Below are 107,416 nucleotides of genomic sequence, written 5' to 3' on the forward strand. Positions count from 1 at the left end.
AAAGCAGCAATAAATTGGTCTGGATACCATCAACGTTTGTCCTTAACTTTGATTCACAGCTAAATGCAGTACAAATGCTCTTTGTGTCCTGTTCAGTGATGGCATTGCTGGGTTTTCAGGCGAAGATAAATTGCTGAGAAATTGCAATTGAACAACAAGCAAAGTGGTATATCACTGCAGATCCAATTGATTGCTTCATACCAATTTAGCAATGAAGAACCATTGAAAGCCACAGTGATGAAGTTTAGCCTTTTCAGATTGGCTGCTTCCCACACTCTTAGAAACATCTCAGTAGATGTTACATTTTTGTTCTTCAAGGATCAAATTTCTCAAATGTACCCTGAACGTACAGTAGTGTTCTATTTGGGTACAAATGAGTACATTTAAAAAAAAAAAAAGGGTACACACACTCACACAGACACACACACACACACATACGGTATAGCAAACGCTCATATATAATGGCCTCTCCATGTCTTGCTATTACAGCATGGCAGCCAGTGGAGTGGCTCCAATTGTTCTGTGTGCATCTGTACCCAAGGGGAAATGTCCTGTTCTCCACAACCCTGCACCCCTCTCCACTGTGGGATGGATGAGAAACGTGTCACTACTTTTGGAGAGTGCTGTCCCAAGTGCATTCAAAATGGCGGTAAGCTCTGGGCTCTGTAAAGGGTCTTGGAAAACAGAATGTAGCAATATCATGCTGTGTTGTGATTAGACTGAAATGTATGGAAATACATGCAGCTTCCAAAGATGGAAATGGCTCTGTGGAGGGATAAAATTGCTGAAACATATAGCACCAACAGCGATCACGCTATGCATCCAAGACAGTGCAATTTGATGATTCAGGTGAATTATAATAATTCTCAGGAAATAGTGCTGGCAGTTCACATACGGTATTACAGATATCTCTTGGCTGAGACAGGTACATCTGCTCGAGTGGTGGGCTCTCTTAAGTTTGTCCCGTCGTTCCTGGTTGCATTGTACAATTCTACCATATTCTACCAGACATGGTCAGAGCCTGTAGTCACCCAATGTAGTCTTGTTTCACTTTTCCACCCATCTTTGATGACATGTTACGGCAGGGGCGGTAATTCCCGTCCGTGTGTTCGCTCAGCCTGGGAGGCGGGGCCGGGGATTACAGCGGGAGCCACAGTGGGAGAAGATCCGGTGGATGCCGTGCATGCGATGACAGGGTGGAGTTCACAGGTCCATCTTCCTGGGTGTTGGCCATCTGCTGCGCCTTCACGTACTCATGGCTTCCTTCCTTGCAGCCTCCTGCTTTGAGGAAGGCCAGGAGTACCGGGACCAGGAGGAGTGGCAGGCCACTTCCTGCACTAAATGTGTGTGCAGCGCAGGGGAGACCCAGTGCGCTACTGTCCAGTGCCAGCCTGCAGTGTGCCAGCCGGTTAGTACTGAGTGTAAACTATTGTACAACAATAATGCTTACGCAAAGAGTGCTAAATGAACGCTTCTTAAAACGTATGGTATTCCATTGTGTCTCCATTCTGTCTCATTCAACCCACTCTTAGCAGGGAGGTCAGTGAGGTAGATACGATTCCAGACAGTTTAGATTCTAGTCTTGGTGTTGTTGACGTTGTTATTGTTGTTGTTTGCTTTGGGGATGATAGAAACAGTCCAATAAGAGCCTACCTGAACAATTTTCATTTAGAGTGTGAGCACGTTGCAGGAGTCGACCTGGAAAGCGCCTCAGATAATCGATCGGAACACCAGAGAGTATTTATCTTCCGTACGCTGTCCTGTTTGAGAGTGTGCTCAGACAGACAGAGGTGATATAGTAAGTGCCAATCCCGGCCCATTACTCACCCCTTACTTTTCCCTCAGCGTGAGGCTTTGGTGATCCTCGAGGGAGCGTGCTGCCCACGCTGCGTACCAGACTCCTGCCGCGTGGCCGGGAACAGATACGAGGTAACCTTAAATGAAGTCTGATCTTAGCAACATTAGCTCAGGAGGTAAGAGCAGTCGTCCGGCGGTCGGAGGATTGCCGGATCGATCCCGCCCTGGGTGTGTCGAAGTGTCCCTGAGCAAGACACCTGACCCTCAATTGCTCCAGACGAGCTGCTTGGTGCCTTGCGTGGCAGCCAATCGCCGTTGGTGTGTGAGTGTGTGTGTGAATGGGTGAATGAGATGCATCAATTGCGCTTTGGATAAAGGCTCTATATAAATGACAACCACTTACCATTTAACTGTTTACTGTCTGTCAGAGCGGCAGGTCTCCCCTGTTCTGATACAGGGCCCAGTCAGATACAGTAAGGTCCGTCAGACACTCAGAGCACAGGGGAAGTGGAGTAGGAACATGTTTGAAGTGAAGATCCATAACCTTGCCCCCTGCTCGCCAGGCATCTCCGGCAGGAAGCCGGGGCCAATGATAAGGGCTTACCTGCTCTACTCTTACTGAAGCCTCTGATAAGGGCTTACCTGCTCTACTCTTACTGAAGCGTCTGATAAGGGCTTACCTGCTCTACTCTTACTGAAGCGTCTGATAAGGGCTTACCTGCTCTACTCTTACTGAAGCCTCTGATAAGGGGACACGATGATACCTGCTGCTCAGGGACCTCACACGGTCGTGCATGGGTTTCTCAAACCCTGCATGGGTTTTTCATAGCTTCAAATATGAATTGGTAGCGCATTCTATTCACTGGCGATTATGGTCCGTGTGATGAGATGGATCAGAAGTGCGATGATTACATGCACTGAAGTGCTGAGATTCATATTGAAGCACAGATCATTTAGATTCCCATGAATATTTGCAACACGGAATTCCAGCTTCACAGTGAGAGGTGGATTCATTGGGGATGCTTGTCCTCCTACTCACCATTACCATGCCAACGGGGGCATGCATCTATATTAGCATGAAGTGTACATTCATTCTTCCTCCATAATTGATAGTTTTCAGTTATACCAGTCTGTTTTCTCCAAGATCAAGCCAGACTACCAGAATACCAGTGTCACTCTTTACCTGTCTACTTTGTGTTCTCAGCATGGGCAAAGGTGGTATGGAGAGAACTGTACCAGCTGTCTTTGTGACCAGGGTCAGACGCTCTGCCACGTCGAGGCCTGTCCCAAAAGCTCCTGTGAGAAGGTGAATTATTACAGACTCTGATACATGCACCCTATATCTCTCACAAAAGAAGCCATGTTTTTTTCTGCACTGTAAATAAAGCAAGACAGTCTGTGCCCATTGATGCACATTTATCATGGTGAACTGTTGTCAGTATCAGTACGGTAAACACTCACAGGTTGCCTGAAGCTGAGAGTCCTGTCGCGCCCCATTCCGCAGGTTTTAACCCTTCTCATTCTGTGCCCGAGCAGGGCCAGGAGGAGGCACCGACGCTGGAGTCGTGCTGTGAAGGCTGCCTGTCTACCGGAAAGAGCTGCCTCCATGAGGGCGTGGTGCGTAACCATGGTGACACATGGAGCGCAGGCTGCCAGTTCTGCGCCTGTGAGCAGGGACAGGTCCTGTGTCAGCAGGCTGAGTGCGGTGCTGTGGAGTGCTCATGGGTAAGAACGACTCTGAGACCATGAGGGAACCCAGTTAGCTTCTGTCAGCTGGACATTATGACACTAATGACATCTGCAAGGGTGATAGAAAATAGCAGAGCATTGTTTAGGAGCACAGTAGGGAACATGGCCTGTATGGTTTTTACTTCCCAGAAGTTTGTACGCTGAAAAGGGTGCTAACAAAATGACCATTGCTGACAGTATGAGTGTGAACATGAGGAGCAGACTGAGGACACATTAGTCTACTGTCATCTGTATGCGTTTTCCAGATCCAGTACCTATCCAGTATATCAAATACGACTCTCACTGGACAGTTGCATTATGCTGACAGAGTCAATTATTGGGAATGTCATGGATAGTTATGGAACAAGCTAGTAGCATGCTACTTTCAGTGATCATTAGGCTATGTCAAATATTTTAATTCAAGAAGACACCGGTTAATATTATTTCCATGACTGATGTTTTACTGATTAAGAAAAAAAGATTTCATTTTGGTAAATTAATGTGTCTTGTGGTTTTGCATTTTTATTAATGATTTCTCAGAGTTTTAATCTAAAATGTAACCAAGCATATTCCACTTTTCTTTGTGATAATATTTGTGTAGCTCTCTGCAAATGAATGACACATACAAAGCAGAATGTTTCACATTTAGCAAAACAACCTAAGGCTAAGTACTGTGTAATATTTAGTCTCTTTTAAGTCTTTTTACCAAGTTCAATGTATAATTGAAATGATTAGTTCTGTATGCATTCTATGAATATCTTGAAGTAAGTAACAAGATTAATCTTGATTCATTGCCCAAGGTCAATTGAAAGAAACAAAGACACTTGTAAATGCAAATGTTGTAGATGATGATAAACTCATTTATGCAAGCTTTGCATATTTAAATATTCAGAGTTGGATCTTTTTTTTTAAAACATGATGAGGCACAGATTCAATTTCTAGTCTAATGGACCAGGCTCTAGGACCAGAAAGTTCATGGACTTTTCAACATTCGACAGGAGGAAGAACTGGTCCACTTGCTAGGAAAATGCTGTCCTGAATGCATACTGAGAAGCCGGTCCTGTGTGTACAAGAACCAATCCAAAGAGGTAATGAGCAAGCAAACAGGGGAGGAGTACTGCATGTCTGACCGCAGATTGCAGGTGATGCAGATCTGTAGCATTTTTGATGTTACCGCATGCTGTTTAAGTGTACAGTACACCACTGTGTATCTCCCACGTATTGGAAATCACATTGTGAAACAGTTATCAATGAAGACTGTGACCTGGTTCTAGTGGGAGGTCCCTTGTTAGCTGGCAAGTGGCCATTCCAAAGGCCTAATATAGCTTTAATAACTTCTCGCTGTAAATTTAAAATAAATGAGCGAATTAACCTGATAATCCAAGATGGGACAAGTCACTTGAGTGACAAGAACCTGCAAGAATCTGCCAACTGTGTCTTTACATTGAGCCCAACGAAAGCAAAGAGCAAAACCTGGGCCAATTCATCAGCAGTAGCTCTACAGAGTGTGAGGCTGCAGCTGTCTCTTCAGAAGATAACCGGAAATACTTGCACTGACTTAAGTAGCCTTGTCTGTTCCTCCCCTTCACCTTCTTGGACTCACACCTTGACAGAGGTATATGCTGAGAATATGAAACGGCCTGATACTTTCTCCTGGAGCATATTTTCTTCACTTTGGCCCTTCTATATGCCACGTCCATGAGAGGGAGCCTCGTTTGTCTCTGAGGACCCATGGGGGATCATTTAATATGTTTTATGCCACCTAGGACACAGCTCATAACAATTTTGTCTTCACGCATTCGGACCACCGCAGTTATTAAGAATACAGTTCATAAAGGTTTAGCAATGTGCAAAGATTTTTGCATCCCTTGTTGTGCTTCCCTAAATTTCAAGTGGAATGCAGCATGTTGAGTGGTAGACCCTGGGGCCAGAATGAGCGACGGCTTCATTTAGAGGGTCCTGCATTAATGTGCAATGGTTGTGTTCTAGTACTTTTAATAGTGTCGATTCTTCATCTTAATTGGGCTTTGGAGACATGCTTTCTTGAAATTAATATTAAAAGACCTAAAAGGAGAGGTTGAAGTGATCTCTCAGAAAAGTGGCCTATGATATCTTAGTGTTCTATCAAAACCACTCCACTGATTGCTTATTTAGGGATACTAAAAAACACACAACATCTCTCCAACACTCCCACAATGCTTTCCTGTGTTGGTTACCTGAGTCTATTTGAATTGATTTTATTAGTTCTTTAATGGCCTTAATGACTGTTTGACCAGTGAGCAATCTGCTCTGCACACATTATCCTGTAAGATATTCCTACTATTGCACAGTAATATTTTTCACATGGCACACCTGACCTCACCTGATTGCACACCAGAGTGCCGCAGCACACTGGTTGGGAAACGTTTGGGTGTTAGATTACTCACCCCAAGTGTACATTTCCCTTTAAAACTGCAGCAAAGTGCACCTGTGAGAATGCAATCGTGGTTCTGCAGAAGATGTCATCTGCCATGAGACTGAGCTGGATGCAGTCTGTGTGCCAAAGTTCATGTACAAGGTTTATTTATTTATTCATTTATTTGGTTAATTGTTTGCTTATACTTATAATTTCTGTAAATGAAACCTGCCCACCAAACATTGTCATACTTGCTGTCACAACGGTGGATCTTAACTTCTGCAAGGAAATTCATCAAGATCCATCCATCCACCCAGAAGCAGAGAAACAGACATCTGGCTTGTATAGCCTGTCTTTTCCTCTTCCCTCAGAACCAGGAGGAGTGGCAGGAGGGAGCCTGCCAGCAGTGTGAGTGCCAGGACCGGAAGGTCACCTGTTACCACCGCCTCTGTCCCATCTGTCCTGTGGCCACCCTGGCTGTGTATGTGGAGGGAACATGTTGCCCCGAATGTCAACAGGGTGAGTTCAACATGATATAGCTGATGAGGCTTACATTTTCACCAAGACAGGCAGGTGCTTGTACATTTTTTCTAAATAGGATGTTGTATGAGAGCAGAGATTCCCAGCCCTAATTGTGGAGATCCCCTGTGCACACTAGCTTTCATTCCAATTACAATTCCTGATGTAAAAAAAGAGCTGTTAATTGGTTTTTAATTAGACACTTTGTCTACTGAGTCTAATGAGGGATGATTTCCTTTTTATAGCCAAAACATATTGAATGAATATTCAATTGAACAATTTGAATGAATATTCCATATTCATTTAATGACTTTTAATTAGTCAGATGAGTTCCCAGACAGATAATGCTTTCATTTTCTGTAATGTGATGTGGCAAATGAGTCCATTTGAACGAGTTTCCCTTTGCATGATTCATTGATTCACCTCCTGCCTACAGCAGTGCCACTATGTGAAACTGTGTGCAACTTAAGTCAGCATTTCATTATCACAGTGGTTCGCCGTACAATAAATAAATAAAATCGCCTCTTCAGGTATATTTAACGACTCTATTAATCGTATTTCAACACAGCTGCACAGACAGATACATTTTCACATTGATTCAGGAAATAGCTGCAGACCCTCCTGGTTTAAACCACAAAGTTGCAGGAGGTATTCTTTTACTGTTGCACTTGTCATTTTCTGAAACACCTTAAAGACATGCAAATGAAACGGTGGCAGTTCCAACGGCAATACAGATGGCTGTTGTTATGCTAAAATGCCCTGCTAAGCACTGTTTATGAATCATATAGTGTCAGCCCCAGGAAACACTGATTTAGCATAATATGCAACTTTTATAAATAACCCTAGGGTGCAATGGCAATATTAAAATATTTGGCTCAACTGTGATTTGTTTACGACCCACATGGAATTGCCACCAGCCGTGTTTGGCATGAGCAAAGAGGCATTTGTCTCCCAGTCTCTCTCTGTACCTCCTCCAGGGCCCCTGTGCCCAAAGACAGACATACATAAAACACAACACTGGCTCCTCCTGGTTCTTTGCCCATGTTGACTAAAGACATCAGAGGTCTGCCTATGATGCTGTGAGCCGCTGCATGGAATAGCTCAGTGGGTGGATGTGTTCCCTTGTGGTGTGTCTAAGATGGAAGTGACATGTAACATCATGGATGGAACTAAGTATATTGCCTTGCTGTTGCCTGACTTTTGTGAAATCATAAAACAGCTGAACCAGCTGACTTGTCCCTTCTTATCATGTTGTCCGTTCAGCTCATACTTTTGTTCCGAGGCACATTTTTTTTTTTCCCCTGACTTGTTTGCATGTTTATAAATTCTAATGGGTTTCTTCAATGAATAATTCTGAGTGAGCTTAATCCCTTGTCAACTGACAGACTTGAAAGCACAGTATAAGATTTCTTTCTTGTTAAATAATCTTTTTTCCATTTCCCATCACTGAAGTCTGCTCAAATTCTCCATTTCCTGTGTCGACCCGATCTGGGGTTAGTGGAGGAAAAGCACTGACCGTGCACTTCTTATTCTGCAGATAGGGACGTCTTTGAAACTTAATAGCCTGATGGGAAGAGGGAGGTCAGAAAGGCCTTCATATAATGAAGAAATTAAATGGGCTGGACTTATGGTCAGAATGTGGAGGTCCCTATTCAAAGGCAGCAGAAGAACAGGGTCAGACAATTGAATGCTGCTCACCTCTTGGAGGATTAAGCGGGAGGATATGGGTTGCATTATGCAACATTGACCATTCCGCCAATCTCACTCTGTCTTGTCACATTACAATATTGGGACAATTAATCCTGTGTGGTATCTGAGTCAGTATCGCTGTTCGTTTCAATACTCGGTGTCACCCAATACCCTGGGCCATATTGATGAAAGGCTTTTGTGAAGGACACATCATTAACTCAGACCCCCCCCAACCTAAAACCCTTTATCGGTTCCGTGACCTTCACCAAACTAAAACACATTTTCAGCACCTTCCTGTCTAATGAATTGACATCACAAAGCCAAACAACCCTGTTCTATCTAGTTATTACAATGATCCAAGGTTATTCATTCATTTGTTTTTACTTCTGGTGTTCACAATTTTTTTGTGGGGGGTGGCAGCTGAGAAAGCACAGTTCTCCGTTGCTGGTGAACACTCCACAGAAAATCAGACTGCTACAGGAACGCAATTAGAATTTCAAGAACACACGCTCCCAGCATCTCAATTCACTCTCTCCACCTCTCCAAACCACAACAAGGAAGCAATTTCTCAACAAAACTCTGTGGAGAATATTGTTTACAGACTGCAGTCGAGTGACTGTGAATAACTGTGCAAAGCCTCAATTCAGTTTTTTTCCAATTATTACTCAGCTGAAGAAATTATATTTGGCAAAATATAGTTATGGTACAATATTGGAGGGGGAAAAAGTTTTTGCATTGAATTTGCATTTTGCAAACCAACTGTAAATACTGGGAGTGCTACTTAGTTTAAATGCAAAACAGATGATGTAATCATCCTCCATGATGGACACAAATGTACCGGATGCTGCGATGGGCATGAATGTTTTTTATTTTTGAATTGTCAGTGTTTGACAGTTTTTTTGAATGAATAACCACGGACATACTGTAGAAAATCTTACCCCAGACGCTGGTGTCCGTGAATGGACATGTTGCTGACGCCTGATAGCAGCAAAGTCTTGGTGCTCAGAGTAGTAGGGTTTCCTCTTGTGTTTGTGTGTCTCAGTGCAGTGTCACCCAGACTGTCTGATGTGCTCACAAACCCCAGGCCATTGTGTGACCTGCAAAGACCCTCACTCTGTTCTGCACCATGGCCACTGTCTCCAGAACTGTCCACACGGATTCTTCCAGAAGGCCAAAGTGTGTGCAGGTACAGTGCCTTCCTCTGCAGACTAATTCAGCTAAAGCTCATTCCTCACTGAGATACACTCCCTCAGAATTATTCACACTCTCCATAAAGACGAACAAACAGTACAGTTGGACCGAGTTGCAATTTAATTATCAAATGAGCAGAACAATTACATTTATATTTTATAATATAATTCCATATTCTACTTCTGCCAAAATGTATTGTTGCTGGAATTACTCAACAAAAACAGGAGCTGGAAGAGAAAGCTGAAAAGCTTATTGGCATGGAGGTGGTGTCTGATGGTAGATTCGGAGACTTTCTGTCCCCACACAAGTTTTGTAGATCTCAGACAGGCCATTTTTGTGCCTTTGTGGGTAGCATGCTTTCATCCTCTGTCAGGCAGGCTTCATTATTGAAGTATCTATTCTTTGATTAGTTTGTAATCATCTCCTGACTTGCGAAGGTCAACATCCCTTGTGTGTCTTCTGAGAGTTTGCCTTTCTGTTCTGTGAAGGATGTCACAGTGATTGTGCAGCCATTTTAGCTCATTGTATGCAATACAATGAGGCCACAGTGCAGTTCTGCCAGTATATTTTTATGCAGGTATATTTTTGTTGGATTTTATTGATCGGATGTGTATAATTATAAAAAACTGAATTAATATCATTCCTTGAACAGTTGTATGCAATTGTAGAATTTTACCATATTTAGCATAGCATAGCCCCTTAGATACATTATGTATTTTATACCGCCGTAAATAATTTTGTCAGTCGCAGTGTCTCTGACAGGCATTTCTACTTTTAAAAAATGCACCTTGATTATAATCTGCAGCATGTGTGCATTGAATTCCATAAGGAGAAAGTGTGAAAAATGATCTTTAGGAGAGAAGTGCTGTGGTTTTGGAATCGGGCAGCCTTTTGTTTGTGTCCCCTGAAAAAGGCAGCGTGAAGAATATAACAGGCTGCTTGTGTAATGTTTCATGGGCATAACTTGCACTCTGACAGGATTATTGGTCTTCCATGGCTCATGTAAACCTTGAGGTCTCACGGTGCACAGCCACTAATATCACAAGCCACAACAAGGACGGATGCAATTACTACAATTTAAATGAGTCACCCTTTCTTTTCAGTTGACCTGTGACAATATTATATTTTCTTTTGGAGATAATATGTAGTTGTAACACTGTATCACTGAGGCCACATTGTAATAAAAGTTTTTGTGTAATTAAAAAAAGTTATCTGAGGATACCTTGCTCACAGCCCATAAACCGAGCCCAAAATCATTCTATTCCTCTGTGCATTTGTGCGACTTATGTAACAATTTGAAACTGCAACGTGCATAAACACAATTAAATTGTTTACATGAATTTGCCTACAGTGTAATAAAACCAGTAATGAATTAAGAACCTTATAGTCAATTTCAATGTATCTTTTTTTATCCATTTTTGGCATTTATCAGATATTTTAGCCAAAGCGAACTTAGAGTAGCAGTTAACCAATATGTTTATAGGTGTGTTTGAATAAACTGGATGCGTGCCCACCGGTCTCTTTAATAGCGTATGTCTCACTGCAGCCTGCAGGGACCGGTGCAGCTCCTGTGAGGATGACTTTGAGTGCACTTCCTGCCGCACACGCCTCCTGATGAGCAACAGACAGTGTGTGGGGGAATGTGAGAGCGGCTTCTACGCAAATCACACGCAGTGCGCACGTGAGTCACATCTTCAACTGTCCTAACCCTCTAGAAGCGGTAAGACAAAAATATGTGATGCCCCCAATGATCACCTGTGAAACGCTTTTGTTTTGTGATCTTGAACGGGGAATACACAAAAGATTTGGAATGCCAAACCCAGTATTTTCAGGCACAGCCGAACTTCTTATCTGGTCAAAATCTGTTCTTAATAATTGCTAAATAATTTATGCATTTACTTTTGGAGGAAGTGTGTCTTTGTGAAGACTTTGAGTTGAGCTTTCAAATTGTATAAACACTGAAATGAAGTGAATTGTTGTTCATTCTTCTTTAATGAATCTTGAACATGCTTCTAAGATCTCCTGGTCAACAGTCAAAGAACAAAACATCCTGGGTCTTTCCTATGGTCTAAGAGTCCTCTGCAGCAGCATCATTCTGCTGTTCATGAATGATAGCAGTTGAAGTGTGCACAGCGACTGGGGCTCTAGTCTTCACAGGAAAAGCTAGAGACAAGGATTTGTTTGTGGGATTAAGGAGCCTGGGATTCTGTGAATTCCTCTTCTAAGATTCCCTTGAAAAAGATGGCTTTATAGTGGCCTTATATTCTTCTGAAAACAATCCACAACCGCGCACACTGTGTAAACTACATCTTGGGTCAAGCAGTAAATAAATAATGGACAGCATGTGAAATGCTTGTGGATAACTTGCTTCAGAGTTGTCTTCTTTGTTCTTTATTCTCAGGCAACACTGAGCTCTCTGTTTCTCGATATTCATTCTCTCTTCACTCATTCATTCTCTCTCTCTCTCTCTCTCTCTCTCTCGCTCTCTCTCTCTCTCTCTCTCTCTGCACCGACTATTGTGAATAATCAGTTTAGGGCAAAATAAGTGTTTACATGGTATAATATGAATTCTCTTTAATACATGGGTTTACATGGATTCTTGTAATTGGTTTAAAATCTGTGCATCTGATGTAATAACTCACTTTTGTAGTTTGATTAAGCATTTGAACAGAGTTTCATCATCTTCCAAAAATGTAATTTTGTAATAATTGCACTGTCACTCCACTGCTCTGCGCATTGCTGCTTGCCATGTCGGTCTGAGTTTCAGTTGTACAGACAACACCTGGTTCACTGCATCTACCCTTCCCATGTGCAGTTAAAAAAATGGAAATAAACCCAACTAAGATGTTTACATTCACCAATAAATCAAAAGATTGACAAAGAATCTTCCAGTTTTAATCAAGTCATGTTTACTCTGATTTGTCCTTACCGTGATTAAGACTTTCGGATAAAGGCATTTAAATGACAAATTCCATAGTCAGAGAATTACCTTAATCAGATTATGAATATGCCTATGTAAATTCAGCCTGTGTTGGCTGGCCTTTGCTCCTCCACTGAAGTGCTTCATTTAAATCATTGATTGGCTAAAGAGCCTGTACAGCTTGTTTCCAAGGCCTCTGATTGAATTGGCTGCTGATTGAAAGGAAATCACAAAATGCTGCTCACACTGTGGCCTTCTAGGACTGAGACTGAGACTGCCTGATGCAGCTGAATGACTTACTTCCTTCAGGTTGTCATGAATCCTGCATCACATGTCAGGGGCCCAACCAGAGGGACTGCCTGTCATGTACTGACCCCTCTCACCTGATCAAGGACGGACTTTGTACAGCAGAATGCGGCTCCAGTTTCTACACCAGACGAGGCACCTGCCACGGTGAATGCTTCAAATGAACACATACTTTTAAATACTAGTTTATGTGGAAACTGAATTTACTATAGCAAACACAGACCCATTTCTCTATGGTATACAGTGGCTATTAATTCAGTTGCTGTAGCAACAGGATGCTTGGAATGTCCTGCAAATATATTTCAGATTTTCTCCTCTATTAAACTACTATATAACAATGCTTCATGATGGTTATCAAAAAAAGTTAACTGCACTAAAAGAAACAAATCACAAAAATAAGATAGCGCTTCCACTATCAAAAAGCAAAAATGGCTTCTGAGATCTAGACCCCGATAATTAGACAATTAGTATGAGGGGCTGTGATTTGCAGTGAGCCTCAGCTTCTATCATACTGTAGCTCTCTGCCAGCTGCCCAACTCTCCCCGTCTGGTGGTGAAGAGAGAAAGAGAAACCAAACCAATAATCAAATTCACCCTCTGAATATATATTCTTTATTGAATTATGTGTGCAATCTAAGTAGTATTGAACTTGCTGCATGCCATTCCTTCATATATGATATCTGAGGGAGTATGACACGCACGTACGCCTGGAAGCACACAAGCACGCATTCTTCAATTTCAAATAATCATGTCAAATTAGATTGTGAAAACATTTGGGTTCATAATCAAATGTGATTTGTTTTTATTCCTCCAGCTTGTGATGAATCCTGCTTGACCTGTTACCCTGACAACCCCAGCTGTGTGAGCTGCTCCCCAGACACTGCACTGCATGATGGGAAATGTGTATTGCACTGTCCTGAGCAGCATTACAGGGATACCTACAGTAAATGCAGAGGTGAGTTTATTCATAGAGACATCATACATATCACTGTATACACTGAATAAAAAGTGCATCGTTATTTGTCAACAGATTTTGCGTATACTGTGTATTATTCGTTTGGCACATATACTGTACATATATGTACCCACATTTGCACTGGGCAGTTATAGTGAGTGAAATCTAATTTGCTACTCTCAGCTGGTTGGCTACTGTGCAGTCTGGTCAGGTCTCTCCCATTACATCTTCTAAACCCTGTCCCATTACACCCTCTACACCCTGTCCCATTACACCCTCTACACCCTGTCCTATTACACCCTCTACACCCTGTCCCATTACACCTTCTACACCCTGTCCCATTACACCCTCTACACCCTGTCCCATTACACCCTCTACACCCTGTCCTATTACACCCTCTACACCCTGTCCCATTACACCCTCTACACCCTGTCCCATTACACCCTCTACACCCTGTCCCATTACACCCTGTTCCATTACACCCTCTACACCCTGTCCCATTACACCCTCTACACCCTGTCCTATTACACCCTGTCCCATTACACCCTCTACACCCTGTCCCATTACACCCTCTACACCCTGTCCCATTACAATCTCTACACCCTGTCCCATTACACCCTCTACACCCTGTCTCATTACACCCTCTAAACCCTGTCCCATTACACCCTCTACACCCTGTCTCATTACACCCTGTCCCATTACACCCTCTACACCCTGTCCCATTACACCCTCTACACCCTGTCCCATTACACCCTCTACACCCCATCCCATTACACCCTCTACACCCCATCCCATTACACCCTCTACACCCTGTCCCATTACACCTTCTACACCCTGTCCCACTACACCCTGTACACCCTGTCCCATTACACCCTCTACACCCTGTCCCATTACACCTTCTACACCCTGTCCCATTACAATCTCTACACCCTGTCCCATTACACCCTCTACACTCTGTCCCATTACACCTTCTACACCCTGTCCCATTACACCCTGTCCCATTACACCTTCTACACCCTGTCCCATTACACCTTCTACACCCTGTCCCATTACACCCTCTACACCCTGTCCCATTACACCCTCTACACCCTGTCCCATTACAATCTCTACACCCTGTCCCATTACACCCCCTGTCTTGGCACAGTGATTTTTACCTGGGACAGTGCCTGGATACCAGCAGAGTGGGGTAGTCTAATTACGATAGCTCTCAGCAAAGAACTGCTTTGGATAAGCTCCAAAAAACTGTTCACTCAGTTGTGGGCTTGGACGTGTTTTTAAGTTGTGGCAAATGTGCCATTCTCTGTGCTTTAGATTTGCTTATTCCAACATAAATTCTTAAGAATAGCTCTGCCAGAAATTTTCTTCTAGTCATAAAATGTAAATGTCTGTGCCGTAAATTACTGTCTTAGTGGTGTGTGAGAGTGGGATTGGCTGTTTGTTGGAGAGACGGGGCATGTGCTCCTGCCACCCCAGGCTGCCACCCATCCTGCTATTCCTGTATTGGGCCCCGGCGTTCGGACTGCACACGCTACCTCAGTCCAGTGGGGGCGCTGTCCTCTCCGAACAATGGGGTCATCCGCGGTTCCTATACCTCTGTGTGCAAGTACCATTTCTACCTGGATCCAGACAAGTCTTGCAGAGGCAAGTGTGACATTTAAAACCATTTTTTCCTTTCTTGAATATACTCACTGACCTGTACTCATTCTCGGTGATATTTGTATAACTGAATTGTTTTGCTTTGAACATACAGTAGTAAGGGATTCATTACTTTACATCAATTTTGAAATATTCTGTGCTTGGGTGAAGGATAGGTCACTGCCTTTGTTGGCAATAGGAACAAGTTGGATATGGTTCTGACCACTATGTGGAGAACTGGCTTGTATAATGTTACTTATTACGCAAGTGCTCCATGAATATCTTCATCTTTTGCTTTAATTTAGCTCCTCATAAAACCTATAATGGCAAAAGACTCTTATTATCTCCTATTGTGATCACTGCTGTAGAACGATATAGCTGCTTCATTAGAGCCTTTATTACCATGCACGAGATACAGGCATGTGGTATGTCTTAATCTATGGAAGCTCTATATTTAGTTCATGTTCCTCACTCTGGTAAGGAAGACATACTGCATGCTTTTAAACCAAACATAGCCAGTATGACAGTGTGGAACATCTTTTAAGTGTCTCTTTAGATATGTGTCAGTCACACTATTTAGTCCTTTAACAGTCTGCCAGCAGCTACATCAATCAAAAGCGATGGGCACCAAAATGACTGACCTTGATTCTTTCGCACTTCTGTCTTTTGCGGAAGATAAATGCATATGATTAAAAGCGAATAATAATTCTGTGCATTGTGCACTCTATCTATATTCACGGTTATTTCTGCTCTCAGAGAGAACAGTAAATCCCTCACTGTGGAGCTGTGCGATGAATGTGGCATTTCTCTTCAACGAATGCATCTGCATTAGTAAACATGTCACGCAAAACCCTCCAGGAGGTGTTTTGGATGATCGAGGCAGATCCAAGGCAAAGGCATTATCTTAAATTTCCAAAATTAGATGTCACTGTTTCTCGCTTGCTGTGGCCTGCTTAGGGTTATAAAAAAAAATGCTGATGCAAAGCAGGTCCTCTTTGTTTCATAAATCATTGGCTGTTTATGGCTGGGCTCTCTATTAATCAAGCACAGAAACAGAGATGGCCAGTTTTAGGAGTGTCCCTATGGGTGGGAGTCATGTGAGGTCACAGGCATAGGAAGCTGTCTATGGTGGCACACTGGCAGTGCTGAGTGCTCTACAGTATATGGGATGGACGTTGTCAGAGACAGCGCTTCTCTGAAGGACCTTCCTGTAGGCATGTAGTTTATGCAAGTTTTCTTGACCACTTGTTCCACTTGTTAATGGAATGGAAATCCAGAAACTGAGACTGGAATACCTATTTTCTGTAATAATAAACTGGCTACTGGTGGTATAGTGCTTCAGCGGATGTAGGCACTATGTGCAGGCCCTAAGGTCAACAATGTGTGATTGGACAATTGGCTGTAATGAAGACGACCCTCTACGGTATCGTATATTGTACTTGTGTACTGCAGTGTGCTGGAGTGGGGTGGGTGACATCACGTACTTCAGAGGACGGCATATGCTTGTCTTCATTCTGCTGAATCAACAGCGGAGGGTCCATTTATTGAGTGCTGATATACGATCAGCACTCAATAAATGCCGCTCCAAATTGGGAGAAAGGGGAAAAACAAAACAAATAAAATGGTTTGTAGAAGAAGAAAATAACACTTGTTTTTAATTGACAGTCAAGGGCAAAGTTAAGAGCACAGATAAAATGTGGAGTCCACCAGAAAAAGTGCAGCAGCATCAAAGAAAAAAAATATCTCACTAGTCCCACAATACTCTATTTGGACAGAAATGCTTTTCATACACTTAGCCCATTTCTGCTTTTTCATAAATGTGTTATTGGACAGGTGAGGTTATAAATGTTGGCTAAATAAATGGATGTGAGTTTTTCCAGTGAACTGGGTTAGATTTAAAATACAAAAACAAAAAACAGAAGAATTTGTTTATCAGTCACTTTCCAGTAATAGAACCCAGGCAGACTGTAGAGGTATGTGCTGTAATATGCCTCCAGTACCCAGGGGGAGAAGGGAATTGGATTACTGAAATGGATAGCCTTTTCTGTTCCCTGACAACTTAAGCTGTAAGACCAGACAAATAAACAGAACGCTGCAAAGCACCATCTGTGTTGCCAAAAGGTACCTCTGTTCATGTTGCTCTGTTGACAGGGCCCTCCAAACGAAAGGCCCTGTTTCTGTTTGCCCAACAAGCCACAGAATTTACCCTGACATCCCTGTCAGCTTTCCAATTGGGATAGTTAAGTTAAATATTGGTGGAATATTCTTTTGAATGTCTTTATTGCCAAATTTGAAATGATCAAATCTCAGCTTTAAACCTGTCCCATTATTACAGCATTACAGTCAACACAGGATTACGAAGCCAACTGCCACTTCTGTCCACTTTGCATCCTCCAGTTGAGATGCAGAGCCTTTGCGGTTTAGAATCATTCACTGCAGACGTCATAGCATGTAGACCTCAGGCATCCGGTTGACCACAGGAGTCGTCACCGTTGAGTGAGGAGATGGGATTACCTTGCCAAAAGCACCGCAAGGCTACGGCCAAAGAGCCATCAGTGAGGAGGGCTCTTTATCTCTCCTCCAGAGTGTCACACCTCCTGTTTGCAGTGCACAGGGAGCAGCTCCGTGAACTGCACCTCCTGCGCCTCCCTAAGCATTCTCCACCAGGGACAATGCCTCCGCAGGTGTCCCCGAGGATACTACAAGCAGGAGCATTTCTGTAAAGGTGAGAGCATACTCATCCTAATCCCTGGCTACTAGTTGCATCCTCCCCCATGACCAGAGAAACCACATTACTGCAAATTTTGTATGAGCAGAATGGTTGGTTGTGGCAGAGAACTACAATTGTCACAACGTTTCAAATGTATAATTTATAAATGTTTATGCCAAGGCTCTCCATCTATTCAATATTTGAGATGATCTGAATACTCATGCAGGACATGAAAATGCCTTCGCAGCTGGTGTTTTTGTTCATTTATAGTAGCAGGTCTCATTTGAGTGTGTACGAAAAGAGCTCAGTGAAGGTGTTCTGTGGGTGAGTCAGGAGGCGAAAAGCAAAATGTCAGCAATTTACAAAATGTTAAACTGTAATGTAATCCGTTTATTTTAAGCAAAGCTGATCATTCCAGAGCTCCTGACTACTTTTATACAGTACGGGAACTCAAGCTGAATTTTATGCTTGGATTTTCAAAGCTAATTCCATCAGTTAAATATTTAAAGGCTTTCATTTGTAATTCATTGGCGAGACTTTAATTTTCAAACGGACTTCCTCTAGCTCCATACACACGTGCGCTGCTGTTCAGAACCCTGCCCCCTTCCTCTTTTCTCCCCTCCGTAAGCTTGCCATCCATCCTGTAAGGAGTGCTCAGGACCTTCGGAGGTGGAGTGTTCAGCCTGTTTGCCTCCCGCCAGTCTCCATGACGGCCACTGCAGGACCAGCTGCCCTGAGGGAAAGTACCCAAATACTGAAGGACACTGCTCCGGTAAGTGCTCAGTAGATCCAAAATCTGGATGACGGGTCGGAAATTTAATTAGCTTAAAAGGAGATTCAGTTTACCTTAGCAGGCCACTGTGTACTTGTTAACTTACAATAATACAGTGCAGAATCTGGCCTTTTTTTCTAAAGTGACAGAAAATAATATGATTGAATAATATGGGCTCCAGGCTAGCTCAGGGTGACCCTCCTGACTGAAGTGTGAAAGGTGACCTGAAGAGAGGTGTACTGCATTAATATGAACATGGCACAGAGAAGCAGGTTTGTCCTGGTTTCTCCTCCTTTTAGGATATCTATTTGCTCGCACTTTTGTCATTGAGAAAGAAATGATGAATATCTATTTAGTCATCTCGACTGGAAAAAGTTTGGTCTTGCATTTTTCTTCCTACTTCAGTGTCAACATTACAGATTAGAGAAGAAAGACCAATGTGCTGTAAGATAACACTTATGAATTAAATTGTTCTCTAAAGGTTATTGAAATGTGGCTTGTGGGCCATAAAAGACTAACATGCTTTTTGGAAAATGTCATAAATTGTCCAGAAAAATTACTTTTGTACAAATAATAATATCTGACATTTTACAAAAAATAATCAGAATATGACTTTATTCCAGCCCTTATGGTCCCCTTGCTGTACACTTTTTATTTTCCAAAATAATTGCTGACTAGACTAGATTAGTTTTAACCTAAATATCGATTTGTATTTCCCTTGTCTCTTCCTTAACCATATATACTTAATCTATTTTCCCTCAAATTGTTCACATATAAGTAAAAATGTTGCACATATTGCGTATATCCAAATCAGGTCTCTCTTGAAAGCTGGACCTGTGTCACTGATTTGTAATTCCCATCTCACTGATGTAATATTCATGGAGGATAGCACTCTGAATGACCTAAATGCATTTACTATATGTACTGAATATGCCCACCAATGTTGGAAACCTTCAAACATTTGAACATTTTAGCAGCAGGCATTATCCAGAGTGCTTCAGCAGATGTTTAAACTGTCATTTTATATTGGTTCATGCAACACATCAAGCTTATACTTTTGTTGGAATGTACTTGTGCATTGTGTGCGCCACAACATCTTGTGGAAATGAATCAGTCCCAACAGAGGAATCACAAACAAACAAACGTAATCACACTCGTAAAAATACGCCTGAAGCTCAACAAGCACATTTGGGTCTTGTGCAGTCCATTGAGCCAGTCGTATGAGGCCTCAACTTCAAAGACAGGATCCCAGATGAGAGGGAACAGGGGAGGCCTCTCTAAGGTAATCTGAAAAGGCACTGATAGTCATTACACCATTAGACCATTAGACCATTCCCGGGGAATGATGCAGAACGGTCAATGGGAAAGGAGCATTTCAGCGCAAGGCCAATCACGATTCTTTTCACTCATTTAATTTAAGTTTTATTCACTGTCCAGCTGTGTAAACGTACTATAGATACATTACATTTCATTACATTATTGGCATTTGGCAGACGCTCTTATCCAGAGCGACGTACAGTTGATTAGACTAAGCAGGAGACAATCCTCCCCTGGAGCAATGCTGGGTTAAGGGCCTTGCTCAAGGGCCCAACGGCTGTGCGGATCTTATTGTGGCTACACCAGGATTAGAACCACCGACCTCACGTCTCCCAATCATTTACCTTAACCACTACGCTACAGGCCACCCTGTACCTAAGTTATATTAGATACCTAAGTTATGTTACTTTACCATAGCTTGACAGCCATTCTGAATATAATTGCCCATAAAGGCACACTCAGACACACTCATGAATCTGCAGTCTGCCTACACCAGCTGCCTGCAGTAAGAAGTGCAGTCCCCTGGCACTGCGAGGATGCAGAGTGAAAAGAAGCTATTGCTAGCTGTGTGTGTTTCAGCAGTGTACACCTGCGCCAGTGGCGGCAGCTATTTAGGATGGGTCCTGGTGCAAGAGTTTTTATGGGCCCTTCCTCTGACAAAAAATGCCAACCAAGATGCAGGCACACGCATGCAAACGCATATAACCTACCCACGCACGTGCACACACACAGCAGCATATTTTAAAGACAATTCTTTGGAATTTATTTGGCTCATGAGTAACTTTGGTTATTTGGACACAGGCTACATCATTTGCGATACTTTAGAACATTTGTATTAATCAAGTCAGAGCAATGGACCAACGTGGATGGTCATAGAATCAAATCAACAAGTCAACAAAAGAACTAACAATAGTAACTCAAGCTTAGGCCTATGCTACTCATGTCAGTATCAGATGAAAAGCACAACACAATAAATTCACTGAATGTATTGTTCACTCTGTACTTATGCCTAATTCGCTGAATGCATTTTTCACAATAAAATATGAATTAATATATGAAAGTATATTAAAAAAATTAACAGTATATTTATATTTATTCCCGGTACTTATTCTTATTATGGACATAACTCCTCCAGTTGATAAAACATAAACATAACATAAACAGACCTATTTGGTCGCTTCCTCTTTGTTAAGGGATAACATTTATACTTTCTATATCATTTACTTAACATTGGTGGAACGCTAGGTTTATAGCCAAAAACCAGTCCAACAATTGAGCAAATAAATCGAATTAACGGTAACTGCTGGGTGAATTAGCAGCTTCCTAGGCTAATTTGAATGCAATGCGAGTGAAGTACCTTTACGGACTCATGACTAATTTAATTAAAGATTACAAGATTGAGCAATGTAAGAATGAAGTTAGCTCACATTAACATTACTGCGTTGAGAACATACAAACATATTTCCCAGCAGCACTCTTGGCATATTAGAAAATAGCACCAACACCAAATGAATTAGCCTGCCACAAGTTCCATCCATCCATCCATTATCTTAACCCGCTTATCCTGAATAGGGTCGCAGGGGGGCTGGAGCCTATCCCAGCATACATTGGGCGAAAGGCAGGAATACACTCTGGACAGGTCGCCAGTCCATCGCAGGGCACACACACCATTCACTCACGCACTCATACCTATGGGCAATTTAGACTCTCCAATCAGCCTAATGTGCATGTCTTTGGACTGTGGGAGGAAAGCGGAGTACCCGGAGGAAACCCACGCAGACACGGGGAGAACATGCAAACTCCGCACAGAGGCCCCGGGCCGACGGGGATTCGAACCCAGGACCTCCTTGCTGTGAGGCGGCAGTGCTACCCACTGCACCATCCGTGCCGCCCTGCCACAAGTTATTTAATTGAATAGTTTATATATTATAGCCTTTTTTATGTAAAGTAGGCACGCAGTATACATTTAGCATGATCACATATTGTACAAAGAAATAACCATGTAATTGTAATAACCATGACTGAGACAAGTTTGCTTCCATGAGTTATTTTCCTGTGAGTGGTTAAAATATAAAATATAAAAACGGACATACTGATATAAGACACGTAGAGACATGAGCCCTCCTAGACCTGGGGCCCCGGTGCCCATGGGCCCCCCCCAACTGCATCTGCTGCACCACCTATACGATCGCCACTGACCTGCGCAATGGTACAGTGTGAAGACAGGCTTGCCAAAGTTATTTGGAGAAAAAGAATATAGCAGACAATGCATTTAAAATAGGAATTAAAAAATGAAAGTACTCGCGCATATTAGTAGACATAAGCACACACATTTGCCAGCCTAGTGCACATTTACTGTCGGTTCACTGGCTGAAGGCATTGTAGGTCTGCCACTACTCCCAGTGAACATCTTTTGGTGGCCACCTAGGCATTCGGGTGAAAACCGGCTTGCATTTGGTCGAAAAGTGAAAGTTGTCTTTAGCCATCTATGACATACGCAGCTAGGTTATATCCTGGTAAAAATCTACCCATGGTATATTGGAGTTAACCTACTGTGTTTATGTGACAATGTCTCTCAACCTAGATTTCCATCCCACTTGATGTCTAGATTCTGGCTTTTGCTCACTGGGTTGTTGAGCAGCATCACAGAGATACTGTAAGAGGTTTTACATTAGGAGTGCACTAAGTGATAACTTCTCACACTTGACCCAGTAGTACTTTAAGCTGTACCTCCAGTTACAAGGTGATCTGCACAGTACTTAGATGAGAGTGGATTGCTCTTGTATTGAGGGGCTGTTTAATATTTAAAGGTTCAAACTGAAAGAATGCTCTTGCATTAAGGGTTTTCATAATGCCTCTTAATCTTGTGACTTCTGAGATTGTGGCCTCCTGAGTCTCACTTTCTATGTTTAATCAAGATATTCTGTTGGGGGAATGTTGGAGAGGCCTCTGAGAAATGTGTGAAGAAAATGTTAACGCTACGTGTTTGTCAAGCATTGGAAACATGCTGTTGGAATGACTTCCAGATTTACACATTACTTTATGCTGCGGTGGACAGTACCTGCCACAGTTTGTGGACATGGGTTTAAGTATGGTGGTTCCGTTGCTGCATCTATTTGATAGCATTTCTTTTGTACCGGAGGCCTTGAAAGTATCCATGATAATGAATGAGTAAGGACTGGCTTTTTCCACAGCACACACAGAAAGAGTAAGAACATAATAATTACCAATTTAACCCTTAATTTATTCAGAAATACATTCAGCTTATTAAGCATTTTGCAGCCCATTAAGTTGCCTTTGATTTCCATTTGAGGGTAGAAAGCAGTCTTCTTTGGCTGCATGATCATCTGCTTTCATGTTGCCTGTGCTTAGCTGAGGCACTGAAATTAGGTTTGATTGCAGTTTTTGCAGTTTAATTTGCAAAGCTGAAGATGGCACTCTTAACTGAAATATAATGAAATGTAATTTATTTAATTAAAAGCCCCCTCCCCTTGCTGTACTCAATGGAAATTATTGAATTAATTTCCATAAATGTCCTTCTCTTATGTCTTTTCAGAAGACTGGATTCAGAGCTCAAATGAGTCTAGAGAAATTGTATAATGGTTGATAGTCACTTATTTTTATCTTAAATTTCTGAGTCTTGTTTAATGGTTGAAAAATACTGTACTAATTTTTCATATTGCTAATTCCTATGAATAATATGTCCTCAATTCACCAGGAAGGTGTCAAATCTTCTCTCTCCACTAAACCTTCATATTGTTTGCGCACCATCACACTGGGTGTCAGTCCACATATTTGCTTTCAGAGTCTGCTGTAGAAAAGGTGCCTTTAAGTCAGTCTGTATCGTCAGCCAGGTGTAACCTGTACATTAAGAGGAGGATGGTAGAAATGTGACAGAGTTTAAACGATGGTTTTCTCTGTTCTCTGGCCCTCTGGAAGAATGCCAGGCTGGGTGTCAACACTGTGTGGCACACCCTCAGAACAAAGGGAGCGTCTGTCTCAGGTGTGAGGGCCCTGGAGACCTGGCACTGTGGGACAGGTGTGTTCTCCGCTGTCCCTCCGGATTCTTCCCCCAAAATGGGGCCTGCAACAGTAAGTGCAAATATAGCATTCGCCTTAAGTATAGCATTCGCCTTAATCACGTGGATGTGATTGTTGTGGCAGGGTACTATTGATAACTCAATACATCTGGCTGTTAGCAAAGACTTGATGAGTTTGCATAATGCTTAATATACTCCAGTTCATATTTGCAGTGGGGCAGCTTATATAAATTCAGCAGTCTCTGAAATTTAGGTTTTAATTGCCTCTGGAGTATAATTGAGTGCAAAATTAGAGTCTACATTGCGGGGGGGGGTCTTCTGATGTGTTTTCCAAGAATAAATTAGATTACTGTATGTTTCCACAATACGATGAAGGACTGAGACAGAAACATCCTGTTTCTGATAGTGATATCACATTTCTTCTAACATTCACAGTAGTAAAATATTAAATAATGCATTTTTTATTCATTTGGATGTCATGCACTGGATCTTTTCTCTCTACTCATGTTTTAACAATACAATATCAGATCTTGCAAGGTGAGCCAGGTTTAAAGTGCCGACATTAAAGGGCTCACTACCTTTTTAACTCTCTTCTGAATTACAAACTGTTGGGCAAAATAAAGTTGTGGTCTCAATATTGACAGAAAAGATAGTTATGCTTCGGTTAGACTTTAGGTAGCTAACAGTGTGCTGGCAGAATGTACATTCCTTAAGTGTCCATATTTCAGAGTAATGTAACGCCGTAGTTTAACTTTGTTTTCCCAGAATGCCATTGGTCCTGTGAGAGTTGCAGCGATGAGGGACCGTTCTCCTGCTCTTCTTGTCCTGTGCCTTTGGTCCTTTCGCTGGGTGGCCTGTGTGCCTCTCAGTGTCTTCTGGGATATTATCCAAATGAGAAACGAGTGTGTCAAGGTAAACATTTTACTTGCCCTTTGCCTGAATTTCGTCTCCGTCAAAGATCAACAAGAGGTTAAATGAATGCACCAGCGATTAGTTTGTGCTGTATAAAGTGATGTTTAAGATGATTTTTGTGGCAGCATATCAGTGAGAGAGCTGCAGCAGCAGCAGTACTATGTGAAGCTCACACTCACACCTACAGCAGTAGTTCCTGCTGTTTCGCCTTTGTCCCAAGCCGTTTATTTCAGTCATGATGTCAAATATTTTAGACGGCTCTATAAAGTCTAGCCTTTTATCTGGAGTATTAATGCGGCTCTACATTATCAGTGGACTCTCATGCAGTGCCCGAAACACAACGACAAATAATGTGCACTGTGTCTTCATCAGCTGTATATCTCAGCTTGACAGTTTAAGTACCTGTTACATTAGTTTGCTCAAAACCCTTAGGCCCAAAATAAGAGTAGTAGTGTAGAGTGTTTGTGGTATACATAATTATTCAAATGGGTATTGCCATGTAAGTTTTGTTTAACAATGAAAGATTAACTGTGTTTGAAAAATGAGCACAGCCAATAGTTATTTTACCTCTCCTCAGTAGTTTTCTTGCTTATAAGCGTATAGTCTTTGTTGGGGGAAACAAATGTAATGATATTTGAACAATTTAGAAGCACAAAGCACTGCAGCCCCCAGTGAGCATAATGCGCAGTAGACTTCATTACACAGACAACAGGAGTCAGAAGGGCGCAGGGTTCCTGCTTGGGAACCTGGAGTCTTAAATGCTGCTTCAGCAGGTGCCTTGGCAGGCATTTAAATCACCGTGTTTATGCCCTGCAACAAGGCAGATTACCTGGGGAAAACAAGCAGGTGAGTTCAATTGAGTTCTTATCACCCTTTATATCGCCCACCCCCATACAGGTAACACCATGTGGCAGTCTGGACAACAGACTGAGAAACTGGAAAAATATGAAAATACAATAATGCTTAATGTACACTTACTATTAAGGGCAATTACTCAAACATCTGGAAGATAATTGGTTGTTCCTTAATGCAGTAGTACCCATATTTTGAAACTGTGTATACTTTATTCTGAAAATAGAACAGTCTAAATTGAAATCGATGACTAAAAGAACCAACTTCATCAAGCCTTCATACAAACGCAGAATCAATTTCCCATCTCTGCCTAGTCCCAGTGCAGATGATGCATTTTCACATTGTTGCTGTTCTTCTTTAAATACTATTGAACACTTAATAACAGACTCCAGATAATATTGAATACTTAATACCAGACTCCTGCCTGGAATTTGAGCTCATATGCATTTTGGCCATTGGTAGCCACATATTAGCAACAGATATGATGCTGTGGAGGTCTCTTAGCTTATTGTAAGTTGACTGTAAATTATTTTAGCTTTAAAATTGGTAACAAAACAAAACAACATCACAAGGGATGCAAGGGGAAGTCTCACAATCCCCCTGTGTAAAGAATGTGGCATCATCTCCATAAAATTACCAGCTTCCCAAACATCCCAGTGCATTTTTGGAACTCATCAAATGTCTATTCCATATGAAGTAACTGTTCCATCTGAAGTTTAACACCATGTAAAACTGTCTTGCCAACATCACAGGCTTTTCCAAGGCTGCTAGTAAAAATGACTAAAGGAATTATAGTGTAACAAACGTGTGGCAAGTTCATCTGTGGTTACAGGAATTAAAGCAATGCACTCTGAGACCATATTATGCATCCTCAATACATTACCAGGGAATGATAAATTGCTTTTGACATGCCGGCTAAGGATGTATGGGTCTGTTCTCAGTATTATCCACCGAGAGGAGATCACGCAGCTTCATATCTGGGCCATGTTTAATATGCATGACCTTCCACTGCATTGCCCCTGGTAGAGGGGTGGATATGATGTGCAGGTGTGACTGGGTTGTGCCCTGACTCCATCCCTCCCCCCTCCCTCCTGGCAGGATGCCACTGGAGATGTACCTTCTGCACCGGCCCGTTACACACAGACTGCCTGCAGTGCATGGAGGGATACATCCTCCAGGACGGGGCCTGCGACCATGGTTGTTCTGTGGGATACTACAAAGACGGAGAGGAATGCTTGAGTAGGTGTAACCTGTTTGTACATGCACTACCACTAACACTGAACATATTCATTAAAATAACAGTCACTAACAAAGCTGGAAGTATTTGTCACGGGAGCCTCTTATGCCTTCCTTCGCTTGGATCATCTATCTGTTCCTTCCAGCGGGAACAGCCGTAATCTTGTTCTGAATGACAGCCAAAACACATAAGCTTGTTTTGAGTGTTGTGGTTAAGGATTAACTTCTGTCCAGGTAAATCTATGTAATTTGGGTCAGTTGAGCTATTTGGCATATCATATCACTTTGCGTTGCCCTTGTGTTCTTGCAGTTCTACCAAAATGCGGTAAAGGAGCATTCCTTGGAGTCCTGCAGCCCTTTTAAGTTTAGCAAAGAGCCAGTGTGCAGCACAGAGTGTGTGTTTATAGTGTGTTGGGTGTGTCATTTCTCTGTGGCAGGCTGTGATGTGCACTGTGAGCTGTGTGAGGGTCCGGGCCTCTGTCTGACCTGTGAGAAGCCCTTCGCCCTGTTTCAGGGCCTGTGTGTGCAGGAGTGCGGGCGGTCTTTCTTCCTGGATACCTCCCTACAGCAGTGTACCGGTGTGTTCCTTCTGCCCTTTCAACATCTCATTGGTCATTGGTGAAGCAGATGCACTTACATGCGTCACGATCAAATCAAATACAACTATGTGAATGCTTTGAACATCACTGATTTTGATGACTTTGATGATTTAGCCAATTTATCAAAGCTCCAGCTCCGTTTTACCTTCATCTTAATGTCTTATCACCGCTTTGTGAAGAAGCTCACGATGTAGGTTGCGTGCAGTAGAAAGGCCTTAGCAAGAGAACCTTTGATGCGCTCTCTCAGTACTGTGCGCTTGTCTCCAGCCTGTCCCCCTGACTGTGTGGAGTGTGAGGATGCAGAGAGCTGCAGAGCCTGCAGACAGAGCACCTTCCTTACGGCTGGCCTCTGTACCGCCGACTGTGGCCACGGCTTCTATGCCAACACCAGGAGCAGGACCTGCCAGGGTAAAGTACCCGCAACTTATCCGCTCCTTGCTTTCAAAGCAGAGGTGCTCACGCCAGGGTTTGTGAGCCTCGGGTCCTGAATTGAAATTTCGCTTACGTAACATTTTAAAAAAGCATGTGGGATTATCTTTTTAAAAAAACTAGATTTTGCTTGTTCACGCAAGCTGGCCCTGCCAGCAAAACATTTATTTTTAACGATCATTTTTCAGGGAATTTTGACTTGATGATTTTTATGAGAGACCAAACTCATTTGTTATGTTTCTATTTTAAATGATAATACATTTGGTCCATTATGGGTGAGCCTGTCCTCACCCGTACCCCGCAGTAAATGCCCGCGCCCCCGTGCTGCACGTGAAAGGCCCTCTCGTGGTCATGATTGGAGGAACCGCGCTGCTGGACCTGTCCGTCATGGCTGCTGAAGACCCGGACAGCAGCGGCGAGGACCTGGTTCTCCAGCTGGTCCTGCCCCCCGGCAACGGCAGGCTGATCGGCCTCACGGACGGCAGGGAGACCGTCCTGAACAGAGACGACTCCTTTCCCTTCAGGGACCTGAGGAGGGGAGCGCTGCGCTACACACACTCCAAAGGACAATCCAAGTGAGTTTCGTTCCTGTGTATACTGCTTATCGGTCTGCGTATACTGCTGATTTTGTATTATTTTCATTTTCTTTTTTACACATTATTTAATGTGTGTGCAGTGGACTCAGAGAAGCCTCATGAAAATGTTTAGTTTTTATATTTTATTTGGAAAACACTTGGAGTACGTTGTATCATAATAATAGACTGATTCTGCTTCGCATCACTGTCAAAATAAGCTGCTTCTTTAATTCTCACTGCATAATTTTTTAGGAAAACATAAAAAATGTATTTGCCTGTAATATCACTGCAGTACTTTCAAAGACGATGTGTGGTATTCGGTTGCATGCAGAGTCTAAAATTGAGTTTGGCTTAATCACTGTTGTGCTGAAGAACATAATTTGCTTCTGTATCTTCATTCCATTCATAGACAATTAAAAGGCGCCAGTGGCCCTCATCTGAAAATGATCAGTGCTTTTCCCTGCAATAATCTTTTTTTTTAAAGTATCTGCCAGGCTGGAAATTAAAAAAGGTATCTTGAGAAAGTTTATTTCTGTATTCGACTTGGAAATCACATTCAATTTTATTTGCAAAAGGGACCTAAAAGGCTCATAAATGTTTGAAACAGAAACACAGGGACCAAAAGTCTTAAATTAGTACCAAGGACATGTAAAGTCAGAGGGCCTTAAGTTTCATGGCTGATCAATGCTAAGCATGTCCAATAAATTAGTTTTCAGTCTGTCTGTGTGGCTTTTTAAACAGTGATAAATTAGGCACATTTTTTCAGTCCCATTTTGTGTTTTTAAAAATGCTTTTTTTTTTTCTTTTACTTTTGTATTATTTATGAAACTCAGTACTTTGCATATCCTTTCGCATATGTAATGTATCACTTTGCCCTTATGTTACTTACAGCATAGTATAGTATGTGTAAGATATTTAACTTTGTGTGTCTTTGGGTCTAAATCATATGCTCTGGTGAAGCACTTTTTTGGTGTGTTCTAATGGTGTCTAAATGATGGATGTCTCAGAAAGATGGGAGCCAGCCCCTTGCTGATTTTCACGGTGGCAATTATCACTGACATCCACTGTAAAGGGCTATGTCCATTCTGCTGAATTGGCAGAACTCCTCAACTGTGCCAAAATAGCGAGGGCTCAATTCAGAGGGAATTATCTAAGCCTCGGCGAAGAGATACCGCTGCAGCTGGAAGGCCGCTGCATCTCTTCTTTTACTAATTATACCAGAAGCTGTACCTACCAAGGCGCTTCATTAGCCTGTGGCTAATGGAGATGCGGTGTGGTGTTGTTGCAGGAGCGGCCTGTTGATGCTCCGAGCGGCGGATCCCCAGCTCCTCTCTCCGCCGGTGACCATTAGCATCCAGGCCGTGTCCCTGCAGGTACTTTGTATGCAAGGCCCTGAGCGGAGCCTGACGAGGGGATGAGTGCAGCCGCTTTCCGTCATCCCTCCAGACGGTGAAGCAGAACGCTGGCCATGTCATGTCATCTGCGGTAGCCACGGAAAAACCCCCCGACCCAGAGTCGGCAGAAAGCGCTTTAGCGGGGAAGGGGGTGTGCGCTGGGTCTGGAGGGGGAGCGTGGCCTGCCGCGGGTCGGTGGGTGGAATCCATCACCCGCAGTAGATTAACAGAGACGTCATCGTTATCTGGGCCAGACACAGTTAACAATGTGGAACAGGTATGAAGCAAAGGATATGAAACTTTTACAGAGCACTGTGTTCTTGTCATACCCCCTGCACTCTCCAGGTGTTTGGCCATGCCAGTTTTATATAGGAAGACTTAGTGCTTGTGCTTATTTTGTATCACTCCAAGAACACCAATTTCTTTAATGCAGCAATAAACAGTTTTATTTTAAGCAATAAACCAATACTCTTTTTTTTCAATGTGTACAGAACATTGTCCATTTAAAGCTCAGATTATCTGCCACATGGGCTTTAGTTCTGCTTTCCTGGCAACGGGGAAAATTTAAAAAGCCTATGTTTGTTGAGTCCAACCCAAACTGAAGTAAAAAACTGAATCCTTCCCATCTTCTTGGGAACAGTCCAAAGCTCTGATATAATGGCAACCTGCATCATGAACAGGGATAATATGAGGCTAGGGATATCTCAACAAGAGATGATGGCTTTAAAAGGAGTCTAGATTCTCAGGGCCATGTTCAATCCATGCACTAGGTGTCGTTTTTTGTTTTCACCCAAAATATCAGATAGATATTATCAATTTGTAACCTTTCTGTTACCATCCACTTTTCCCATCCATTTTTTGGTTATGTGCTGGAGAGAGTAAAAATAAAGAAATGCTTCTACCAATAAGGATGCGTGGTGGTCAAACTGAATCACAGACAGTGGCCTCAGTGCTGTTGGGCTGTGAAGGGCTCTGTAGGTGAGAGATCCAGCCCTAGGTTCAGTCAGGCAGGCAGCAGTCATCTCCCACAGGGAACATCTCCGTGCAGAAAGCCTTTCCCCTGCTGAGTGTGTGAAATGTGCCGGGCTGGGTCTCTGGTACAGAGGCAAACTTGTGGAAATCGTGTGTTTTGGCCGAGGGCCTTGGAATAAAGGACTATGTGGCTGAGCCCAGCTTAATTGCCTCCCAGCAGTGAGCAAATATGCAGCGCTGTCACAATCCAGAGGAAACACAGGAGACAACTCTGGGGCATTACTGCACTGGCTGTCCTCAGTTATAGTATAAGGTATTTTGATAAAGGATAAGTAAATGTGCTTAATCGCAGTCCTGTCTGTCCTGAGCCCAGTATTATGTGAGTCTGCATAGGCAGAGCTGGAGCTCCATCAGAGGAAGGATGTCAGCATCACTGTGAAGCAAACCGAGATGATGACCTGTCTCACCGAGTGCACTGTCTGAAGGGGAAATGCAGTGCTCTGTTCACACACACACACACACACACACACACACACATACACACGAGGGACACTCTTCTTTCTCTGTTATACAGCCTCCGTACATCTTGAGAAACCAGCCCATGGTGGTCACCAGAGGGGAGGCCATGGTCATCACGAGGTCAGTACTGTGGATCGAGGACGACGACAACCCCCAGGACGTGGAGCTCAGGGTTCTAGACCCACCCCGCCACGGTGTCCTGAGGCGTATCCACAGCAACCGGCCGCTGGGGAGGTTTGGGCTCCAGGAGTTGAGCCAGGAGCGGCTGCAGTACGTCCATGACGGCTCCAGCCACGCCCACGACAGGGCTCTGCTGCTGGCCAGTGACGGGCACGGCTCCCTGAACCTGCTCTTTCGTATCAGCGTGGTGCACAAGGTAGGCAGGTGTGCGGTCCACAATGGTGGGGGGGGGGGCACTCTTTCAGTCGTTTACAAATTCGGCAAGGTCTCACCGCACCATTTCACAGACCAGCAATTGTGCATCTTCGGGTTTCAGTGCTACGGCCCATGAGATTGCATGCAATGCGTTTTGCCTCATAACCCCTTCAAGCAGTGAAATGAGACTGCCATATCTCATTTACCGCCCCCTGAAGCTAACTTACTGTGACGGATGATTGGCACACAGCCAAGGAAGCTTCCTCTTAATTACCACCTTTCCTCAAGTGCAGAGAGAAAGGGACCGAGGCACGGACAGCCCCCACTGGAACAAATGTCTAGACAGACAGCCGCAGTTCATTGGGCCAGCTCCTGTCTTAGATTCGCATGCTGTCTTTTATGCATGAAACTCTCTCCCGAATAACATCAGTTTATCAAATCACTACTTCCTTTCTATAATTGCCTCTTCTGAACATAACAAGGACACCCACTGCGTTTGGGTTTAACTGGGTACTGAAATATCCACCAGGCTGGATGTCAGTTTTTTCTTTGTGATAAAGAGGGTGAGCTTTTTCAAGTTTCACTGATCGATATCTGGAGTGATGCTCTGTAAAGTCCCTCAAAATACACAGAGGTCTGCATGTGGTGCAGAATTTACGGTGGTTACTGGGCACAGACTTAGTTTTTCCATTTCCTAGGCTGAAGCAACCCCTTTTCCAGTGCCTGTCTCTGGTGACAGGGCTTTGTGAGAGAGCCGTATGCTAACTGCAAGGTTTAATGATGTAGAAATTGATTTTTCTCCTTCCCAGTGAGCAAAGCACTCTCTAAGTCCGGGAAAAGACTGTGGTCATCATCATAGTCCCCATAACGAAAGGCCCTATATTTCAATTAATCTCTGCATTTAATCTTTGCACATTTTCAGCTTTTCAGAAATCCTTTATACCCTGTCAACTATTATTAATCGTACACTTAGGCCTTGTTACTGAGTGGCCCACTTGCTTATACAAAAATATTCCAAAATAAAAGACTGCCCTGATGGCTCATCCTATTTGGTTGAATTTCACTCCAGAAAAGCTGTTGCCTACAAAGGCCTTATTCTTTAAAATAGAATAAGAGCACATTAATGATAAAAAGTATTGTAATTTAGTAAGTGAGGTACTTTCAGATGCAGAGCAAACATCAGTTATATTTAAAGAGGCTGTCAGTGAATTCATGCATTTTAATTTGGTCACGATTCTTTTTCTGTGCTATTTTTATCACATAGATGTCTTGAATGTACTTACTGGATGTCACACTCTAGAATTGTTAAATCTCTCTTCAGCAGAAGCATACAGATGAGCTGGCATAACATATTCTGTTGTTTCATGGCTCCATGGTAATAAGTCTGTGGGACTATTTCAGGTTACACAAAGCAAAGTTTATCCATTTCCCTGTTAGTCTTGTCCATCAATGCGGTATACTTTTTCTCAAGAGGGCAACAGCAAGAGGGAAGCTGCTGATGTAATATAACATCATTCTGAAACATCTGTGACACCTATAGTGAAGGTGAGAAGGGGTGGATTTCTCCACCGGGATCAGAAAGGCCAAGACGGTTTATTTTTATCCAATGTGGGAATGAATGTTTTGAGGCAGCTCTTGAGCCTGTGATAAAAGAGCTCATACCGTATGCTCTGTGTTGAAATGTGCCCCCCTCTTTCTCTCCAGTCCTCCACTCCTCACCTGCTGTCTCTCTCCACTGCCTGGGTGAAAAGGGGGGGGATGGTGCAGATCAGCCAAAAACACCTCCGGGCAGAGTGCCGAGGCTCCAGCCAATCCCAGATCCTTTTCACTCTTGTCTCCACCCAGGAAAACCCCAAATATGGTACATACTCCGAACTATACAATATTCTTCTTGTGTTCTCATTTGGTTAGGCTTATGAACCAGATTTGCTTCTCTGCAGCTGGGAGACTCAGCGATCACTTGGTAGGCCCGTCCACCAGCTTCTTAATGCAAACATTTAATCACCCAAGCACGTGACAGCAACTACATGCATAAAAGCATGCAGATGTGGTCAATGTCAGAATGGGGAAGAAATTGATCTGATTAACTTTGTCCGTGGAATGATTGTTGGTGCCAGACAGGGTGGTTTGAGTATCTCACACACGGCTGAGATTTGTGCATACAATAAAAATCATCCAGTGACCCATGTTAATGAGAGAGGTTTGTAGAGAATGGCCAGACTGGTCGAAGCTGTCAGGAAGGTGACAGCAATGCAAATAACCATTACAAAAGTGGTATGCAGATGAGCATCTCTCAACACACAATGCGTCAAACCTCTAAGTGGATAGGCTACAGCAGCAGAAGAGTTAATAAGTCTAAAAAATTGTGAGGTTGAGGAGGTGCGGAGAGCCAGGGCGAACAGTGGACACCAAAGCGGAGACTGAGGGGAAATGAGGGCTTTAAATACCTTCAGGAGGTAGACATCAAGTAGGCACTAACGACCACCAGGTGAAAGTAATAAGCCCCCCTGGTGGCCACCATCAGTACTACCTCCAACCCTGACAGGACCCCCCTTCTAAGGAGCGGCCCCAGACGCTCCTTCAGCCCCCCGCCTGCGGAACTCATGGATGAGTTCTGGATCCAGAATGTTCCTAGTGGGAACCCAACAGCGCTCCTCAGGACCATAGCCCTCCCAGTCCACAAGGTACTGTCTACCCCTGCCCACGCGACGCTCAGCCAGGATGCGGCGCACCGTGTAGGCCGTACCCCCGTCAACTAACCGTGGAGGCGGTGGAGGAACCTCCGCCGGGGCCAGCACGCTGGTGAGCACCGGTTTAAGGCGTGAGATGTGGAAGGTGGGGTGGATCCTCATGGACCGGGGCAGTTGGAGTCTCATAGTAACTGGGTTGATCCTTTTAACAATACGGAATGGACCCACGTAGCGGGGGGCGAGCTTCCGCGACTCCACTCGCAATGGCAGATCGCGAGTGGACAGCCACACCCTCTGCCCTACCCTGTAGGCAGGGACCGACTGGCGATGTCTGTCGGCCAGTCGCTTCTGGGTAGCAGTAGCCCGTAGGAGTGCCGCCCGTACTTTTATCCAGGTGCCTCGGCACCGCCGAACAAAAGCCTCCGCGGAGGGCACCTCGGCCCCCTTCTCCAGTTCCGGGAACAATGGCGGCACGTACCCAAATTGAGCCTCGAAGGGTGAGAACCCGGTGGAGGCGTTGCGCAGAGTGTTGTGTGCGTACTCGGCCCACGCGAGCTGACGACTCCAGGACGTGGGGTTGGCCGCGGCTAAGCATCGCAGTGTGTTCTCAAGCGTCTGGTTAGTGCGCTCCGTCTGCCCGTTGGTCTCAGGATGAAAGCCCGAGGACAGACTTACTGAGGCCCCTAACAAGGCGCAGAACACACGCCAAAACCTAGATGCGAACTGGGGTCCGCGGTCGGACACCACGTCCTGGGGCAGACCATGTAGTCTGAAGACGTGGTCGACTACTAACCTTGCGGTCCCCGCCGCCGACGGTAGTTTCGGTAGTGCCACAAAATGAGCCGCCTTAGAAAATCGGTCAACCACTACCAAGATCACCTTATTGCCATCAGATGACGGCAACCCCGTAATAAAGTCAAGGGCCACGTGACTCCACGGACGTCTCGGGACCGGTAAGGGACGTAATAGCCCTGAGGGAGGTTGGTGCGATCCCTTACTACGGGCACAGACTGGACACGCGGCCACAAACTCCCGAACGTCCTTTTCCATCCCGGGCCACCAGAACCGCCTTGACAAGAAGTCCTTAGTGCGGTGAACCCCGGGATGCCCTGCCAGCCGTGAGGCATGTCCCCACTGCAGTACCTGAGACCGAACCCCCGCGGGCACGAAAAGGCAATGAGGTGGACCCCCTCCTGGATCCGGCTCGAGGCGCAACGCTCCTCGCACCGCCGCCTCCACCTCCCAAACCACTGGCGCCGCTATTTGCTCCTCAGGGATGATAGGTTGAGGAGTGTGCTCCCTGTCAGTGTTATCAAACACCCTGGAGAGGGCGTCGGGTTTTGTGTTTTTGGAACCGGGACGGTAGGTCAGGGTAAATGAAAAGCGTGCAAAAAATAGGGCCCAGCGGGCCTGCCGCGAGTTCCGTGTCTTGGCCGTCTGTATGTACTCTAAATTTTTGTGGTCAGTCCATACAGTGAACGGGTGTTCCGCCCCCTCCAGCCAGTGACGCCACTCCTCCAGAGCTAACTTGACCGCCAGCAGTTCCCTGTCTCCCACGTCGTAATTTCTCTCGGTCTGGGACAAGGACCGAGAAAAAAACGCACAGGGATGCACTTTTTGGTCTAGGGGAGACCGTTGGGAAAGAACGGCGCCCACCCCCAGCTCGGAGGCATCCACCTCCACAATAAATGGGCGCGAAGGATCTGGGGTTATTAAGATGGGTTCCGTGCAAAACCTCTCTTTTAACTCCGCGAACGCCGCTTCCGCACGAGAGTTCCACACAAAGCGCGCTGGCACCGTCTTCTTGGTAAGCGCAGTGATGGGCGCAACCACCGTGCTAAAACCTCTGATAAAACGGCGATAAAAATTTGCAAACCCTAAAAACCTTTGAACCTGCTTTATTGACGCAGGAGTAGGCCAGTTCTTAACAGCCGCTACCTTAGTTGGGTCCATTTCAATTCTCCCCTCAGACACAATAAACCCAAGAAAAGACACGGTATTCGCGTGAAAAATGCATTTCTCCGCCTTGACAAATAGGCGAGCCTCCAAAAGACGTGTGAGGACCTGGGTCACGTGCTGAATGTGTTCGGTGAGATTGTTGGAGAATATTAAAATATCGTCCAGGTAGACGAACACAAATTTCTCCAACATCTCCCTGAGCACATCATTCACCAGCGCCTGAAATACTGCGGGGGCGTTAGTGAGACCGAACGGCATGACTAGATATTCGTAATGCCCTGTGTGGGTATTAAACGCCGTTTTCCACTCATCGCCCTCGCGTATGCGTACAAGATTGTACGCATTACGGAGGTCGAGTTTAGTAAAGACCGATGCAGATTGCAGGCGCTCAAACGCGGAGTTCATTAGCGGTAGGGGATACCTATTTTTACGGGTTATCGTATTCAACCCTCTATAATCTATGCAGGGTCTCAGGCTCCCGTCCTTTTTCTTCACAAAAAAGAACCCGGCCCCCGCTGGTGACGTAGATGGTCTAATAAACCCGTTAGCTAATGCCTCGCGAATGTATTCGTTCATAGCTTTGCTCTCCGGTGCCGACAACGAATACAACGACCCCCTAGGTGGAGATGTTCCAGGGAATAACTCAATGGCACAGTCATAGGGTCGGTGCGGTGGTAACGTAGTGGCTCGCTGTTTGCTAAACACCTCCGCTACCTCCCTATATTCCCTGGGAACGTTCTGCGGGCGAGGAAACGCAATCGCCCCTATCATCCGCCCCTCATCTCCACTGTCAGAGCCCTGCACGGATCTCTCAGAGTCCCCGTCGGTGACGTCACTGACCTCCCCCTCGTCCACGGGGGGACTCCAGTCACAGACGGAGTCCCATTCCAGACTCTCCGCCTGCTCATCCGATACCTGAGGACTAGCCTGAACGCTGGGGAACTCCCTAGCCTCCCCCTCGTCCCCCTCGGAGTCTATATCGGTCTCTACGGGTGGAGCTGCGGGAGTGTGCCTCTGCTCAGAGTGATTAGCGCACTGCGGGCCCCACCGGGACACCGGATTGCTCCGGTCTCCCCAGTTTATTTGGGGTTGATGTTTTATTAACCACACGTGACCTAGTACAATCGGGTACGCCGGAGACTCCACCAAAAAAAAATAAATGCGCTCCCGGTGCCCCAGAAACGGAATCCGCATTACCACCCGCTCAGTCATCTGACGCACAACCCCGGACCCCAACGGACGACCGTCCAGCGCCGTGATGGATTGGGGCTGTGGCAACGACCGAACCGGCAGTCTGTGGTGTTTCGCCCACTGTCGGTCGATAAAATTGTCAACTGCCCCGGAATCAATAAAGGCGTCTGCCCTAACTCCACCCCCCTTCCACGTCAAGTTGATGGGGAGAAACGTGCGAAAGCTGATACCTCTCACCAGTCCCACTAGTGCCTTTCGCTCCACTAGTGGGACTGCGCTTTTCCCTTCAGGTCGGGGCAGTTTCTAACTAGGTGCCCAGGCCGCCTGCAAAAGAAACACAATCCCTCTTTCCAGGGACGTTTCTTAGGGCGCACCAGATTAGCGCTGTCCACCTGCATAGGTTCCTCCCCTGTGTGTGTGTCTTGTCCCCCCACCGTACTGACAGCCTTGCCTGGAGAGGACGGAATAGGCCAGTTGAACTGACCTCCTTTGCCCGCTCTCTCCCTCGCCCGTTCACGAACCCGGTTGTCAATGCGGATAGCCGCGGATATTAGCGCGCCTAAACTCCCCGGTGGCTCCATGGTGGCCAGGGCATCCCGGACTGGGTCAGATAACGCGCTAGTGAACAAGGTTATGAGCGGGTCGTCTGCCCACCCCGTCTCACCTGCCAGAGCCTGAAACTCAACAGAAAACTCGGCAACACTCCGGGCACCCTGCTTTATCCATGTTAACCGAGATGCCGCCTCTCTACCCGTGATGTCGTGGTCAAAGACACGCGTCATCTCCTGCATTAGGAGCTGGGAGTCATTCATGAGGGGAGCCTGACCACGAATCAGCGGGTCTGCCCAGGCCAGAGCCGTCCCCGTCAACAGCGATAGAATGAACGCTACCCGAGCATCCTCCGTGGTAAAACGTGAGGGTTGAGATTTAAAAAAAATGAGGCACTGGGAGAGGAACCCCCTACATTTCCCTGCCTCGCCACCATACCGTAAAGGGAGCTGGAGCTTGGGCTCCCTAACCACCGGTGTAATGGGTTGGTAAGTAGGAGTGGTTACTTGGGGGGGAAGGGACGATTGGGAGGTGTCAGAGATGGGTGCGGGTGTTGGAGAAGACCGAAACTCGCTGGCTAATTGCCGGAACGTCTCGGCGAGTCCGAACAATACCTCCTGCTGTTGGTCTAACCTAGTTAATATCTCATCCTGCCGTTGAAATACCCTGGTTTGCTGCTCGGCAGTGGCAGTTTGTTGTGCACGCAACATCAATAATTCCTGCTCCTGCCTAACCAGAGCAGCCTGCTGGGCGGCTACAACCGCCTCCAGAGGAGAATCCCCTCCCACACTAGTCGCTGGCCTCTCCATGGTGGCTTTGGTGTTCTGTGAGGTTGAGGAGGTGCGGAGAGCCAGGGCGAACAGTGGACACCAAAGCGGAGACTGAGGGGAAATGAGGGCTTTAAATACCTTCAGGAGGTAGACATCAAGTAGGCACTAACGACCACCAGGTGAAAGTAATAAGCCCCCCTGGTGGCCACCATCAGTACTACCTCCAACCCTGACAAAAATAAGTCTAATCAATATCTAAGAAAGTGCTCACTGAGTGTATCAGTAAATGTTTTGTGCATATACCAACAAAAGCATACTAAAATTTCAGGACAAATCCCAATATTTCAGAAAAGAACGGGTAGGTATCACAGTACAGATGAACCCTGTGCCCAGCTGGGTTACTCTGTGTGTGACACAGGTGAAGTTCTGCTGGTGCCCATGCAAGCTGAAAAGCTCACAGAAGAGTGGCAGAGGCTGTCAAACGGTCGAGAGGCAAGACCAACCAAGTCCTTCACCCAACAGGACATCAATGATGGCACTGTGTGGTTCCAACACTCTGGCACTGGGCCAGGGAGGGACATCTTTCAGTTCCAGGTGAGGGTATACTGGAAAGGCCCAAATCACAACTTCTGGGGCCCTTCTGAAATATACAACTAGGTTTTAAAACAGCTGGTAGCTGGTTGACCAGTTAAGACCAGCTCCCAGGTTCACATTGTTTGACCAGCTCAAGCTATGTTTTCAAACAGTTGAGCTACCAGCACTAGCTGGTTGACCAGCTCATAACCAGCTTGTCCAGATTATGACCAGTTTGGCTAGCTCAATTTTCAAGATGATCGAGATGGCATAGCTGGATTTTACAGCAGGGTGTGGAAATAAAGTAGTGTAATGTAATGTATTCATCAATGTACATATTGAGATGCTTTGCATCACATCATTAAAAAATATCTTTTCCTGCCAATTCTCATTTCATGAAACGATACTGTGGTATTTACTCACAGGGCCATGTTGATTATTGTGAACAATTGTTGGTAAAGCTGTTGAAGGGAAGACATAATTTTATTTTTGATCTAAAATAATGTGGTTATACTGTGTCTGCTTCATCACGGTTCTGAATGATTTCCAAAGGGTTGCAGGAACTACACAGCTTACTAAAACACTATCTCTATATTGTCATTGACCATATTTATTGCAATAGTTAATTTATGTTAAAACAGATTGAAGAGGTATCATACTAACAATGTCATAGCATACACTTTCCATACTGAAAAACAGGCAGCTCAGTAATCTTTCATAGATGTCAGGATCACGTATTGAGCGTGTCGTTTCAGGTCTCGATAGAGGGGTTCCAGGAGATGCTCAGCAGTGTCTACACCTTCACAGTCAGGCTGCTGCCCCAGACCTCCATCTTCTCTCAGCTCTCTCCACACTCCAGCCTGCAAATGCCAGTGAGGAGGAAGCAAGACATTTCATTCCTTTTTTCAGTTCAGAATGTAGCTTTAACACATTTCTTTGTGCATGTACTTGCACAGTTTAAGATGTTCCCTCAAGCAGTTTGCATTCATTTTTTTTTTCTTGGTGCAGGCACTCAAAGATAATATGACACGGATATGGCCTTCTGCTCTCTCCTTCATCTCCAAGGAAGCAGCCAGTAAAACGATGGTCTATAACATCACTAGACCACTTGCACAGGGACAAGGTGGAATGACGTTTTCTCCTTTATAACCTTAGTTTAAAGTTGGAAATATTATTTTTTTCAATTATATAACTTATACATTGCTGAATTAAAACAGTCTATAATAATAATAATAATAATAATAATAATAGTAGTAATTTATAATTTCAAGCTGTAAGAGCTGCACTTCAAACCTCATTCATCAAAACCTCGTTCAGGACTTATTTAAACTGAAGAGTTTAACTTCTCATTGATGTGCCTTAGGTACCATTGAGCACCTTGAGAGACTATATACCCCTGTGAAATCTTTCACACAAGCAGACATCAATGATGGCAAGATCTTATACCAGCCTTCATCAGCACCGTCCCACCTTCAAGAGATCTGCCAGTTCTCCTTTGTAGGTAAGCAACTCTTATTCTTAAAGTGTCTTCGTGACAGTCTCTGTAAGAAGCAGTATCCAAATATAATTTCATTGAATTTAATTGAATGCTGACCACTGGAGATTTCTCCAATAGCCTGTTAAGATTCTTTTTTTGACTTCAATTGCCAGTCCTGCGATGGTGTGAATTCCTGCAGATTCAATGACCATGTTTTGCTCCTAAGGATCTACCTGAGACTGTCATACTTTATTTCCCAGTTATATTACTTCTAACCTCTGGCCATGCTGCATAACCCCATGGTTATATTTCTGTGCTCTCCACGTAACTAATCCTCTTGACTTTGCTTTCCCCTCTGCCTCACATGTTCCCTGGCGTTATTTATGAGCCAATCTTGGAAAATATGATTTATCCTCCTTCCACTGTCCACTTTTTAATAGCACATTCAATAGCACTGAAGGGAGGATGCAGTTATGAATCATGCGATGGAAAGAGCATGAATAAAGGGTTTCTTTGCAAGGTTTCATTTCAAAAGTACAAGACTTTGTTCCCCCTGAAGTCAATGGCATGGGATTGTAACTTCAGAGTGCTGAGCATTAGTATGTAAGAGATGCATCTGTGAGGTGAGAAACACTATTCCAGTTACAATGCTCCCTCTCTGCTTTAAGCCGCTTTAAGCTATGTCCCTGTAATTGAGTTGTAGGCTCTAACCTTATAACTCTCTATTTGCTTCGTTATGTAACCAAGTGCAACTCTGTCTTTGAGTATGTATTGAGATGTTTTCTAATAATATTGTATGACATTAATTTTATGGACACACATCTGCTATCCTTGTAAAGGTCACCATCATTTTTTTTTATGTGTGTTTCATTTTAAGTAGTTGATTGTTGTTGACCAATTCACTGATTCCCTAAGATTTAAAATGTACAGTAGGAAACTGTGAGGTCTTATTCAAGCAGTTTGTCATTCTGTCTACAATCCCAGGCCACAGATAAATGTGTGTGTGTGTATCTGTGTATGTGTGTGCATTTGCTTCCTTCTGGGAACCAAATTAGGCCAGTGGAGACTAAAATGAGTACTCTGTTTCAGTGACTGATGGGGAACTCACAACCCCAGAGATGGACTTTGTCATCTTCCTCTTAGCTGAACACCTTCAGCCACCTGTGTTCCAAATCATGTGCCCGGTGCTGGAGGTGCACCTGGGGAGCAGAGCTGCTGTTAGTAAGACTTACACCTTCCTCCTCTACCAGATTGCACTGTGTTCTGGGATCTCATCCTGTAATAGCTACAATACAGTGGTTTAATATACTACTGCACGACTTTGATTTAAAGAAAAATGCCTTCACAACCTTGTTGTGCAAGAGCAAGTTGATTTCAGTGTTTCTGTAAGTATTATTTTGACCATTTCATTAACTCAGTAGTTGCTCATATCTATCCATTCCAGATCATAAATCATTTTGATTGGATTCCCCTGTTTTCTATCGAGTAAAAGCACCATGCTTAATGTTGCGATGCACCATATGGTTTGGATAATGTCTGAACCTTGCCAGTGGTTTTATGGCTAATGCACGACTTATCATCAACCAGGGAAGAAGGGTTTTGGAGGGTCTGCATTCTCCAGTAGGGGATTTCAATTTCTTTGGGTCAAACTGAGAAGATAGTTAGTGACAAAAATACATAATCCTAATAGTTCCCTGAAACCATTGTGTTTTACCTTTTTACCTTTGTGTTTTACCTATGTCTATTGTGGAGGTGAGCAACAGCTGGCCGTCACTGATAGAGATACCACTCCGGATGAGCTGGAGTTCAGGCTGGTGGAAGCTCCTTTGCGTGGACTTCTCTGGAAAATTGATGGTGGCGTGGAGAAAGCAATGCTGAACGGTAAGGAGCTGGAGTTGCAAGGTGTCTGCATGATTCAGAAGGAGACGGTGAGTGACATTCTTGCCTAATGCTTTACAGGTGACACATTCACCTTCAGTGATGTCACCCAGAACGCTCTACAGTACGAACACGCGGGAGGAGCCACTCAGGAAGACGTCATGCTGTTCTCTGTGACTGACGGGACCTCCGTGGCCACGGCGACAGTGCAGGTGTTGATTTCTGGGTTGAACGGCAATGCGCCCCAGATGGACCCACACGCCCAGCTGTCCATGGAGGTGTCTGAAAACTGCAGCAGCCCCCTCAGACGTACACATCTGGCATACACGGTGAGTACTTGCTCATGACCGTCTAGAAAAACAGTGCTGCTAGTCATTCATCTCCCTGGTTGTCAGGGCTTTTTAATGTCTCTTCCACTTGAAGAGTGCCCTGAGGTCTTTGGAAAAAAAAAGAAAGAAAGATAGTGTCCAAAGATTGAGTGGTAACACCAAGCATTTATAAATCTGCATGGTTCGCACTTGTGCATCACTTAGAGTGTTTTTAATATCAAGCTGGAGTGATTTTAATATCACTTCATATTAATTAAAAGTCATAAGGACACAAGGCATGGCAGTTGATGAGGAACATAATCTTGCTAGTTGAAAGGCCATTTTGATACTTTGGTGTAAGCAAAGCATTGGGCTCCTGCAGGATAATGATTCTCCAGACAAGATGATCAGGATTCAGCTGGTATCTGTGCCCATGTATGGCACCCTGAGTCGAACCACTCCCACATCAAACCTGGAGGAGCTGAGTGAACTCTCCACATTCACCATGGATGACATCACCCACCACAGGATACGGTACACTGCTGTCTCAGCTGTATGAGTAGTGTGGCTGGTAAAAGTAATGTTCCATTCATCAGAAACACAACCATTATGGCTACAGGATGCATATCGAGTCAGGTGCATATTGATGATGGAAGCCTAAAACCAGGGTGTTGTATGATCAAATACCAGAGGAAGCGCTGCTGTTGACACCCCTGAGCATGTTATTTGCTTCAGTAAATTTTCCTCCTCTTATTGCTTCCATGTTTGCTCCTCGTGTTTTACATCAAATTGGCTTTGAGTCTCATCTAGATTTTATGGTTGACATTTACAGACAGGGAATTTACCGCATTTGATGGAGGTCCTTCAAAGTCTCTTTTCTCAAAGCTATAGTGGTCTGTAGATGAATAAAATGTGAACACTTATGGTTCTTTATTCATAATGACCCATTTATTTGTTTTATTGCTCTCTTGGCTTATAGTAATAAAGAGGAGAAAGCAAACCACCCAAAGAAAGTATCTTACTGTTATTCTTGTATCAGTTCAGTTGACATTGTGCCGTAGTTTCACCAGCTGGGGATGTTTAGAGAATAATGCATAGTTTTAGAATAATACATACTCATTTTTCTCTGTATGTTTAGGTATACTGCTCCCTCTCAGGTGCCCAGTCTTCCAGTGAGGGACATGTTCCACTTCACTGTCTACAACAGGATGAATAATAGCCTTCACAACCAGATGTTCACCATCACTATCACCTCTGCACAAGAACAGCCCCCAGAAGTTACATTGCACAGTGGGTTCAAGGTAGAGGGTGCTACAATTAAACTGTATGTGTAGTCACTTTGTGTCCATGGGCTAGCTCAGAAATGCCTGCTGAGAGGTTTGGTTTGCTGTCCAAAAGATTATTAACAATTTCCATGAATAATCAATGTGACCAGAGTCAGTTCAATATGTGGGGGCTATTTTGGTTGGATTGTGTTTTATGTTGTGTAAATTACTGATTTCCTTATTATGTATTTAAATAATTGCACTGCATGTGGATTATATTGACTACAATGCGATATGAACTTTGTGCTGCAGGTGCCAGAAGGGGGCAGAGTTAAACTGACGGTCAGTAATATGACATTACGACACTCAGCCACGCCCATGAAGAACTGGCTGGTGTGGCTTGCAAGCCCACCCAAATATGGCTTCATCCAGAACACAGAAGACGGTGAGTCAGAGGCGTGCTGACACAGGCAGGCAATAAGCATGTCATTTACACTGGGGATTTGTGCTTTTTCATGTTTTCACTCTCGTTAAAGGTGAGAGATACCGGCACCTAAGCTTGCTTATGGTGTTCATAGATCTCATTTCTGTTTACTTTAGAATAAAAAATAAGACAAAGTTATGAGAACAGAAGGGCTGTGTGAGTTTGTCATTACAATAGAGCTCTGTGTGACAGCTAAAGATCACTATTAATCTCACTGAGACACCGCCCTGAGAAAAACATATTTCAACAGCTAGAGCTAGAAAGCCACCTGTCCACCGCATTGAAGATCTTTGGTCACTCCATGATTACTGTTTCCATGGTGTTTGTAGCTGGGGCATCAGGCAGGCCACGAGTGATCAGCCCAGATGTCCCATTCCCTATGGCGGACCTGGTATCTGGCTGCATCTTCTACGTTCCAAACACAAACCTCTCCGCTGTATCACAGGATGAGCTGAATTTTCACATCACTGACGGATCTACACTGATGGATGTTTTCCTCATAAATATTGACATCCAGGTGAAGCTTGCACACCTGCAAATCTCCTCTGTTCTGTTAATTAAAGTAGATGTACTGTAGAGGTGCTTTCTGGACATAATTATAAAATAATCTCAGTTTTCCCTCAGTTTATTATAAAGTCTGAAGAGCAGCATAAACAAACTTACACAATGCTGCAGTTAGTTTGTATATGTTTGCTGCATATTTAATTTCCTGTTAGAACTTTCCTGTTAGATACAAAGTCAATCAGTTGGCCTATTTTACAGAGGAAGACAGATGGGGCTCCAGTGATTTCAGTGACCAACACCCTGGAGAGCTTCCTCACCAACTCCTCTCTGAACATGATGGACCCAGGCAATCTGAGTGAGATGCTGCTCACAGCCACCAGGAGACCTGCCTATGGTGTGTGTTCACAATGTGTCATTGTCTCACATCAGCACTTTAGCCCAAAACCGTTTATCCATCTGTTGATTTAATAAATGCCTGGGTCTAGCTGTCAGAAGTTGCTGATGGATGTTTGTGTGTCGAATCAGGGCACACTATTTATTTGGAGCAGTGTATTTTAGGCATAAAGGACAAAGCTGAAATAACCTGAAGGTAGGTGTGTTCAACAAGCTGAGAATGAGTTGAATCTGAGGCAGCGGTGACTGGTAATTAAGAATGGGGTCTGTTGCAGTGAAATTGAGTTTTGATTGAGAGGGTCCTGCGTTCACCCCAGGGGTCGTTGCCCTGTCCCCTTTAGTGGTCCTGAACAGAGGACTGGTGCTGCATGAGAGCTCGGTGAGGAAGATCACTGCCCTCCAGCTCTCTGTCACCAATCAGGATGGAGCAGGGAGGGACCTGCTGTACCGCATTACCAAGCAGACCCAGCTGGGGCACTTGGAGCATACTGCCTCACCAGGTACACTTGCATGCGTGCACAAACACACACACACTTACACACGCCCACACGTGTGTGCACACTCATACACACACACGCATACACGCACTCACATGCACGCACACTCACACACTAAAATATCAATATAAACTCATGCACACACAGACACGCACACACACAAACACAAACACACACACACACACTCTAGTGCACATACATGTCTCTTTAGTAACTCAGACTCATGCTTCAGTTAGAGATTCTCCTTCTTGTGTTAGCCAATATGTAGCAGCATACGTAGAAGTAATTCTTGATATTTGTTCTGCTGCTTTGCACATCTCAAACACCCCCAAAGAGAGGCTGCTATCTGCCCTTATTCCAGCTCAGTCCCTCCTCTGTATTTTGTTCCAATCACCTGGGTTTTGCCAATTCTTCAGGCAGGAGGTAGAACTAATTAGTGAAATCAGCTGGCTGAGTTCATGTGTGGATGAACTACATGGCAGTAGTTTTACTTTCTGAACCCTAGACCTTCCACCTGTACTGCTGCATTCCCGGTGCCCTCCTGCATTTATTTTAATAGCCTGTGCTCCAGGGTATCCTGGAGCACCACTCAGTATTCAGTGATCTCAGCAACTTTTTGCGACACCGTTTAAAAAATATCCTGGGAAAAATAACCCATACATAGTACACTGTAGATCAGGGGTAATCAAATCTGGCCCTCCAATACAAATTTGCTATTGGTTTTCTTTCCTCCCAGGTAATTAACTGCACAATTAGTGCTATTGATTGGCCAGACTGTCTTCACACCTGACTCCCAGGTAAAGGGAGTGTAGTAGTTCTTTGCCCTTGAAGTCCTTGATTTGAGGAACAGGGCTGTAGATTATTTTGCCTATCCCCTCTGATCTCCATTTCCAGGTGAAAGCATATGCAGGAAGTGCAGTTTCATGTCCTTGATTCCCGCAGTGCGGGATGTGTTTTGGAGAATGGACCATGTTGTCTAACTGTGTTTCAGGGACACGCATTAGCACTTTCACACAGGCTGACCTTGCATCTGGCAGCATCCAGTACGTCCACACCAGTGAGGAGGAGAGACCTTCGGACAGCTTCACCTTCACTGTGTCTGACGGGGTCACTGAGGTACAGGAGCAGTGCACCTCTCACCCCCTGGAAACTATACCGTATATATTATCCTCAACAATGCGAATCAGAATCCTCTTTCAAAATTCCCAGCGGGTGGTGTGAGAGCGCATCTACTTCGCTGGGATTTATTTGTAATAGCCCTGTGACCCTTTCCAGAAAACAAAATGAATTTCCCTCTTTTCAATCTGTACCTGAAGCAATAGCTGTGAGGTACCACTGTGCATTTTACCTTCAAACAAAATTCTGATGGCACATGTGGTCATAGAGAAGTGAAAAATGGCTGTTCCTAAAAATATTACCATCTTTTAATACCTTTTTTTTTGGTAAATATAATGGATGCAGAGTTTAGTGTCATAAATTGATATATATACAAATTTGGGATCAAATCTTTTTTGTTCAACGACTTAATGAGTGTATGGATGCAAGCCAGGCACAGCAGATTCGCCAAAACATGTTGGAGCAACGCTGTTGACGGTTCGCTGTGTGCCGTTCACTGTTTGCTGTGTGCCCAGGTCTCTCAGACGTTCCACATTGCCCTGCGGCCTGTGGGAGACTCCCTGCCGGTGCTGCAGGTTTTGGGGATGAGTGTGGCTCAGGGGACGATGAAGGTCATCTCTGAGACTGAGCTCAAAGCCACCGATGCAGATACTGAGGTAAAGCCCTGGCTCCAGCACATATTGCCCCAGGTGCTGCAGCACTTTGGATTAGCTGAAGAGCAAGTGCTAAAGCTTTTAAAATGGCCTGTTTGCATTTGTGCCATAGCTAATCTGTACTTTGACATAAGCCAACACAGATAAGTGTAATAAATTGTGTCACTTTATGTAAATATGAAGTCCTTTTCTCTGTTGGCTGATGTGACCAGACTGTGACTGTCTTGCTTTTTTCTCACCCTTGACCACAACCCCAGGAGGAGTCGGTCACCTTCAGTATTGCCCAGACCCCTCGACATGGCACCGTGCAGAAGGTCACAGATGATTATCGACAGGTTGACGCCTTCTCCATGGAGGATATCTACCTCAGCCGGATAAGTTATCAACACGACGGCAGCAACTCACTCACAGACCACTTCACGTTCACCGTGACGGACGGCACAAACCTGCTCTTCTTGTTGGAGGAGGGAGAGGAGGAGGTGATTGGGACCACTGGACAGGAGCAAAGACCAGGAATCTGAATAATTTTCAAATAATAACAGTATTCATCAAGTCGTGCCTAGGATTAAAAAAAAAACTATTTAACCCATAACAACACATAAACAATCCGTGCTTGAGTATGTAGGAACAGCCTTATCTGAACTTCATTGTTGAACTGTGTGGAATGTAGTGGAGACAGAAAGGCTGGGGTTTTCAAGACCAGACTTGATACAGTGCTAGATACTGTTTAGCTTTTATCCAAACTAAGCAGTAGGTACCCTTAATGGTAGGAAAAGGCGAGCCTTGCTAGGCTGAAGGCCCTATTCTCGCATTAGGCTATGTTATGTCATGTAGCTTTGTATTTTGTATTTTGGGGCATTGAAGTGAGTGAGATTTGTGGTCATATAAGCCTTCACAAGCATTGTGGTGAAAAGACTGTGAACACCCTGTAATATTAGCTGGGTGTCAGTCTCTCTTAATATTCAGATAATTGGGGACAACATGTCATGTTGCCTCTTTAGGCTTTTCTCTTACAGCCTGTCACTGTGGTGTAATCTGTTTTGCTGACAGTGATTGCTTTGGGGGGGGAGGGGGGGTTGCGTGGCGCCAATGAGTCTACTCTGTGATGTCCAGAAACTGCAGTTAGTGCAGTTTGCCATTGCAGCTGTCTGATATGACTCAATGACCCCGCAGCAGCATAAACTAGTGGCAGTTTGATGACATGGAGGGTCTAAGTGCCATTTGGCAGAAATAATTGCATTAAAATAAACTGTTTGCTCTCTCGTGTGTAACTCTTGTTTGTTTTCTGTACTGTAGATTGTGACTGCTGCCCCTCAGAGGTTCGAGATTGACATTCTCCCAGCTGAGGATGGCATCCCTCGTATTGTCATTAATTTGGGGTTGCAGTGGCTTGAATACGTTGACAACAAGGTAATGGTGTCCAATATGGTTCGATGGATTTCTGCTGTTCCCCCTTCTCTCGTTTAACTCCTTGAACCCGGATGATAGCAGTTGTCGTCATGAAACACTCCCTTTAATCTCCATCAAATTACACTTATTTCTGAACAAAGGATCATTTTTTTTTGTCATGCAAGGGGACTTGTGACTCCGAAATACACCGAATTGATGCAGTAGAACCTGAGTTGTGGTTGAAAACCACGGCTGCATTTCACTAAATATAGACTGTTTTTCCACCAGCAGTAGTAGTACCTGAAAACGCATAAAGAAGACGCAGAACCGAGTGCAGCCTAATAGGCTACTTCAGAAACCTGCCTCCAGAAAACATACCATTAGGACAGGCATTTCAAGCCAGACTTCATTCTGTTGACAAAGTTGATGGTTCAGGTGAAAGTCAAACTGCATTTTCAGGGGATGATTTCTCTTTCCCTACAATGGACCCAATTGCAGGATGACATTAATCCGAAATGAATAGCGCAGTTCTGATAGGTACTCTGCTCTTATTTTTATACATTACAAAGCAATGGTATGCCCTATTGAGATGCTCTAGATATTGTTACTCCATATAACCTATTCTTGTAAATGTAAGATGATATACCTAAATAGACACTTTTGGCTTTGGAAGTATACTCAAGGGAACACATTTTTTTTTAGTAAGCGGATATTATTTTTTTCTCAAATAATAGAGAATAATCAGTGTGATACCCAGGCATAAGCCTGGCATGTTCTGATAGGGATAAGAATGGCTGCTGAGGGACTGTATATCACATGAATCTGTTTAATCTTTAAAACAAGAATGAGGATAAAAATAACATAAACATAAAAATAACCTTACTGTATGGCTCAAAGAGTTAAGGGGATGATGAGTTTAAATTTACATAGCAGTACACATATGTGTCCAGTTTAATCACTAACATTTTAGATGCTTGCCAGTTAACATTTGAAATATCCCTGTTTTGCAGTAACTTAGAAGAGCAGGAAGATTAGTTGTGTATATAGTATATATAAATGAAATTTGATTTTAGAAGGGTATGTGCAGCTGGAGGGTAACTGAACTGAACTGAAATTAGCCTGCTAATCTATGATTTCTTCAGGACCATCTGTGTCTGCAGGTTGCTATCTGACCCAAAATCAGCAACAGTGTATGGGGAATAGCTTTCCTCATCTTCTTGTCACAATATATTTGCAGAAATCGAATAGTCTGATGATATCAGTGGTTCTTTTGTGCAACTTTGTGTCCCCCTACTGGATAGTTATAAGAGTAATATAAACATTTGCAGAAAATGTTGTTCTGGAGCAAGTGGTTCATTTTCATTATTCCTTGATTTCAGGCCAGCAATCTGATCTCTAAGAAGGAGCTTCTTACGATGGACATGGACGCAGAGGATACAGTTCTGCTCTATGAGGTTACAGCTGGGCCAAAGCACGGCTCCCTGGAAACGAAACTTAGACCTGGCACTCCCACCACCACCTTCACTCAAGGTATGTCTGAGGTTAAACCAAGACTGCTGAAAGCACGAACAAGGAACACATATTTTTTTGAAATATGGTTAAGAATTAAAGTTATGGAAATATTTCCACCTTTCTATTGAGGTGTTATCTTCAGATTCACCCTCAAATGTAAACACATAGTTTGTTAGCAGAAACCATGTTAGCAAAGACTACTAGGGCCACACGTAATGAACTGTGCTAGAAGCGACATTTGGAAAGCGAGGAGTGACATTAAACGATCAGTGACATTAAACAGTATGTGTACATGAGGTCAATATTGTTCTTCTCCCACGTTTTTTCTGAAGCTGACATTAACCAACGGCTGATTCGCTATGTCCTCAATGAGGAGAATGCCCAAGAAACTAGGGACAACTTCACATTTCTGGTGAAGGATGACAGGTCCAATGTTGTCACTGACAACATTTTTCACATCCAGTGGTCATTCATCAACATTGAGCACACAAGGTCAGTGTGACTTTACCTGCATTATACAGCACGCTGTGAGTAGAAACCAGTTTGGTGACATTTGTACTGAGAGATTTATATTTGTAATACAGAGGGTTTTATTTGTAAGTAGTAAATGTAAGTCTTTCTGGATACTATACTGCTTATAGTGTGCAGAACACAATACTTAGAATAATCACTCATTGTTCCCAGCATTTGTTTTGGAAATTGAGTTGAGCCTGTTTGTGCCACAGTGTGGTTCTGTCCAACATGTTACTGTTTGTCTTATTTCGACATGCCATATGTTGGCTTTTTAATGAAAGTGAGTCTCTATCATGCTGAAAAGGCACTAATGTTTCTAGTTTGAATCCACTTTCTCAGTTACAATGTGAGTGAGAACGCCGGCACAGTGGCAGTGCCGGTGAGGAGGACGGGCAGCCTCAATCACTCTGCGGCAGTGCTGTGCCACACTGAGCAGGACACTGCCACTTCCAGCCCCAGCCCCATCCCCGGCCCCAGCCCCAGCCCCGGCCCCAGATCCAGGCCTGGGCAGCAGGACTACGTGGAATACACTGGAGAGGTAGGGCACATCCTTCCTGGGCTGCCTGCTTACAGACCCCCACCTGGCCTTACAGCCTCCTGAGTATTACTGAAATGAATAGTAAACTCAGAAACTGTCCAGGAGAAACAGCCATCATTACGTTTCTTTTTAAATATTGTTTTTGATTGTGGTCACAGTAATTCCATTACTAGGTTCTAGAAGACAGGGAAATGACATAGCCTAGAGACTCCTCATTGGATATATTAATTTGTGAAAATAAAGCCTTTGCCTGACAAATAATCACTTTGTGCTCTATTCAGGATGTTCCGATATGATCCTGCCAGGCAGAAACAAATACCTTGCATTAGAAGTGGCACCACTTTGAGAGATTATTCATAAAATTTTGATTCATAAAATCAATTAATTTGATTTAATTTAATTTTGATTATTGGTGATAAACATCTGTCCACTTAAGATGTTTCCCTCTGGTCTCAGGTGCATTTTGATGAGAATGAGGACAGGAAGATGTGCACCATTGTGATCAATGATGACCAGGTATATGAGAACATGGAGAGTTTCATTGTGAAGTTGAGCATGCCTGTCTACGCCCTCCTGGGCACAGTGGCTCGTGCTGAGGTCAACATCTTTGATCCAGAGGATGAGCCCACGCTACAGTTTGACAGGAAAACCTATCACATCAAAGAGAGTGCAGGCATTCTCCTTGCTCCCATAGAAAGGAAAGGTGGGTATGGTTGCGACTGCTTATGGAGTATGGAATTATGTTGAAGTGATCCACAGAGGAATTACAAAGTACAAACCTGTTCCAGGCTATATTCTTACCTCGCTCCATTTTGTAAGCATTCTGAAATGACAGCGCATTCGCTTCATTTGTATGTATAAATTACAAAACCAATAGGCTGCCAGATACTAATCTTGTATGCACTGTTCAAGTGTCTTGTCCACCCCAAGGTCTGGTATTGAAATCCTGCCCATGCCAGTGCAAACTAACTGGCCGTCAAGCAAGGCTTCACATGATTGGCCATAGTGTCAACCATGTCTCACTTAATACCAGTAACTAATTGGCTAATTGATTGGTTAATGTACTCCTTAAACACACTGTTTGCTTGACTTTGGGGTGAAAAGAAGTGTTGTCTTGCTTCAGGAGAGGCCAAATTGAAAGGACAATAATGTGGGTTTAAATGAGTTTACCGAAAAAATAGTTTTTACTCCTTTTAAAAGGAGTTTTTACTATAATTTTATCTTGAACTGGATCTATAAGCTCAAATAATTATATAATTATATGTTGCTATGCAGTTTTTAGCTCTACAGGTCTGTGTTTGACAAATAAGTGCTTTGTCCTTCAGGCGACACCAGCGACATGGTGTCTGTCCTTTGCTACACTGTCCCAAAGTCTGCCCAGGGCAGCAGTCTATCCACCTCGGAGTCCAGCTCTGATTTCTATACCCGTGGGGCAAGTGAAGAAAGTCGGGTGGTGTTTGGACCAGGGTCAAGCACGTCCACCTGCGCAGTGAGACTGATCGATGACAGCGAGTACGAGCCACCAGAAGAGTTTGAGCTGGCCCTGTCAGACCCGTCGGACAACGCCCGCATTGGGGACGTGGCTGTCGCCAGCGTACTCATTGATGGCCCCAATGATGCCTCAGCAGTATTTCTTGGCAGCGCTTCATTTACATACAAAGAGGATGCAGGTGTGCTAATGAGACAAGCGCTAGCATTGATTGCATTATTTTATCCTCCTAACCAGTGACTTGAATGGAATTGTTTTGGAGCGCTGGGAAACCAGCTGTAAAATGTAATGCATAAATGTTGGTTCATTTAGGTACCATTGAGATCCCAGTTCTGAGGCAGGGAAGAGACCTTTCCTCTGTGTCCTCTGTCTGGTGTGCTACCCGGCCCTCTGACCCCCCCTCAGCCATACCTGGCATGGACTACATCCCCAGCTCCAAGAAGGTGGAGTTCAAACCCGGCATGACAAAGGAGGTGAGACCTGTTCATACCACTTTGTCTCACAGTTTTTAAGGCCTGTTTTGCATGGGGATCGTTCTACAGGTCAGTGTACATCTATGCAGTAAGTGCTCAAATATGCCTTGTGTGTCATTCTTTCAGGTACCTGTTTATATAGCTACAGGACACTACACTCCTGTGCTATCTAAAGACTTTCTTCTGTCTGTTTTATAGACCTGCAGTTTGACTATTATGGATGACATCCAGACTCCGACGATCGAGGGGAAGGAACACTTTGTGGTCTTTCTCAGTTCGGCACAGGGGGCCCTGCTCACCGAACCTTTCGAGGCCTCGGTCACCATCACTGATGCGTCCCTGGACAGTATGTCACGCTAGCCTACTCGTTCAGCTAGTTAACTAATTAACTAGTTTAGCCTGAGTTTGGCTTTTGGGCAGCAACCTTTAGGCCTGACCATAGTTCACATGTGCTTGACCTTCACACCGGTGCTGAATGTAGTTGATGTTTCCGAGGGTCACTCAGGGGTACGGTGTGCATGTCTTCCCAGTTCCCAGTATGCAGTTTGAGAAGAAAGCGTACTCGGTGAAAGAGAATGTCGGAGTCCTCCACATTCCCATCATCCGCACAGGAGATCTGACCCCATTGTCGTCTGTCCGTTGCTACACCCATACTATATCTGGTACCATGTTGGAGGACTTTGTGGAGAGAAGAAACACTGATGATTCGCGCATCACCTTCTACATGGGAGAAAAGGCAGATAATCTCTTTCCAACTGTTAATGCAATTTCATCTTTAAATTTAATGCAGAGTGGTATGGATTTTGTGTGTAAAAAAATACCCATTCTTGATATTATGTTCTTTCTGCTGCCTTTGCAGATAAAGAACTGCACTATCCAGATCAATGACGACTCTGTTTTTGAACCTGAGGAGGAGTTCCAGGTGCACTTAGGGATGCCCCTAGGGGACCACTGGAGTGGAGCTGTAGTTGGCAAGAATGACGTTACCACTGTCATCATCACCAATGAGGAGGATGGTAAGTAGCATCTCTCTCCAACATACCAAGAGAGAATGGGACTCATTTATCTTTAATAGAGCACCTGCCTTTATTCCTAATGGTGAATAAAGCATAAGGCAAATTAAGCCCTTTTGCAGGATAATGTACTTACTTACCCTACATAGTGCAAGGTTAATGCATGTCTGTTTAGTTGCTGATTTCTTTTGCTTCTACAAGAACTCTTCCTTGTCCACTGGATGTGTCTTGGAAAAAGCTTCACGAAACTTCACGAAACTCTCGACCCCTCTCTCACCCAGAACTGTTGTCTCATCTCTCTATTTCCCTTTCTGCCCAAAACTGTTGGAATGCTGTTTTCTCTCTCAGTATGACCCGATAGAACCTTTGGACAGACCACTGAACAGCGACAGTTGAAGCTCCTTCCTTTTTTGCCTTCCTGCCTTTGCAATCAGACTTCTGCAGCTTATCCAAAATGCTGCTGCTCACCTGATCTACTACCAACTCAGGCTCACCCACTCACTGTCTCATCCGCTGGCTATCAGCTTGCATCAAATTCAAAACCTTGGTGCTAGAATGCTAATTAAATCTTCAAAAGATCTGAACATACACACCACCCAGATTTCTCTGTTTTGCTATCTTTGGTGCCTTCTGTGCTTGCATTTCCAGGGGATATCCATCTGTTCTGGCCCCCTGGCTGGTGAAATGAGCTTTCCACTGTGATCAAAACAGCAGAAACCCAACCCATCGTGAAGACCCACCTCTTCAGACTGCACTTTAACTCCCCTTTGGCTCTTAAGCTGTCCTCTTAGCTGCTTTTTGAATTTCCCTTTGGACTGCTGAGCTGTGTAATATAGGTTATTTAACTTTGTTAATAGTACTGATAGTTGGTTTGTTTTGATCCTGTCCCTGCGATACAGCCCCTACGATTGAGTTTGAGAAAGCCAATTACAAGGTGAGGGAGCCTCAAGGTCCAGATGGGATTGAGGTGCTGAGCGTCAAAGTGATCCGTCGGGGAGACCAGAACCGAACCTCGAAGGTTCACTGCAGCACCAGAGATGGCTCAGCCCAGTCTGGTGTGGACTACAACCCCAATAGCAGAGTGCTAAAATTCAGCCCAGGTCAGGGATCCACCCATCTGACCAAAGTAATCCATTGTACAGGTTAATTTTCTGGCTAGTTTCTAATAAGTAGTCAAGCTTCACAATCTATTGCATAATTCAAAACATTTAATGTACTGGCAATGTACTGTATATTTTACTACATCATTTGGTAATTTGGTAATTCTCTCTCATAGAGCATTCATAATGCATTCATGAGCATTACAGAAGCATTACATTACAATAATTACAATTAATCCCTTTCTGGGCACCATAATGTTTGGTGATAAAACTAACTGCATTTCTCTCTCTGTACTGAAGATATAGACCATATCCTCTTCAAAGTTGAGATCCTGTCTAATCAAGTACGGGGATGGCATGAATCATTCTCATTGGTACTTGGCCCTGATGAGCCAGTGGATGCAGTGCTTGGAGAAATCACCATGGCAACAGTGACCATTGTGGATCAAGAAGCAGCAGGAATTCGTGTCCTCCCTGCCCCACCTATTGTAAGGCTTAGAGCTAAATACTTAAATTAAAGATTATTATTGCATATCTATACTGTTGTTGTGGCATGTATTAGTGGAAACATTTTAAAGTCACAACACCTTTATAAAATGTTATTTTCTGTGTGATGGAGATAAGTATATTAATTATAAATATGGCAAGGGATATGATTTTCAAATTCATATTTTGTATAAGAAGTGCATATTATAATAAGTGCACACAACTGAAACATTTAACGTGCTACTTACAGGTGGTAACTTTGTCTGAATATAACCACGTTGAAGAGGCTTCAAAAGAGGGCAGTAAGAAACCCCCCTCTCCAGGTTACCCACTTATCTGTGTGACCCCCTGTGACCCCCACTACCCTAAGTACTCTATGCTGAGGGCACGCTGTGAGGGGGCAGGCATTAACCAGTCTGCTGTTCGCTTTGGCTGGGAGGTGGCAGCTCCCACGGACACCAGTGGTGTCAGATCCCCATTTGAGATACTGACAGACAACACCCCTTTCACCAGTATCAACCAAAAGGTAGGCAAAGACCCTGCTTGGGTAAATTCTGTTATCTTTACCAATCTTGCAGTAATTTTTCCAGTGAAATTCCAGTGAAAGGTTTTGGTGCAATGATTCTGGATTTATGCAAATGGAGGTACTGTAATCTTTACATCTGAGGTTGTGTTCGTGTGTTTTGGTTACGGTTTGGCACTTTGTCGTGCATCTCTCTGGATAAGAACGTCTGCCAAATGTAACGTGTGGGTGTTGCAGGTGTTGGACAGCATCTACTTCAGTAGACGATTCCGCGTGCGCTGTGTGGCTCAGGCCCCGGACAAAGCTGGCCACCTGGGCGCTCCCCTGAGGAGTAACACCGTTACCATTGGCTCGGAGGGCTCCATCTGCCACACCCCCATCGCCACAGGAACTGCCCGTGGCTTCCAGGCACAATCCTTCATTGCCACCCTCAAGTACCTGGATGTCAAGCACAAAGAGCACCCAAACAGGTGATCAGGGGGCCCGGTCTCTTGTCATGTCCGTCATGTATAGTGTATAGTGTGTAACAATCTAGTGGAGTAAAACCATGTACGTGCAAACCTTAGACTGGCAGACTGAGTGGTCAACCAATGAGAGTATGAACTCTGAAGTAGCATATGCAATTATTCCTTTCAAGCTATATGTTACACAATACACAATATTAGAACATCCATTCATTATCCTAACCCACTTATCCTGAACAGGGTCGCAGGGGGGCTGGAGCCTATCCCAGCATACATTGGGCAAAAGGCAGGAATACACCCTGGACAGGTCGCCAGTCCATCGCAGGGCATACACACCATTAACTCACACACTCATACCTACAGGCAATTTAGACTTTCCAATCAGCCTAACCAGCATGTCTTTGGACTGTGGGAGGAAACCCACGCAGACACGGGGAGAACATGCAAACTCCACACAGAAGTTTTGCTCAATACTTAAATGGATGCATTTGTTAATTAACCAGTTTTAGGTATGCTCTTATCCAGAGCAATGTACGGTTGATTAAACTAAGCAGGAGACAATCCTCCCCTGGAGCAATGCAGGGTTAAGGGCCTTGCTCAAGGGCCCAACAGCCCATCTTATTGTGGCTATACTGGGATTCAAACCACCAACCTCGCCAGTCCCAGTCATTTACCCTAACCACTACGCTACAGGCTGCCCAGAAGTACTATTCACTGTCCCCCCTTTCAGAATTGCCTCATTTCCTTTGCAGGATCCACATCTCAGTGCAGATCCCCCACCAGGATGGGATGCTCCCTCTGGTGTCCACAATGCCCTTACAGAACCTGCACAACCTTCTCTCAGATTCTGTCTATCGCCAGCAGCACATCTGCTCCAACCTGGTCACCCTCAAAGACCTGCAGGGCATCTCTGGTGAGTGCAGACTCATCGGAGGTCAATGGCCAACTGTCCCATTTAAGCAGTTTTTGCTCCAGCAGGTTTAATAATTTATTTCAGTCTGTTTGAACTATTATTAATTTCGGTCCTGTAATTGAAACCTCTTACATTGTGCAGTCAACAAATGTCAAGTATGAATCGCTTCCTTGATCAGTAAGAGCATCTGTTGATTGGATTGATGTGGTGATAAGCAAACTCCACAAAGTTTGTCTGTGCCATGTTATTTCCTGCCACAGCAGCAGAAGAGGTGAGGTGGAAATGTATGTTTTTTAATATGTTTCTTTATTTTCCAAGCTCAAATGTGGTCACTTGTGGGTCTCTGACAATGTACTGCACGGCCAGAAAGAATATTCTGTTATGCTGATAACAAGGTGATCAGAGGCAGCCTACGATGGAATACAATTCTTTAAATTTACTACAATGTATTCTGTGTGAAAGCTTTGGCAAGAGAACCCTGAAGAAACTAGTATATTTTCAACAGTAGGCTGTTTGCAGCCAAACACCATAAGCAGACTTAATCATCAGGTTGATACACGTAATTGCTGGTTCTGGCATTACACCCATATCACCTGCACCCTCAAACAATAACAACCACAGTAAGGTGTTGATAAAGGTCTACTATTGACAGCTTTCAAGTTAGAAGCCACCTGCTTATAAGCAAAGTGACCATGATCCAAAGCAGGGAGACAAAATTGCCCTGACCGTGCTCCTCTGCTGCTCTTTCAGAGACCGGCTTCCTGGACGATGTACCCAATGACAGCCTCTCCCTGGGTCCAGGGTATGACCGGCCATACCAGTTCACCCCTGGTGTGAGAGAGCCCAAAACCATCCAGCTCTATAAACACCTCAACCTGAAGAGCTGCCTCTGGACCTTTGATGCCTTCTACGATATGACCGAACTCATTGACGTTTGCGGGGGGTCTGTCACAGCTGATTTCCAGGTGCAGTCCCATCGGCTGGCGCGTCTGAATCAAACCCAGCTACACCTGAGGACCATGGTCTGGGCTGACAAACAGTGTAGTTAAATGGCTTTGCAACTTGCAACTGCGGCCAATTATCCCAAATCAGAAAATATCCAGATGTGTATGTTATATTTAAGCCCAAGTTCAGCTTCTAGACAGGGTGGCCATAATGTAAAACGATTGTATGGCTTGGCAGAAAATGTTTGCTGGGTATTTAAATGTTCAGTACTTACATGTCATAATCTGTAACCCACTAACTCCTCATTTTAACTGTGAAATTTTGGAGGTTGTGGCCCTTAGTCTTGTCAGTCTTTTGTGCCTTAATTGCTTCTCCAAAGTGCTCCTGAATGAAATAGAGTGATTGTTAGATAATAAGGTATTGGTATTTGTGTAAGTAGAGATACTGTAATATTTAATTGACATATTATAAAGATCCATTGAACCAACTGCTGTGCAGAGATTTGCATGTAAGTTGGCAGTCATGGCTGTCTGCCACATATGCTTCGGTAAACCCAAAGGTGGACAGATGTGGCATTTGCATATAGGCCCTCTTTTAACATGCAAATCCCAGACAGTATTATGTTCCGCGACAGGTACGAGACTCTGCACAGTCCTTCCTCACGGTGCAGGTGCCCCTCTACGTGTCGTATATATATGTGACTGCACCCCGCGGCTGGGCCTCTCTGGAGCACCACACTGAGATGGTGTTCTCCTTCTTCTATGACACTGTGCTGTGGAGGACAGGTGGGACTTGCAAAACCCACAAAATACACATTATTTTAAATTAAGTACTCCTTCTTTCCCCGTATGTCCTTTGAAGAGCAGTGTGTGTTCAAGGACTCGATCGCTTTCGATTACCAGTAGCGATGATCTGCTAAGAGCATTCTAATCACATATTTGTGATCTTACACCTTAAAGGGTTAACCTCATTTTGGCTAACGCCCCTCCCAATATAGAATTTGCTCTGTTTTCCAGATTGAAAGCCAAGATGTTCTGTAAGCCAGTGCTCTTGTTTCCTTCCTTGTGGCAGGCATACAGACTGATAGTGTGCTGTCTGCTAGGCTACAAATCAGCAGAATCTACATCAGAGAGGATGGGAGGCTTGTGGTGGAATTTAAAACTCATGCCAAATTCCGAGGTAAGGTGCTGCAGCTGTGCAGTAAATGTCAGATGAGAAGTATTCTGCTTTGATGAGTGTGAGCGATTTCTGTTTTTAATCTACTGCTCTGACATCTGCTGCAGTGATTAGATTGATTGAGATTACTTTTCTATTAATTCTCTGTCTGCAGATTGACTGAAACGGCTTTTCAACTGAATTTTATTTTTTTATGAGACCTTCTAAGATTGCCCTTTTCTCTTATGCTGTGTTACCGGGCGGATTGAGATTGATTGTATGTGCTCCAGGTCAGTTTGTCCCAGACCACTATACCCTTCCGGGTCACAAGTCCCACCTGGTGGCTCCTGACCATCTGGGAGGCATGGCCTTTGACCTGCAGCTGCTGCGGAGTGCGCAGACCTTTGACTCGCCTGTCCAGCTGTGGAAGGCCACAAGCTCCTTCAGCCGGTGAGCAGTGGTCCTGGGGTGCTTTGAGCTGCTCTCTCTATCCCTGCCACCGTTTCCAGCGTGGTGTACATGATGAGCTCTTGTGTTTCAGAAAGGACTACTCTGGGGAGTACACAGTGTTCCTGGTGCCCTGCACTGTGCAGCCTGCCCAGCCCTGGGTCGAGCCGGGAGACAAGCCCTTGTCATGCACAGCACACGCTCCAGAGAAGTAGGTCACCTTCCTGTGCTTAAAAACTGCATCGATGAGCCTTTATGTGTAAGGCAAGTCTTACACTAAGGGTTCTACTTTGTTATCATAGAGATGGATAGTTCTAATTTCCAAGGCTTTGCATACAGTATTCTACAAATATGAATGATGTCACTTTTACTCTAAGCTACATGTGTGAAATATTGAATTATTTGTGAGCAGTGAAGGCCACGTGTGGATCATGGGTTCAAATTCTGGTGTTGAACTGCAGAAATAGCTTATCCAAAAATGTAAATTGAGTTTATATTTCCCAGGTTCCTGGTTCCCATTGCCTTCCAGCAGACAAACCGACCAGTTCCTGTTGTGTACTCCTTGAACACTGAGTTCCAGCTCTGCAGCAATGAAAAGGCCTTCTTAATGGACCCTGTCTCAGCACACATATCAATGGCTGAGATGGACTACAAAGGAACATTTTCTGTTGGTAAATTGGAAACCAGTACAATTCCCGCATCCCAAGCTGATGTGTACCTTGAGTCTTGGTATTTTCCTGTAGTTCAAGGTCAATGAGAAAAGAAAGGTCATGTCTGTTTTAAGAAAGGGGGCTGTCTGTAAGCCTCAGCCAATCATAGGGTGCAGTATGTCAACCAATTGCAGAACTAGATGCAGTCCATCCCCACCCATGTATTCATAATTAGCCTTGACCTCTCACCCATATCATACAGTTCCATTCATTAATTAGCGATACACTCTGAATTGCAGTCTCATTTTGACATAGCCTAAAATATTTGTCCCTCTTTTCTTCAGGGCAAACGCTGTATGGCAGAGTGCTGTGGAACCCGGAGCAGAACCTGAACACAGCCTACAAGCTTCAGCTGGAGAAGGTGTTCCTGTGCACTGGCAGGAATGGCTACGTGCCCTTTTTTGACCCCACGGGTACCCTGTACAACGAGGGCCCACAGTACGGCTGCATACAGCCCAACAAGAACCTCAGACACAGGTTCCTGCTGCTGGTATGGCTCACATGCTGTTGCCTGTCAGAATCAGATGAACAGTGATATGAAAACAGTGTTCACTGATTGCAAAACATGGTATCACGGCTAGATTTGAATGAGTTGGAGTACAAGTCTTTCAGTTCTTGAGGGTGGTTGTTTATTGTAAAGAAAATCATTATTCTTTATTTGGTCTCGGCATTACTCTTTATTACAATGTCATCTTAGATGTCATAAAATGTGTAAATGTACTGCAGAGGTAATGAATAAAATGCTCTCTGCTGCAGGATCGAAAGCAGCCAGAAGTCTGTGACAGGTATTTCCATGATGTCCCATTTGAAGCAGGCTTTGCTTCTGATAACGATGATCTACAGCCGATGGCCCTGATGCCTGGAGTCGACGGATTCACCATGAAAGTTGATGCCCTTTACAAGGTCAGTAAATATCACTCCTCTTTAAAAAGGGGTTTCAGACTGAACTGCAAATCATCTGTGAATAATATGCAACAGTTGCAAACAAATTGAAGGCAATGATTAAAGCCATTGTTGATGTTTCATATCCGACAGGTGGAGGTGGGACATCAGTGGTATCTGCAGGTGATCTATGTGATAAGGCCAGAGTCCACCTCTGATCCAAGCACCCCGCACTCTCTGACACACCGGCTGAGACGGAAACAGAGGGACCTGGCAGAACGCCTTGTGCTGGACGAGTCTCTCATCTATGACAACGAGGGAGACCAGGTGAAGAATGGCACTAACATGAAGACACTGAAGCTGGAGGTGGAGAGTGAAGTGACCTTTGACCCACACACAGGTGGATCCATTGGAGGTGGAATCGCAGCTCTAGTGGTAGTCCTAGCTGTCCTACTTGCTACCTGTTTACTGTTCAGGAAGTGCAGGTTGAAAAAGCGGTCACCCACATACCTAGTGGAAGAGTACCCCCTCAACACCAAAGTGGAGGTGTGTCTCGAGAAAAACTTCAGCAGCATGCACTGCACTGTCAGAAAGGTCAACATCCTCAACATGGACCAGGATGCCTCTAAGGTCAAGGTTAAACAGGTCAACCTAGAGGTCAAACTCCACAGCAACTTCAATGAAGGCACAGAGGTTTGATCAAAGATGAGAGAGTACATTTTTATATTGTTATTTGTCATTTACAAATAAGTTATTGTATTTTTATACAAACATGAAAGAAGAACCAAACATGCACTGTTGAAATGCACATGCAAGTACTTGGCTCTGGCCTTTCCCGCTAATGTTAACGCATTGTTATTGAGGGAACTGCCTAATTAGTTAGCAGCATTATAAGTTCTAAGGCTGTGTCCTCAGTCACAGCCAAAAATAACAGTAAAAGTGCTGTATGGCAATGCACATAATCCATTTCATACCTGAACTACATGTGTCTCCCAAAACCAAAGGATTATGAAAGTTTGATTATCACCCAAAACCACTATATTGTACGATCTGCTGTCATTCCTGATGTTTAAGATCTGACAGAAAATCTGTATTTAGGAGATTACAATATAATTAATATAATTTTTTAAGTGACAATGGCCATGAAAGTAAGCACTTTGCTTTGTTTATGTGGTGAAATGTCTAACTGTGAACATAAGTGTAATTACTCCAAGTGTTACTGACTCCCATTGTGAGGACTGTATTAGGATGATGCATTCAGGACAAAATCACTTGAGAAACTTAGGCATATACTTAACCTCGGCCTAAATCACTGTGTATCACAAGTTTGAAATATATAGACTTGCACATTTATGGATGGAAATACCAATACTGCAGTCCAAAGTTATTTATTTTTAAGAGGAAAACGTATGTCCTGGTAGATTGCATTTGGTTTACTGCCTTGAGTCTACAGTATAGTACACTAAATACTCATAGGATGTTAATTGGCTGAGGAGCAGTTTGTACTAGGACTTGTTTTGCTTGTTTACATTTCAGTGGACTTGCCAGCAGCAGTGCACTTTATCCTAGTATCTCAAAATTCCTAGTGTATACCAAAATGATTATCAGCCTCAAAGTATTTCTGTTTATAACTGTCTAACAACAGTAACTGTATGTGTTGTACATTTTTATTTTATATTTCGCAGCAGGGCATATCAATTGGAAAATCAGTGAAAGTATTGGATGACCTATACACCTAAGTGTGTATGTGCGTGTGTGTGCGCATGTACCAGTATGTATGTACGCACGCACGCACACATGTACGTACATTTGTATGTATGTATTTATGTATTTGCTCTTTTTTTTTCTGAAATATTACTATAAATAAAATGCCTACTGGTTCTTGTGCTTTTTATTTGAAAAAAAATCTAATTAGAATTGTACTGTTTTTTATTTAATAAAAATCCATCTAATGTGGGACTAATGTATATTTTTTAAAGAATAAAGAACAAAAGATAAAAGTTTTGAATGTTTGCTAAGAGAGGGGCCACTATATCAGTGAATGGTTCTGATGCAATCAGGCTGCAACAGTTCCCCAATGGTGTGGCTGAAGTTGACAGCAGAATACTTCATACTATCCCCATAAGACTTCTGTTAATTCAAAGCGGGAACACTTGACTCATTCTTAAGCAACAGATACGGTGATCCCAGTCATTTCTAAGTGGTTTTCAAAGGACTTTTTTGCAGTGCTGCCAAATAATTATTGGATTATTGCTGCAGAACCTGCATGCTGATATATAACCCTTCACTGCCTGCAACATTAAAACAGAACACACTCCAGCTAACTATAACACCACCCAAATAGCACACCCAAATAGTCACCTAGCCCTGGGAATATCAAGCTGCTTGCACAAAGCAGCAAGGATTGTCTTGTAATTCATTTGAATTCTTTTTTTTAGAATGATACTAGACCTGAGACAATGTTTTCATGCTGTCTGTATTTGTGTCTTTACTAAGGTCCATAATAGTTTTTTCTATGAGAAATAAATAAATAAGATTATGTCAAGGCAAAAGCATACATTAGGAATGCTTGACTGACATTTTTTATACCAAATATACTCAGTGACACATATACTCAGTGAGCACGTTATTAGGTATTTATTAGACTTATTTTTTTAGACTACTGCTGTAGCCTACCCACTTAGAGTTATGATGCATTGTGTGTTCAGACATGCTCTTACCCTGTCTGCCACCAACAATCATTCCACAGTCAAAGTCACTTAGATCACATTCTTTTCCCCATTTTGATGGTTGATGTGAACATTAACTGAAACTCTTGACCCGCATCTACATGATATGCATCGCACTGGTGCCACACAATTGGCTGATTAGATAACCACATGAATAAGTAGGTGTAATCAAGTTAAAATGTTCCTAATAAAGTGCTCGGTGAGTGTATACGAGTTATAATGCAGAAAATGACCATGAAAGACCATGTGAAAATGTTACCATTTCATCCTGGTCTGTATTAGGCCTCCAGCCTGGCTTCCATAAAATGTTGGGGAATAAATATAGTCAAGTTACTGTTATTTCCTATCCACACACAACTTTGGACTCAAAGTTCCATTGTCTGTGCATTTTGCTTTTCAAGATACATGAGGGTGCTGACTACAGAGAAGGTGTATCTACATGACTCATTAACTACTCTCATTCTGTCCTGTTTGAAACCAAACCAACAGAAATACCACACATACACCATAACACAGTTTTAAAAGAAAACATGTCTCCCATATTAATAAGAATATTTTTTCAAAGAAATCATTTCATCAAAAGATAGCCTTTATTTATATTATATCTACCTATTTACCTGTAAACGCGCTGGCAAACGGGTGCAGATGAAGGGCGCGTAGAGTGCACATTTTCCGACCCTTAAAATGCATTACTGACAACCTGTGCTGAAACACACACGCACACTTTGATATGTGACTGCAGACATGTATTATAGAACATAGAACCACTGTGAGATATTCTGCAATGTTTACATACATTACACCTATTTGTCGGTTGTAAATCATTATCATTCATATGACGTATGTGTTACCAACGTGTAAATGCTTAAATAACTTGAATGGTATTATTACTTACATAGGCCTATAAAACCGTACCGTTTCACATAGTTTTTTTTCCCTTTCGGGGAAGTAGTCCTGGTACAGTTGGGTTACTGACATCATTTCCTAGTGCTGTAAATGTTGCAACGCTGCTTCGACAGAAGGTGTGGTACACATTGGGAACTCCTGTAAAATCCAGTTTGGGTAAGAACTAAAACAAATCATATAATAATATATACATATAAGACCTATTATAAATATCGATTTGCAATACGTTTTGCTAACATTTTATTCTACAAAGTTGCTAAATACTACTTCCCGGCGTATATCCGTTTTTCTGAGTATGACGAGGCAAAGATTTGTAAAGGGCGAGGTTCGAACTTGATCAAACGTGGGTAGGCTACTCGTTATTTTATGTGCTAAACATTGGCTAATGCTTTCACTAGCCTATATATTTCAAAGATTAGCCTAACTTCAAAGTCTGCTAGTAGTTTGCAGCCTGTCGCTAAGCGAATACGGCGAAAACGGCAACTTTTCTTACAGTCTTAGAGCATTGATAAAGATTAAGCAGTTGCATGACAATACGCAAATGTTAACCTCAATTTTCTGTTTCCCTAATGACCACAATTAGGCTACCTCCATCTGTGAGCTTCACCGCACTGTTAGAATGGCAGACGTATGGGTAAGCAAACGTTTATTTGCAGACTTGGAGCTTTAGATGCTGCTAGCTGCATAAATGAAATTGGAAATGGCGAATTTAGTTTAATCTATTAAGCTACCTCACAATTAATTTTACACAGTTCCGTATACGTTTTTCACATTGTAGTGAAACAAATAATCTGATTTCCAGGATGAACTGGACCTCCTCCTTGATTCCCCATCTTCGCTGACAACAACGGTAAACTAAAAAAAAGGCAACTAATGTGTTTTTTACTGACGTAATATTTTGTTATACCTTGATATGCAAACATTTATGTTCCTTCTGTTTCAGTCTTTTGTCAGAGGAACGATAAAGGACAGTCCTGGCTTCAATGCAGGCGCAGATGCTGCGGCTTTACGAAAGGCCATTGAAGGCGTTGGTAGGCGGTGTCCCATTCAGCTCTTGCATAAATCTTTTTACACAAATAGCACTTGTATATACCGTACAGTGTCAAATAAATTCTCAAGAAATATCGAAGTTAGGCCAAAACCAATGTATCTGAGACGATCTTATTGAGGAAGTAATAATGGCATCTCTACGGATATGCCTTGCATAATGCTTTCATGTTCCTGGTCTACTTGCATAGACACATTTTGATACTTAGTTGAGATCAACCATTCTTAATATATTAAGTATGCATACAGGCTGCATACTTATTTTTAAAAGTATTCATACAGAATATCACACTAGTAACACACACTCAGTGAGCACTTTATTAGGTATTTATTAGGCTTAATAAATCCACTTATGATGTGTTGTGTGTTCAGCGATAAATGGTTGGCATTTATATAGCACCTTTATCCAAAGCACTGTACAATTGATGCTTCTCATTCACCCATTCATACACACACTCACACACCGACAGCGACAGCGATTGGCTGCCATGCAAGGCGCCGACCAGCTCATCAGGAGCATTTGGGGGTTAGGTGTCTTGCTCAGGGACACTTCGACAACACCCGAACGGGGGATCGAACCGGCAACCCTCCGACTGCCAGACGACTGCTCTTACTGCCTGAGCTATGTCGCCCCCAGATACTCTTCTGCATACCACTGTTGTAATGTGTGGTTATTTGCGTTACTGTCACCTTCTTGTCAGCTGGCCATTCTCCTCTGAGCTCTAACAAGGCATTTCTGCTGAACTGCTGCTCACTGGATTTCATTTTTATTTATTTATTTATTTATTTTTTTGCACCTGTCTTTGCAAACTAGACGAGTGTGCGTGAAAATCCCAGGAGATCAGCAGTTTCTGAGATACTCAAACCAACCTGTCTGCCACCAACAATCATTCCACGGTCAAAGTCACTTAGATCATATTTCCCCATTCTGATGGTTGATGTGAACATTAAGTGAAGCTCCTGACCTGTATCTACATGAATGTATGCATTGCACTGCTGCCACACAATTGGCTGATTAGATAATCGCATGAATAAGTAGGTGTAATTAAGTAAATTAATTCCAGTCCAAGTGAAAGGGAAATTATTTGGTTTCAGAGTAGTGATATTGGTAAAACAGTGGGATTTGCATATCAGGTGTATACACATGTGAAGCTGAAATTAATTTAAATTCCATCCCCCCTCCCCAAGGTACAACTGAGAAGACTCTGATCGATATTTTAACCCAGAGGAGCTGCGCCCAGCGCCAGCTCATCAGTAAGACATATCAAGAAGCAACAGGGAAGGTAATACAGTTCTCTAACCAAATCTGTCTGACCAGGTTTCTCAAATGTAGCACTTGTTTAGGAAGGAACCTTCTTGATTTCATTGTAGAACCTCATTGATGATCTAGAAGGGGATACCCATGGTGATTTTGAAGACCTGCTGGTTGCACTTGTCACACCCCCAGCAGACTATGATTGCCATGAATTTATCCGTGCTATAAAGGTACTATAAATTACTTTTACATTTACATTTACATTATTGCCATTTGGCAGAAGCTATTATCCAGAGCAACGTACAGCATACCCATAACCAGGAACAAGTGCGCTGAGAGACCATAGAGGGAAGTACAATTTCAAATGCTAAGAAACCAAAGATACGGATTTGGGCCTTGTAGATTAATCTAACAATGGAAATTCCTATGAGATTCATAAAAATAACTGCATTTTGATTTGACTGAGTTTAGATGTGTGATCATATTCCATGTGAATTCAGATCTACTTTTCTACCTGTTCTAAATTTAATTTATTACTGTTGGCTAAATATAAAATAATTTCCATTTTGGGTTTCGGAGATAAGGACAAAATATGTTATGAGACCTTAATGATAATTTTGAGCTGACAAAAGGTGAAGATTATTTCTTGTGGGTCCATCAGGGTGCTGGAACAACAGAAAGCACTTTAATAGAAATCTTTGCCTCAAGATCGAACAAACAAATTAAGGCCCTCTCAGATGCATATTTAGCAGGTAAGCATTAAAAAAAACATTTTATATTTATCAAGCCACTTTTGTAATGTTAAGTGTTGTATTACTGTACCTGGTCATTGTTTCTGTAGCAAAGGGGAAGACATTGATTGATGCCCTCAAGTCAGAAGTATCAGGGGACTTTGGCAATGCGTTACTCATCTTGGCTGAGGTAGGTCAAGGGATGTTTCATTAATTGAAGGTCTATGAATAGAACATTATTCAGGCATTGATCTAGTTGATTATTGTCAATCTATTTGCATTGCTTTCTGTTCAAGGTTCTTTGTCCTCATTTTGCTTTTTCCTCATGTCCTGATTCTAAAGGGAAAGAGAGATGAGAGCTTGAAGATGGATGAGGGAAAAGCCAAAGCAGATGCAAAGGTGAGGGATATATTTGTTGTTAGTACCTCATCCATTTGGCAGTGACTGTAACAACAATATGTATCTGTTTGAATTTTATTTCCAACTGTGGCCAGTTGTGTCCAGTGTAACCTCAGTGAATTAGATAAAATGATGTATTTTATTTGTTCTGAGATAGATCCTGTATGAGGCTGGTGAGAAGAAGTGGGGGACAGATGAAAGCAAGTTCATCGAAATCCTGTGCCATAGAAGTGTGCCTCAGCTGAGAAAAAGTATATCTTAAAGCCATTCGATATGCCCTGGCTCTGTTTATACCTTACGGGTGTTTCGACTGACATTCCCCTGGTTCCTTTCTCACAGCACTTGTGGAGTACAAGAACGTGGCAGGTGGCAAGACCCTCCAGCAGAGCATTGAAGATGAAATGTCAGGATGTTTGAAGGATCTGCTGGTGGCCATTGGTAAGCTATTACTGATTTTAACTTTTTTACAATATATTAAATCACATTTCTAAATATGTGCATGTTATAGTGTCTGCTCCTTATGAGGATCCATATTCTCACTATACAAGCTTGTTTTAGGTGCAGTTATAGTATGTGTGTGTCTTACTGTTCCTCATGTGTAATGTTTGCACTCTGTTATGCATGTATGTTTTGAGAGTGGCAGGAACATGCTTGATAAAACTCAAAGGCTGACATTGTTCCTTTTCCAGTAAAATGTGTCAAAAGTGTCCCCGCATACCTGGCTGAAAGACTCTACAAAAGCATGAGGGTAAGATCCTGAACACCAGTCGACATCCTCAACATAGCTAGTGAATGATGTAATGCTTCCCACCCATAGGAGAAATTCCTCCCTGATGAGTTGAATGTTCAGCCTGTGGAGCAGGGCTGTGGGTCACAGCAAGCTAATCTGTTGGCATTACTGGTGCTTCACAGGGTACGGGAACAGATGAGGCTACTCTGATTCGAATAATGGTCAGCCGCTCGGAGATTGACATGTTGGACATCAGGGCTGAATACAAAAAGCTGTTCGGCTATTCACTGCACTCCGTCATTGAGGTGAGTGATCCCAATGTTTGGACTGCTTAGTCAGGAACAATATATCCACTGCTCCAAGAACAGAAATCGTGAAGGTGCCTTTCAATTCACATTGCAAAACTGCAATGAGTTTAGTTTGTTTTGAGTTAATTCTGTAGAAATTACATGCATTAGTCACCAGCAAGTGCCTCTGGTCAGCTGGGTGCCCACATTATGCTTGCAAAAGCTAGATATGAAGCGTCCTCCTTTGACTGATGTTCAACTAATTCACTGCTGACTGAAAAGGAGACATCTGAGAGGCTCAAAAGAGAGCATGTTCTTGTCTGCTCTCCAAAAATACCCAAGGAGGTCAACGGGTGATGAAATAAGTGCACACAAATAAGGCACATGGGGTACAAGTAATACTATTTAAAAGAAAGCCTCAATTTCACGCAAATATGGTGAAACAGAACATGGATATCCCCTTAACATGACATTTGAGGCAATCCAAAATGCGTTATTGTCCCTTAAATGAGTTTTCCCATTTTTGGCTACTTGTAATTGTAACTCATTTGCAAAGTATTATAAATTTAGCAGCACTTCATTAAAGTTGAATAAAAACATTAATAAAAACTTTTTGTCTTGCATTTCAGTCAGATACCTCTGGGGACTTCCGCAAAACTCTGCTGAAGATCTGTGGGGGAGACGACACTGCCTAAGCCAACCACTAGCATTCATAAACTAACATCTTAAACAAAACATGAAGACAATTTTTAAATAATGTCACAACAACTGAGTCCCAACAAAACCATGTAACTTCATAAAGTTCCATTTATTTCAAGAAAAAATATTTTGAATGCTTTGACCAAAATGCTATTTACTATATTTTTGTGCCAGAGTTCAGTAGAGATTTGTAAGAATTCATTCCAGTTTATACTTCTAAGGCATTAACCTACCTGTGCTCTGAAACTTTGTTTTGACTGTTATAAAATAAATAAAAATTAAACACTTAATTGTGAATTTTGATGAAAGAAGTGAAGGAATTAAATCATATGTCCAGCAGGTGGCAGTCTAAGCCAAACATAAATAAATCATGACCACTTCAGGAAATTGAATTCTGTCAAAGAAAAATGTTCGCCTATGTAGTGATAGAGGAATTATAATCTCAGAGTGCCGTTTGAAGTCTATATCCATGGAAATGCACTTGGTATAAGGCATTATTTTGTGCTGTTACATTCCGTGCTATATAAGGTTGTGTGAATTGTGAATCACAGTGAATTAATAATAAATTGATTAATTTTGTATTCCAAAGATAACCCTCTGTACACAAATAAAAGCATTTCAATCTCAGCCATTTTAAATAATTTTTTGAATAACATGTTAAGGCTTTTCTTTTGAAGGGGAAAAGCAAGAATCATTGCAGTTGAGTGACTGAATGGGCCTACCGCCTGCCGTTTGGTCAGACCACCAGTTTTTTATTAATTTCATGTATATTTTATTCCATTCCAATGTTAAATGTTACCATTATACACCCAGAGCTTGAGCGTGGGGAGAGAAGTGCTACAGATGTCTGCCCTCAAACAGTGGTGGAATGGAATGGACATCACACATACAGTATGGCTCTCTGGTATCCTGCCCAGTTTCCAATCTTAATTGGTTTAGTAATACTTCCTTTACAACTTCAGATGATGGGTGGTGATTGTTTTGAGATGGGCGTCGAGGCTCAGTCGCTGCAGTGAATGTCACTATATAAATGCAATATATCATTGCTAGTCACAATAGCTGTAGCTACATTAGAATACCATTTGTCCCAAATTGACAATTTTATATGCACACATTTACATACAGATTCAGCATACGTAATTATGTTCAAGTGTTTTAAAACCTGCACACTGGAATGGTGAATTCCAGTGCACGGGATTATAGTGTCTCTTAGTGCAACACACGTGAAAACAAAAATGTGCAAAGAAATCTGAAGTGCAAAACGCATAACAAAACTAAACTAAAAAGCAGCACTGAAGTAAAGTTTTAACCCTGTCTTGCTTACTGATGAGTCTGGCATGATCCGTTTGTGAAATGCAGTTGAATCCCCCCGGTACGATACTGACGCGTCACATTCCCCTGAGTTGTCGCTCAAATCTCCCTGTAGCCTAACCTCCCAGTCAGGGTTCAAACTCAGGACCGTCTTCCTGTGAGACAACGGTGCTATCCTCTGCACCACCATGCCACCAAATGTTTGCTGTAGTTTGCTGCATTACATTGCATTACATTATTTGCATTTGGCAGACGCTCTTATCCAGAGGGACGTACAGTTGATTAGACTAAGCAGGAGACAACCCTCCCCTGGAGCAATGCAGGGTTAAGGGCCTTGCTCAAGGGCCCAACGGCTGTGCGGATCTTATTGTAGCTACACCGGGATTAGAACCACCGATCTTGGGTGTCCCAGTCATTCACCACTACGCTACAGGCCGTGCTCTTAAGAGGCACTCGTTGTTGTAGGCGTTTTGCACTTCCCTGCTGAAAAAGATTACTCAAGCTCGGTTTTGAAACAGTTGGTAGCTGGTCATACCCAGCTAGATCCGTTTATGGCCTGTTTGACCAGCTCAATTTTCAAACTGGCCAAGCTGGCATAGCTGGATTTTACAGCAGGGTTCAGAAGGCGTTCTTCAGAGGCGTTCTTTTTTTTTACCTATGTTTGTGATTTTCTCTTCAGAGCTGTAGGTTTTTGTTTTTGTGTTTTTTTTGTTTTCATATGTTTTGAACTTCAGAGTCTCAAGACTTCGTTTTTGTGTTTTTCTTTCTGTCAGCGCCAGCAAATAATCTCCTCAGAACCGAGGAGACTGACTGGAAAAACTTATAGAATGTCTCCATGGGACTGGTCTTCTCCACTGTTCAAGTTTTGTTTAAAATTATTTTCAGTATATTAATTAAAAATCAACTGGCGAAGGCCTACACACTGTAAGTGAGGCTATAAATGCTGTACCTTGACCCCAATTCCACATTTCTACAGTGAAAAGTTACCTTTTTCTCAACCGAACAAGGAAGGCAGAAGACCCGCAGACTGTCATCTACGTTGTCCCATCAGCTCAGAGCACTGTGCATGCGTGAGCCTGGTACACCAATCGCTACCATGCTAACAGCAGGACAAAGCTTTGTTTGGTTGTCATGCTAGCCAAGCGTATGGAGTATAATAACAAACCCGCCCACTGTCAGCATATTATGTCACTGTACTTCGAAGTTTAACTAAATTTAGGAAACCATCAGACAAAACTAGTGTAGGAAGCTGGACGAACAACGGGGCATCGCGATATGACGTCTAGTGCACCAATAGTGTCATTAAGTAGCCTGTTCATTTGTGCTGACAGTTTAGATTCTCGAAGACTGTACAGTAGGCGAGAGGCAGTGTGGGGGCGAGGAAAGATTTATTTAGATCGGCAGGGAGTTAGCTGTTTTACGGTTGACTACTGTTAACTATCGTCAATGTAACGTTGTTTAGAATTGTCACATTTATACTTTATGCTAGCTATTAAACGTAGCTGGCAATAGTCGGATGCTCTGAAAATTAACTGCGAAACTGGTACTGCAACAACGCTGTCACAACTTACTCCGTAGAACCATTGCCTTTGCTGTGGCGAATCCTGTGATTGCACTATGACATTGACCTTAAGTACGCTTAGCTTGCTATTACTGTAAAGCTAAGCGATTCGACAGCATGCAGGACGGACATAAAGCTGGCGGAAACTTATAGGAAAAAGAGGAATAAGAAATTCCGGTTAGGATTATCCTCGACTAGGTCTGTAGCTTGCCATTCACTATTCTTTTAAGAGCGTACATTTGATTGTCAAACTATGAAGAAGTTCTCTCGAATGCCGAAGTCTGAAAGTGGTGGACTCGGTGGGGGTGTCTCAGGATTTGGTTCTGGAGTTGCTAACTACGTTGGGAAAGTGTTCGGTGTTGGTCGATTCCAAGTGACCGTGGAAGAACTCATCGCAGAAGGTATGGCACCGTTAAGTTTTAATTTCGCTCTTTTAGGTTGCATGAATTTTCCACATTTTCAGTGGTAAAGGGTAGGCCTATTTATTTATTTTGACGATTAGAGGTAATACTTCACATTTTATGTGCCTTGTTTAGAAATGAACGTTAAACAAATTGCAAGGCACAGTCCTCTCTACTCGAAGTACAGGTTAGACTAGACTACTTGTATGTGTTCGTATGCAAATATGGCCAATTGCCTCTGTTAACCTTTTTTTTTTTAAAGTAGAGTGGCCTTGTTTATCATTCGATGTGTTGATTTTTACCCAAATATTTACACCCCTGAGGTATTTCAGGTATTCATCTTCTGTTTTGTTCTCATATGACATCAGAATACTGTAAGCATTTCACATTTATATTAGACCTCTCTTACCTTTCTTCATTGCTTGCTTCAGATAACAGCAATGCAGTACAACCTTGGGTACAGGTTGTATTGCTGTTATCTGTATTTCATACTGTACAGTGATATTACCTAGGAGTTTAGTGAGGACTAAACTACTGGAAACAGTTATTTAATGTTCTAAAACATTCCAATGTGTATTATTATTATCATTATTATTATTATTATTATTATTATTATTATTATTATTATTATTATCATTATTATTAGTTGATAAACACTGAATGATCTGATGTAATCTCTTTCATAACTAGTGTTAATATTTGTAGCCTTTAAAAACATTGTCCCAGGGTTTTACTGCACTCTGAAGTGTCAGGCAGGATGCTTTTATACAAAACTATATGACTGGTGAGTTTTTATTTTATTTTTTATATTCTATAACAAGCAATTCAGCTATTCTCACCTCAGCCATGACACTATTGGAAAGGAAAAATGGCTGATGGAAAGTTTACAAAAATAAGTGCCATGTCAAAAGAATATTTATCTTTCATTGCGATTATGGCCATCACACAGCAATACATTGCACCTTAAGTTTCTTTCTCATAATTTAACAGGCCAATAAATATGAAATATGGCATCATGCATAGCTATATTGCATAATATAGCCTATGGGCTGCAATAAATACAATTTCAAGCTTGTTTAAGATCAATTACTTTACTTTTTTTTTTTTTTTACCAATACTGACCTTCATTCAGTGTGGTTGTAAGTGTCTCATTATTGAGTATGGCTACCAGTTGAGTATAAAAATGCAAGGTGTTCTTATATTTCTTTCTTAAGTGGGATGGGATGGCATCATTTTAGCACCAAAGAGGACATTAAGCAAGGAACGGAAACAACTAATTGGCACACAGAATGATAATTTCCGTCAGGCTGATAAACTGCCTGCTGTGCCAATGAAGAATCTGTCATTATCTGCGGCTGTAAGTTTGCTCAAGATTGTCCAGGAGTCAGAGAATATTCCATTACAAGCTGTATTCATTAGCCAGTCGCTGGTGATGTTTGCTTAACATGAACAGTGTTTATATGGGATCGTTAGAGATCATCACTGAACTGGTTCCAAGCAGCACAGAAATCGCCTAGCCTCCCATAACCCTGCACCATGCATGACTCATTGCACAATTTGAAACAAAAATACCAAATATTTCTCATAGTATGTTTGAGGACTGTAGGTTTGGAGTTGTTGTGGGTGTTCTATTGGAAATAGCTTCCAGAATGTTGGATGAGCATGGGTTGGGTTGTAGAAGATGAATCCTATTTTTTAAAAACTCAGCAAACAACAGGATTAGTGTTCAGCAGAAAGTTATTTTGGCCATATAACGTTGCCTGGACTAGGCTGCGGTTACAGTAATATGTGGCTTTTTAACGTCAAGTAGAAAACCTTTGTATAGGCTAGTAATCATGTTGAAGAATAACCTGTGTGGTAAAAAGTACAGTTTTAGTCTTGAAACCTGTTTCGCAGATTTAGTGAAGGCACTGATTATAATGTACACAGTAGCACAAGCATGGTCTCCATGCAAACAGTTGCAACAGCCAAGGTAAACAATATGACATGTGTCCTGAAAAACGCTTTTTTTTTCTTCTGTTGGTCAGGTGGCTTTTGCTGGTCTCCACAAGGTGTGACATGAATACGGTTTTCATTAAGCAATTCAGAATAATTCTACAAATATGTTTTAGACTTGCAGGCTGGGACTGATCAGTTTAAAGCTGGATTTCTGAATTCAAAGTAAGTTTCATAATATCCTTGACCCAGTGCACTTTGTCTTAGCTTTCTCAATTTCCATCTCATATGGGGATCGAATGCTTTTATGAATCAATTATAAAGTGTCATGGGATGAGGTTGTGTCAGCGTATGATTGTCGTTTACTGTATTTATGAGGTATAGCCTTTTATTTTTAGTGACCAGGGAAAACTAGCTTCAACACAACATCAACAGCAATTTGCATATTGTCTCAATGATGAATAGACAGCGCTTGTGCCCTTTGTTGTCGTGTCCTCGATTTCTATAAAGAATGCTGGTACAATGTAGCACTCAGTCCCATGATAGAGGTCACTTTCTTTGTGTTTGCGTATTGAGGCTTACTGTTTTGCCTTTCACAGTGGCTGTGCTCTCTTTGTTTGATTCTGATGGAAATTTGAACTCTCATCAACATCCATTTGGTGAAATGAGTTGGACTAAGTGCATGGTGATCATAGCTATAAAAATGAGAACTGAACAGGTACTGGTAAATAATTGTGACTCACCTGTTTTACCATTTTGTTTACTGTCCACAACAGTGTGATGTTTTATTTGCATGTTTTTGTCATGAGATGAACATGAACTGTATCTTTGCATTTTTAAAATGCGCATACATTTATTTTAACAATATAAAAAATACAACTTACTTAGTTAAATTAACTGCAGAGCACATCTTTCTTTACTTTGATGCACAGTATCAGGGACAGTTAAAATACTGTTTTGCAGGCCCTTTTCAGCCAGGCAGAAAAGTATCTATTTTAGTTGTTATGTAAGAAGAGAAGGAGAGGGGGGGGTCCTTCATCCACAAATGTTCCTGAGCTTGAATCAGTTTCAGATGTTCAGGATAGATCAATGTTGTTTTCACGGTGTCCTTTCGAATAGGCTTTTTAATACTCCTACTCTATGTACTATATCTCTGAGTCGTTTACTTGGTCTGGATGTAAGATTGCGGTCTCTCTGCCAAATTTTGATAAGATGTGACAAGTGGCCTGAAAAGCAGTGTTGTGCTTTGCTTTTTGGTCTGTTAATGCCTATAAGATTCACAGTGTGTTATTTCTGTGAACACATCTCTCTGTGTAATTATGCTCTTCGTTTGGTCGAAGCTTTGTTACTGCAGCTCAGCTTCGTCCCCTGTTCACCAGGCCTTCATCTTTTAGGCCCGCCATTTCTTCAGACAGGCTTGACGCAAACAGGAAGTTACCCTGGACCTGTATTAAAACGAAACCCAATATTAATTAATTCATTCATTGAATTGCTAGATTTACCATGTTTGTCCTACCACCAAACAGACTTTGCAATTCTATACTGTAACCTTATTATATCATTTGGTGTTTTTTTAACCACTGTGGCCAGTATAGGGGGCGACATGGCTCCGGCAGTAAGAGCAGTCGTCTGGCAGTCGGAGGGTTGCCGGTTCGATCCCCCGCCCGGGCTGTGTCGAAGTGTCCCTGACACCTAAACCCCAAATGCTCCTGACGAGCTGGTTGGCGCCTTGCATGGCAGCCAATCGCCGTCGGTGTGTGAGTGTGTATGTGAATGGGTGAATGAGAAGCATGCATGCTACAGTGCTTCGGATAAATAAATGCCGAGCATTTACCTGTTGGCTGATTGATATTGTAATTCCATTATTGTAGATTCATTTCATGCTTATCTTGCTTATCCAAATAAAATGTAGCCATTTTATGGAACTGACAGCATTGGTGGGCTGTTTATTGTAACTCTGGATGTACGTTTCATTGTACTTACTTTCATACACTCCTGGTTATCCTTCCTTTTATAAACCTGAATCAAATATTTTGTACGAGTCTGAATTTACTACTTAATTAAAGTTGTCATGGTTGTGGCCAGGCCTTGGAATCATCTGTATTCATGTGAATTCTGCTTAGGTGGATATTGAGGCATCTGTTTAGGCTGCAGTTGTGTGCCGTGTGGAATGCTCAGTCTCATCTGCTTCTGTCTGTGATACCAAATCTAGTCCAGTTTTTGGTTTGACACAAGGCATGTTCACAAAAGATGTTCCTTGATAATGTTGTGATTGAATTTTTATTTACACATTCAACATTCAGTATTATATTCAGTTATATTGTGTTGTTGGCTTTGAAATTTTTTCAAAGCCAACTGTATGCTACTGTATTTATTGGATAGCCTGTATTTATGCTAGCTTGTATTCGCATATTGCTAACATTGTGGAATTAATGGGTATCCAAGTCCATGTTCTAAAGCACCAGATATATTCACAAATTAAGCACAAAGAGAACATATCTAGTTGGAAACACATTTTTTCCTTTTTGAAACGGCACACTGATTAATAAATGCCTGGTATGAAAGTTTTCTCTGAGGCTTTCCTATAGAGCAATTTAGGTATCTTTAAAGCTTGTTCGTTATAGCTATCCATACCAGAGAAAACATGAATTGTCCCACATGAATTATGTATGGTGTTGTGACTAATGCTTGAATCTGAGTGTAGGTATTGCAGTGTGTAGGTATTGCAGTGGTGGCTCATCATGTAAACCGCTTACAGGCTCTCCAGGCATTTTCCTGAAATGAGATGCCTGGTACCTGGAATGAAACAGACCTTAAAATTGTTTTTGCAAAATCGCTGAAAAGTGCTTTTTCAAAGGTCTTCCGTGGCTTCTTTCGGTGTTCCAAGAACGTGATCATTCTCAGACTGCTTTAATCTCAGAACCGCATACTAAAATTGAGCTATGCTCTTGTTTGAGTTGGCTTCCATTAAGCGCATCTTTGGTAGACTGTAGACTGGTAAATAACGCCTTCTAGACTGACTGATTTGTCTGAAAATTGCACCCCCATTTATGTAACTATCCAGAAGCCACTTTTTAATAAATTCCTGATTTATTGTCTTTGATTTGCTGAAGTCTATATAAATCCAAAGAGAACACTTTGAGAATTATGGGTGCAATTTGCTTGGCCTGTTTACACAGTTGCTATCTGAGTCAGTTCCGTCACAAGGATTCTCCCACAAAACCAGCACTTGTTAGCCATTGCTGTACACCACCTTACATGTGGCCTCTGTGAATCTGTCTCCGATACTATGTACTGTGTTCATTCTGTGAGGTGGCTCCTTGTGCTGTGTGAAGTACGGGTAATGCACTGCTGTCTTGCATCCTCCATCGCCTGTACCAGATTTCTTGGTCGTTAAGAGTGGTCCCTGGTCCACCACATTCTGCATTTAAAGCAGTGATATAGGTGTCAGATTGAATAAAGCTTTATGGACCCATTCTCTTGTGCGAGACAGTGAGCTGTTTTCCTCATTCTTGAGTGCGGCTTTAATGTCAGTAAATAAAGTACAGTCAGTACAATAGACCTATTATTGTGTTCCTTGAGAAACGTGTTCATCCAGCTTCTTGGGAACGAATGGAATTCACCCACCTGGAGAACACATGTCTGTTAAATTCATTCAACATTCATTCAACATTCTGGTTAATAGTGAGTTAATAAATAACTAAGTGTGTTATTATTTGGACTGCATCAAATCTACATACAATGACAACTCATTTACTGAGTTTACTGAGGAAACCTACTGTTTGTGTTGAAATGTCCGAAAGGCATTGGGCGCCCCAGCCACCTTTTAAGAAATGTAAGTTCATTCCGTACATGGAATTTCTACTTTATCTGGTTAATACCTCAATGGTAATCTGCTCAACCAATTTAATTATTTGCTGTGGTAGATTCTTAATTCCATTCCAGTTATATCAATTCTATCTCTACTTTTCACTGGATTGGCCAGCAGACGATGGGCTCCCCCTCTATAGCCAGGTTCCTTCCTGCTTGCTTTTTGGGGGTTCGGGCCTGGTATTTGTTCTGTTACTCTGTAAAGCATTTTTATTACTGTTCCTGTGCTCTACAGATAAATTGACTACAAAACAAATGGACTTCATTTGATGCTGTAATGTTGACTGTGGAGCGGTTGGAGGGTGGAATAGGGGAGTTGATTTATTGATCAGATCTTGGACCATATGGCATAAACCCATAACTGAGAAAGTTATGGCTCGCTGTCTACTTTGGCCTCAGTCACCTGCCTCTCGCACTTCCTGTCTCTGAGGCTCAGAAGTTCCCTGTAGCCAAGCACATTGGCTACAGGATGAGACCCAAATGCTGCCTTTCACTATGAGTTCTTCATTTCAAATGCTGAATGAATAATTGACTGTATGTAAAATCCTTGCAGTTCTATATTCAGTTACAGTGATTTAGTACACAACAGCTTTGATGTTGGGATGTTACAGTATTCACCATTTTTACATCACTTTGATTCGACATCCCATGATTTGTTGCAGCAAAATCTGGTTATTTTAATACACAAAACACTGCACCAAAACACCAAGTGATTGTTGGTTTTGTTTCAGACACATTTGTGATTCATTTCGCAAATGATTTTCTGTTTCATTCATTTTATTAGTTTGATGCAGTTCCCCTGCCACTGATCGGCTATACAGTGCCTCTTTCACTTCTGAGATGATGTCTTTGCATGTACTGCTATGGTTACAGTATTTTGTCTGTATTAAATGTACCTATCCAAAATACAAATTATAAATATCCTGGTCAGAATATGGTCAGTCTGTCAGTATGAAGGAAAATAAAGAGACCCCAAAATAATAGTGGTTTGAATGTCAATGGCATCAGAGCTTTTGTCGATTGATCGGCACACATTAGTGCATGTTTGTGCAGTGATAGAATCTTCCAGTTTGAAAATGATTAAATATGTCAGCAACCATGTGATTGGGTGTGCATTGAACAAAATAACTATCTGTTCCAGCTTGAAACCTAAAAAATGTTTGAACCTTCTGTATCAGACCTTCTATTTTTTTTTCTTCAGTGCTGCTGAAGTTCATTTTGAGTGCGGATGGAGGGATGTGTTGTCACAGCTCCATCCGGTCTGTAACTCTGCTATATGGTATTTTACGAAAAACCGTTGGTGTTGCTGAGTACAAGTACAATGCAGTAACTCCAGCCTTTCTCACACAAGAACTGTGTTATAAAAACTGTTAACTTTATGATGCGTTCCCTTGTCTGTGTGATTTATTCCCCACTTTTAGTGCAGGTTACGGGTGTTAAGTTTATAGCTAATGGTATTTAGCTGAGCAGGTTTCTATGCTGTATTTACTTTGATACACTTAATATCTGATATGTATGCAGTGCTTTCACAGAACCTGCAGTACTGTGTAGAAGTATTAGGCACCCTAGACTTTATTATATATATGTTTATTTTTTTGTGTGTGTTAGTATAAAAGAACACATTTGAGATTTACAAATATTAATTTTCCAAAAGATTGAATTTTACAGAGACATTTTTGTATGTATTTAAAAAGGTAACATATTACTGACTTGATCAAGGCTGTCTGAGATCAGAAGCAAGGAGCCAACCAAAGTTTGCAGAAGAACGGTGGAAAGTTCTCCCACATGCTTGGAACAACCTCCCTGCAGATTGTCTTAGCAAACACTGTCCTGCAGTTCTATATCTCACAGAAGTTGTGCAGTTTTAATGCCGAAGGGTGGTCACAAAAAATATTGATTTGATTCAGTTTTTAACGATTCTGCCAAATTACAAAAATGTAATGTAAAATGTATATTACGTTTATTAAGGACCTTTCATTAAATTATTTGAAAAGAATCTGAATTGAAAGAATCTTATCTGTACAGAATGTTATACAGGTGCCAAAGACTTTTGCACAGATGTCCTTCAGATGGAGTAGTAATTCACACTTTTATTGTGCAGCATAGTGGAGTACTTTGCGAGGAATCTTGAAGTGTCTCAATCCAAACACGTTTTGCATGCGGGCTACCTAAGCGAGTTTGTTTGTCTGGGAACAAGCACGGCATTGTGCCTCAGGCCTCTTTTGTGCAACTGGCTCTTTGCGTGGTACTCAGTGTGACTCAGCACGGCTTTTTTAAGGACGGGGGTTTGCACTGCTGCCATTCAGCGGTTGAGCAGGAAATGTGACGCTGCGGTCTGCCACAGCGAGCCCGAAGCAGCAGTCGTGTGCTTGCTTCCTGGCCGAGGTTTCGTACAGTCCTCAGGCTGCACCCGCCACTGCACTCTCATCGGGAGTGGGCTAGAATCAGTCCAGATTTGTGCTTAATCTTTGACCTTTCATTTAATGCAAGTGCTAGCCTTTCCATTGAAAGAAAAACTGTTCAAATGTCAAAAGAAAAACACTTTTTTTAAAGTTACGTACGCATGTAATGTTGATTGAATCCAGAGAGTCATAATTGGAAAGCTCTTTATGTTTAAGCCATGAATATAGACCCTGACAAATTCCACTCACATTTTCACTTCTGATGCTAAACAATATCGGCTACGCTATGATTTTGTAGGCCTAACGTATTTAATGATAAATAATATACAATGAAAATATGTGCAGGCAGCTGGTGTGAACTCATTTCTATATTGGCAAAATTGATATTGGCATAATACGCCCCATAATTTAATACAATACTAAAAAGAGAATGGATAATGATAACAGGCATGCATTATTAATGGAAGCTACTTTTGAATTAAAGGTCATTGCTTTCTCAGATTTGTTCTGCAAATTTACTTGTCTAGCTTTTTTTTTTGATCATTAAGGGTTCTAAGAAAGGAACATACATGTTTCAAGCAGAGGCCTAAGAGATGACAAGTAGAATGTAGTAGTAGCTAGTAGTGGTAGTAGCTAGTAGTGGTAGGAATAGTAATAGTAGTAGGAGCAGTTGTAGGAGCAGTTATAGGAGCAGTAGTAGTTGTAGTAGCAGTTGTAGGAGCAGCAGCAGTACTAGGAGCAGTCGTAGGAGCAGTTGTAGTTGTAGGAGCAGTCGTAGGAGCAGCAGCAGTACTAGGAGCAGTCGTAGGAGCAGTAGTAGTTGTAGGAGCAGTCGTAAGAGCAGCAGCAGTTCTAGGAGCAGTCGTAGGAGCAGCAGCAGAACTAGGAGCAGTCGTAGGAGCAGTAGTAGTAGTAGAAGGAGCAAAACTGATTCCAGATTCCAATTTGAACTGTCTGATTTGAGGAGAACATTGTGAGCTGAAACAGGAGTCGTGTAGATTTAAGATCTTGATTTAAGAAAATGGCTCTTTCGCTGAAACTGTGCCTGTAGCAAAATTCTTTGCTGCATCAATATGCACAAGATTTTTGGCTGCATCGATATGCGCAAATCAAATGGGCTCAGTCTCGCCTTGTGCTGCAGGCCAGTGGCAAGGGATAATGGCCATGACATATCTGTGGGAAGTATGACAGGTAATCCATATGCGGGCTGCATTTGTATACAACGCTGTGTTCCTACACCGGCTTCATGTCCGGTCCTGCTGCTAGCTTGTCTCACCCAGTTGGTCGATGTTTGTGCCGTTCCTTCTGGTCGCAATAACTTGAAATGCATAAAATACCATAGGTTCTCCCATTGCCCTGAAAGTAGAAGAAAAAGAGCATTTAGCAAAGGAGCATTTGAAGGATGTGGTGAGGGGACTGTCGTTTTGTGACTTTTAATGACTGTGCCGTCTGTACAGGAGGGTTCTCTGTTGTCTTCCTCGCCCGGACTCATGGCGGAGTGCGATGTGCCTTGAAGAGGATGTATGTCAACAACCTCCAGGACCTGAGTGTCCACAAGAGGGAGATCACTATCATGGTGAGCTATTAAATCTCTGAACTGACTCAAGCTCAGTCCAACATGTCAATGGCATGTCAGCTGCTGAAACACTGGCTGAATCCAGTGCCAACACCATTGCAGCCAAGCTGGCTATGTTTTATAACATGAGTTATGTAGTCATAAATCCTAATGCAATGCATGCACTGTACAAGTGGGCAGCTCCGTTATTTATTTCTGACAGTGGAAAAAAAAGTCCTGGTGAGAGGCACATGTACTTACTTGTACCATTGTTAAGGGGGCAGCTCACCCAAAAGTGAAATTAAAGTACTTATCTGACCATCCAGGTAGTTTTGCTGAGAGAATTTGACGACTTTTTGGGTACAGTTCACCATGATGCAATGGACCTCTCTGGGTCTAATCTTTCATGCTCATCAATGTGCTGACTTACTGACATGAACAGAGGTAAAAAAATTTATTAAAAAAACCTCATTTAAACCTTAATTTAAAATCCAATGTGCAGGATTACAGAGCCATATGAGCAGAAACTGTACCGCTGTCCAAATATGTATGGACTGCACTGTAACTAAAGTTGTGGATAAGTAATGCAGAGTTGTTAAAGTATAGTAGTTGTTCCTGCAATAGCTGGTGCTTTGAGAAAATAGTTATGAAATGTGTTTTGCACTCACGCATGATCAAAGAATTTTAAAATTAGCCTTTTTCAGAAAAAACCTGTCAATGCTGAGCGTGATGAAGTTGAGAAGTGACATTCTTCTGCTGTACCTCAGGCGGTGTGAGATGTGTTCATCGTAGCGCACAGCACTTTATTCTCCTGACAGCTGACAAGTTCATGATCCAATACTTTATCTTCTGCCTCCTGCTGGGTACTTAAATTCCCTGCATGCATAAGATGCTGCTCACTAAGCTAATAGTTGCATGGCGGGTAATGACTCGCCAATGGCTAAGTTAATGGCATTGCCCAGGGTGAGAGAGTGTTAGGCAGCGGAGCATTTGCAGTCTTCACACAAATGCAATAACTGTAGTCAATGGAGTGCACACGTTTCAGAGGTGCCATTGACCCTCGAATTGACAGCGGATGTCACAGGGTTGAGAGCAGCACTATTGCCAGATACTATTCCGCAACAGCTGTTCTGCTGTACAGCGTATCTGAAGTGACAAGTGGAGGTGAAGACACACTAACGTCTGTGGCCTTACCTTTCTGTCCTCCATAGAAAGAGCTGTCAGGGCACAAGAATATTGTGCGATACCTGGATTCTACCGTTAACATGGTGGGAGAGAGCGTGTGGGAGGTAATAATTCTCATGGAATACTGCAAAGGTATTTTCACTTACACTCCGACACCTCAGATCAGTCTTCAGCGTTTAGTCTTGCTTTTAGTGTCTTTACAGCACTGTTTTCTCATTGTGGTCCTCAGTCAGGATCTACTGTGTGCTCTGTTTAATCTTGCGAGCCACTAATAGTTGATTCAAGGATAACGTATAGTAATGGCATCATTCACTTTTATTTTGTTGTAAGAGAATATATTGCGTATTAGGTATATTTTTGCTTCATTTAACATTTGTATTTTATTGCACTCTTGGCCAAAATGAAATGCTACAATGCACTTCTCCACTATACAGTATGTATTCTGTTTGTTGTCCATGGTTTTTTTTTGATACTAATATGTAGGCATTGTGGTTTTTGATGCATCAAAACTTTTCTTCAGCTGGTCAGGTAGTGAGGCAGATGAACCAGCGACTCCACACTGGTTTCAGTGAGGCGGAGGTTCTGACCATCTTCTGTGATACCTGCGAGGCCGTGGCCAGGTTACACCAGTGCAAGACCCCGGTCATTCACAGGGACCTGAAGGTATGGAGCCTGCTGCTCTTTTCATGGCAACTCCCTCAGTACTCACTTTCAGCTTTCCCAGTTTAGCATTGCAGAGAGGGTATGTCAGTGGCACCTAGTCAGCAATACACACACTGGGTCATGCTCTCTCGCGAGCATTCGCTGCAGGTATTTTGTAGCTTGAAACTAATGCATAGTTAGTTACCCAGTAAAAGCTTACCTTTGGAAAACTATCATCATGGTTCTCCGCACAATCGTTGTCAACAAGGAATAGGGCAAATAGAAACCAGGGCTTTCATCAGGGACGCTGACAAGCATCTAATTTCACAGTAGCCATAGAAAAGGAGCTTATTAAAAAAGTTCTGGAAAAATACTGCAATAATGCGAAAAGTAAAGGTAAAATATTTTCCTGTATAAATGTGGCAAGTATAAACTTGCCCGCTGTCTTGTGTACCTCAGGTGGAGAACATCTTGCTAAATGACGAAGGAAACTATGTGCTGTGTGACTTTGGAAGTGCGACACACAAAGTGCTTCTTCCACACAAAGATGGTGTGACAGCAGTGGAGGATGAAATAAAAAAGTAAGCGGAGTTTAGCCTGCATTTTTTACTGTGCAAATGTTGCATAGGCATGTACATTTCTATCTAACTGGAGAGGAAAGGAGGAAATTAATGGACAGAATCATTTTCTAGCTTATCAGAAGGTCCGTCTTTCTCTTGGTCCGTGATGGTACCAGTAGCTTAATACAATTACCTGAGTACGCAGTATGCTAATTCAGTTGTGCAGTAAGATCAGTTCCGGTTAGACTGCTGTGCCCAGTGCATGGGTCTCTTTGTCTCAGTTGTGATCTGAAGAGGGAGGCTTGTGCTTAGATAAAGTCCTCTACTTTCTGCAGTTTCAGAAAGTTTCATTTCAATCTGAAAAGTTGCCTCAGGCACCCAATGGTTAACAAGCGAGGACGTTATTCTCCCTGGGGAAGAATAACGCATCTGCAATTAGGAATGATGAGTGGATAAGATACCATTTGTTTTGGGGCGCAATATCCATTCATAAGTAATTTGATACTTTTACTCAAAAGCTGAATGTTGGAGTTGCAATGTTGCATATAATATTATATGGGTATGCTATTATATAGCATATGGGTATGCTATATAATATAAGGTAGCTGAAGAGCTGTGGCCTGTGGCTTATTGTGGTGCTGACCTTTATTCCTGAACTCTCTGCTTAACAGGTATACAACCCTGTCATATCGAGCTCCTGAGATGATTAATCTTCACGAAGGCAAAGCGATCACCACTAAGGCCGATATATGGGTAAAATCAATAATAAATCTCCCATGATATACTACTGAATGCCATCTATTTTGGATCCATATATTTGAATGCAAATCAGACTGGTTGTCAGTTTGCAAACATTTCAGACTGAGTTACATGCATATGCACTGTTGCATGTGTAAAACATTTTTTTGTAACTGCTGAACAGTGGAAGCTTCCCAATAATATGAAAAGGATAACTCAGAAAATCCTTTCCTTCATCGCTGGTATGTACCATAAGTATGCAACCCCCACAATAATCTCTCTTAAAAAATATGATTCTACACACCAGTCATTTGTGGCCCAAACAGTATGTAAACCACAGGCTTTCCCCCACAATGATGATTAGGAGTAGACATATGTTGTGGTAGTTCACAGTTACATGACACTGTAATTTCCACTGAAGCCCGTCTCTCCAGACATTGTGATCGTCTCCTGTTCTACTGAGTATCAGGAAGGACTCATCCAAATGTTATCCTTGGCATTCAGTCAGATAGAACTGATAGAACACATACAATCCGTGAGCACTTTATTAGGTATTTATTGGACTTCTTTTTAAGACTTCTGTGGCTGCAGCCTATCCACTTAAATGTTCGACACGTTGTTTGTTCAGAGATGATTCTCTGCATACCACTGTTATAATGTGTGGTTATTTGCGTAACTGTCACCTTCCTGTCAGCTTTGACCAGTCTGGCCCTTCTACTCTGACCTCTCTCATTAACACATTTCTGCCTGCTGAACTGCTGCTCGCCTGCAAACTCTAGAGACTGTTGTGCGTGACAATTTTCATTCTAGGGAAGAAAAACAGCTCAACCTCTTGACCATGTCTGCATGCTTTTATGCATTTAATTGCTACCACATGATTGGCTGATTAAATATTTCCATTAACAAGCTGGTGTACAGGTCTACCTAAAGAAGTGCTCAGTCAGTGTACATACTGTGTAATTCTACTCCATTTCCCTCTGCATCTGAGTGATACAGGGATACTACATCTCCACCTGCTCTCTCCACATACTTCTGTGTCCATGCAGCTTCTGTGATCACACAGTTACTAGTAATCACAAAACAGAAAGTTATTCACTGATTCTGTTAATGAATGGGATACAATGCATTTGCCTTCCTTTTTTTCACTTAATCTGTTAGATTGCTGTATTGTGTTTTCCAGTGTTTATAAATCCACAATATGTAATGCATTTGTGCTGTGTTTCAGGCTCTTGGCTGCTTGTTGTACAAGCTGTGTTTCTTCTCACTTCCATTTGGAGAGAGTCAGGTTGCCATATGCGATGGAGCATTTTTTGTTCCAGACAATTCCAAATTCTCCAGCAAGTTGCATTGCTTAATCAGTAAGTAGTTGTCTCAAGGTAAGGTTGTCATTGGTGTGAACTTAGTTAAGAATGACTATGTTTTGCTTGTCCAATGGACTCCACTCTAAAGAGACAGAGGAATACCTCTGTCCCCTGAAAGTGCATAGAAATTTGAACACTAGCACTTCTGTGTGCTACAATATGAGTATAACCCATGTGCTGCAGATATGCACTCAGGACACACTGCTAAGGAACTGATGGTGCTTGAAGATTTGGCTTCCTGTGATAATCATTCATCACCTTTTACTTGACTACCTCTTACCCTGGATTCTGGTCTTACGTTTTCGCTGAAGGATATATGCTGGAATCTGATCTAGAGAAGAGACCCGATATCTATCAAGTCTCCCACTTTGCCTTCAGGCTGACAGGAAAAGAGTGCCCCGTGCCAAATATCTTTGTAAGTATTTTTTTTCTTCATAGGATTCATTTTTTTCACTGACTGATTATTTCTCGTCAACATGTGATTGTGTTGGGGGAAGTGTCTTGGGGGGGGGAGGGGGGTTGTTAGTGTGGAAATCAATTCAGCAATTGCTGTGAAGTGAAAACACACCTCACCTTCTGTTTCTTTTAAATTGATGTTTTATTGGCATCTCCACTCTGTGCAGACCTCTCCTCTACCCACGTCACTTCCGGAGCCTATGACAGCCAGCGAGGTGGCCACTCAGAAGAGCATGACAAAAGCCAGGTAGCTCTTCATTGGTGGTGGGAGAGTGAGGCTTCATGAACCCCAGAATGGGAGCTGCCTCAGTGACTCAGTGATTTAAGCCAATCTTTGCTATGAAGTACAAAGTCTTCCGCAAGTAAGTAATTGACATCATGCGGTTGCTCCATCTTTTATTGGGCTCATGAAAACTCACTTTTGCATGGTCTCAGTGCCCCATCTCTCCTCTCATGTAGAAAGAATCTGAGGCTCACTTGTAGGTATGTTGTTTGACCTTATGCACTGCAATTGGTTTATAGCACTATCACAAAACCAGTATGAACATTTGTTAAATTCATTGTAGATTTGATGTTCCATTGACAAGTTTAATGACGTTAAATTAGTTAAAAGGGGGTAGCCATGTATTATACCTGTTACTTTATGCTGTGCTCTTTTACATCAGTCCTTGCTCTTGATCTGAAGCAGTATGTGGTGGCCGCTGATTGCAAATTGTTCATTGCAGAATTACAGACTCCACTGGACCAACGGAAACATCTATTGCCCCCAGGCAGAGACCGAAGGCAGTGAGCGCTAGCGTTCTGCCCATCGACAAGGCCGTTGCCCCTGTGAAGAAGGTGTCTCCTTCAGGGCCAGTGAGCAATGGGGAGGGTCTGAGCACTCAGCAGGCTCCGAGGAGCAGCCAGCAGCCGCAACAGCAGCAGCCAGGAGACCAGCAACAGCGGCTGCAGCAAAAACATCAACATTTGCAGTGGCAGCGTCAACAGCTGCAGCAACAGCAACAGCTTCAGCAACAGCGACTGCAGCAACAGCAACAACTGCAGGAAGAGCAACAGCATAAAAAACTGCAGCAACAGCAACAACAGTACCTACAACAGGTTTCTATACCCCTGGAGTAGAATTGCATACATTTGTATACATTATCTGTAGTATAGACATTCTAGATATTCTGTTGACTGCAGAACAGTCCTCCTCACTTCCAGTCAACATGGCTGTGAGGAAATCCAGGTGGCCATATGGTCTCCACATATACATGCTTTTTTACAGACTCCCTGTGGAGGTTGTGACCAGCTCACACCAGTTCTTTCTATGGCTTCTAGATAGAAATGCAATTACTAACTAACAAGTATCAAGTTCAATAATTCAAATCAAAGCCCAAGGCTGGTGAATCATATTGTAAGAGCATTACATTTAGGAAAGGTTGGTATTTTGGTGGACAATATACTTGTTATTTAGCTTGGGATGGGATAGGCTCCATACTGCATGTGCTCGGATTAGTTGATTATTTAGATATGTGGTCCAGGAGTTTCAGTCGAGCCCGAAACTTGCTTTCAGGCCCGATCAAACCCAGGGAGGAAGCAGGTTTGACACAGTGATTTCCATGAAGCTCTTGTCTCCCCTACAGTACCACCAAGTTCTCCAGCAACATGCACTTCAGCAGCAGATGCAGCCCATGGTCCAACAGCAGGCTCACTATGCCGCTCTGGTAAGATCTACTGATAGGACAGTGTGAGCAGTGTGGTATGGACTTAGACTCGGACGTCTAACACCAATTTAGTTTAGTCAAACATCTTGTGTTGATTGGTGGCCACATGCCTCCCTACTTTTGCATTCAGTAAAAGTTTGTATTTGGTAACTATCTGTTTGCTACAACAAGGTTTTCATTCTCACTCCTGGGTAGCTAATTGTGTTGATAGTAGATAAGTCACAAAGTTGTTTGAAGTCGCAACAAGACTTTTTGGCATTTTGGTATTTCTATGTAGGAATTAGGCCGCAACCAAATAAAATTATAATTGAATGTAATTATATGACAAGTATTTTTTGATGTTTTCAGTAATTGAAGGGTTGGCTGACATTTAGTGCACTAAAGAGTTGCCTGTCTTAAAATGTCATGCAGTGTTAGAGCACATTTAACAGCATGCCTACAATGTACTTTTTCACATACATACTGACAGGAAATGAATTGCTGCCATTCGACACAATTGACAGGGCTGGCTTTACCTGGATGTTCCAAAGGATAGGAACTTAATAGCAATAATTCTGAGCTATAGAGATTTAAATGAGATTCCTCCATTTCATAACATTAGAATCAGAATCAGAGTATGTTTTTATGCATACAAGGAATTTGACTTGGTCAATCAGTTGCTCTCTTTGACAAAGAAAAGACAAATACTCAAGACAAAGGCAGTGAAAAAAGTTAGAAAAGAAACAATGAAAATAAGTATGTAGTACAGTGTAAGATGGTGCTGATTTTACAAATTTTACAACTAGTTGTTGCTATCCAGGCTGTTCCCCTCATCCCTGAGGTCAATCAAGTGAAATGGATGTATTTGTGTTAAGTCATGCTATAAGAGGGAATTACACTGTTGGGAGGTTTAAATTAAGCTCCTTATCTCAGTAATGTCCTCGTAATAGTATTAAAATGGAAGAGTGGAAGAGTTGGATAAGGCTTGGGAGTGTTCAAGCAAGAATGACATTGATTAATTTCTATGTAGCAAAGTTTATCCTGCTTGGCATGGGGACAGTGAGGTCTATAGAATACATTCTATAGATAGGTAAATAAAATTTGTTTTAATTAAAATAGGTGCACATATCCCACACAATGAAAACATAAACTAGTGTCAATTCAATGACATGATATCTTCGGTGTACAGTTTACTTGAAAATCATGATAGAATAAGAAAGTGCTTCTACTCTTATTAGTGCTCTTACTGTATAATTTACATACTGGGTCCTTGAAAACTTAGGAAATTACCCTTGAATGTAGCATTAGAAACACTGTAGGAACCATGCGTCTAAGCAACACCATTTGATGCGCCTTTGCGTTGTTTGCCTTTGAACGGTCCCCTGTCCTGTGCCCTGGGCTCTGTGACGGTCACCTCTCTCCACAGATGCAGCAGTACCAGCAGGCTTTCGCCAATCAGCAGCAGCAGGCCCCTTATCTCACCTCCCCTCTGGAGTTCCAGGTCTCCCCTGGGCCCTTAACCCCAGCAGGGTCAGCTCTGGGTCAGCCCACCACAGAGCCTTCAGTCACTACAGCCAGGTAAGCACCACCTTTCCTTTCTCATGCTCAAGCCTTTTCAGAGATTCTGCTTGAAATGTATTGGCTGTCGTCCATCCACACACCACAGTGTCGTCACTTATTCAGGCCCATCAAATTTTGAATGACGTCAAGGGGCTTTCGTAGTAAAGGCGATGGCAAGATGGATGTGATGCTTTAGTAATACTGTCCTTTGTGGTAGGAATCCTCTCCTGGACACAGAGGGGGTCACCCCACCCCCGCAGAACATCAGCAGCCCCCCTGACGTGCAGCACTGGAACCCCTTCAGACAAAACAGGCTCTCAGAGGAAGACCCACTGGACCGGGAGTTTGACCTTCTTAGAGCAAGCAAGTGCCAATCTCTGAGCTCTCATAAAGGGTTTATGTCTTTCACCACATTTCCAGTACTTTCCCTATGTCTTATGATCATATTTCATTTTCATCTTTTTTTCCTTCCACACATGAATATGTATTCCTGCTACTACCTGAATGTGGGATTTACTAAATATTCATTCTTATCAATATTGCTTTTAAATGGGAGTCACATTTTACTTTGAAAGTGTATAGAACATTGTTATTGAGTTATTTTTCACATAATGTACAATCAAAAACATCACAAGATTGACAAGATGCAGAGCATTCACCCATTACGGCAAAACACTTTTGGCACAATTTTCACACCCTTAAAGGTCGTTCAGGTTGTTCCTCTCAAGCGCCCGATTGTAGTGCCAACTTGTCTGTTACTCACCGTCCATAGAGAGGCCAGTGGAGAGAGCGACCAGTGTGGACTCTGCTGTGGAGAGGCTGCAGTCCCACCAGAAGCCCCTCTCCGAAGACCTCTTTGGCTCTATTCCTTTTCTGTCCACTGCAGGCAAGTCTAGCAGGGACAGGCAGCCCTCACTTATTGCCCCAACCCCAGTACACGTTTCCCTGGACAGAAGGTCATTCACTTTTCATGTGCTGATCAGGGAGCAGGTTTGGAAACCGGGGAGCAGGTGTGGTGGGAACACGGAATTACGTCCTGCAATCAGCAACCCAGTCACGTATCTTCCTATGGTTTTGGCATCCTCTTTAAATATCTGCTCCTTGCCTGCCACTTTTATTGTTCATGAGTGATTATCTGCAAATTCACCTAGCAAACAAGCTGTCTGAGAGTGTGGATGCCTTGATGTTAGATCTCTATTTAATCCTGAGTTGAGTCTGACAATGAAGCGATTCAGTACGAAGTAACATTTAATAATGTTTGGTTCTCTCTCATCAGTGAAAAAAAGATAAAGCCTTCTTAACTTCAGTACCATTACTTATATGATAAGTTGTCAATGAAGTAGAACTGTAAGTTCAATGGAATTGATCCTATAATACCTCCCACTTAGTTTAATTCATCAGTTGAGTTCTGTACAGTAACATTGATCTCAATGAAGCTAAAACTAAATTGTCATACATGTGCATCACACTGAGGGGACCTGATGCTGGAATTGGCATAATGCAGTGTGTGAATGTTTGGAGCACATCTGCTGTTGTTTTATGTCTGCATTTATGAAGCAAAGCACTGTTACTATTGGTTTAATTTCACGTCTATTAACTGACTGTTGTTTATTTTGGTGCTGCTGTCATATACCTACCTTTTCTCCAGCCAATTGATATGGCAGTCATAATATTAGCTTTGAAAGTATTACGGTTGTCATTTACATTTTTTAAATCATGTGCTTCCGTTCATATTGACAAAGGTATGAAAATGTCATAGCTGTATGTGCCTGGCATTCACATACAGCACAAACACTGTACTGATGTTCCCTTTCAAAGAAAAAACTTTGCTAAATTTGTAGAATGCTTAACTGAATGCCATTAGAAAAAAGAAATAGAAAATAAAAGTAGTGTAAAAATTTGTCTACATTTTCTCGTTTCTTGTAAGAGCTCTGTGCAGAAGGGAATCACAGTTGAGCAATTTCCCATTGTCTGAACACCACCACTACAACATTTCAACAAGATAGTTCTGTTACATGGCTGTCTTCCTCAAGCTACTGTCTTACAAACCATAACACACTATCCTATCACAATGAGATCTGGGTCTTTAGATACCGGGAAATATAATGTGTGAATGAGCTGTGCTATAAGGAAATAGATAATTGAAGGGGAAAAACTATTTTCGATTGGAAGTAATATGAAGGAGCCACTTCATAACTGTGAACCTGATGATCTTCTCATCTCTTGTTACATGACCAGACTTTGGAGGCAGGACTTTGCTAATGAACTACTGGTCAATAAGGAGTTCTTTGGGCTCCATTTATCGGTGGCTGTTCAAATTCTCTGTTGTCGCCTCAGTAAGTTACTCAAACAACTTGAAGGTGGCGATTCAAAACAAGATATGAATTGTAAGGTCACGTTTTTGGGCTCTAACTGAAAGCTTTTTCTCTGGTTTGATCCAGGAGAGCCCAGCACGGAAAGTCCGAAGCAGTCCCGTGAAGAGCTGAGTGACCCAGGAGGGACCTCGGTCCTACCTCCTACCCAGGAGCCTAGCGCCAGCAACAGCAGCAGCAGAGCAGGGGAGCAGTCGGACAGCGACTTCGAGTCGGACCCCCCTTCCCCCAGGAGCAGCGAGGAGGGGGAGCCGGAGGACGAGGAGGGCCTGAACCTGGAAAGCGGCGAGTTCAACGAAGACAACGACGCCGAGCCCGAGAATCTGGGTCAGAGGCCGCTGCTCATGGACTCGGATGAAGAGGAGGACAAGTGCAGCTCTGGTTCCAGCTGTGAGGACCTGAAGGAGGCGGAAGCGCACGCAGGTCAGCAGGCGGGAGACACTATTTTGACTGCAGTGGAAGGAGGTCATGGGAGAGATGCTGGAGCTACCCTGATCGTGCCTATTGACCCACCCAGTGCGGCAATGAGAGAGCCGTCTAGGGGCAACGTGGACATGGTCGGAGCTGTGCCGTTCCTGGGTGCCTTACAGGGTGATACCACTGAAGACACTGATATTTTTTCCAAAGCACCCTTCAGACAGGCGAGCCAAGAGCAGGCCGTGGATGAGGTTGATGTTTTCAGCAATGCCCCGTTCAGCAGACCCAGAAAGGGTGGAGGTGCCCCAATCGGACAGATGTTCCCCATTTCCCCAGTCAGTGTAGATGTTTTCGGCCGTGCTCTTTTTCAGCCCAGCAGACCCGTGCCTGTCTCTCAGAGCCAGGAGGAGATTTTTGGTCATGTGCCTTCGGAAGAAGTGTCCTGTCCCCAGCGGCAGACTCTGAATCTGTCCTCACAGCAGAGCGACCGGGAGAGCCTAAAAAACAATACAAATCAGCACAGCCACAGCAGCAGGAGCAACAGGTCCAGTTCAAAGACACCCCAACATGACCGCCATCACAGACACGCAGTCGGGATGCACTCGCAGGAGAGCAGTGAGTTCCTCGGCTTCTCAGACGTCCAGGAGGACAACAGCCAAGCCTCAGCCTGTGCCAGCGAGGGAATGATGCCCATACCCTCAGAGGAAGCCGGGCTCTTTCCGCTCCCAGACGGTGCCCAGCACTCCCAACAACATAGCCAACGTTACCACACAGTGGATCTTGGTAAAGCCAAACGTAGAGCTCCGCCTACCTCCTTGCATACCGCCCTCGGAGAGGGGAATAATATGGACAACTTTGGTGCAGTTCCATTCACTGAGCTGGCTGTCTCCAGTGGGCCACACATGCCTTCTCAAGTTGAGCTGGATCCTTTCGGGTCTGCACCCTTCTTCTCTAAGCAGTGAATGCTTTGTCTTCCAGCACACACATACTAATGTAATTCAAAGCTTGCTGATGCCCAGGACGGATATCCAAGGATAACAGCTTTGTGGTGTGGTGTTACAGCCAAATTAACAGTATGCTAGGGATGTGCTTTTGGCTTAGATTTTGGCTTACTGGTAAGTGGGACCAGTTCTAAAATGAGATAAATTGATGATTTTTATTCATTTAAATTTAGTCCACATACAGTGTCAATTATATTAGCGCTTTGAGTGATAGTAGCAGTGCCTCACAGGGGAGATGTACATTCATTCAAATGTGGGCTAGTGAATTGGGTATTAGCTCTGCTTTTTCATTGACAATTTAGGTATATTTCTTTTTTTGTCACATTTGCATTTTCAAGGCATCAGTGAAAACCAGTTTGCATAGCTAGTTAGCTATGTTAGCTGCTTTGTATTTAAATTTTGGCAGAATAATCTGTCGGGAGAATCTGTCGAAAAAGTGCTACCTTCACTGGGCTTCTGTTGGAGTGTATTTTTGATGCGAATGAGCCCAGCTCCAGTGCTTCTATTATGAAAATGTCTATTTTATTCAGGAATGAAATTAGATGTGATCTGAAAGTAACGTGCACATTCTGTTTTACATGTTGTTTTTGTTTCAGTGATTATCCTATGGTTTTGCATGTTATCAGATTTTGGTTAACAGGAAACAATCACATCCCTAGCACATACAGCATATTGCAATACTGATGGACTAATCTACTTTAAAAATTACTGTAAGTGATCACAGAACAGACCTAAATTTGAGAAGTCATATCTGTTTTTGATTATGTAAGTTGTCATTGGCATACAGCCTTTAAACTGCACTATTATTATAGTTATTTTGGGTGAAATGCTCTAGGAAATTCAGATTATAAAGTTTTTTTTCTTGAATTGAAAGGTATTCATTTTATCTTTGTCGACTAAGATTGTATAGTGACAACAAGCTAGCTCCATCATTGACTGCTTGAGTAAAGATGTTGAATTCTGGCTATCTATTGATTGATCTACCAGTAAAAATTATTTTGCACCGCAAAGCCTTATGGGAAACTCATTTCCTGTTGCACAGTACTTCTGAGCTGCCACAGAAAAAATATTGAAGGCATTGAAGTTTCTGAATCAAGCCACTGTGCATTTACATTACCGCACAGGGAAATAATGTATATGTACACTCACTGAGCACTTTATTAGGAACACCTGTACACCTACTTATTCATGATTATCTAATCAATCATGTGGCAGCAGTGCAATGCATGAAATCATGTAGATATGGGTCGGTAGCTTTAGTTAGTGTTCGCATCAACCACCAGAATGGGGGAAAAATGTGATTTCAGTAATCTCTGCCGTGGCTTGATTGTTGGTGCCAGACAGGTTCGTTTGAGTATTTCTGTAACTGCTGATCTCCTGGGATTTTCACGCACAACAGTCTCAGATAACCACTCTGTACAATTGTGCTGAGCAGAAAAGCATCTCAGAATGCACAAACACATCCAACCTTGAGGTGGATGAGCTACAACAGCAGAAGACCACGTCAGGTTCCACTTCTGTCAGCAAAGAACAGAAAGCTGAGGCTGCAGTGGACTCAAAGTTGAAGACTGGAAAGATTTTGCCTGGTCTGATGAATCTCAATTTCTCCTAAGGCATACAGATGGTAGGGTCAGAATTTGGTGCCAACAGCATGAATCCATGGACCCAACCTGCCTTGTGTCAACAGTCCAGGCTGGTGGCAGTGGTGTAATGGCATGGGGAATGTTTTGTTGACACACCTTGGGCCAGTTAATATCAATCAATCATCCCTTGAATGCCACAGCCTATTGGAGTATTGTTGCTGACCATGTGCATCCCTTCATGGCCACAATGTACCTTTTATCTTCTAATGGTTACTTCCAGCATGATAATGCACCATGTCACAAAGCAAAAGTCGTCTCAAACTGGTTTCATGAACATTGAGTTAAATGTTCTTCACTGGCCTTCCTAGCCACTGTGTGAATAGAATGTGAATAGAATAGAACTAATGTCCAATAGAACAACTTTGGGATACGGTAGAATGTGAGATTTGCAGCATGAATGTGCAGCTGACAAATCTGCAGAATTGCGTGATGCAATCATGTCAACATGGAACAGAATCTCAAAGGAATGTTTTCAACATCTTGTGGAATCCATGCCATAAAGTATTGAGGCTGTTTTGAGGCCCTACCCTAATAAAGTGCTCAGTGAGTGTATATTCACTATGGAGTTTGTTTCAAAACTTGTGTACTCTGTGGATTCTATTCAAGGTAATGGATATTTTAAGTGATTTGGCATATCTATGTGTACGTAGGTCAAGCGAAAATCCTATGTGGATTAGATAAAGAAATATCCCACTCTTTTAGGTGATTATTTTTCAACCGATCACATGCATAATCATGGTGAATTTTTTACCAAGAGAATGCAAGTAATTTTATGTTTAGAAGTACCATGTTCTGACATTAGAGACAATATAGTCTTTATGGTAGAAATAATTGGTTTTCAGTTTTCACAGAAAACCAATATGCCATGGGTATTCTTTTTGACCATTCCATTTTACAGCATTATTATATTTTCACAAATCAAAATAATTGAGAATTAAAATAAAATATAAAAAAAGCTTTAAATCTGGAAAGTGAATTACAGCTTCAGTCCTAGAGGACTGTGTGTGTGTGTGTGTGTGTGTGTGTGTGTGTGTGTGTGTGTGTGTGTGTGTGTGTGTGTGTGTGCGTGTACATGCGTGCATGTGTGTGTGCTCATGTGAACTTTCTTGTTTGGGCTATAGTTACTGTAATCAGTGTGCTGCACCACCTTACCTGGACAACAGTGGACTTTAAAACCCAAAAAGGCATCAGACATTTTGATCCATATTGAAGGCAAAAGGCACACTTGGGGCTGAATGATCAATAATCTGTAAACCGTTTCTACTGAACCTATTAAATATTCTCGATTTGAAATGTCTTTCCATTCATTTTCTTTTGTATTATTAAATCATCCGATCAGTGTCACTTTATTTTGTGTTGCACAAGGTAACAAGTTATTTTATATCCAATCAATGTAAGGAGCATTTCTAAGTTCAATATGACATTCTAATATATACTGTAGGGCTTTTCTGAAACTAGAACACATTTATTATATGAAACCACTGCAACGCGAACCCTCCAGCGCAACTGCTATTTTTTAGTTGTGGCAAGGAGTCCCTCTTGTGGACACAACGTGGAACTTTGTGGGATTATTCTCAAGAGGAAATGAAATAATTTCTCAAGTAAAATATGATAAAAACATGTCAGCAGCACATTTAGAGTGTTCTAAAAAATAATGTCCCATGTTCACATTGTGCTTGCTGTGCTATATTGGAAAACAGTTTTTAAAAGACTTAAATTAAATTAAAAGACTTGAGGTGAATCAATAGGCCCCCAATTATTCATAATTCATAACACACACACACACCTGCTATAAAGTTGTAACATTGTTACATTCCCGACGAGAACCTGTCCGCTCCCGCTTTCTCATCCCCTTTACCCTCTTTCGTGTGGGAACCTGCACAATTCCAAAACATTCTAAACATTCAAAATTTTCGGGAACGGGAGGGACAAAACAGATAAATCACTGCATCACAGTCTGTGGGTCACTTCCATAATCCATCAATATGCTCTGGATAGTCTGTACCATGGACTGTAGAAAAACAGGCTCTGAAGCAAAGATTTTACAAGATAGGAAGATGCTGTAGTTGTGCCTCTCAGTGGCCAGTAACGTCAGCGACAAGTAGTCATTAACTAGCTAACGAACGTTAAAGTAACATTACTCTATAACTATAACTTGTAGTTATCAAATTTACCGTTAGCGGTAACTATCTAGCTGGTTAACATAACTGGTTACCTGATTAATTAATTAGTTAAGACTGATTAATCTTAGCCGCTAACATTACTCCACATTATGCTGAGTGGCTCTGACCGACGCTAGTCTGCTCAAAAAAATATTTTGGTTGGATTATCAAAACAATTACGGTTGTGTTTAATTGTACTGGGTCCTGAAAACCTAAACATGCATCATTTGTGAGAAAGGGAGTCTGTATTTTATTTCGTCTTTCTAGAAATGACCTGTTTAGCGAATGGTTTTTGGTGAAACTCCATTGACCTCCATTCATTCTTTGAGCGACTGTTTGTTTGTCTCATAAAGTACCAGTGCGGACGTTTCAGGCCCGAAGTCCTCTTCAAGTGACTTCGTCTCTTTATCTCTGCCTGTAGCCTACCGGTCTGCACTCTCCAGTGTGCCCTGTCCAGTAGGATTTGTGGACATTCCACAGTACTGTCGGATTAATGTCGTATTACAGCAGCCTCGCGCCAAATTATAACAAAGTATTATACGACAGAAAAAGATACTAGAAAGCAATTCTAAGAACGGTATAGCCTAGTTCACTAGTCATATTACCAAACGTAAGCAGGAACGTGTCATATGTAGGCCAACTGCTGTAGTTTCTACATAAATATTATGTAAAGTATGGTTACAGAGGTAAGTGAAATATAAAAAAAACACATAACGGCGTTAAAATAATTATTTAAGTTTGTATACATTTCCAAAAACCTAACTTGAAAAATAACCGATCATGGAGATGCCGGGGATTGAACCCGGGGCCTCATACATGCAAAGCATGCGCTCTACCACTGAGCTACATCCCCTTGATAGTACGGAAGTACATAAAAAGTGTATTTGAACACACCTGACCTATCAGAAACACATCAGAAGCCCAAATGTTATGGATAAAAAGTCATTTCTATGGTGAAACCAAAATGTATAAAAATACTAGTTGTATTAATATTGCTAAAAAATTATAATGTATGCCATATTACATATTGCAGATTGTTTTTTTTTAGCAGAGCAGATGGAACTATGATGATCATACTCAAACAGCTCTTGCATCATAAAATATTTTATTCACTTAATGTCAGGTAATTCATGTAATATTCTCTAAACGTTAAGTAACATGTGAGTTCAGAACTACAGTGTATATTTTCACTGAAATCAAAAAGAAAGCTAAAATAACCACCTTCCTAAAATAATGAGAAAGTGATGATTACAAAAGAAATAAGAAATAATAATTAATATTGACAATTTGAGAATTTGAACACAAATATCCTATTCCCTTCCCAAATATTAATAACAAAAAAAAAAACAAAAAAAAACAATGCTCTTCCTGATCATTTATTTTACATTGTATCCTTTCAAACAGCACAACTAGGCAGGACGTTGTAGTGGGACAGTGTATTCTAGATATCATATAAAACAATAGACAAGGGAAGAGCTGCATTCATGTTCAGGCAAATTTTGTGGGCACAGATATTTTCTTCATCATCATCTTCCACAAAGATAGAAATGTAATAAGTCAAAGCCTCGGCGTCAAAGTCTTGAATGTCTCCATTTAGCACACGTATAAACTTAACATCTTTTCTGAAAATAAACCTCTTGCTGGCAGTCTGTGCACTTTCATTTGGGTTTTCAACTCGCAGGAAATCCTCTAGGACCTGCTTCTCATCAGAGAGAAAGGCACGGATGTTCCGTTTGCTGTAGTTGCACAACTGCCTTTTGCCACTTGTGTTTCCCATCCTCTTTATGTTGCTGGCATCAGAATACGACGTCATATGAAAAAATAAACATTTGATGATGTCAGTTAAAAGAACCATAGTGAAATGCATGATCAAACAATTCTACATTTTGAACACTAATCTATATGTTCTCTTTTCTTTTTCTTTTTATAACAAATGATAATATTAGAGTTTGTCAGATTATCAGCTTGTCTCAGATTGTTTCTTTAATGAGAACATTAATGATATGCATAATGCTGTGTAATAGGTACAAAATGTCTGGTTGAACAGTACACAATCCGCAAACACTCTTGCCATCTAATTGTAAGGCTTAACATTCCATAAGATATCAGAAAAACTTGCAGAATATAAGGGCAAAACACTTTAAAGTATTTAGCTAATAATTATCGTGGTACATATTCAGACAAATAGTATAAAAAATATGTGTGTATAGTTTTTAAATCTTTAAAGAAGAGAGGGGATTCTTCAATAGCATTGTGCCTACCTTTAGTTGAGGGCTGGAAATATGTGCATAAAGGACTATACTCATGTATTTTATCAGTATATATCCAAAGGGGCCATGCAAATGTGAACACGCCCTCTGGATGAATTCATGCACACACTAAAATAAAACACTAAAACAATTAATTGGATCATCTACTACCTGCCCTTTCCACATGACTGTAATTGTCTGACTTGTAGCAATTGTCTTACTGTGGGAGTCTTGTTAAACATAGTTTTTCTAATAACTGTGTGTATAATGACATTCTGTGTAGGTTTGTTGTTATTATTTATTTTTCAAACAAATGTCTGAGTTGTCTTGGGGAGTCATCATCATGCCTAAAATAACATTCAGTTCAGACATTTATTTGGAAATGAAATGTTAAGGTATTTCTGATCACATTATTTAACATACAGCTTAAGGATTAAAGTCCAAATATTGCACATGGCTTATACAACGTATTAAACAAGTCATTAAAGCCACTTACTGTAAGTGCTTTTTTCACAAAGTGAAAGCTGTGAACCTAAAGGGCCATTTACTAGGATGTAAATCTTGGTTTACACAGATAAGGTAGTACCTTTTACTTATTTGTGTGCGTGACCTCAGAGAATAGGTTCATATCATGACTTTTTGATCTCACAAAGAAAAATGTAAATTCTTTTGCCCTCAACCACATTGTTTAAAACATGTGTTCGGGAAAAATGCCCATTTTAACATTTCACAGGTGAGCATCGTCTGATGAACAGATCCCAGTAAAAACAACGATAGCTGTACTTGAGTTTAACGTTCGTATTTATTTGCAAAGAAATAACAGAAAGTGAGAAAGCTTACCAATTTGAATCAGACATAGTAAGACTTATATACAGTTTTCAGTACTTTCTCCCAGAAGGGGGGCTTTACCAAAACAAAAAGACATGAAGCTGGCCACTAACATTTATTAGTATTTTACCTTCTGATTACCCCTTGTTGACCTTGCTGTAAGACCGGAATGTGCTAGCTACCCCCTTCCAGGAGAAGCAGAGACATTAAGGTCAAAGGCATTCAGCCCGCTGGGAGAGAGACAGAGAAAGACTCCTAGTAAGCACTTAATTCAGAAAGTGGTCTAATAGTAATAGTAAATCAGTTATTTTTAATCATGTGATTGTCTTTATGTTAACACACATTGTCAATTAAGAATCAATTGAGAAAATTACCCTTACACATGCAATGCCAATTTGGCATTATTCTTTGTATTCTTCTGTCCCTCTGTTCAGGGCTTCACTTCACTGTCCATTTTATGACAGGAATGGAGAACCATATCTCAACTCCGTCTTAGCCCGTGAATAGACTCACGCAATGCCTCAGAGGCAATGTGCGTGTATTCAAATTTCAAGTGCTAACATTAAAAAAGATAAGGACTCAATGCAGTCTCTTTGTGCCTACAGCACAACTTAATCATTGGTCCACAGGTGTCATGAGACAGTGGATAATTCTCTCTCTGGTCACCTTCCCCCCCTTAGTGTTTAGTTGGGGGGTAGGGCAATGGCTGAGTGATTTCTCAGGCATAGATCCGTGCAGAAAGGTATTCTTCAAAAGAAAGGAACCATATGGTTTAGATCAAACAGAGATTCCTATGGATCATATCTGCCAGTGCTTTGAAAGTGCATGTTTTTATGTGTCCGTACTCAGTAAGAACAGAAAAATACCAATTTATTGGGCATACAGTATCCACATGGACTGGAGGACTAGTTATTCCAACAATAATTTTGCCAGCAGAATCAATGACTGGTACATTCGTCCAAGGGTAAGCTTGATTGTTTATATATATATTTTTTATTTTATTGTATATTAAAAATAATGAAGACACCTAACAACCCTCAGTTGTCATATTAGCAAAACGATTTTACAGTAAGTAAATTAATAGAGTGAATATTAATATAAATATTAGCTTTCTCCTCTGTTTACATAAGTTAGCCTTTAATAATACAGCACCATGGTGCTTGACATCGGAAAATAAGTGCATAAACATTTAAATGCAAAGAATGTAAGCTTTTGGAAAAAACATCACTATCAAGGTTGCATCATCTCCACTGAATATACCCATTAATTATGCATGTATATGTTCATACATGTATTGTTTATAAATAAAAAATAAAATACAAATTCACCGTTAAAACTAGCTGCATAAATACAAGATAGGTGGCCATAATATTTCCTGAACATGATACATCCCATTTCCATGCAATTGGCATACTGTTAAAACATTCTTAACATGGAATGCTTATATACACCTTTTTACCATAGACAGTACTGCTTATCCTTAGTTTGTTCAGTGGTCTAACTGCAGCGTTTTATTCACATGTAGCTTTCATTCATTCCCATTCCATGTCTTGTTTTTGCTTAGGAAATAATTGCCATCATAAGAAAGGAAAAAAGCTTAATAAGACAAAGGACAAGCCAAGTGGGCAGTGCAGTAAGCTACATAATTAGTGGAGTAGCTCCTTCAGATGGGACTCACTGGGACATAGAAGACCTGGCAAAGCAGCCTGATATCCCCATGGTCTCCTGGACTGTCTACTATTATACTTGTGGTAGTAAAACATTTGAGGGTGCCCTCTTACAAAAATACCAGAAAGGAAACAAGTGGGGACAAATAAACATTGAGCAACTTGCAGAGATTCTCACTGAGAAATATGTAACTGCCAGGCCGGTGAAATTTGTTTCCAGTTTTCTAGAAACAAACACAAAACCTTCTATCCAGGAAAACCAGGGTGAGACTGACAAAGAATCAAATCACCCCCAAAAAAGATATAACAAACCCAAAATAATGATCACCAAAGAAAGCCCAAAACCAGTGAATTATGAGGAGACACAAAGACATTCACATGGCACAAAGGACAAGATAGATAAAAATGGATATAAAGGAGAATATCTACAAACACATAAGACACATCATAGGGAAACATTATCCCCTGAGAATGACAAAGAAGCAGACTTTGAAACTCTCAAAAAGGAAGAGGTTGAAGAAAATCTAGCAATGATCATGTTTCTCCCTGAAAAGACTAAAACTCTTCAAAACAAGGAATCAATAATCAAGGAAAATCAACAACGAATAAAAGAGGAAAACAGCATAATGCAAGCAGAAGATAAACACAGTAACTCAACTGCTTTAGAAGACAACATTAAAAATAAAAATGACAATAACCACAATGAAGAAGTAGATACACATCACGATGAAGACAAGGTGGATGAACCCTCATTTGAAAAGGTAGATAGAATGACTAAAATTCAAGTAATACATTATAACCCTACATACAAGGTAGATGAAACCTCAATTGAAAATCCCCCAGGAGAAGACATTGAGAAAATGTACAAAGGGAAACCATTGATAAAAGTACAGCAGGGAATGAAAGGGAAAGAAACAATACAAACTATGCTAACAAGCCACATTGAAGGCAAAGGTGAAGCAAGAGGAGATGCTTATTCCCTGCCACTTAAAGAAATACAAAAACCTGAGAATGGGGATAACAAAGAAACAAATATCCATATAAAACACTTATACAAACATGGTGAGTCAGATAAACAACCGGAGCCTGGCACTATTCAAACAGATCAGCTAAAACTTCATAATGGAAATGAATCAGTAGATACTCCATTGAGTAAAGAGATTTATGAAAAGGATGAAATAACAGAAGACAAGCAAATACATGCAATTACATCTTTTCAAGAAATATCAGAACCTGAAAATGGTGAATACGTAACAAAAGAAAATACACCAATGCAGGAGGTGGATCAAATGTACTTCATGAACACAGAATATCATGAACTCAATCCCACAACTCCAGAATTAGGCATGATTCCTGATGTTGTGGAGAAAGCAACACTATTGGAAGATAAGAGTAGACCCATGAAGGAACTAAATCAAGAGTTGGCTATCATACCACTTGAAGACATCACAAAGTCTCTAAAAACAGAAGAATCAACATTAGGAACTTCAACAAAAAAAGAGGCAGCAGGAACTACAAAAATGCAAATAATTGAATATAACCCTACATCCCATATGTATACTACATCCCACAGCGAGCTCCCTACACTTGGCAGTGGGAATCTACCAATGGCAAAGATTTACAAAAATGATTTGGCAAACAGTGGAGAAAATATTGCACCTGATAACAACCAAAAACAAGGTTCAGATGTGGTCCTGGATGACGATTTGATATCAAATAAAACCAATTCAATCTCAGAAGTACATCACAGTGTGGGTTTAATTCACCGCACGGCAGCAGGCTCACGACAATGTTTAGAAAGGATTTTTGGAATGCAATCGCATAATAACAACAATGGAAAGGCAACTTTGACAGAAAATCAGTACACTGGTAATGATTTGGAAAGCAAACCATGGACAGAACCTTTGTATCAAGATAAAGAAGATAAACATAGATATATTACCATGGATGGAAAGGGTAACAAACCTGAAAAAGATGAATCAGAGAAAACAACTGGGAAGGAGGAAACACACAATGAAAATATTGTTGATAACTCAGGAAGGAAAGAGTTATTGGAAACAGAGACTAGAAGACTACGGTTAGATTCTTTTTGGCCACAAGGGGGAACTGCAGCATGGCGTATGCAACGTGAAAACAAAGATCTAAGAAGAGAAGAGTTCAATGAGAAACAACACACACCACTTGATAAAGTTTCCTACAATTCTGTAGAGGAGGAGAAGAATAGCCATTATTATTATATTGATGGGAAAATAAAGGGAACGAGTGATAGTTTGGACACGGAAGTGAAAAAAACAGGTCATCCTTGTGTGGGACTGATGCATTACTGGGGAGACTGCAAGTCAACTGTGTAGTAAATGGCTAGTTCTGTGGAAATTAA

The 107,416-nt window shown here is 42.4% G+C and overlaps 3 protein-coding genes and 1 non-coding gene across 6 annotated transcripts; 3 read left to right on the plus strand and 1 right to left on the minus strand.

Annotated features, from left to right (window-relative positions):
• The first annotated feature begins 1,255 nt into the window (after window positions 1-1,255).
• On the plus strand, window positions 1,256-64,647 carry LOC133141588 (extracellular matrix organizing protein FRAS1-like). The gene is given in 60 exon segments (XM_061262154.1): window positions 1,256-1,408; window positions 1,846-1,929; window positions 3,002-3,103; window positions 3,334-3,522; window positions 6,292-6,439; window positions 9,171-9,314; window positions 10,866-11,000; window positions 12,549-12,692; window positions 13,359-13,499; window positions 14,973-15,140; window positions 17,719-17,859; window positions 18,473-18,616; window positions 23,873-24,025; window positions 26,836-26,976; window positions 27,411-27,551; window positions 27,840-27,980; window positions 28,306-28,576; window positions 29,865-29,949; window positions 31,517-31,837; window positions 33,541-33,697; window positions 39,414-39,589; window positions 40,324-40,440; window positions 40,577-40,691; window positions 40,932-41,073; window positions 42,106-42,266; window positions 42,798-42,926; window positions 43,005-43,252; window positions 43,614-43,765; window positions 44,370-44,539; window positions 44,816-44,941; window positions 45,310-45,497; window positions 45,743-45,878; window positions 46,195-46,377; window positions 47,366-47,490; window positions 48,006-48,146; window positions 48,401-48,622; window positions 49,440-49,553; window positions 50,912-51,062; window positions 51,377-51,536; window positions 51,897-52,095; window positions 52,552-52,798; window positions 53,421-53,765; window positions 53,897-54,057; window positions 54,256-54,403; window positions 54,588-54,793; window positions 54,917-55,073; window positions 55,970-56,170; window positions 56,471-56,658; window positions 56,907-57,182; window positions 57,417-57,649; window positions 58,396-58,556; window positions 59,307-59,521; window positions 60,136-60,286; window positions 60,573-60,680; window positions 60,947-61,106; window positions 61,198-61,314; window positions 61,608-61,774; window positions 62,098-62,303; window positions 62,570-62,716; window positions 62,849-64,647. Coding segments are annotated over 60 exon segments (10,398 nt in total). The 3' UTR covers window positions 63,395-64,647.
• Window positions 64,648-66,339: 1,692 nt separating this feature from the next.
• LOC133141950 (annexin A3-like) lies at window positions 66,340-72,103 on the plus strand. 3 transcript variants are annotated; one of them, XM_061262787.1, is made up of 14 exons: window positions 66,340-66,486; window positions 66,914-66,964; window positions 67,133-67,180; window positions 67,274-67,361; window positions 68,566-68,660; window positions 68,749-68,862; window positions 69,294-69,384; window positions 69,474-69,553; window positions 69,706-69,762; window positions 69,920-70,013; window positions 70,102-70,200; window positions 70,452-70,510; window positions 70,675-70,797; window positions 71,409-72,103. In XM_061262787.1, the coding sequence occupies exons 2-14, from the start codon at window positions 66,950-66,952 to the stop codon at window positions 71,472-71,474; spliced, it is 1,029 nt and encodes a 342-aa protein (XP_061118771.1). In that variant the 5' UTR covers window positions 66,340-66,486; window positions 66,914-66,949; the 3' UTR covers window positions 71,475-72,103. The 3 variants fall into 3 exon arrangements, with proteins under 3 accessions (XP_061118771.1, XP_061118773.1, XP_061118772.1); XM_061262789.1 differs by lacking the exon at window positions 66,340-66,486 and adding an exon at window positions 66,611-66,673; XM_061262788.1 differs by lacking the exon at window positions 66,340-66,486 and adding an exon at window positions 66,621-66,677.
• Window positions 72,104-74,024: 1,921 nt separating this feature from the next.
• LOC133141589 (BMP-2-inducible protein kinase-like) lies at window positions 74,025-99,430 on the plus strand. The gene is made up of 15 exons (XM_061262155.1): window positions 74,025-74,751; window positions 84,416-84,534; window positions 85,725-85,830; window positions 86,219-86,361; window positions 86,800-86,921; window positions 87,572-87,653; window positions 88,864-88,996; window positions 89,311-89,414; window positions 89,623-89,702; window positions 90,181-90,553; window positions 91,081-91,161; window positions 92,567-92,718; window positions 92,918-93,206; window positions 93,442-93,586; window positions 95,142-99,430. The coding sequence occupies exons 1-15, from the start codon at window positions 74,604-74,606 to the stop codon at window positions 96,449-96,451; spliced, it is 3,387 nt and encodes a 1,128-aa protein (XP_061118139.1). The 5' UTR covers window positions 74,025-74,603; the 3' UTR covers window positions 96,452-99,430.
• A 1,646-nt stretch (window positions 99,431-101,076) lies between these two features.
• On the minus strand, window positions 101,077-101,148 carry trnaa-ugc (transfer RNA alanine (anticodon UGC)). The gene has a single exon. It is a non-coding gene; the product is annotated as a tRNA-Ala (tRNA).
• Between the last annotated feature and the right edge of the window lie 6,268 nt (window positions 101,149-107,416).

The sequence above is a fragment of the Conger conger genome, chromosome 12, assembly GCF_963514075.1.
Source record: "Conger conger chromosome 12, fConCon1.1, whole genome shotgun sequence".
Classification (NCBI taxonomy): domain Eukaryota; kingdom Metazoa; phylum Chordata; class Actinopteri; order Anguilliformes; family Congridae; genus Conger; species Conger conger.

What these genes read in the sequence shown, in the direction of transcription:
- LOC133141950 (XM_061262787.1), top strand. An exon ending in AATTTATCCGTGCTATAAAG is followed by an intron (nt 68,863 to 69,293) that starts GTACTATAAATT and finishes TGGGTCCATCAG; the next exon opens with GGTGCTGGAACAACAGAAAG. An exon ending in CGTTACTCATCTTGGCTGAG is followed by an intron (nt 69,554 to 69,705) that starts GTAGGTCAAGGG and finishes CTGATTCTAAAG; the next exon opens with GGAAAGAGAGATGAGAGCTT.
- LOC133141589 (XM_061262155.1), top strand. Translation starts at nt 74,604, where the DNA reads ATGAAGAAGTTCTCTCGAATGCCGAAGTCTGAAAGTGGTGGACTCGGT. An exon ending in AAGAGCATGACAAAAGCCAG is followed by an intron (nt 89,703 to 90,180) that starts GTAGCTCTTCAT and finishes TGTTCATTGCAG; the next exon opens with AATTACAGACTCCACTGGAC. An exon ending in AACAACAGTACCTACAACAG is followed by an intron (nt 90,554 to 91,080) that starts GTTTCTATACCC and finishes TCTCCCCTACAG; the next exon opens with TACCACCAAGTTCTCCAGCA.